Source organism: Sinohyriopsis cumingii, chromosome 17, assembly GCF_028554795.1.
Source record: "Sinohyriopsis cumingii isolate HCF-2022 chromosome 17, ASM2855479v2, whole genome shotgun sequence".
NCBI classification, from domain to species: Eukaryota; Metazoa; Mollusca; class Bivalvia; order Unionida; family Unionidae; genus Sinohyriopsis; species Sinohyriopsis cumingii.
This window is the reverse complement of record NC_142977.1, coordinates 92,890,548-92,998,757: the sequence shown is the minus strand read 5'-3', so window position 1 is coordinate 92,998,757 and position 108,210 is coordinate 92,890,548. Positions and strand designations below refer to the sequence as shown.

The 108,210-nt window shown below is 35.4% G+C and overlaps 1 protein-coding gene across 1 annotated transcript; it reads left to right on the top strand.

The window, feature by feature from the left end:
- Positions 1-21,049: 21,049 nt before the first annotated feature.
- LOC149779431 (2-hydroxyacyl-CoA lyase 1-like) lies at positions 21,050-98,715 on the top strand. Its single transcript, XM_089940092.1, has 18 exons — positions 21,050-21,175; positions 24,262-24,366; positions 29,463-29,503; positions 30,670-30,750; positions 35,388-35,460; positions 40,790-40,867; positions 41,755-41,849; positions 44,327-44,439; positions 44,900-45,035; positions 48,983-49,088; positions 50,310-50,393; positions 52,272-52,379; positions 55,099-55,152; positions 75,903-76,003; positions 81,416-81,574; positions 88,419-88,523; positions 93,767-93,953; positions 96,862-98,715. The coding sequence occupies exons 1-18, from the start codon at positions 21,125-21,127 to the stop codon at positions 96,901-96,903; spliced, it is 1,719 nt and encodes a 572-aa protein (XP_089796218.1). The 5' UTR covers positions 21,050-21,124; the 3' UTR covers positions 96,904-98,715.
- Positions 98,716-108,210: the final 9,495 nt, after the last annotated feature.

Genomic DNA, 108,210 nt, shown 5'->3' with positions numbered 1-108,210 from the left:
TGTCTGTGACATGATGCCCCAGTGCTAGACATCACTATAAACTACCAAACTGCAGACATCATAGCGATATGACTGAAAAATTGTTAAAGCTACGTTAAAAATCCAAATCACACACACACACACACACACAATCTCTCTCTCTCTCTCTCTCTCTCTCTCTCTCTCTCTCTCTCTCGTTTTATTAATTACCATATAGTCATAGCACGCCAAAAATTACGAATTTGTTCATCACCAAGGTCTAAATGTAAATGGTGCCACTCAAACATCCAATATGGCTTACATGATATGAATTTTTTAAATCTTGTCACTTCTTTTCCTGAATTAATTTTTGTATCGACATGTGTTTTGATTAAAAGACTTATTTTAATGTGTAGTTCTTATTAAATGAAAATGGTATAAATCTGATGGGCTGCCATGATAGCCGCGTTGAAAAAATCTTATAATTAATGATTCTTAGCAACAGGTGGTCATATACACATGGCGTGTTCACTTGAAAACGTCTTATCACGTCTATTTGGGCCTAAAGAAATACTGTGCCGATCTGACCTCAAATATAACTGCATGGTAGCCATCTTACAAATCTTTATATCGATACTACTCCTATATGTATAATCATTTTGACATGGCTTATCATAAAGAGAACAATTATGATATGCAGCTGATCCACAAATAAATCTGATGCCGATCTGACATCAAATGTGACAAATTCGGCTGCTACCACCATTACATTTTCATCAAAAAACTTTTTATAATATTTAAGATGCTCCTAAATGAAAATGATGCTCATCTCGTATCCAATATGGCAACCAGACGCTTTCAGATTCTTCAGTTAAAAATTAAGAAGCGGTCTTGTATTGGAATCTTAAAAATTATTTTGGACAGTAGAGTATCAGTCCCTACAAAGGAATCTTGTCAATACTACAGAATCAAGCAAATTTACGATACAAATTAGAACAAAAGTGATTTAGTCTTATTGTTGAAGTATATTGAGTTGATATAAATATCGAATTCAGGAATTTCGTTTGGGGATGGGATGGGGTACAAACAAGCGTGCGAAAGGTTTGTGGGATCAAAGCCCGATGGGGCCTAGAGTCATAAGTATTTTCATGGCATACAGTTAACCATCTAAGTATAAAAGAAAATTTATTCTAGGAATCATTCTGTTGTTTTTTTGCGCTCATTTTCTATTTTTTGCGGGGGAGAGGAAAGAGGGGGAGTAGTATGAAACTCTGTTTTGCCTTTATTGTCCCATTTTGAGCCATTCCAATCGTCCTCGCCTCAACCACCATAACTATTTAGCCGCCCTCGCAAGTGTTGCCTATTGTTCACTTTTAATTTTGTCCGCGGGGGTGTAAACTACACGTGACCTAGTAATGTGGGGTTCAGTCTCATAAAAATGTCAATGCCCAATATGGTTTTCGAAAACGGCAAAACCTAATCGTTCAAATTACTCCGCTGTGATTGTAAAAATGCATAGTATACTCAGACATGCAGGCCTATGGCATCGAGCAATACATACACTGTATGAATGAATATACTCCATACAGATATGCTTTATTACTGATTGCAACAATACTCATCACTAAAACTCTTTTCTTTTTTTTCTTCTAAAATCTCTTTTGTCATCTGTTCACCTTTTTTACTCCATGTCGTTGTTTTAGTTTATGTGCGGCTGCTTCTGAAATATCTTCAAGTTTCAAGAGATGAACAAACGCTTCCACTGTAGTTTTAGTTCCATTTTTCAGTATTTTATATGTATCACTGGATGCTGATTTTATGTCTTTGAATGTTGATTTTATTTGTTCCATATTAAAGCTTAGCATCGGTAGAGTTTCTTGTTTGAGGGTCCTAAGGCTAATACTTATAAGCTCTACATCGTTTTGATTAATATCAGATTATTTTTACCCCAGGGCAATATTTGAGAGCATTCCATATCTGATATAATCTGGCTGAGGTTATTTAATATGTTCTTGAACTTATCTTGCAAGAACAGAATCATGCTGGCTCTGTATTTCCTTAATAGTTTCTGGCGGAAGTTCTTTTTATATTTTTGGTATTTATATGTCTTTGTATTTTGAATAGCAGATTACACGACTTAATTTTTTTTTGTGAATCGACGCTGTTTCTTATTTGTGCTCGTAACTCTCTGTGATTTTCCATTTCCGCCAGCACAGTTGCAGACTCAGCCGTACTGATTATTTTATCCTCGATTGCTACCGAGTATAATTTACTGGTCGAATTGTGACCTCTGTGTGGCTGCAAGTAATTCGGAATAGACACGTATTTGGGACTGTTGTCGCGTGGAAGCTAATTTGCTCGCACCACAAGAGAAATCGGTTACTATCGATATAGCTCCGACAATAATGCACATTGGCGCACATACAGTGGCTGATGTCTTGATTCCAGTCACACCAAATACGGACAGTTGCTGCTGAAGTAAGCTCGCAAATAGCATGTACGACCAAACATATGCGTTTATGTTTCACGATCAGAATAATTTTTAATTTCTTTTTGTAGCTATTGTTCCGGTTCGATTATTTTTTCACGACGGTTAAGACTGAGGGTCTGTCATGGTTCATCAATTAATATTGCAATATTGTATTTCAATTGCATGACAGACAAACCTTGTGCAATACTCACACGCACTTCTAACCAATTATCATTTTTTTTTTACTGGTACACTGGTCATGCAGTTATAAAGAAATCTCTGCCTCGGGAATACTTAAATCTCCGGCAATTTGTGTGTTCTGGTGGTCCGATATTACGATTGTTTAAGAATACACCGATTACGCCAGAATCTTTGAAATCGAACGATCGTCTTTACCTAATAATTCTCACTAAGTGGGTTCTTGTTGAATAACAATCGAGATTGCTTTTATCTTAATTTCTGTATTACACGCGTGTTCAGAGTGTACATTTAACCATCTCAGAGTAAAAGCATATTCTGTGAAACACTCCGGTGTTTCGCGTTTATTTTCTGTAATTAAGTGGGAGGTGGCGTGCACCAGTTTCCACCCCCACCTTATGGATATTTAATATGAGAAAAACATTAAAATATCTGTAAAAAGAAACGCGGTTTCATTTTAGAAGGATAATCAGCATTGACGACGCCTACTCGTAAGCAAATTTTGGGATTATTTGTTGAAGAGTTCGTGAAAATACTGACGGCGAATATTGCTTGGATGAGGACGTTTACACCAGGGAATGTTTTTGCAACGTTTTATCGTCCTATCAGTTGCAATTATTTATTGTATTAACAACGTGCGCAATATCCGGTTATCATTTATAAATGAAATTTGAAACCATGAGCCAGCTAGTATTGTTTATTTGCTTGATTGACACTATTTTATCCAACTATATCACTAACAACCGAGACATGTCTTGGTTCGTCCCAAAAGATCGGCATAATCCGCTTGAGTTCCATCTGAAGATCGTGAACATGGTTGTACATTTCTTTTGAAGAGTACTCGTTTTTCAACATCAGAATAGCGGCTGTTCCAGCAGCCTCTCCCGTAACAAACTCTGTCGGATGCGTGCGTGTTGCGGCGTTCGCCATGAATGTCTGAGCCATAGTTTTCCCAGCTACCAAAAGGTTCCCGAATTCATGGTTAGTCAACGAACGGAAAGGAATGTGGAAGGGAACGGTGTGGTAATTGTTTATATAACTTGGCCATGTACAATCAGCAAGTCCGTGTACATCTGCAACGTAGTCCCCAATAGCAATGCTATCAGCAAAACGGGTAGAATATTGTGTACTTTTAAGAGGTTTTGATATGGTAGGGTCATAACTGGATGTGCCGGACGATTTAAACACAGGGGTATCCATATCATACTTCCGTAACATAAACATATCTAAACCAATGCTGCGTCTCGTGTCTCTGATATATGGAACCTTTGCAAGACATGTCTCTGTTCCCACAATGCTGGAACAGCCTAATTTGAGAAATGAACGCAAAATTTCTGGGGCCTGATTTTTATAGAAGTGGTACCAACCGTAGGACCTGGACTCGGCTTGTTGTAAAGCGTTAACATTTACCCCACCTCTCCAGTTGTCTACCTCCGCCGTAGCACTGGCGACGGGGACCAGGATATATTTATCCCAAAAGTCATTGCCTTTTGACCAATTTACATTAGATATCTCTCCCACATAAGCCTCATTGATATTCCCAGCTGGAACTCCTTTTGACCTCCTGTAGGACCAAATCACACCCCAACTCCTGCCATCAAGACTATAGGTCCCTTGTCCTACAGAAGAGACATTTTCAGTTCTTGAAGTGTTCTGATCAACTTTAATATAGAATGGGATAGTAAATCTCTGGCCACATTTTTCATCCGTTGTATTAGAGTCCTCCATCGGGGTCTCTACTCCTTGACGAAATCCTGCCCCTGATACTGCAAGGACATCTCCGAATTCGGTGGCGTCAATAATGATTGGGGGTTTGCCGTCAGCTCTGGAAAATTCTAATAATCGTTTTGTGAATAGAGTTGATTCATTATAATTGTACCAGTCAGATATGGTGCTTGAAAGCAAACTGGACCACTGTTGAACACCTTCCTTTGGAGTGCGTTGTATTGCATATACAGCATACAGCAAGGTACCATTACTCCTACTTGACTTTATCACTGTGTTATAAAAGACACGCAAATTCATAAAACTGGATATCGTTTTATTTATCCACCCGTTGATTAGGTCCATAGGCAGATAACACTTGGTGCTTACCCAGCATCGACCAGGATTGCCAGGTCCGAGGCTATCCATCATGCTTTGGAAGGTCGTAGATTGAAACCACCAATATCTGTTAAATTTTCCGAAGTCAATGGCACTCACCGCTGATGACGTCAACTGCCCTCCCAGCCAATCAGTGGGTTCTGTTAAACAGACTTTATTCCCGTTGACACGTCCCGCGCGCGCAGCTGCCACAGCTGCTCCTAGGCTAGCAGTGCTGCCTCCGGCAATAATAACATCACACTCGTGAACCTCAATGTCACTTTGCCGACCATTCGTCTCGAGATGAGATCTTGAATTTCGTGCCTTGACATCATGAACAATAACCCACATCAAAATGAGACAGTAAGTATACAGTCTCTTCATTGTGACATCACATCTGTTTGACATGAAACAAGATTAATATTTTCACATATCTCGCCGTATATTTTGGAATGTAGTTTGCATATAAATTGGAGTTCGCATGTAGTTGACTGCTGCAGTATCCCAAGGGAATCTTATATAGTCCTTCAACAAAAATAAGTAAATAAAAAAACATCAATGCGCACCAATAGTATTTGGAACAAAAGGAGGCTATGTTTCCATTGGTTGGTAAAATCGTCATAATTACATCTATATGGTAGATAAGATTAAAAGTTCATAACCTATATAGATAGGTCATACAAGATCTTGGCATGGAGATTAACTAAAATTCTTAAAGTCGACCTGACCTCCGAAACAGTTTGATTTGTATTACAGCGACATTTTTTAATGCATTTCATCCCGTTATGTAGATTGGTTTGTTTATTCTTTTTACAAAGAAAACAGGAATCATTCCCATGAAAGTAAAATTATTTGGAGACCAAACAGCCACATACGTCACAGATGCCAACATCTCTGATAGTAATACAAATATACTTGATCACGACCTTTTGGGAAATGGATAGCCAATCATCGTAGCTTATGTCAAATCTTTTACATATATCTAGACAAGAAACGCAATTAGATATACACATGTAGTGTTACTTATTCATATAAAGCGCTGACTAGGTCATAAAATCTGTCATGTGTAGAAGTATTGTACACAGAGGCAGAATTTGACATTCACGAAATAAACCATTTAGTTGTCCTCTATTATCATGTGCCTTTTCTAGACACGTGTACACTCAGCCATCATGTTTCAAGAATGACTATTATTACAAATAAGGCTTTGTGGTTTCTTTGTAGAAATATCTAAATAGAACATGAAAGTACTAGAGAGGAAAGCTCATATTCTCGTTTGACCACAGCTTCAATATACGTTTACTGTTTAGTATCAGTGTACAACTTTGAGAAAAAAAGCAACGCAAACAAGTAGATGAGCTGGCTGCTTAAAAAATAAACATGTAGTCAGCAAGTTTAGCACAAACGAAGAGCAATTTAGGTTGCCGACTCTTCAGACTAGCGCTATGGCGCACCTTTGTGCTTCATCAAATCGTATTGTTATGTACATTTATTCTGTATTGTTTGTTGGCTGTGCTTTAATGATTACGTGTTGTGTACATCTGAATTTTGTACTTGACCTTGTCCAAAATCAAGTTCATCGTGTACCTGACCAAGAACATTTACTTTGTAAACAAGATAATACATAGCCCAAATTTTCTCTATGATTGTGCATTAAATATTATTAAGATTCTATTGTCTTGAAACAAGTAGCAGAAAAAGACTGATTAGCTTCAAGCTTTGAAAAATTCAACAAATAATCTATTTCCCATGAATACAAAGTACAAATATAAAAAGGAAATTACGGTATTGCGAATTAAATAACAAATAGTCATTGAATTACAGATACAGGTCCTAATGATTAAAGTTCTGAATAAACCCTTATGGAAATCCAAATTAGATCCAATGGTGGAAGTGTTGCTGTGTTTGTGTGTGTGTGTGTGTGTGTGTGTGTGTGTGTGATTTGGATTTTTAACGTAGCTTTGACAAATTTTCAGTCATATCGCTACGATGTACGCAGTGTGACAGTTTATAGTGATTTCTAGCACTGGGGCATCATGCCGCAGACATGTAGCATGATGTCCCACCCAGTCACATTATCCTGATACCAGGCCGACCAGTCCTAACACTTACCTCCTAATGCTGAGTGCCTAGCGAAACAGCTGTAAGTACCATTTTTGTAAGGATTTCGTACGACTTGGCCGGTGATAGAACCGACGACGTCCCGCATCCGAGGCGGACGCTCTAACCACTAGGCCACCGGAGCGGTATGTTGCTGTGTCTGTGGAGGTCAGTGTAATGGTGATGTGTCAAGTCTATTGTTGGATCACAATAATACCATCACAGAATATATCCCTATTTACAATTTCACTATAAACTCAAGGCTCATTTTCTAGAAAAGTTATTTTTGTAGGACACTTTGTATTTCCAGAGAAAAATTGGTTGATTTAAATAATTTGAAAAAAATTAATTCCAGTAGAAATGAATTACTAGACACAACAATAATACAATTGACCCTGATAAGATCTTACAGCACGAATAATTAACTTCTAGGAAAACAAGATTATATATTCCTCTACCTGACCTCGGGCCATAATTAGCATTTTCTATAAAACAAACATATTACCTAATAGAAAGTTTCCTTCTGGAAGGCTCCAGCTGTTGAAAAAATTAAAATTTTAGTTAAAATCATTAAAGTTCACCACAGGGCATATTTATTTAGACATGAATTAAAACTGTTAATGAACTTTGCCACAGGGTTTCCCCAATGCAGCACAATATTTATGGACATTTAATATTTTCCACCTATCTAACGGTGGTCAGCAACTCTGTTCAGTTCAATTCACAGCGCGACTCAATACAGCTGAAGAACACCATGGTTATTTTAAGTAATTAACGGACATCGTTCATCAGCAACAAATCCGTAGGAATATCTTATATATCACAATTAACTGTTGATGACAGATAACTAAATTACTATACAACGTGGCTGTTTTATAAATTAACGAACACTGTTAATTAATTTTGATGCAGTGTCACCATCATCTTCTGCAGCAAACCCGTAAGAAAATCTAATATTTCCTACATAGTTGATGGTGTCAGATAAATCTATGAATTAATTAATTTTGTATCAGTGTCCTATCGTATCTGCAAGATCTGTAGGCAGAATTGACATAGCATTTGAATAAGTAAACTTATTGTTGTTGTTATGGTGTTATAGGGTTTAACGCCATTGTTCAGCACAAGATAGGCTATACATGGCGGCCAGTATTAATGGTGGAGGAAGAACCCGTGAAAACCCCGGAAAGAACCACCGACCCACGAGAAGCTACCGGCAAGCTTTCTCACATATCCACATTGGCCTAGCCCGAGACTCGTAAACTTATTATTAGAAAGAATAAATGAAAAATGTCCATAACTTTCTAGAGACATGCTAATACGAAGCCAGTATAAAATGGAAGTCGACGAGGAATAAAAAATGGTGCAGAACAAGGAAATGAAGTAGTCAGCATAAGCATTGCCGACAAGATGAGACTAATGAATGAATAAAAATGAAACGATCGCATAGTTTTTGCACAGGAAAGGTGAATTACTGATGATACAAGTGTGAATATTTCATCTTCACAGAAGAATATTAATTCAGCAAAACTCCCTACAAAACAATCGAAGGAGGATAATATGTAACATAATTAGTATTGAAAATCTGAACAAATTATGTAAGAAAATAAGATTTGTATTGAACACTTGTTCATAAATAGGTTTAGAATATACAGCGCCTTACTGACCGAGTTTATACGAATTTGGAAATTTGGAGAAAAATAGACTAATTTAATTAAAGGTGTCAGTACAGGTTCGATTGACAAGAGGTAAGTTTAAGAATTACATATGATTGTTTTAATTAAAAAAAACTTGGACAGTCATCTGATTTGTTATGTTTAAAGTTACGAATATATTACAAATATAAATCGCCAATAAATAAAGGACATGATTTAATATTGATTTATACACTGCGCTCTTATATTATTCATCTGGGTACTGACAATAAACATACTTTTACACTCAAATAGGAATTCTGATAAATTACTTTTAGCCCTTACTCAGGCTTTAAAAGATACTGTTCATATGTGTCAATCTGTTTAAGAACTTGCATTGTATTCCATTATGTGTGCGTGCGTGCGTGCGTGTGTGTGTGTGTGTGTGTGTGTTAGAGAGAGAGAGAGGAGTAGTCCATAATTAATCATGAGGTATAGCTTCAGGTGCTTTGGAGAAATACATAAATAATACAATCTTACAATATCTACAGAAGCTGCTAAAACAGAAGTTTACAGTTGTACGAAGAAAAATAAAAGTACCATTTATTATCTATAAGGACTTCGAATGTCTTAAGATTCTTGTTAGAACCGATGGTTCTATCGACCAGGACCTAACCAATACAACACAAGTTGCTAAACAAGTCTCATGCAGGTTTTGTTACAGTTTTCAGATGGTATGGGCGAGTCGCCAATTTTGCATCTGGTAAGGATTCAGTTGAGATGCTTATTAAATCACTCGAATTGACGGTAAAAGCAATCAGACAACATCTTCATTCACCAGTCGACATGATTATAACCAGCGATGATACTGAGTTTTATATGGCCACTCATTGATGGATCTGTGATGGTCATTTTGCTGGAACAGAAGTCCCTCGAGTACTTGACCACTATTACCTCACTAGTGTGTATAGAGAAGTTGCACACTGAGCATGTAATATACAGTTTCGAATCAAACCGAGGCAATCAAAATTTCCAGTAGTATTACATAATCTACCCGGTTATGATGGCCATTTAACAATGCAAGAAGTCTGATCATCCTCAGGTGTACCAGTAAGTGTTATTCAAAACAACATGGAACAATACAGAATCACAAACCGATCTCACAAATAGGTAAGACGACTTCTGTCAGTAATACATGCTTAAATAATGAAATCCCACGTGTAACTGGATTAAAATGCTAATGCAATTTTACATAAGACTGTCACTGTTACTTATAAAATGATTTCACAACCACTTACGCTCGAAACACACCAGTTGTTATACGCAACAGCATCGAGTCGGTGTCTGTCTAAGGCAGAGGTGGGCAAACTTTCCAGTGCAAGTGCCGCATACACAAATTTACACCTTGTCGCGGGCCGCATAGTTCATTAAGTAAAATAATTAATATTTGAAATAGGAAATCCAAGGTTTATCTAAATAACTTCTAATTAATTTTCAGTTGTTAATATGTTGTTAATATTTGAAAACTTAAACTTAAACTTCAAAAGAAGCACATTTATTTGATAAACAGAGTAACATAAACAGAGTCAGTGCGAATGATGACTTGTTCCTAGGCCGCATGAAAACCCTTGGCGGGCCGCATGAAAGCCCTTGGCGGGTCGCATGCGGTTCGCGGTCCGTAGTTTGCCCACCCCTAGTCTAAAGCATCTTGACACAATCCTGGTAAAACGGTTTTATCTTATCGCAATGAAGCACGAGCAGCTTGGACAAGTCAAGTACTGAGAGACCAACATAGATAGGTTTTCTGAACTAGAGTTTTGATTGTTTACCATGAACGGCAATTTGTCCATCATTAAATGTCTTTCAGGATTTAAATGCTGCATCAGCAATAATCCCTCAACACGTATTTGTTCAATATCACAGGCAAAGGTGAAAATCGAATTCTTTTTCGTAAATTCTCCATTGTTTGGCCAAATACGGAATTATTCATGAGTTTAAAGAAATACTTTTCAAAGTCGTTGGTGACATTTATCCTCAGAGCCGTATTCATTTGAATGTATGGACCTTACTTACACGTATTCCCAATCGCAAGTACAACTGCAGATTTCGTAGGTGTAATACATAATTGGTTTTGGTACTTAGATTTGAAACGTATACAATGTTAAGGTGACATTCTCTCACCAGGCACTGACATGTCTTCAAGATAATCGTTATGAGCGTGATATGTTTTTTCAGGGTATTCTATTTGAACTTAAAATAAGTTCCCGTGGTCATTGTTGCTGTTGTAATATTAAACGTCTTTTTGTATGTCAATCTATGAGGAACCTATCCACGAAAATCACCATACAGGTAACGGTTGCATCATTGCCGAATTATAAAGGTTTTTGGAGTCCATGTTTGGGACAAATGAATCACACCCATTTATATCGGGGTTGTTTGCGCGCTCATATCGGTGACTTGCCATTGATACTGCACGATAATGTAAGCGCTGAATAAAAGATGCATATCGATATTAGTCAGCAATTCCAACTCGAGTTTGTTTTTTGAAAGCACTGCGTCCATGTGATTTCGGCCACGTAAAATCGTGCGCTTCTACACTCTTATAGCAGTATCACTAAATTCCCCAAATGCATCAGAGGATGCGCAAATACAGATAATGACAGTCACCCATGTTTTGTCTCTCATTTAAATGAACACCAGACAATGGCGAATTAAACGCTTCGATAGGTGGCAACAGAGTTTCAGTACACTTGTCCCAATCGGCCATAAACTCGTAGGGATACACGCCTTTTCATGTTAACAAGTGTGTGTTAGTGGTACACGATGTGTCTTAATATGTCCAACTGGAACTCGAATTTGATGTTTTGTCAACAGTGAATCGACAAACAGATTCAATAAATTATTTACCTGGATCAACTTGTAATAATCGTTTCCATGTTAATGGTCCGCGTGGATAGAGACATTTAAGTGCATTATCAATACTTGCTGAATCTTTTGATTCTAATGGTTCATCTTATTTGAACCTGCTTGATGCATCGAAAATGGATAACGTATGTGTAATCGACCCTGTGGAAGATTAAAGAGATCAGCCTGATGAACCTTTGGTGCTCACGCGTTAAAAACTATTGGGTTTTTTCTTATTCATGGCTCAGATAAATTTGCCACAATGCTTGTTTGGTAAACCATGCTAGAGCAGCCCATGGATAATCTTCACAGTGCTTGCTAAGTCTTTACGTCTCCAATAACCGCGAGGATTGTGATATATTTTGGATAAAAACTGCTCTGATAATATCATATTAATATAGTTTACTTTAAATGAGTTAACCTTTTCCTTGAGAAAATTATTATGGTTTACCTTAAATGAGTGGACTTTGTTTACCTTAAATGAGTGGACTTTGTCATTGAGAAGCTTAGCGTCCCAGAACAATCTTGGCCTTCACGCTGCCGATGATGATCCATTTTGCGATTCATTCTCTGAGTGTATGATTAATCGCATTCAGGTCATGAACGTCATCTATATCGGCACGATGTCGGTAACATGTAGCATCAGCACGATTAATAGGTGCTTCAGAAGGCTTTGGCCGGTTGTTAGTGGTATATCATGTTGATCATTCGGATGCAAGTGATAATAATCTTGTCGTGATGTTATGCTTGAATATCAAATCATCATCGCAAGAATCGTTTCACGAGGTCTACACAAAAACACGGATGTGATTTTTTTATTCAGTCATATGCACATGTGCCTAAAGTAATCCGCGTCAATCGTAACATGTTGATTATATTTCGTGGTATTGACGTGCATGGTCTTGCAAACATTCATGGGACTTACTGTGCAGCTTACCGTTCGTGGGATGAGTTTCGTGATATATTTACTGAGATTACTAATGACTTCAATAGTTTACTCATTATTGATTAGAGAGGTAGTCCCAAGCAAAAATCTCGTGCCGGTTTAGGCGCAAGCGCATTTCACACAACAATTTATCAGTCATAGTAGTCGTATAAAATGCCTCCTTCCGGCAGCGATGTCAAAGATGAATATAAAAACGACGCTGTTAAGCTGCTGGTGAACAAGAAGAACTTATTCTTAACGTTTTAGCAGGCTGCAGAAGTGTCACGGATATCAAGACAAACTGTACGAGAAGATCTCACAGCGGGCTTTGAACAAATGTGCACCGCTGATTAAACGAACAAATGAAATTGTGAAACATCCAGAAGATATTAAAAATTTAACAAGAGCAACATTGGAACAGGTGGAAGCATTAATGGGTTCAGTAAAATCAGATCCAGTTTGTAAAATAGCTAAACGCATCAAAGATGTTAAGAAAGCAACAAAAGCAACTGCAAATACTATTGATACATGCCACTAGGCGATAAAGAAAGTCGAAGAAGACGTTGGGAAGGTTGGAAACATTACAGAAAGCCAAACAAAGAAAACGAGTTATTTCAAACGCCCCCCCCCCCCACTAGTAAATAATGAAACCACCAAAGCGACATTTTAATGAAAATAGTGGATCTTTGAAAATCCCATCCTTACACATCTTTAATAAACACTCGGGCTGAACAAATTACTGATCAAAGATCAAACACAGAGTATAAAACAATGGATGGATCAAGTGGGTATACACGGAACTTACTGGGAGACTAGACAAGCCTCTGATAAGTTGTTTGACTTTTTACAATAAATACTTGCCATGGCATAATCTAAAAATAAAGAAGAGTACGCATATCAAGCATATGAAGAACAGCGACAACAACGACGTTTATATGATCGAGAACAATAGTGCATATGAGTTAGAACAAATGCTTATAAAGCAACAAACATCGGAACCACGCCTGAATATGTACCTACATCTCCACGGGCATATAATACATTCACCTACACAAAAAGAAGAAAATGTGCAACTAAACATCAACTAAAACAAGTGAAAGCATCAGAAGAAGAACAACGTGCATATGAAGAACAACAGCAACAACAACTATTGGAACAGCTGAAAGAAAATTCAAAACTTATTGCTAACCCTTAGTAAAATCGAAAAACCCAAAGAATAACCAAACAAAGGAGCAGGTCTTGGTGGACTGTGTTACCCAAGCGACCTTTGCGGATCGATTGGGAACAATTGACCATGAAAAAATTTACCGACCAAGAGCCTAATATTTATATACGTGCCAATGGACCAACATTCTGTTCTGTCATTTTAATTGATTGATCACCATATGTGGTTGACATGAAACGGTCGATTAGTTTTAGGTTGATCTGAAGACGTTCCAGATTACAAATGGTTTTAACGCATATGATATCATATCTCGCCTGACATTGTCAGAATCAATTCAAGGATTCAGATCAATTTAATTTCTGATACCATTAGTGGTAGTTATAAAACAGGTCTGAAACAGCAGGTATAGCTATTCAGAATTAAATACTATTTTGTTAGTCACCAACCGTGGAACCGGGTGATTTAATAACAATTTCTCCAGCGTCGCCTATTTATCTTTCATGTTATACTAATCGGTTGACACATATTCGGTTTACCCTTGTTGATAAAGACAGACGCATTATAGATTTACGTGGTGAACCATTGACAATAACTCTATTCATGAGAAATCAACCTGATTTTTAATATAATATCAAACGTATCTGGACGTGTACTACCAGTTCGCGTTGTTAACACCAGAAAACCCATGCGAAATGAAGGAACTGACCACGGTGATTTACGTAGATTGTTTGCAGGGGCACCTAAAGTGCTCACAGCCATGTCATCGTTCGCTGCGGGAATTGCTGAACAGGTTGCAATGAGAGTTGTTGATATCTAAAATGTTGTTGGGGATCGATTAAAGAATTTTGGGATTACGAGCTGTTCAGATGATTCGATATCGACCTCACTGATGAAAGACTTGAGTAATATCGAAATAAATTATATTACCATCAACAGAAACAATCTCAGCTACTGCTGGTAAATTATTAATCAGGCCGCTAAACAACGACTGCTAGATTCGGTGATTGCAAATCTGTCAGTGGAAGCAGATTTGGACACCAAGTCGTTACAATTGGTGTTCATTTTGGCGTTTATTTGGGTACTCACGGGCTGGTCTTCAAGTGTTTGGGTCTTTGGTAAAGACTATGTCATTCATTGAAGACCACTTTTTGGCGTCCAAAAGAGTCAATGCTATACCAATGTTTCAAAATAATTTGGCCTAAACCTATGATATCTAAGTTATGTGTTGTCTTTTTCTTAGAGGCTCAAAATAAGGCTAACTCGCCAGCAATCTGTTAAATAAAAAATCTGTAAATCGTCTTTTACAACACTTGTTCGAGTAGTACTGTAACAAATATATGCTCCAATTTCACATATCTTCAGAACAAATTTCCTAAAATCTTGAAAAGAGGAATTGTGATTCTGTACCATCAACATTTTGGACCCAGTATAAGCTATGGTTCATCAGAATGGTATATAGTTGTTGTTTGTTGTTTATCGTCCTGAGTTTAGCGCCATTTAGGCTATACCCAGCGGCCAGAAGAACCCTGAAAAAAATCCGGTAAGAACCACTAATCCACGGGATGATACTGACAAGCTTTCTCACATATCCGAATTGGCCGAGCGCGAGACTCGAAACTGTGCGGGCAGAGATGAGATGGAGTGATCGGTAAAGGCAAGCGATTTATACCACTCGGCCACTCGGGACCACTATAGTTGTCGAAATTATATCCGTATATTAGACAAGAGTAAAGCGTAAATTAGGTAGCACAGAACGTAGTCCTTAACATTAACAACAAATGTTTTCAGCGATATTGCTAGTTGTCTAATTTGTTATGCACATATATTGCTAGTTGTCTAATTTGTTATGCACATATATTGCTAGTTGTGTAATTTGTCTTTGCACATATATTGCTAGTTACGTAATTTGTATATGCACATATACTGCTAGTTGTGTAATTTGTCTATGTACATATGTTGCTAGTTACGTAATTTGTCTATGCACATATATTGCTAGTTGTGTAATTTGTCTATGCACATATATTGTTAGTTGTGTAATTTGTCTATGCACATATATTGCTAGTTGTGTAATTTGTATATGCACATATACTGCTAGTTGTGTAATTTGTCTATGCACATATATTGCTAGTTGTTTAATTTGTATATGCACATATACTGCTAGTTGTGTAATTTGCATATGCACATATGTTGCTAGTTACGTAATTTGTATATGTACATATATTGCTAGTTGTGTAATTTGTCTATGCACATATATTGCTAGTTTCGTATATGTCTCGATACAGTGATCTTATTTGAATTACTTTTGGAGCCGATCTTCGGCGTGCAATTTTTTGACAGCACCCAAAAATCGGATTTAAAAAATAAGGCTGAAGTTTGAACAAGAAGCAGTTATTCTCCCAATTATTTAATCCTATTGAAATTGATAAGATACATTTAGAGCTGAAGAATGTTAGAGAAGAATTGTAGAGTCAGATAAAATAGAGCGAAGACAAAGGATTACTTAAATGAAAGATCGGGACGACACGATTTGTTTACGCAGACTTGAAGCAATCTGGATGATGACTTTACTGGCGCATCCAGTAGTAATAAAAAAGGAGGTTTCTGGCTCGCTAACCAAATTGACTTAGGTTAATGAAACATAATACCTCTATTTACCCTTACTTGTCAAAATTTTGAAACATAATACTACTGACGGATTAATTTATAACGTTACACAACTTCTTTACCTATCGTTAGTGTTTCAGCTGTAGATACTGGAAATATTTCATCAATGTGATTGTAAAGATAAAACTTTATTTTTCAGCTTACTTTTCGACGACATTCAAATAAATCTTTCATTGTCATTTTATATAGCAGATATTTACCACTGACAGAATATACTTTAGATCGATCGAGACCAATAGTAAGTTTAGTGTATTTTTTGTTGACTGATCGGATCATGAAATTTATTAAACTTTGCTGATTATTCTTCACTCAGTTGCTTAAGAAACCTGAAGTATTCGCTGTCATCAAATTTAACTTGTGAAAGTTTTAGTTTGTCAAACTTATGAAACATATTTCGGAAGTTTCATTGTTAATTTCAACTGTCAACTGCTTACCGTCAATCATGAGGTTTTTAGTTTTGCTATTTGTCACCATTAATGTTTCGAACATTATTTTACATTTTTAGACAAAATTTCATACAAATTTCAGGTAAATGTTATAAAAGAATTCAAAATGCATTTTATATATGATTTCAAACAATTTTACTTAATCAGAAAAGATAAAATCAAGTATATCAAAATTACTTGTTGCAATATGTCCGAGTGCAAATGTATCTATCTCATTTTCACAATATCGCTTGTCATCAAAGTTATTCACTCCTTGCTTAATAATAACATCTGTTTCAAATTTATGATGATTTATTCTGATCGCCATTGTTGTGACGTAACTAGCATCTCCATCAAGCGCGTACTTGAAATAGTTAAACCCCATACAAATTTTAACATGATTACGAGGTATTGCTTTTGCTTTTTTTGTTGTTAATTTGTTATTGACTAATCGAACCGCATACATTTTACTGCGCAATCCAATAAACTCTGCTATTATAACAAAATCAAATCCGTCCTTAAACTTACCGATAACCTTTTTATTTGAATTCTCATAAAATTTACTATCGGTAATCTGAAAAATTAAAAAGATGTAAATTATCATATATATCCTGATTTACATAATCACACTCAATTTCATAAACAAGCGAGTCTGTATCTGTAAACAAGAATTTTTTTCATTCGGCCACTGTTTTTTTGTTTTTTTTAAAACAAAATTATAATGAATATCGTACATTTGCTACTTTGATAAATCCAGTACAGCAGCACCAACGTAATTCGGCTTATTCAACTTTAAGTTTGTTTTCCTTCGTTGTACCGCGACAAGGTTTTTTTTTTTCACTAAAAAAATCGTACTCACACAATCATCGACTGACACAAGTTTGTTTTGGCGGTTGATATCATTGACGAGTTCAATGTTTACTCGCTTTCTAATATTTTACAATGTCTTACCAAAGACAGAGTTGTTCATACGCTTAAAGAAGTTTTTCTCGAAATCAGTTGTCGCTGCAGCTCGTCTGGTAGTATTTGAGCTAATATAACCTCTCATCCACGGCGACTGATTGAATCTTAGCACACGATGAACTTTTCTTAAGAAAACACTAGCATATACTGCTTGTTTTAGATTTTTGTAGTGTAAAACATAATTTTGCTTGTCAAGTAGATTTGGAACTAACCATATAATTTTTTCTATCACCAGCCATTGCTCGTTGATTATCAGATAACAAACTATAGTCGATTACCATAGACTGTGTACAAAACGGATACTCATTGTGCAAGTCATGTAGCGCAGTAGGATAATCAAGATCAACTTCAACAAAATATTAAACATCTTCTGCTATATCTACTTCAGTTTCACGTGGAATTTGTTCTGGAGATATCCAACGAATTTCACCGTACGGCATTGGTTCTGAGATTGCATATCCATACAAATTATTTATTTCTTTATAAATAACGAATTTTAATGGCAGCTCAGAATTATGCATTGTGCATTTGTTGTTTGCTCGAGCATACTTTTTATAATAACGCTAATGCCACAGCGAATACCTTTTTCGATAAATTTGAATATATCAACGTCAATGCTGTGAAAATGACGTTTTTCCTGTTTATTCAATAGTCTGCACTTGAAAAATGCCTGTATTCTTTATATATCATTGTGTGATTTCATATCCATGTGTTCCTCGAATGAGAATATTGTTTTTGTTTTGCATGTATCCAAACTAGAATGTTGTAGAAGGCAATATAGACAATGTCTGGGTGATACATTATGTTGAATACACTGATATCACATTTTATTAATTTAAGAAAAGCTTTAATATTCAGATATTTTGTCTGAAGTGTTGTTAAAAAGGGTATTATGGTATTCTTATGTTACGTGTTTAGGCTCGAATAAACAGTAACACAAGAAAGAAGCTTTGAAAAATATAATAATTTATTTTATGCTAAGCAGTGAATTACTTGATTTTCTAAATAAAATAATATTGATATTTCACTGCAGTGAAAAAAATAGTACTATTTTTTTCACTACAGGAACTACCTTTTTGGGGTCAGAACATACTTACCTCCCTTTGATTTTCTGTCCGTGAACTACTTTTAACTTATGTACATGTCATTGTCATTATTAATAATCACTGTCTGTTATCCTTGAAACTCGTAGTTTGTTATTCTGGAAATATCAATTAATTTGTATCACTCTGATGTGGAATTAATTTTGTGCGCAGGTACACATAGCACAGCAGAGCATGTACGGTAAACAGCTGACATTACCGTAAGAAATCTGCTAATTTGCTGTGTCACAAACTTTAGGTAGCCAATTTATGTGAGCATAAAATAAAAAGAATATTTGCTTGAAACGAGTGAATAACGAATACATTTCATCTCGTGGGTGAAATATATCGATGAAATATATCCGTTATTCACTCGTTTCAAGCAAATATCCTCTATTTAATTCCCTGGAAAATTTTTGTAAAATTGAGAAAAAAGTATGAACGTACGGTTTTAAAAATCAAGTCAAGAAATAATCCAAGAATAATCCACGTATAAAGTTTTAGAAGTCCTAATAATAAAATGTTCTAATGATTTCAAATTCAAATCCCAACGATGATTCCAATATGGAAGACGATGACGTTTGCTGTAACCTATAGTGTGTTGAAGTCTACAGTTCCTTGTAGAAACAAGAAATATCACTCCAGTTTTGGAAATCAGAATAAGTTTTTACAAGAGATGTCTTGTTCAAGAATTTCGCATGAGCAAATGTTTATCTCCTGGAAAAAAGAATTAATCCTTTCGAATCCAAATAATTTAAAATAACTCCAAACGACACAACACTCACTATCCAGTGTAAGAGCCCAGCTGAGATTATTTCTCCAAAACAAAGGTTATATAGCATTCTAAAACGCAGTTTCCGAAATCCCCAAGTTGCGAAAACGAAAGGGAGGTCACGTGATCATGTTTATGTCACGTACGCCTAACATGACCCTGACGGAAACGAGTCATTTTATTGTAAGAAAGAAAAAAAGAATGTTTACATCTTAAACCACGTAGTCTCATCATGACCTCGAAAACAACCAATCATTTTAAAATAAAAAGAGCTTATTCACGTGGTTGCTACTAATTTTGAATCAAGGTCAAGATCTAGATCAACATTTGGTGTTTATTAAAATGAATATTCAAGGTCAAACTATTTTCTGAAAAAAGTACAAGTTCTTAGTAAACAGAACTACATTATTTTGACATATAATAAAATATAAAAAAATAGAATGATTTTATAACTTACAAACAATTAAATCAGATATAAATTAAATCAAATATATATACATATAGACATATATATATACATATATACAGCTATACATATATAAACACATACACATATATACATCTATACATATATACACATAAATACACTTATACCTATATATACACATGTGTACATACATATATACACATATACACACACATACACACATATATACCCACACATACACACATAACACATAAATACACATGTATACATACATATACACATATATACACAGATATATACACACAGACACACATATACACACACATATACACATACACAAATATATACACACATACACAATATTCACAAATATACACAAAGGTATTCACACATACACATATATACACACATATACAAACGTATACACATAAACACACACACACATATATATACATACATATACACACATATATATACACACACATATATATGTGTGAACATTTACATATATACATATATATACACGTACATACATACATACATACATACATACATGCATGCATACATACATAAACATATACATGCATGCATGCATACATACATACATACACACACACACGCACGCACGCACGCACTCACGCACACACACACACACACACACATATATATATATATATATATATATATATATATATATATATATATATATATATATATATATATATATATATATATATATATATATATATATATATATATATATATATATATATATATATATATATATATAATTCATAATTTCTTCATACGGGCTACAACAGGCTTGATGCCTGGCCAGGTCCAGGTGGTGAAAACAATTGGTTTACTCAGGTCTTATCCATGATGGGGAATACATATCAGCATGTTATTGGTAATACATATTTTGTTACATTTATTCTCACCCCCACCCCCGTTTTTCCTCTGCATAATAGAAACGCTAATCTCTTCACATATCCCGTTTACGATTGACATCTCTCTCTCTCTCTCTCTCTCTCTCTCGTTTTGTTATGTTGATAAATCTGTCTGGCAAGTTATAGAAGTTGTTACCCGACCTAGACTGATCTATTTTGGTAATGAAATATGCTTAAAGTAGGGCCTAAGTATAACTAAGGTTTATAACGTTTCTTTCAGCAGGCCTATTTAAATGATAGAGAATTAAGTAAATTATAGAGAATTAAGTAGACATACCCGAACGATTGTTACAACTTTTGGCCGCAAGTATAGTTTGCAGACGCTATATATATGTTGGATCACCTTTGTTTTTATTGTTGTCAGTTTGGAACGTGAGACCCATTGAGAGAAAGTGAACCTGATCTGAAATGGGAGACATCGAAGGGGCTACTGTCTTAGCCAAAGCCCTTAAGGGACAGGTAAGGCAATGGATTTACAATATTATGGACCCACTTTAATGCCCTTCTAACATTTTTGATTGACACTTACTGGTCTGTTTGAGAGACCCATTTGTATACGGTGGTTTATACCATATAGTAGATAGCATATAGATAATGTAGGGGTCAGCAAAATAATGGACGAGATATAGACCTAGTTATAAAGGGTGGCCTTTTTCTAGACAGCTTCCAAGTTAGTGATCCAAATTTTGCTGTTTTTATTGGTTTTTCAAAAAAAATTATTAGACTTTTCACCGTACACTAAGGAAAGTAAAGAAGTTTGAAATTATACCAAAACGATGTCAAGTTTTACTCAGAGAAATGATGTCACAATGGTAAGACGTCGACCCTGGTTTTTATGATAGTGATTGGTTCTATTGGAGTGTGAATACGTACCAATAAAAGCGTAACTAATACTTGATGGGATGGGTCAGATGAAACTGGTACATATTTGCTTGCCTTAATAGGTTAACCATGGATAGTGATGTGATTTCATGTGATTTTTATTTTTAACGTAGCTTTAACAGTTTTTCAGTCAGATCGCTACGGTGTCTGCATTGTGGCAGTTTATAGTGATGTCTAGCACTGGGGCATCATGCCGCATACATGTAGCATGATGTCCCACCCAGTCACATTATCCTGACACCAGGCCAACCAGTCCTAACACTCATAACCTCTTAATGCTGAACGCCAAGCGAGGCAGCTGTATGTACCATTTTTTAAGTATGACTCGGCCGGGTATTGAACCCACGACCTCCTCCATCCGAGGCGGACTCTCTAACCACTATGCCACTGGAGCGGTTGTTAACCATGGATAGAGAAATGGACCTAATATGTTCTGTTTTAATATTAAATGTTGCATAACTCTTCAGAAAACGTAGAATTTCACAAATAATTGACAGGAATGACATTACATCACCGCGGGCAAAAGATAGTAAGAACATTGCTGAAAAATGAAAGCCAGAAGTCCCAAAATTGAGCAAAGTGACCTCTATATTCTCACAGGGCTGCCATGTACCAACTTTTGTAAAAACTATTTGCATATCTAGCATGCGCCCATGATAGAAAATATGAATCCAGTGGTGATTGATGAATGTATTAGGGATGTGTCCGAAACAGTTGGATGCAAATGCAGCTAAAGATATAATTGAGGTAAGTGTCTGGTCAGAGGTGGACAACTGCTAGAAAACTGAGGGGAAATATGACACATACTGAGTAGTCCAATGTTTAATTGGTCCAAAATGAAAATGGTGCTGATATGACATCCAATATGGCCACAATTGGAGCCATCTTGAAAATCTTGTTATTCCTCCTCAAAGATAGATGGCCATTTTCACAAGTGGTTTCAATAAAAGACTTCTAATGATATCTAGTTGGTCCTAAATTAAAATGGTTTCAGTCTTACATACAGTAATGCTGCAACAGTGGTTAATTTGCAAATGTTGTTATTATTTAAAAAAATTATACATGTTTTTATTACTCAGCAGTTAAAAAGAAGAAATGTTCTTGTCTTGAATACCCAGAAATATCTTTGGCCCATAGTGTCAGTCATTTTGAGTGACTTTTATTTATACTAACTCAGGATGATTCCAGAAATAAGATTTTGATGCCTAATTCCTTTTTTATCCTGAAATATGTACTTTCAGAAATTTGATTACACTTTTAGTGTTTCTAACCTCCTATCTTTCACTGTTTCTGTAATTTTGTGTATGTCATTTTATAACATTAAAAAATTAAACCTTATTTTGATCATGTATTGTAAGGAAAAAGGTCAAAATATGGTTGTGGTCCAGTAATTTAGGTTGCATATGGAATGAGGGAAAAATTCCAGCAAGCACAATTTTCTAATTTCCAATTACGATATTTCAAAATAAAATGTGTCTGCCAGTGGAAATTGGGCTGCTAGGCTGTCTTAAATAGTATAGTGAACCATCATTGCTGTAGTTAAGTACATTTCTGTCATCTTTTTTTATATACTCAAATTGCTCATATCAGCAGAATTTTGGCAAACATAATAATTATGAACATTTATTTAATTTTGATGTTACTTTGGGGTTTGGGGGGATGAAAATGAACCAACAAAAGGAAGAATAACAAAAATAGCTAAAGGTGAAAGTTCCATGATGATATTTGAGTACAAGTACCTAGAGTGTCTCCAGCTGCATGTATTTAGGTACCATACATGTTCCAACCAATTATTCTATCAAGCCCATGTAATATCTCACCTTATTTCCTTAGGGTCAGCTTGTAAGGCATTTGACACTGTTTACTAATTAACATATTTATTCCAAATTAGTTGAGTTTTGCACATATGCACGCATGGTATAATGTTTTCATTCCTTTTGTTTAATTTAATGATGGTAATTCATGTTCAGACATACTGTACAGTGTAATTAGGCTTGCATTACATCCTCTTTTTCCTTGACAAGTCCTCCTTTTTGGTCCTGATACAGATACACCCACTCTTGGGAGTATCTTCTTGTTTTAAAGTTCAAATATGGTAACCATAGAGTAATGCCAGTTGTTTATTTATCTAAGAATCTTTGGTAGGAATGGAGATGTTATCTTACTTGTGGAGAAAACTACACAGTATTCCCGGTGATCATTCTTGGGATTAAAACTAATTGTTGATTATTTTATTGTTGTGGTTTATTTTTTTGTTTTTAGTATTGTTGGGGTAATTTTTTAAAATTTATTTGCTTGTATAATGATTAAACTTAATATTCTATTTACCAAAAAATATTTCCTTGGTAGTGTGATATTATAAATGGCTAAAAATTTAATTCTGGTATTATTAAAATAAGTACTGGTAGTATGTGCTTTTCATTTGCTTTCTATCCTTTGAAAGTTACAGACTCCCAGATTTACATCAGGGACTCTTGAGATATTCATGTAGGCTGGGGACTCTTGAGTTCCATGAGTGAAGAGTCCAGAACTCATCACACACACACACACACACACACACACACACACACACACACACATATATATATATATATATATATATATATATATATATAAAATTTTACTTAATATCACATCTATAATGCAATCTTACTTTTTTATAGGGAATTGAATATGTTTTTGGCATTGTGGGAATTCCAGTTGTTGAGGTTGCCATGGCAATGCAGGCTGTGGGACTGAAATATATAGGCATGCGAAATGAACAGGCAGTAAGTTTGTTTTAATTTTTTAAGCTGTTGTTTAAAATTGCGTATTTGCCATTGTTTAAAAGTTTCCAGTTGCCATTGTTTAAAATTGCCCATTTGCCAAAGCAGAGATAGCACAGTCATTGGTATTTACAATAGTATCAAAAGCATAAAATACTCATTGGGTACTCATTAGAATATTATTAACAACAGTATATAAAGCATTGAATACTCATTAGGTACTCATTAGAATATTATTAACAACAGTATCTAAAGCATTGAATATTCATTAGGTTCTCATTAGAATATTATTAACAACAGTATCTAAAGCATTGAATACTCATTAGGTACTCATTAGAATATTATTGACAACAGCATCTAAAGCATTGAATACTCATTCAGTACTTATTAGAATATTATTGCAACAATATCTAAAGCACAGAATTGAAAATGTCCAGATTTTAGGAAAAGCCATCCAGGTACCTGTCAATCCTAATGATAAGTTACCGGGGTACCCAATCATAGGAAATTATATTGAATATGAACCTCAACATCTTTGTTGTAAGTTCATACGTGCCAACCTCCTGAAAGGTATAATCATAATTATTACTAATGTGTGTATGAGTGGCAAAATATGCAATCTGAGCATAACGAGAGTAATCTATATATTACATGCCATAATTACAGAAAACCGTATGAAAACTTTTTTTTGTGCTACTTACCAGGATCTGCAGTGAGTTATAATTCTTGTCACAAATTGGCTAAATCCATGGTAATTATGAACGGCTTGGGTACCTGAGTATCCAGTACCCATTGACACCTTTACATAGAATACCAACGAAGTATTCATTAGAATATTTTTTACAACAATATCTAAAGCATAAAATGCTCAGTAGGTACTCTTTAGAATATTATAACAATATCTAAAGCATAGAATATTCATTAGGTACTCAGTATATTATTTACAACAATATCTAAAGCATATATCTCATTAGTTACTCATTAGTATATTATTTAAAACAATATCAAAATCATATAATACTCATTAGGTTCTCATTAGAAAATTATTTACAGAAGTATAGAATACTCGTTAGGTACTCAGTATATTATTTACAACAGTATCTAAAATATAGAGTACTCATTATGTACTCATTATAATACTATTTACAACAATTTACAACAGTATCAAAAGCATAGAATACTCATTAGGTATTCATTAGTAAATTATTTACAACAATATCAGAAGTATAGAATACTCATTAGGTACTCATTAGTATATAATTGTAAACAATATCAAAAGCATAGAGTACTCATTAGGTACTCATTAGAATATTATTTACAACAATATCAAAAGCATAGAATACTCATTAGATATTCATTAGTAGAGCTGGGTACCACAAAAAATGTTGTACCATGGTATACCATGCTATTTCTGAACATACCTTGATATGTACCGCAGTATACCACAGTTATAATAAAGATCAACAGTATAATGTTCTGCATCTTATCCCTGACATTTAAAAAAAAATTCCATTCATCAGTAGCTGGAGAAATATATTGCAAAAAAAACCCACCAGACTACATCTATATGTATTATGTTATTTGAAAGCAATAATTAACTTGAGATAAAATAAAATAGCTCAAATGAAAATTGCAGGTTCCCCAATCACAAAAAGGCATTAAATGAAATTTCTTTGCGTATGTTAAAACTTGTACAAGTTGTAATCTAAACACATAAATTAAGTGGGGTGATAAAGCTTACTCAGTTGCTTGCACCCTGTAAAAGACGTTGTGTCAACATTAGAGAGCTTGTTGCCAAAAATAAGAGTGTTGACACTGAAGCCTACACTTTACTAGTTACAATATTGATATAATAGACACAAAACTTTGAGTGGGATGCCAACACATGGGCAAGATATTTATCTGAGAGGGCCAGTGAACATAAAACACACAACAGGCGAGGAAATATTAAGTGGACTTGAGAAATTATGAAATAATTCAGTATTTTCAATCAAGCTTTAAAGCTTTATTTTGAAGAACATTACCTGAATTAATATTAAGTGTAGACCAAAAAGTGAATGAAAACTGGATGGGAATGTCCAATTTGAATTTGTGTTTTAAAAAAGTGTCAGACCTCCAAGTCCTCAAGTACTAGGTTTGATTGCAGTTACATATTAGTTTATTCCTCAATTCCCAGTGATTGTATTGGCCATAGGTTTATTCATATCTATGATATTTTGTTGACTAGCAGAGTTGCTTGTGTTACAACTTTATGATCTTAAAAATGTAATCGAAAAGTTTTGTTAGTTTAGCAAATAATTTATTTCCCTAGAATACAAAAGTCATAAATTTAAAACAAATTTAAAGTATTGCAAAATAAATCCAAATAATTCTAGAATTTCTAATACAAGTTTCTAATAAAGTTCTAAATAAACTTGAATTTGAATCCAAAATAAATCCATTGCTGCTAGTGTTGAGTGGTGATGTGCCAACAACCTTTTGTTGAATCACAATAATACAATCCAAGAATATATCCTTATTTGAAATTTCAATATAAATCCAAGGCCCTGTTTTCAAGAATTCTGTTTTTGATGAGCACTTTGTATTTCCAATGAATAAATAATTTGAATAAATAAATTTCAGCTCAAATGAAATACTGGACACAACAATGATTCAGCCTCAAGATCTTATAACAGGAATGAATAATTTCTAGAAGAAAAAAGGTTATGTACTCCTCTATTTGACCTCAAGCCACAATTAACATTTTCTCCCAGAAAATATTACCCAATGAAAATTTTCATTCTAGAAGGTTCCTAATGTTTACAAAATAAAATCCAGTTATAATTAGAATGACTGTTACTAAAATTATAATATAGAATGTCATAGGCCAAGAATATTTACAGGGGAATTCCAATAACATAGATCCAGACCCGAATAAATATGTTTACTACTCAGAGAGAAAATGTTAGTTATGGTTTAGTTGTTTACAGAATTAAAACAAAATCAATTATTCAGATCAGGTAGAAAATGAATTTGTTCTGGAGAAGGTCAAGTCCAAAATACAATTATCCATATCATATAATAAAAAAAACTCAACTAAACAAAAACCCTAACAAATTAACAATGCAAATGAAATATATATATATAACATTTGTTTGTCTATTGGATTTTATTAAGAAAATATTTATTTATGAAATACTGTTTTAGATAATACACCTATATGTACTACTGGCATTTGTAATACTGCTGCATGTAATACTTGTAGATGTAATACTGTTATATATACTACTAGTATGTGTAATACTGCTATAATAATACTATATATGAAATACTGCTGTATGTAATACTTTTATATTAAGTTTGCTCTATTTTAAACATGTATATGTGATATTGCTATATGTAATATTTAGATATGCTTTGTTTTGTGAGTTCAGCACCAATTTTCAGCACATGAGGGAAGAATAACCCAGGTAGAACTACTGAAACATGGAAAGCTACTGGCAAGTTTTCTCACAAATCCAAATTTGGCTCACCCAGAGATTAAACACACATGGACAGAGGTGAAATATCACTGTTCTGTAAAGGCAAGCACTTTAAACCACTCTGCCACCTGGGACCCCTTAATACTTTGATATGTAATACTGTTATATGTAACATTTTTTTTATGTAATGCTGCTATATGTAACATTTTTTTATATAATACTGCTATATGTAATCCAAAGGTCATGCAGTTGCTGCTAGACAATGTTGAAAAGTACATCTGCATGTGAATATGTTAATAAAATTTGTAAAATGCAATAGTAAATAATATGATCTATACACAGGTTTCCTTGTACCAGTCATATTTGAATTTATTATATGCGCATTTTTTTCTCCGTTAACTTTACATTGTCAGAATCGTTCTGTACTTTATGATATTGCACACCTTCATATTCCATTCACATGCATAAAGGAACTACTTTCTATTGTAAACAAACAATGGATGCAGATGCCAGCACTTTTGATTTGTAAACAAATCATCTACACTTATGTAGTAGGCATTTTACGTTGTGGTTGTTTAAATTTGTTTCTGAATGAAGTGGACTGCCACATACCAGTTGCTTTGGCACATTCCTGTGTTAACTTTTTGATACAATGTTTCAGATTTAGGCTAGCTATACAATAGCTGCAAGAAAGGGTCCTTACAAATAATATACAAGTGTCAAGACATAAAATGTCTTCTTTAGCTGGTGATAAAAATGGCAAAAAATACACTTACAGTTTTACATCCTGAATTTCCTCAAAATGTGCTTTCTTATTTCTGCAAATCCTAATTACATTAGCCATGTCATAGGTTCTCAGTCTTATTACACATTTTGAAATTGTTCTGTAATTTTGAATATAAGTGCAATTACATCCTCCTTACTGCACTCAGAATGAAATAAGCATTAAATTCCATAGTGTCTTTTTGATAATTGCAATTGAAAGATTTCATATGTTTCCCACATTATGATTTCAAACATTCAATGACAGAAACAGAAGCACATTTGCAGATGTCAACACGCTTCTCCCTTGCTTCTTCAATCCGATGTATTTCATGTGAAATTGTCATCCATAAATCCAGTCCATAATCATAAAATTTTGTAAAAATTACCAAAATCTATTCATTCTAGATCAAATGGAAACGTTGTTACAATGCGCATTCATTCAAGTATGACTCCAAATTTCAATTTTAACTAGACAAGCCATTTTCTTTCGAAAGTTATGTCGAGCACACGACTAAGTTCAAATTTATCAGGGCAGAGTTATATGCACAGTAATAATGTTGTTTTTGTGTAATGACGAATCTGCGCTTGTGTATTTAGTTTGGAATATGGCATACATTGAGTTATTTTGTTTCTTGTTGTGTATTTTGTTAATATAACTAAGTATTAGGTAGAATTAAAAAAAATTAGCATATAATAAAAAGGTTACTGCATTTGTATGGGATAATCCTGAATATGCTTTGTTTTGTTGGATGAATATACTGCACTCCCAAGGTCGTGCAGTATTTACATCCAAAAAAAGTGGTTCATATTTTCCCATACAAATGCAGCAACCTATAAATATTAAAGTACATCTTTTCTTTCTTTCTTACCTAGGCCTCTTATGCTGCCTCAGCAGTTGGTTACCTAACTGGGAGGTAAGCATCATAGAATGTTACTACTATGTTGTTTTACATATTCTTGAAAAATATGTTTCACATATGTAAATTCCAATACAGTTCTTCTCATTACTCCAGATTATTATGTAAATTCCAAATATAGTTCTACTCATGATTCCAGACTTTCATTGACAGGCAAACAAATTTGTATTGGTAACAAAATGTTCACTGTTTACCAAGGAGGAATTATCAATCATGCATAGCTTGTATTTAAAAAATGTATTACCAGTAGTTCTTTAAGCTTTTGAGATTAAAATTACATCAACTTTCCATTTTACCATTAAAATTGTTAATTGCTTTATTAGGGCCTAATTTATGTTGCAGACATATTTTTGGTGATTCTTTATTGGTCATCAATACTTTATTGGGGTAAAGTCAGCTTGAGCACACTATAATATTCTTTGTTATAAAATGGACTCGGATATGATAGTGTCAGTATTTTAAAGCAGCTACAGAGCAAACTGGTCATGTTGCTACAGTTATAACAGAGTACACGAATTACTATTTGATATGACTAACAATATGTCAATCCAATACCATACTGGTTATAACTGACATGGTTTGCCATATTGTAAGATCATGAAGTATTTGCTCCATTATACTGTTGTTGTAATTATGTTATTGTTGTTATTATATTATTGTTGTTATTATATTCTTGTTATTATATTATTTTTGTTATTATATTATTGTTGTTATTATATTTTCTTGCAAAATCACATGAACCATAAGACTTTAGCTGCACAGATAATTTCAGTCATTGCACCTTTACCATTTTTATTGATCATTAGACTGAATTTACTGAATGTAATTAATGATTAGAAATTTTGTTGATCGTAATGATTGAACAATAAACAGTTAGAAAAATTCAGCTGCATGGTAAGATTTAAAGAACTAAGTATTAATTTCAGGAAGAAATAAACTTAATTTCTTAGACCAACCTGTTAACAAGATCACTTTTCTCGAATCTCTTAAATGGTTTTATTAATGCAGATAACTTTTAGCTTTTTAGCTAAAAAGTTTATATTGGGGACAGCTGAATTTTTGAGGAAGTTGTAGTTCTCCTAAGGTGTTATGATCAGGTAAGTATTATTGAAGAAACATATTTTAGTAGAAAAAAAAATTGTGTAGTACACTTTTCTTTGTAGGCCAGCTGTTTGCCTGACCGTTTCTGGACCAGGGATGATACATGCAATTGCTGGAATGGCTAATGCCATGGAAAACTGCTGGTGAGTGTAACCAGTGACTAAAAATCTACTGTTATTATGCAGTTATCATCATCACCACTATCATTATTATCATCATTGTCTCATTACCATGACCAGTTTTGCTCTTGATTACCGGCATATTAAGCAGTAGTGGTAGTGGCAGTGGTGATAGTGGTAGTAGTAATAACAGTGGTTTTGTTGGGTGTCATGATATATGTTTTTGTCATCAGAGTTTTCTGTGTGAAGACTTGAATAAGTATGACAATATCATTAATTTATTATCTTGCATAACAAAGTACCCATATAATTTACTTTACAAACCAGTCTGGATCAGTTTGATATTTCTTCCTCCACTTGTATTAATCATTGATTTAGCTGACACTAGTATATAGTCTTCAATAAATGTACTCACCCTCCTGAACTTTAACTCACATGTACTATAAACTGTAGTGGATTGTGGCATTTTAGGTCAAATATAGATTATGTGATAAATATGGACATTAGGAGTGACTTAGTTATTCATGGTTTTATTCCACCTTGCCAGCATTGTGCTTCTTATCTTCCATGTGAATGCCCTACAAATGTCCCAGGCATTTTAAAACAATCTGTTGTAGAGCAGAGTGGTGTGGATTTTGCCCCACATGCTACAAGAAGTAGGATACAGATTGCATTCCTTGTGTAGATAAATGGGACACTAAAGATATTTAATCTACCTTCTGTTTACGTACTTACATGCCCATTTTAGACAATCATAAATTGAGGAGTTCTTGCTGGTTCATTTGTATGCTATCATACCCCATTTAGCTGATCTTTGATCAGCAATACCCCATTTAATTGATCTTTGATCAGCAATACCCCATTTAATTGATCTTTGATCAGCAATACCCCATTTAATTGATCTTTAATCAGCCGTATCTAAATGGTACTGAACATCAGTATTGGAGGAGTAGCATTTGGAAAGGAAAGGATGCAATATATAAAAGAAAGATAAGCAGAAGATGAGTGATAATTATAAACTGTATTCATTGAAAAATTGACAATGTTATTGATATGTACAAAGATGGAAGGAAGAAGGTTTGCCAACTGCTGTAACTTCTATCTGTACCATGGTGGTTTGCCAACTGCTGTATCTTCTATCTGTACCATGGTGGTGTTCCCTAGAAATTCCATAACCTCCACAGTATTAACCTTCCAAGGAACTACTTAGGCAGGGTCAGTGCATAATTCAGTAATGTAAATGTTTGCTTCTAAAAGAAATAATTTACACAACATTCAAGTTGTTACTGCTGTTAGCCAGTTTCTAATCTTAGAACTGTAGGTAGAGTAAATTTGCAGTTTAATTAATCTTGATTACAGCATTAGTATATTTGCATCAGATTTGCAAACCACTTACAAGATTCAGTATTAAGGGCCATTTGATCTTATATCTAGTGGTCAAGGTCATATCACTGGTGCAATGCAAACAGGTGTCATATTTTATCAGGTACTCTCTTGCACACTCAGGTATACCCAAGGCCAAAAATTAGGTCCATCCTCACTATCATATCAAGTCAGGCTTTGCCTTGCTTCTGTTGGCAGATGATATATGTCAGTCATATATCTAGGTACCATGAAGAATTTTGTATAGCAGAATACCATGGTATTTTGAAACGTTCCCCAATATGTACCATAGTATACCACAATTATATTAGGGACCAACACTTCAATGTTCTGATGCAGCTGCTGACATTTTTTGTTTAATTTCTGTCTGTCAATAAGTTAGAAAAAATATCTTGCAATTATTTATAGTAAAATAACACCATATTATATCGATAGTATTATTTGGAAAAATTACTTTCAGATAAAACAAAAGAAAACATTTAATCTCAAAAGAAAATCATAGCCTCCTACCCCCCCTCCCAAAAAGATTTAAATGGCCAGTGCCTTATAGTAGATGAATTTACTATGTGCGTGTTAATTGTTGTACAAGATGCAATCTTAAAACTGTTATATAAGTGAGATAATTAAGTTTACACTATGACCAATACTGTGAAAGACATCATGCTGACATCTGGGAGCCATTGGTAAAAATAGGAAGGGTTGATACCAAAGCCTAACATTTTGTAGCTACACTATTGATATACTAGGCAAGGAAACTTTTGAGTGGGATGTCAACACCCACCCAGGCAAGATATTTATGGGGTGGGGAGTAAACAGACCTGCCACTTACGTCGATTAGGATTTCATTTAACATGGTGGTAATGAAAGTAAATATTGTGGATTAGGGGTCAATTCACATGGTGGTAATGAAAGTAAATATCATGGATTATGGGCCAATTCACATGGTGGTAATGAATATAAATATCTTGGATTAGAGGCCAGTTCACATGGTGGCAATAAATGTAAATATCATGAATTATGGGCCAGTTCATATGCTAATACATGTAAACCATTGATTAGGGGACACTTCACATGCTAATGCATGTAAACCATTAATTAGGGGACAGTTTGCATGCTCATACATTTAAACAAATTATAAGATGACAGTTTGCATGCTTATACATGTAAACCATTAATTAAGGGACAGTTTACATGCTCATACATGTAAACCATTAATTAGGGGACAATTTGCATGCTCATATATGTAAACCATGGATTATGGGACAGTTCCCATGCTGATACATGTAAACCATTAATTAAGGGCCAGTATATATGCCAATACACGTAAACCATTAATTAGGGGCCAGTTCATATGCTAATACATGTAAACATTGTAGATTAGGGGCCATTTCACATGATAAACTATATAGTATACTGCTTGAAATATGGGATTTTTAAAAAAAAAATCTTAATTTTCACATTCAGTGTGGCAAGAAAAAAGTCATGGTTGACAGGACTCAGTTGTAGCATACATTGCACAGCATTATACATAAATTTTATTTACAGATCATATTGATAGAAGTTTATTTAAACATCGTTATTTACTTTTGAAATGCATGTTTGTTAACAACCTCTGTTTTGTAAAATTTTCTTTTAAAGAAACACTCATTCTGATTTGTGTACTGCTGTACAGTTTCTTAGTCATCGTAGATCATACGGAAGCATTCCATGCACATATCCACTCGGTACATCTGGTTGCATTATCTAATTGTTTCATCATGCACATGTATGTATCAGTAGCAAGCAATATCAAGGGATGTTTTACCTAAATTGTCAGATACATTCTACAAAGACATGTCTTACATACTTTATCTAGCATAATAATCAGTAAAAAAGACTTGCAGCAACTGAAACAGTCACTTCTTGATCTGTGTATAACATGCATTGTCGCAGAATTGTAGCCGAGTGGGTTTTTGGATGAAATGAACAAGCCAAACACAATGTAAGAAAGATGGAAATTTATGAATGAGTTAATAATGATAAATATATGATGTAAAAATACAATTGAAAATAAACAAAACAAATATTGAATAAAATGAAGTGCAGATCCAAGAACCCTCATGGGCTGTACTTACCCCTTTAACAGTATGTCGTTCAACAAGAACAAAATTATAAAGATTCAAAAATAATCTTACACACGATTCAAAATACTCTTAACACACCTCAAGATTCAAAATAATCTTGATACAACAAAAGATTCAAAATAATCTTTGACACAAATAAAGATTCAAAATAATCTTTGACACAACTAAAGATTCAAAATAATCTTATCATGACTAAGATTCGCAATAATCTTATCCCGACTAAGATTCACAATAATCTTATCATGACAGACAGCGTTGTTCTGGAAGCTCCAGATGACTCCAAGAAACTTTAGACTGCTTCGTACAGCTTCGGACCGCTCTAGTTATATTCACAATAACATTTCATATACATTCATGGCTACAGACACGGTAAGCTACCATAATAGACAGTTACTATAACAGTCAGCTACAAACAGTCAGAATCATCTTCAAACACAGTCAGAAACAGCTTCCAACACAGTCACAGCTTCCAACACAGACACAGCTGCCAACACAGACGCACAGACGCAGACGCAGCTACAGATTCACATACGCAGCTATAATAAAACCAAATGGGACATAATAGTTTATGCATAATTTCTATATATATGATATTACTTTTAAAAATCTGCGTTGTAATAAACATTATTACGCGATAACACAGTACAAACCGAACAAGCTTCGCCTATCAAATAAATAGAATGTAAATTTAACACTTACCCCTATGGCTGGAGAATAAAGGAGAGTGTATACTCCTTGACGTGATCCAAAAAATGACCAGTGTGGTTTTTCATGATTCGTCTTACTTAAATCCATAGGAGAGTGAGTACAAGTCGGGGTAGAATACCCGTGCACCTCATGTTAGTCATGATACCTGACACAAGTAATCTGTGGCTAGGTACATGTTAATACAGTCGCTTACCTGGAAAAACACATTCACCCTATATAACGTTGTACGCATGTACAACGAGAAATAGTCTAATTGTTTTAAGACAAAACCAAGTTATTTCTTTGCCTTATTCTGTGACATGCATATTATAATAACAGTGAGTTATTAGTGAACATAATGGGTAGATGGGGGGAAAGGTTTAGTTTCTAATAAATTAAATTTATATTCAATGGCATTGCTTTTGTTATTATAAACCAAGTACCTGTTTAGAACCCTTTACATTGCAGGCCTTTGATTGTAATTGGGGGCTCATCAGAAGAAAGCCAAGGAAGTACTGGGGCCTTCCAAGAATTTCCACAGGTAGTTGGAATCAATAGATGCCTTTAGCATGAATCTCCATCTGACTTGATTGATTAGTCATGCATTACATCTAGTATCATTTCATACACTGACCATAGTACTTGTTTCTTCTGTACCATGCCAACATGTTCTCTTAACAATCCACTGTTGTACACTTCAGCCAGTTTCCATAACTGGCAAAAACTAAATAGATTTCATTGCAGGGAAGGCCTATGTTCCATTTGGATTTTAGTCAAAATCTGGATATTAAGCAGAATTCCCATTGGGATTTGAAATATATCAATGGCTAATATACATAATTTTGTCAAAATCTGGTTATCCAACAGAATTCCCATTTGGGATTTGAATAGTATCAATGGCTAATATAGATGGTTTTGTCAAAATCTGGATCTTAAGCAGAATTCCCATTTGGGATTTGAATAGTATCAATGGCTAATATAGATGGTTTTGTCAAAATCTGGATCTTAAGCAGAATTCCATTTGGGATTTCAAATAATATCAGTGGCTAATATAGATGGTTTTGTCAAAATCTGGTTATCAAGCAGAATTCCCATTTTGGATTTGAAATGTATCAATGGCTAATATTCATGGTTTTGTCAAATATCTGGTTATCAAGCAGAATTTCCATTTGAGATTTGAAATTCAGTGGTTCCCCCCTCTTTTACGGCCACCCATTTCTGCACTGGGAAAGTGGTCTTTTCAGAGAGGGGACTAAATTTTTTGTGAGAAGTATATGTAATGTACGTAGTAAGAAAGCTACATACTTCAAAGCATTTAATATCTTCATTTAATATCTTCACTTAAAAGTAACATTAATTATTAAAAGGTTCTTGTTATAATAATAGACTTATTTCAACTGAATATACATTAATCATTTTGATTCTTGGCATAAGCGTGATATGCGAGAGGGTATTGTTGTCATGCACATTGAAAACCATTCAAAAACATCATTTAAATCTTGGTACATACATAATTCAATTTCCATTTGCTCCATTTTCCCACTGCTGCTGAATAACCTCCTTATCGGTTATGATGTTATTTATTCAAGTATTTTCAACATAAAATTGTTTTATTCGAGTCTTTTCTACATAAAATTGTTTGGCAAGTCCCCCCTCCCCACCTCACCTGATGTCGTTGAGTAGAATAACTGACTTTCTTCTAAAATAATGTCTCCATTTATGTGGTGACATGTTAATGTTTGGTAATAATGTATTCGGATGTTGCTAATCATATGCGATTTAATTATGCAGACAAAACTTTTGTAGAGTGGATGAAATGCCTTCTTCTTAAAGGAAGTGATAAATGTGTTGTCACATGATTTTTCTGTCTTTGTTTGATACCCTGTTTTGTTCAGTTTCTCTGTGTGTGTGTTAATGCAAAAATCTATTTTTAGCCTATGCTGACCCTGTTATGATCTTGACAATTATGTCCGGTTGTAATCATCAAAGAGAAGAATTGGACGGATGTGTGAATCCCAAAACTGTTTTATAACATTGTTGAGCCCATTTTCTGTAAATGTCTGCTTTTATAGACAATAATATAATATTAATCTAATTGTTACATGTACTTTAGTCAAACTTCTTTCAGTAATGGAAATTTGACATTGGGAGACATGTATCGATGATGGAGATAATCTGATTACTTACCTTGCATCATGATATGAAGTAATTATTGGTTCTGGATACATTTGAAATAATAAGTGGCTGCTAGTGAGGGGAACATTTTACATGCTGGCCACTGGATGTGTTAGAGGGGTACTTTTGAACACAGACTCGTTGGTGCCAAGGGATTCTGACCGTAAGAAGCGGTGGCTGCCGGTCGGTGGGGGGGGCGCGTTCAAGAGGGGGACTACTCTCAATGGCTAATATACATGGTTTAAGACTCTTCATTTAATTTGTCTATGCTTGATTTGTTATGATGTGCAACTGTCTGTTGCCAGGTTTTTTTCTGCACAATAACTCGGTTGTTCACCATCTACAGTTAACCAAATTTGTGGATGACCTTTACTTGGGGTAAGAAAGAAGGCTGGTGATTTTGGAGCCGAAAGATTAAAGGACAAGATCTTTGACTGGAAGAACAAAAATGGCTGCCACACGATGACATTATTTCAGCATTGCAGAGCTTGATCAAACATCATGAATGGCTTTCACTTGGTGTAAGAACCCAATTGATTTTTGTCAAAGGTCGGAGCCACTGTGTCTGAAGGAAGAAACATGGTTTCTAGGGAAAATGTCAGCTATCGACCATGTACTTTCAACAAAGCTTTTGGATGACTTACATGTCTGGTAAGAAATAGTACTCTTGATTTTGTGGTTGAAAGGTCAAACCTCAAGGTCACTTTTACCAAAAGAATAAAATTCTTTTTGCACGATAACTGGAGTACCCTGAACAAAGTTTGTGATGTGCTTGCACTTAAGATATGAAAGAGACATATTGAATTTATGCTCGTGGCTAAGACTGTTAAACACATGGCAGGAATATAACGTACTGTTAATGTTATTCATGTTATGTATTTTGTCACTTGTGATCATTCATGGGCTTTGACAATCCTCACTACTTGGAAATGTACTTAGTGTTTCCCTTCCAGGTCATTTTTCAATGATAATGTGGAATGTTGTTCTTTCCCACTTGCATTTATTTCTTGCACCAGGCTGTTCATTACATAGTGACAGACCTATTTCCCAACAGTTTGCCCTTTTCTCAGTTGCCGAATGTCCATTTTCATTTCTTACTAATGCAAACAGTCACTTGTTTGTTTGGTTTAATTTCAGTATTTTTATGATCAGAAGCAGTTATATTCCTGTGCCTAAAGCTTGGAATAATTACTATGTATCACGTCAAGGCTAATTAACACCACACAGTGATACACACAGGTCTTGTTTATTAGAACTGAGCTGCTCATGGTAGTGTGTGTACTCACTGGACAATATTTTGACATACAGTTGAGTAAATATAATCAATGGAATTACCTTTTCCAACATAGCTGGTATGGCCATTCCAACATGAACTATCATTACAACCAATGGCTGGGTATGGCCATTCCAACATGAACTGTCATTACAGTCAATGGCTGGGTATGGCCATTCTGACATGAACTGTCATTACAGTCAATGGCTGGGTATGGCCATTCTGACATGAACTGTCATTACAGCCAATGGCTGGGTATGACCATTTCGACATGATCTGTCTTTACAGCCAATGGCATTGTATGGCCATTCCAACATGAACTGACTTTGCACCCAATGGCTGGGTATGGCCATTCCGACATGAAATGTCATTACAGCCAATGGCTGGGTATGGCCATTCTGACAAGAACTGTCATTACAGCCAATGGCTAGGTATGGCCATTCTGACATGAACTGTCATTACAGCCAATGGCTAGGTATGGCCATTCTGTCATAACCTGTCTTAACAGTCAATGGCTGGGTGTGGCCTTTCCGACATGAACTGTCTTTATAGCCAATGGTTGGGTATGACCATTCTGACATGACCTGTTTTTACAGCCATTGTCTGGGTAAGGCCCTTTTGACATGATCTGTCTTTACAGCCAATGGCATGGTATGGCCATTCCAACATGAACCGTCTTTGCAGTCATTGGCTGGGTATGGCTATTTTGACATGAAATGTCATTACAGCCAATGGCTGGGTATGGCCATTCTGACATGAGCTGTCATTACAGCCAATGGCTAAGTATGGCCATTCTGACATGGCCTGTATTTACAGTCAATGGCTGGGTATGGCCTTTCTGACATGAACTGTCTTTATAGCCAATGGTTGGGTATGGCCATTCCAACATGAACTGTCTTTACAGCCAGTGTCTGAGTAAGGCCATTCTGACATGCACTGTCTTTTACAACTAATGGCTGGGTATGGTCATTCTGACATGAACTGTCTTTACAGCCATTGGCTGGTATGGCCTTTCCGACATGAACTGTCTTTATAGCCAATGGTTGGGTATTGCCATTCTGACATGAACTGTCTTTACAGCCAATGGCTGGGTATGACCATTCTGACATGACCTGTATTTACAGTCAATGGCTGGGCATGGACATTCTGACATGAACTATCTTTACAGCCAATAGCTGGGTATGGTCATTCCAACATGAACTGTCTTTTACAGCTAATGGTTGGGTATTGTCATTCCAACATGAACTGACTTTTACAGCTAATGGGAGTGAGCCAGTGATAAAGACTGTGTTCACAAGATAGTTTCTTACAGGTTTCTTTAGTTTTTCAGTTAACAACATTCATGTAGTTTATGGCTCCAGATTAAAGCTAAAAATTGAATAAGAAAATACTGCTTCAGTTTGAAAAGTACAAAATATATGGGAACACCAAATGATATTAACTGGTTATAGCATCTTTTTTAAAGGTATGTCTAATGAACTACTAAGTACACCGATCCCCTCTTCAGTAAATTAATTCATAGTTCATCCAAGGCATTAACAGATGAATGAAAGAAGAAGATATATAAAGCCATATGAGCAAGTTAAGAAATTCCATCTTCAAATATGTTTCCCGATCAACATTAGGATATAAGTCTACTACCTCCCAAATCCAGCCTTACTAAAATGATGAAAATTATCTTTTTCCATCTATTTCATATAGACAGAGAGCAATGTTCTCTTGCCCATTACCTTACCTTTCCACCACCAGGTGTCACTAATTTTTAAGATGAGTAATATGTCAACACATATTCTCACATAGCAGGGTGGTTGGGAGAGTTTTTAAGTAATGTGATAGGTAAGTATTCTTGGAGAAACATAATTTAATTAAAACTTTGCTTTCTCCTTCAAAAAATGTTCCCCAATCACATTAACATTAGGAGGATAGGTAACAGCAGGAGGGAACATCTGACCCCTACCTTGGGTATCCTTTTAGGGAAATCTGACTGGATTCCCCAAATTCAAACGTAACCCTTTCTCCCGATTAATAAACAGCACTGCCTGAAGTCACATGATTGTGACCTCTACAAGTTTATGAAGAGTATTGAATTCTTCTTACATTAAAAATGTCACTGGTGAATCCGGTGAAGCTAATAGGGTGTGTCTCCATATTCTATGCTGGAAGATACCTGATAAATGAAAGTTGTGACTGAAAGTGTGTGTGTGTGTGTGTGTGTGTGTGAATGTGATGTAAGTACACTCTAGCCTGATGAATGTGTCTTCTTTTTATCTGTACTAATTCCTTAATACAGGATGAATTCAAAAATTTATTGAAAAGTATTTGAAATTAAGCCTGTTTAAGTAACAGTACTGTTTTACCCAATAATCTAATGCAATAGACTGCATAGGACCAATGGTTGTACTTCATTGTTTTGTGTTTGCAGGTTGAAGCTGCACGGATGTACACAAAGTATGCTGCCAGACCTAGCTCAGTTGAAAGGATACCATTTTATGTGGAAAAGGTTCACTTTTGATACTTTGGTATTTTTTTGTCTGTTCTTTGATCAGAGAAATTAAACATTATGTCAAACCAAGTATTTCAAAAGGATTTTTTGGAGAAAAAAACATACATAGCATCATGAAGCCAATATATTACATGTAATATATACCTCTTTTATACAAAACATTGTGATGCTTTTCAGTCACATTGTATAGTCATGAGAAACTGTTATTTCCTATAATCATTGATATTTATATTTTTGATACTTTATGAGCTAAAGTTTACAAAATTATTAAAATACATGATAGTATGTTTGTGATTGCACAAAGATTCCTACCATCATCAGATCTTTTTCCCCTATTCACTTGACATTGACCTAGATGGATAAATGTGATTATGTGCTGTATATACTTGCTTATAAGTTGAAACCAATTTGTTTAGAGTAATCAGTTCAACAAACATCATAGCACCTGAACAGCAGGCACATCATGCAACATTAGATCACGGTCTGTTGTTTGTAATTGGAAATTGGACTTATATAAATGGTAACCTTGATGATTTTATTACATCTCGGGGCTTAAATATCTACAATTAGGGTGTATATGATAGCTTTTCATGTTTAATGCACTCCTAATTTCATGTGATGTTTACATGACCTCCATTCAAATTAATGTGTGGCGAATTTGACCTAAATAGTTGTTGACTTGACCTTAGTGATTGGCCTTGGTTTATGAATGAAATTCCTACAAAATAGTGTGCATGTACTTTAATGCTAGCAAGCCTCTGATTTATAGAATTTAAAATATAAATGTCATAAACCCAGATGACTTAAATAAAATGATATTATAAATTAAATAGATCATACAGATACGCATAACTATATATAATATGGATATTTTCCTCTTTCAGGCAGTAAGGACGAGTATTTATGGAAGACCAGGAGTATGTTACATTGATATCCCAGGAAACTTTGTCATGAGCAAGGTTGAAGAGAAGAATGTTAGGTATACATCCAATCAGATTTGTATTATGTTGATTGTTAGGTGTATATTTATTACATTGATTGTAAAATGAGTTATGACATGACCACTTACACATAACCATATACAGCTTACAAGTGATAACTCAAGTTGTTTGAATGAACTGGTTTTTGAGGTGAAGGAAATTGGAGAACTCAGAAGGAATCATAATCATTAGGGATATCTGCTATTGAAATATCACCATTTACTGAACCCTTTGTAATGGTACAACCATTATGTTACGTCATTGATATGACCTTGAAATGATGTAACCATTATATTGTGACATCTTTGTTATGACCTTGAAATATTATTGGAAATACTGATACATGATGATATAGATATCCAAAATGGCAAATTCTTGTAGTTATTTCAGTCTGATGAACATTATTGAAAAATAGCTAGTATTGTTTTTTTCAACACTGGTATTGGAAACTCTTAAAATATTTAGTTTGACATATACAAGATTTTCAGAAAACATCTGCTTTATTTCTGATGTTTTCTGTAAGTCTTAGGACAGTCAATCTGAGAGTCACAGGTTCAATACCCACCCAAACCAGCCTTGGTTGGTTACTTTAGTGCATGTCCATGGGAAAAGCACTTAGCTTCCATTTCCTTTGCATCATACAGCCAATAATGTGTTCAGTATGCCATTCAAACAGACTTTAAGTGTTACTCTTCTCGTTTGATAGGTCACTCATATTAAAAAAAAAATTTCAGTAATGAAAGAAACTTTTGCATAAAAAAAGGGAAATCCAAAAAATTACATGAATTACTATTCCAACATAACACAAGAGATCAGTTTATATGGGTAAGTGTTTACTACTTTTCCTGCCGGAACAGGATCAAATTAAAAATAGCAGATGTGCATTATAACTAACAACTGAATGGCTGTGTGGTTACTTGCCTGCATGTTTATTTAAATATCACTTTCAATACATTACTGCTATATCATGCTGAAGAAATGGTAGCTAATCAGCTTTCTGCAGGACACACTGAGGAAGCTGATCTAGGCTGCCCTGGGCAGGTGCTTTATTCATAATGCATGGATTATTAGTCTGACACTACCTTGGCTCTAGTATGGCTAATGAAAGTAAGTCGATGTACATTTTACAGCAGAATCTATTAAAAAATGATTACTCTTGATCAGGCCATGGAGTACATTAATTTCAGATGGTATTTAGGCTGTTTTGATTTAAATGTTTCCAAAAATTGTACAAGAAAGTGCATCTGATTGGTAGAAGTGGGAAACTGACTTGTGGTATAACACTAAATTACTGTATCACATTGGTATAGGCAGGACATTTTCTTTCAGCAGTCTCTGTTGTTACATTTTTGTGGGCACCAATATAGTTTCTATGCTGGTATACTTATCTGGATATTTAGAAATGACTAAAGTCGTTATATAGAATATTTCTTAGTGTAATTAAATTCTCATGTCAGATCAGCATGTAGGCAACTCAGCAATAATTTTAATACCAGGGCATTAAGCATGCAAAATTCACTAAATATAGGACAAAAATTTATGTTAAAAAAATGCCTAAGGGAGATGATTTGCAATACTAGTAACCCATATAGCCTGGACTTGAACATGGGTCTGACCATGAAAAGTAGGTCACTGTCTCCTCAATATGACATAAGTCTGCAGTCTTACTACAGCAAAATCTGAAACAAGGTTAACAATAACAAGAAGATTCCTGCAGTAACTAGATTTTCTAATCTATTTCTGCAGCCCCGTCACTTATTTAAAAAAAAGTAAAACATGAAATTTTAGAAAATTTCTTTTGTTCCTAACCAAAAAATTTGAATATGTCAGAGTCTTAAGGGTTTTTGGAAATGGAATTCTTGTTTCTTTGTTAATTTGTTAGATTTGTGCACATTTATGGGGAGAAAGGAAGTATTGAAGAATCATGTGCAGTGATTAAAATAAAAACACATTAGACTAGTCTTCATTTCAAGGCAATTTTGGACACATCCACATTTTATATTGTTGATACATGTTGTAGTAGCATGATCAAGAGATATACCTTTTACAGCAATACACAGTTGGCTCTCATAGTCTTGGGCAACATGCATAGCACTAACGTCACATTGATAAATATCTCACACAAAATAGGTAATTGGTACCAGGATCTCTTGGACTTCTATATTTAATGCACTGTATAATTGTTTTGGGGTTTGATTTTTTTTATATAGGTATAGTTTTTATCAAGGAACTAGACAATGTAGCCTTTTTATTGTAACATTTATGATGGTCCTGTTCTATTGGTTTGTAAGTATATCGTTGTGTATGCTCTTTGTTGATGCAAAAGGACTCCATTCCATGCATGCAGAATGCATGCAAACCTTTTTGTCTATTTGTCATATGGATTTGGCACTCTTAAATCTTACAATGAAACATCAGAGCCAACAAGAAAAGAATGCACATACATTTTGATTAGTGCTTTCATTTCTTTATCCAGGTACATTCCGCCATGTCCACCACCACCCAGAATATGTGCCCCAGATGACATGATAAAAAAGGCTGTAGACCTGATTATGTATGCAGAGAGGCCACTGGTCATAATTGGTAAAGGTGAGCACAGATAGCCATTATCAATGTTTGCACAACCGATGTAAATATGCCATTAAAAAAAAATCCATTATTTCCATAGAGAAAACGGACCCATTTTAAAAACTGAATGACCAATTCTTACCTTATTATAAAAGGCAGCTTTCTTGAATCCAGGTCTTTCAGTTTGGGGAAATATGTTACTGATTTGCCATCACTTATGGCTAATATTACTAAAACAGAAATATATATTGAAGAGATTCTTGACAACAAGTGTCAATCTATTGGACCAAATTTTTAATGGAGAGCATCCTTACATCATTTCTTTAAAACTGTATACAAATGATGCTAATCTGTCTTCAGATATGGTAATTGTTGTATTGTGCATCACACTCAGGCACGTCTGTTATACTTTAAATGTTAACATCAGTTAACCACAAATCATCAACAAATGATAAACATGGTATGTTTTTGTTTTGTTCAGGTGCTTGTTATGCCCAGTGTGAAGCAGAAGTAGAAAGGCTAGTTGTGGGGTCCAAGTTACCTTTCCTCCCAACACCAATGGGCAAAGGTCTTCTCCCTGATGAACATCCTCTATGTGTGGCACCTGCTAGATCTAAGTAAGAAGTTGCAAATTATTTATATATATGCACATGATTAAAGTATAATCTCAATCATCCCTGTTTATCTCTCTCTCTTTCTTCCTTTCCCTCTGCCTGTCTGGCTTTCTCACCACTCCATCCTCTCCCTCTGCCTGTCTTGCTTTCTCGCCACTCCATCCTCTCCCTCTGCCTGTCTTGCTTTCTCATCACTCCGTCCTTTCCCTCAGCCTGTCTTGCTTTCTCACCACTACACCCTCTCCCTCTGCCTGTCTTGCTTTCTCACCACTCCATCATCTCCCTCTGCCTGTCTTGCTTTCTCATCACTCCATCCTTTCCCTCAGCCTGTCTTGCTTTCTCACCACTACATCCTCTCCCTCTGCCTGTCTTGCTTTCTCACCACTCCATCATCTCCCTCTGCCTATCTTGCTTTCACACCACTCCATCCTTTCCCTCAGCCTGTCTTGCTTCCTCACCACTCTATCCTCTCCCTCTGCCTGTCTTGCTTTCTCACCACTCCATCCTCTCCCTCAGCCTGTCTTGCTTTCTCACCACTCCATCCTCTCCCTCAGCCTGTCTTGGTTTCTCACCACTACATCCTCTCCCTCAGCCTCTCTTGCTTTCTCACCACTCCATCCTCTCCCTCTGCCTGTCTTGCTTTCTCATCACTCCATCCTTTCCCTCAGCCTGTCTTGCTTTCTCACCACTCCATCATCTCCCTCTGTCTGTCTTGCTTTCTCACCACTCCATCATCTCCCTCTGCCTGTCTTGCTTTCTCACCACTCCATCCTTTCCCTCAGCCTGTCTCACAGACTTTGATTATACTAAGGATAGAAGTTAAATCCATTTGCTTGAAACACATCATGTATTTAATATTCATCCTTGTCACAGTATAAAACTAGCTGCACATGAAAGACATTTGTTGGTACTGTACAACAGTCTACTGATTCCATAAAAATTTGAATATGTTTGAACCATTTATTGTAAATTTGTAAGGATAATTCTTCAACAATACATTTTTAAGTTACAGTCAAAATAAATAGGCTTGGCTCCACAGTTATATCAAAAATGGTAATTCATGATCAGTTCATATTGAGGTTACCATCAAAATAGATACACTTGGCATTCAGTTATATCCAAAATAGTAATTCATGATCAGTTCATATTGAGGTTACTGTCGAAATAGGTACACTTGGCTCCACAGTTATATCCACAATGGTAATTCATGATCAGTTCATATTGAGGTTACCTCAAAATAGATCCACATGGGTCCACAGTTATATCCAAAATAGTAATTCATGATCAGTTCATACTGAGGTTACTGTAAAAATACCTACACTTGGCTACAGTTATATCAAAAATGGTAATCCATGATTAGTTCATATAGATGTTACTGTCAAAATACCTGCACTTGGCTGGCTCCACATTAGTATCCAAACTGGCATGTGATATTGAAACAATCCTGACTACCTGTGAACTTATATTCTTATAAAGTGCATTTGCACATATCATTAATGTCTGAGATAATATATATTCTCCTTTTATTGTTTACATTCCCTGCATGTTGGAAAGTTGTAACTCTATTTCCAATGCAAATACTAGTAACTAGTAACAGTTTTTGATATATTACCCTTGTACAAAAGACAAGTAATTGGATATGATCAGAGCACACCTCCCCGGTGCTCTGTACCCTACACTGGCTATCCATTCGATACAGAATCAAACACAACATTTATTCTCTGTGCTACATTTCACTGACAGACTCTAGTCCAACATACCTATCTGACCTCACCCATGTGTACACACCAGCAAGATACTTACGCTCCTCTTCTGACAATCGTATACTCATGATTCCCACTATGAAAACAAAGTCATATGGACATCGTTCTTTTGCATACCAGGGCCCAGCAACGTGAAATGAATTACCCACTGAACTTAGACACAAAGACACAGTGATCACATTCAAGAGTGCTTTCAAAACTCACTTATTTCGACTGCAAGAACAAACTTAAAGACCTAATAATGTTTCCTACCTTAAATATTCTGAGGATGCTTTTTCTATGTTTTCTAATTTCATGGTGTTTGTGTTTGTAATCATATCATTATGTGTTTTTTTATCTTATAGGTGTTGTCTGATATTGTAAAGCACTTAGAGCTTCTAAAGATTAGGCAGTATACAAAGTCCTCATTATTATTATTATTATTAAATCATATAAAAATGATTTCTTTAAATATTCATCATCTGGGGAAAGATTTTTGAACCCCAATGTGCACATGATAGGATTGTAAACTGTTTTCACTTAACTTTTATTCTCAGAGAGAAAAAGGCAATTGTATCCATTTTTCTCCAGGATTAAGGTAATACTCATGTAAGTTCATAATTTTTTGTCACCGCTGTTGTGAAACTGCTCATCATCAGTGTTGAATCTTTGTATAATTTATTATGAAATAATTGCTATTTTTGTCATTTGAAATCAGGTGCCATTTTTACTACTGTGTGTATTGGGTGCTCAGCTTTCAACAAGGAGGCACTCAGGTTAATCTTTCTGAATTCTTCCATATTTAGTCATATTCGTGAAAACTTTGTCATGAATTTCCAGAGAGTGTTCCCAAAACCTATAAATAAGGGTAAGATCTGCCGTTTTGGCAGTTGTGGTTCTACTGGACTCCAGTAAAGGTCTCAAGACCAAGCAAACAGAACAAAGTCTCTAGTAATCTCAGCTGATAATTTCAAGCCTTAATAGCAAAGTAGACTAGTTACTGCTGACACTTTAAATTTAGTACTCATAATGACTACTATACTGTTTCTCTAAAATTGTTTCACATTTATTTCCTCGTTATATCAGATAAAAGTTCCCTTAGAGGGATTTAACTGATGACGCTGTCACTGTGTCGTCATCAACACAGCCATCTGCTATCCATTGGAAATTTAGTATTCTGATTGGCATTATCGAATTTCCTACTCAGTTTCATGTATCATTCTGAATCACAAATTTCCATCCATTTTGTAGTGGTTGTGTGATTTAGATGTCAAAATAATATACCCAACACAAAGACACACTCTGTTGCTAGAAAATGACACCCATTATTGCATTCAACTAAAGCGACACACTCTTAACATCCGGTTCCATACTCTGTTACTCAAAATGACACTGCCTCAGCCAAAAAACGTGACACACTATTAACATCTGGTTCCAGACTGTGCCTCTATCATATTTACCATTGGACTCTAAAACACAAACCTGGGTCTGGTTCTGAGCCTTGATTGGATCCACAAAATCATTAACACTTTGGTACGTCATATGTACAAATTTTGAGAACTATTAACTTATTTTCTGTGCAAGAATAGTTTGGGAATTGGGATTATCCAAGTTAGAGATTATGTGAATTAGGACAAATGGGACATTAATGCTGATTTTCACATGCAATTTACCACTGAAACTATTGTTGTTATTTCAACATGCTTTATCAAACATCTGTTTTGCATATTTACAGATATTATATTTCACCATTTTGAGCACTAAATTTTGTGAGACAACACATACAAACCTGGAAGTCATATATTAAACTCTGTTGACTATTTATATTTGTTTTGTTTGGCGCTTTTATCATCTAAATAAGAACCTTTGTGGTAAACACACCATTTATTGACACTACAATACACTGGAAAGATCTAATAGCTGAAAAAGGTGTGAGCTGTCCATCTATTCTATTTGACCTTGACCCTTGATACGGAACAATATTGACTGGGATTTGTATATGTGATAGTTTTACTTTTATCCTCTTGATAATCTATTGACTCCAGTAACCTTTGCATAACGAAGAGAAAAAAGTATCACTATCATTTTGTTCTAATCTGCGTCATTAGCTAGGAAGGGATTCACAGTAATAACATTAATTAATTGTCTGTCTGTCTGCACACATTGAAATTTGTCAAAACTCTTAAGATGTACATTTATTTCTTGCAGAGCTTTACAGGATGCAGATGTTATTCTCCTTCTTGGAGGGCGCTTAAACTGGATCCTTCACTTTGGTGCACCTCCTCGCTTTAGAGCTGATGTCAAGATCATTCAGGTATAGTTTCCTCGTGTTTCTCATCTCTAACCTTGTTTAGAAAAGGACTGTGGTGGCTCACTGCTTAGTGTACTGAATTTGCAACTGGAATGGTATGGGTTAAAACCCTATCCAACCTGGATGAGTCAGCTGCCGTGGTATGTTACTCAGCAATTCAATTGTTCCCAATTGCCTCAGTATAATACAACCTTGTGCACAACAGATCATCAGAAAGTTGGGAATAAAACAAAGCATCTACAGATTCATTCAGATTCAGTTGTTTGTCTCTCCAGAATTAGCAGATTGCACAGCATTGGTATTACTTTAACCATGGTCATAGATGATGTCGTCACATTTGTCATGCTTTGAATGAAAGTTTGTTAAAGTTATTTAATATGCATCATAGCATGGTTCACAAACAAAATATAGTATTCTTAAAAATCTTCACTTGTATTTTTGACCGCTCCGATAGCCTAGTGGTTAGAGCGTCTGCCTCGGATGTGGGAGGTCACTGGTTCAAACCCCAGCCAAGTCATACCAAAGACTCATAAAAATGGCACTAACAGCTGCCTCACTAAGCGTTCAGCATTAAAATGTTAGTGTTAGAACTGGTTGGCCTGGTGTCAGGATAATGTGACTGGGTTGGACATCATGCCACATGTCTGCGGCATGATGCCCCAGTGCTAGACATCACTATAAACTGCCTCATTGCAGACATCATAGGGATATGACTGAAAAATTAGTAATTTGAAGGATAAACAGCTATAATAATAATAATTGTAATAATAATAACTGCCAATAGTAAATCAGATTTAATTAACAATTATTTATTGATAATATTAAGAGATTAAAAGCCAAATAATATGTATAATCCTCTTGTTTAATACAATTGCACTTTTTAAAATCTTCCATTCAAGTTAAGTGAAGTGTGTGCAGTCAAACAGAAGCCCTGACAAATTTACTTACTTTAAATGCACTCCTAAAGCTTTAATTGGCATTTTAGTTAGATTGGGACAATATGAGCACAGTTATGTTTTTATACCATGGAAAAAGGCAAGCACATATAGAAAGACTCTTTTGCTGTGCAAGTTGATTGTATTGCTGGGCAAGTATAATTTGTTTCTTCTGGTCAGGAAGGCAGGTAGAAAAAAATGAAATATTTCTTGCTGGAGTAAACTTCTGTCTCAATCCTGTTGTGTTATCATTATGACCTATTGGAGAGTTTATATCTTTAATTTTCAGGTGGACATTTCCTTGGAAGAAATAGGGAACAATGTCCATCCAGCTGTAGGACTGGCAGGAGATCTCAAATCTGTTGTTACTCAGGTAAATATTATGAATGGATGAGTGAAATTAATGTTATTATTCAGACAAAGGTCTATAGAACAATATATAAGAGGTTGCAGAAACAGAATCCAGCCATCTATGCAGAGTTATTTGTGTAGGATTATCCAATCCAACTGTCCAACCCTACATGGATGTTTGTATGGATTATGCAATCCTGCCATCCCTACATTGGTTGTATATGTAATTTCATGTTACCCCCTCTTGCTTAGTTTAAGAAAGAGACTTAAGACTCTGGGATATAATTGGAGTTGTCTGTATGTGTGCACGTTGTGTTCAGAATTTGTTTGGGGGGAGGGGATTTGTCACACAATCGACTTTGAAATATGATATGGGTGGAAAGCATTGGGGTGGGAGGAAAGCATTGGGGTGTGTGGAAAGCGTCGAGGTGGGTGGAAAGCATGGGGATTATTGTTCTTTGCTGCAGACTTCTAGTTTCCACATAACTACATTTCATAAATGAGAAGTGGTTCTTTTCAGTGTCTGTATGTTGCACAATACACATATATTGTGTTCAGTTATGACCCTGAACATGTATTGAATACTAATTAAAATATAGAGAGTTCTTTATAGTTTTCAGATAAGTCAATTTATTATTGTGGAGACTCGTGATTAATCAGTTTTTGTGTTCAGGTTAGGCTACATACAGGGGCTACTTACAAATGAAACTAAGACTATCAGTAAAAGACTGTTGTGATGGGGGTCCAATAGTCAAAGAAAACTAAGACATTGACCCTGAAAGATGTAATGGGAGAGGGGTGGGATCTATCTCCCTCCCACCCCCATATCGTAACTATCAGGATCAGCAGATTACATTGTAGGACTTTTGTCCAATTCTTACAGTGTTTGTTTTTTAACCCTCTCCCAATCCCTGTATCCATTTACCTATAGTTTTAATTCATTTGTAACAAGCCACAGTGGTTGATTTTGAGTCAACATAAGAAATCTTACTCTTGGTTGATTTTGAGTCTGCAAAAGAGATCTTACTCATGGTTGATTTTGAGTCAACATAAGAGATCTTACTCTTGGTTGATTTTGAGTCTACATAAGAGATCTTATTCTTGGTTGATTTTGAGTCAACATAAGAGATCTTACTTTTGGTTGATTTTGAGTCAACATAAGAGATTTTACTCTTGGTTGATTTTGATTCAGCATTAGAGATCTTACTCTTGATTGATTTTGAGTCAACATAAGAGATCTTACTCTTGGTTGATTTTGAGTCAACATAAGAGATCATACTCTTTTAGAGATAGAGATCATTTTGGTTTCTGGTCATCCTTCCTCTTTGCGAGTTTTAATTCATTTTAATTTGAGATCGTCCTTCAGTTCAAGTGGCAAGTGAATAAAGTTTAGCAGATTAATTCAGAATACTTAATAATTCAGCTTGCAGTGTGTATGCCTTCTGTTTCATTGTTTATATTAGTTACTTTACACATGACTCTTTAGAAGTTGGTATGAATAGTTCTCTACAGTTTATACTTATATAAGTGCAGTTCAGTCTGGTCACATGATTATGTTCCGACTAATGGAAATCTTCCTTACAACCAACACAGTTACAGTCATACATGGATAAAATACACTGTAATGGATTTTAATGAGAATGAATACAAAATAATTGGTAGAAAACTGTAATCTACAGTGTTTTCTCACTATAAAGCACATCAGTATAACATGGCTTTTTGAAATAACAGTGTTATAATATTATACCAGTATTATAGTTTTAGATTCTGCTACACAGGTTGAATTCTATTTTCCATGTGATGTAACCAATATAAGGCAGCCTTGCTCATGTCAAGATACACTTTTATGGCACCTCTGAACAGCATTATATTGTAATCGTAATATACCAACTTCTCACAGCTTAATGATGAAATTGCAAGGAGACCTGGGAAGTTTGTCTTCAATTCCAACTCTCCCTGGTGGAAAACACTGGATGAGAAGATAAAGAAAAACCGAGAAGCAACACAGGTATTTTTTATTGTAACAGTTTTCAGCATACAGAGTGGTGAGTGAGTAGCATTTTAAGCTGTGTGAAAAAAAACCCAACCACAAACAATAAAGAAAGAACTTTTCTTGAATAATGACATGATAATTAAAAGTTTATGAGATGCATTTAAATTTATGTAATGCTCAGGATAGACCATGATCTGCTGAGTCAACACATTATGTAATGCTCAGGATTGACCATGATCTGCTGAGTCAACACATTATGTAATGCTCGGGATAGACCATGATCTGCCGAGTCAACACATTATGTAATGCTCAGGATAGACCATGATCTGCTGAGTCAACATATTATGTAATGCTCAGGATAGACCATGATCTGCTGAGTCAACATATTATGTAATGCTCAGGATAGACCATGATCTGCTGAGTCAACACATTATGTAATGCTCAGGATAGACCATAGACCATGATCTGCTGAGTCAACACATTATGTAATGCTCAGGATAGACCATGATCTGCTGAGTCAACACATTATGTAATGCTCAAGATAGACCTGGATCTGCCAAGTCAACACATGTAATACTCAGGATAGACCATGATGTGCTGAGTCAACACATTTTTCTGTGAGAGATTTAGGTCACAGTTGCAGCACTTCCATACTAGAAAACCATTTCGTTGTACAGTAGTAGAATAAACACTATTGTGTGCTCCAATACAAGGAAGTTTCACATTAAGGTGGCATTCATCATGCATTCATCATCCATCATGTATTCATCATCCATCATGGATCCATCATCCATCATGGATCCATCATCCATCATGTATTCATCATCCATCATGTAGTCATCATGCATCCATCATCCATCATGTATTCATCATCCATCATGCATTCATTATCCATAATGTATTCATCATCCATCATGCATCCATCATCCATCATGGATCCATCATCCATCATGTATTCATCTTCCATCATGCATTCATCATCCATCATGCATCCATCATCCATCATGTCTTCATCATCCATCATGGATCCATCATCCATAATGTATTCATCTTCCATCATGCATTCATCATCCATCATGCATCCATCATCCATCATATATTCATCATCCATCATGCATTCATCATTCATCATGTATTCATCATCCATCATGCATCCATCATCCATCATGTATTCATCATCCATCATGGATCCATCATCCATCATCGATCCATCATCCATCATGTATTCATCATCCATCATGTAGTCATCATGCAGCCATCATCCATCATGTAATCATCATCCATCATGCATTCTCCATCATGCATTCATCATCCATCATGCATTCATCATCCATAATGTATTCATCATCCATCATGCATCCATCATCCATCATGTATTCATCATCCATCATGCATTCATCATCCATCATGGATCCATCATCCATCATGTATTCATCATCCATCATGCATTCATCATTCATCATGCATCCATCATCCACCATGTATTCATCATCCATCATGGATCCATCATCCATCATGTATTCATCATCCATAATGCATCCATCATCCATCATGTATTCATCATCCATCATGCATTCATCATTCATCATGCATCCATCATCCATCATGTATTCATCATCCATCATGGATCCATCATCCATCATGCATTTAACATCCACCATGCATTCATTATCAGTCATGAAGCATTTAACATCCATCATGCATTCATCATCCATTATGCAGCATTTGTCCATTATGCATTAATCATTTCATCATGCATCAGTTGTACTGCATCCATCATGCATTCATCATGTATTCATCATCCATCATGCATTTATCATCCATCATGGATTAGTCCTGCTGCATCCATCATGCATTCATCATCCATAATGCGTTAGTCATGCTGTATCCATCATGCATTCATCATCCATCATGCATTTATCATCCATCTTGGATTAGTCATGCTGTATCCATCATGCATTCATTATCCGTCATGCATTAGTCATGCTGCATCCATTGTGCATTCATCAGCCATCATGTATTCATCATCCTTCATGCATTCATCATCCATCATGCATTTGTCATCCATCCTGCATCAGTCATGCTACATACCTCATCCAGCATGCATTCATTATCCATCATGCATCAGTCATGCTGCATCAATCATGCATTCATCATCCATCATACATTCATAATCCATCATGCATCAGTTGTGCTGCATCCATCATGCATTCATCATGCAGCATCCATTAACCTTCGTGCAGCATTCTTCATTCATCATGCAGCAATCATGCATTCATCATCCATTATTCATTCATTATCTTGCAGCATTCATCATCCATCATGTTTACATCATCAGTGATGCAAAATTCATCATCCATCATATAGTATTCATCATCCATCATTGTCATTACAGATTGATTAATATCTATTAGATGTTTAAAGTCATTATTTTTAGCAATCATGAAGTCTTTAAAAATTGGTACCCCATGAATAGAAGTGGATGTAGCTATCTTTTTTACCAGTGATAATCTGAGAAACAGCTTATGCAGAATTTTTCTACATTTTGTGGAAAACTCCTTTATTTATGTGTTGGTGTTTTATATAGAAATTTAATTTTTCCACATTTGTGAAAAATCCTTTCTTCAGGTATCGGCTTCATAATTATTTTTTTTATTAGTCTCACTTGCAAGTTAGCTAACATTGAGTAAACTTGTATTCCTTTGTTTAATGTTTGTATGACCTTGGATTGCAGAAATCGATAGATGACAAGAGATTGCCACTCAACTACTATGCAGCACTAGATGAGGTATGTATGCAGTTATTCATCACAAGGTTGATAGTACAGTCAGACAATGAAGATATTTACCAGCTAGCAGCAGAGGGGCTGTACAGACCGAAACTTTTTGCACAATAAACCCCTCCAGGAAACTATTCCTCGATAGAGGGCTTATTTCGACGAAATAAACCCTTCTATTCAGAATACAGGACAAAAAAAAATGTCCCCCGAAAACTCGAAGAGTTTCCAGGGACAAACTCGTTGAGTTTGCACTGACAACTTGGGTTACTTCAATAAATCTGAAACAGTTTCCGTGGCGGGGTCGTTATTGAAAAATCCATGGGTCGGGTCCATCCCCTCTGCTGCTCTGGGAAATGAGTTTCCAAGGAAAAACATTTTTATGTTAGCGGAATTAAATCATTGACAAATAAATAATGGCAAATATTGGAGAAGCACATACGACTAGATTAGCTCGAGAACGTCTCGAAGCAATTCAGAAATTTCTTCCTGTCCGTGATAGTGTCAGACAAAAATTACAACTAAGACAGCAAGCACGGGAAGGCTTTGCAGAGACTACGGAGGAATTATTTAAACCCGTGACCAAAGCTACTGAAAAATCCGCAGCTGTTACCAAAGAGGCTTTAATAGAGCAAAGGAAAATTTTACAGGATATTTCAGCTGGACTTAAACCCCCGCCTCCACCCGATGAAGTTGTTGTGTCAGTACCTGCTGGTAAGCGAGTAACAGGGAGAATTACTGACCCCGCCAAAAGATTTACGCCGGATTATATTGAACTTCTTAAAAATGTACCAGAAGAGAAATTACCTGAGACAATACTGTTAGGATTGATTAGAAGAGATGTGTCTTTAAACCCAGAACACGGTTCTATGACAGATGATAATTTTATCAAATATTCGTATCGTATACGTGAAAATAAAAAACAAATCAGCAGGGACGATACAAAATACGATAGACTTGTAGATGCTATACGTAAACTTGAAATTCCACCATCGCAACCTCAAGAAGAAAAATCACCGTTGCAACACACAGAACGACAACAATATCCTTCACGGCGAAGAGCAATAGATCCTGACCTAACTCCGTTAAGTGAATACGAGGCTGCATCTGAAGGAAGTCCGCGGGGCCAAAAATTCAAACAAACTAGGTCGCCGATAATTAGCTTAACAACATCTTCTGAAAGTTTGCCTCAAGACATTTTATCCCCAAGAATTGTACCATCAACAGGGGAGGGTTTAGGATCCGGTTTTATTGCCTGCCCTAATAATATCATCGATGATGTATCACGGTTGGAAGTTCTCATCGGAGGAAGACGTGCCGGAAACAATTCTCCGGAAATTATAAATGAAGCCGCAGATATCTGTCAGAGACTATTTCAGCGTGGCATCATGGATATCAGCATCTACCGGGGGCTCATTGATGAACTCGCAGACGGTTACCACAGCGACTAATAATTAAATTTGCTAGCAAATTCAGTTAGATAAACAATAATTAAATAAAATGATACTACACGATTCTTTTCGCAGACCAAGAAGTGTCAGAGTAGTAAACTCACGATTACCAGTATACGAGGTTGTTTACGGAGATGGAGTCGGTGATGTTGTTAGGGATTTAGTCACAAGAATCGCTCCGAAAGCTGGACCGTTAGCAAAACAATTCGCGATGAAAGCCGCTGATGTTGTCAAGGATAAAGCCATTGGCACTGTTGGTAGTCTTGCCGGGAAAGCATTTCAATCAATCAAGGATCGACTAGCACAGCTGATACGAAAAAAAAACCCAGTCGAGAGGTTGGTGCCAGTAAAACTACCATCCACTGAAGCTATGCCGGCAAATGTTAGTAGCGTAGTAAATAAGGCCGTAAATCAGAAATTAGCTGAGATCGCAACAGCAGGAATTACCTCCAAAGCGTTGCAAGATAGTGTAACTGCTAATTTGATAGCTGGTAGTGGTTTCCGGTGACGATAACATTTTAATTAGATCATCACAAATAATAATAATGTTTGCACGAAAATCCAATGACGCGTTTGATATGTCCAAACCAGTACTTAAAGATGATTCTGTACGTGATTTTCAATATTATTCTTATGAAGCACGTGATCCTAACCAACGCGGAAGAATTGAACTACAGGTCCAGGATACAAGTAGATACTTCTTGCCCGCTGAGGCCTTCATCGAAGTTGAAGGTAGGCTTTTAAAGAATGATAACACTAACTACGGAATCGGCGACCGAGTTGGATTTGTTAACAACGGCATCATGGCGTTATTTAAATCCGCTATTTACATGATAGATGGAAAAGAAATTGAAACAATTCATGATAACGTCGACGTTGCCACAACAATTCTCGGGTTGGCGAGATACTCGGATGATTACACCAGATCAGCCGGACCATCAATGATGTTTGCAAAGGATATAACCGACAGCCCCGAGAACAGGAATGTAACAATGAATAATGCCGGTGACGCAGTTGCATCGATGAACGAAAATTTTAATTTGGGTTTTGCAACACGTAGATCGATGTTAAGTGGAGATGAAGAGTTCTCAGGTGTGATTCCATTGTCTCACATCTTTGGATTCTGCAGAGATGTCCACAAGGTCATATTCGGTGCCAAACACACAGTTGTACTTGTGCGAAAACCTGATGATAATGACGCTATCTGGCGAGATGCTGCTGTTGCCCCTGGTCAGGTAATACTAACTAAACTGTGGTTGTGGATGCCAGTGTTGTCTCCGTCAATCACCGAAGAACAACGACTGTTGTCTTTCATGGACACGGGCGGTAAATCACTGCTATCCTGGAAAACAACAACCACAGACGTTATTCAGGGTGATAATGGTGGGTTGTTTACATGGCATATATCATCGCAACAAGGAGTATCAGCACCACGACATATTTTCATTGCATTTCAATACCGTGCTAGAACAGATAGCCAGGAAAGAAATCCAATGGTATTTGATACACTTGGAGTTTCTGAAGTTTCGTTGAGAATAAATGGGCATCAGGAGCCATCTGAGGATATATTAATAGATTTCGAACATCATCGTGTCGCACGCGCGTATCATCGTCTGATGTCATTTATGGGGCTCGACCTTAATGTAGACACTGGCCTGCAAATATCACAGCGAGACTTTATGAGTTTATATCCGATTTATTACTTTTCGCTGGAACATCTTGATCTGGTTAAACAATCTGTTGTCGACCTACATTTCCGAGCTCGTGTAGGTGTTCCTGCTGGTGGTTACAGAGCGATTGCTGTCATACTCTCCGATAAAGCAATGCTGCTTGAAGGTGTTGGCGGACGAATGAGGGTCATCGACGCTCCAATCGAGAATATGTAACGCAATTAAAATCAAACTTAGGATATAATGTCATACAGTCATGTTAATGTCACCTTGACTTCCGGTCAAACGAAGAAATTGCAATCAAAGAACGCAAGCACGTGCGGGACATCAATAACACTAAAACGAGATCAGATTACTGGTGGTCCAAACAAATTGTCGTTGACTAATACTCAGCTTAAACATTTTAATAAGGCACTAACAGCAAAAACCGGTGTCCGACTTGATTTCTCTGCTGCAGCTATCAAGGACATGACTAAAACCGGTGGAATATTTCCTCTTCTCGCAGCAATACCGGCGTTGATTGCCGCGGCAGCACCAGCCGTAGCAAAAGCCGCAGCACTCGGTGCAGTTGGAACTGCAGCTGGAATGGCACTAAAAAAGGCAACGGGAAAAGGATACAAGAAAAAAAAGGGACGCGGTCTAAGACTACCAGGAACTCCACCATCATGGTATCCAAAAAAATTCTAACGCCGTTGAGCAATTTTGATTTACTCGATGCTGTTAAAAAATTGCGTGTAAAACATTTCAGAGGCGTATTTATGCGAGATCAATTACCGCAACGACCGAATAATCCAGAAACTGGCATTATCAATCTCGACAACAAAGATGGTCCGGGAACTCACTGGGTTGCTTACGCGATCGATCCACGTGGAATTATCTATTTTGATTCGTACGGTTTAGCACCGCCAGTTGAGTTTCTCAAGTATGTCAGCAGATTTTCTAATGTTCCAGTGTGGCAGTCGACGTTACCAACACAAACATTAATTGATCCGCCCATTTGTGGGAGGGAGGTTTTAAATGTTCTTGATGCAATCTCAAGAAATCCAGCAACTCCTCCTCATAAAGTAGTGTATGAATATACCGCATCGAGAAATGCTAGCATTTGAAAAACAGCAATAAGAATAATGGTGGATATTTACGGAAGACCTTTCACACGAGGAGGTAAACCAAGCACAGATGCTGATCTCTCAAAATATGCGACCAAAGATGAAGTCGATAATCTTTTGAATATAGCTGGAGTTGACCCAGATGAAGTTGCTATTTTCCAAGACAGGCAAGGAAAACTAAGAACGAGCAACATTAAGTGGAATGATATAATTCGCAGAGTTCTTGGAGCTACCAAGGATAACTTCGTTGCATTTAGTGATGGCGGCCGGATCAAGGACTCGAATATATCAATCGCAAGCATCAAAGACAGTATTGATAAAGGTGTTGATAAATGTGTGAAAAAAGCCGGTGACACGATGACAGGCGAACTCAGCATGAGCGGCAACAAAATAACCGCGTTAGCGAATCCCGAATCCGACCAGGATGCGTCAAACAAACAATACGTGGACATCGTCAACGGTAAACTAAATACGCTGCGTGCAGAGCATGATGTTCACGTGGGCGCGTTTACAAGATTTCGAAGAAACTTCGTAAAAACTGATGAGGTCGTGGATAAGTTCTTTGGGACTCCTCCAGTCGTCGATGTAAAACTCGCTGATGTAAAGACCGACATTAACACGATCAAACAAACACAGCAGGATATCGTATCGGGTATTCCTGATATCGTTAACAAAACCAGTTTGATTAAAGTTCCCACTGGAGTTACTCCGGGGCATATCACCAACATCGTATTCACGGTATCATCGGGATTCGCAACATGGTCACGACAAAATAACACTATCAAATATACAGCAACAGCCACCGGTGTTTACAGGTTGTCTGTGTTTTCAGCCGCTAAATTTGAAATCTTCACAACATATCCTTGGAGACATTCCACCGATAAGTATTCCGGGGTTTGCACTGTAATACTAAACAGCGGAACCGAGGAAACATTTATGCTTGAAGCCGAGGACGATAGTTTAACAGCAACATCTTACTGGTTTTGTTTGGAATTCGTCGCTGCAACGCCTCAATTGGTTACCGCGTAATTGAATAATGTCAACGACGCCAGATGCTCAACAATATCGATACAATCAAATCCGTGAGTGGCAATCTGAGTTAAAAACTGTCATCGAAGTAACTAGTCAAAAAGTAAAAAAATACAAGCGCCGCATAACAGTGCTGGATATTATGGTTTATTCAGTATCTGCCGTTGTTGCATCTGCCGGAGCAATACTATCAGCGGTCACTCCGGTAACTGCAGCAGTCGCCGCCACGATCTGTGTTTCCGCGGCCACAACAACAGCTGGAGTTTTCGGCATCATAGCAAAAAAAATATCATCATGTGCTAACACAAAATTACACGATTACACGACAAAATTAAATACAGCCACAACCGCATATCAGAAATTATCATCGCTGATATCATCATCGTTAGACGTGCAAAGTAGCGACGCTACGATATCAGATTCTGAATTCAAACTAATGTCAGATGCGTACAATGACTATTTGAAAACTAAACAAATAAATAATGTCAATAGAACTGCTTCAACAAATAGTCACAAACACAACACCGGTAAGGACCACAATGATCTCAGTGTCCTCGACGACACCAGAATTCGGTATTAATTTTCGAACTCCAATTCCAGTGAGTGAAATCGCGTTAGCAAAGCTCAGTGTGTATCACAGCTGGCCCAATGTTAGGTCGGCATCATTTGGTGGTCTGCAGCCAAATAATTCATTCGTGTTCGGGAAAAGCAAAGCCGACTCCGGCGAACAGGGTGAACTTGACTGGAATACAATTACACTTCCCACTGGGAGTTATCAGATCGAAGAAATCAATAATGAGATACAACGCCAAATAAAACGAATCACCGGCAAGGAAGCCAAAATATCTATAACAGCTCATGAACCAACGCTGTCTGCGGTCATTGAAATCTCAATGCCAGGATACGCCGTGGATATTTATAACAGCTCAATCCGAACATTATTAGGATGGCCAAAGGCCCCCGAGGTTAAACCTCGTCCACCAAAACCTGAAAAATCGGATTTTATGACCTATAAAGAAGCACTACACGACCTCGAGTACAATTATTATTTACTCCTTGCAGATCAATTACTAGCAAGAAAAAGTACTTTAATGCCCGATACTTGGAGTATAGAAGCTCCACGTGTTAAGGGGGGGCAGGAGCTCCGTGTTTACCGTCTAGATGATATAGAATCTGAATTATTTATTCCGATCAATCTAGTACATAAACAACAGCTACAACTCCTGCGAGTATATTTCCAAGATTATATTTCTGATTTAACAAGTCCGCGTGATAATATTATCACAACCATAGAAAAACTAAACAAACTCGCATCGGCCATGGAAACTATAAATCTAAGAATAATTCAGGCTTTACTGGATCTTAAAGACTATATCGATGATAATTATAGACAGATAGCCAGAGCAGATTTTGCAATTAAATATGGTATTCAAGTGAATGATATTTCAGATTTTAAATTTCCTGGATATAACGTGCCCGAGCTGAGAAAATCAGTCTCTGATCTCATCGATCAATCTTTCGAAGATATTCTTGCCGCGTACGAACGAATAAAACCACAACCTGTTATTCTCAAGCACGACAACAGTACAGCATCCGATGGCAGACACATCTCACCCGGGATCGTAAATATCACAGATGTTATTGCGGTCAATCTTGTATGTGACGTCATCGATGGCAGTTACAGCGCATCAGATACTACGACGGCACAACAGGGGTTTATCCTGTATACGTTCACACCAAGAGACCCCCCTGGTTTTCTGATTGTGCAAGAACCAATCAATCCGGTCTATCTACGGTGTCATAACCCGTGGTTGTCAACGATAAATTTCAAACTCACCGACCAGAGGGGGAATTTGTTGGACCTGCGTGACGAGACTGTTAGTATAAACTTACTGGTGAAGTCCTAAGTCAAGGGATCCATAATATTTATAATAGTTTTTTTTTCTGCACTGATCCATTTTCGTCATTTTATCGTGCAAATACCCTATCAAAACCAGCATAAGTTATCGTTGAAAGTGCTAGCACGCATTTAAAAAAAAACGGTTGTGTATAATGTATCAACCCGAGTACATTCATGCACGAGTTCATATTCATGATAAGCAAATTCTTTACGAGGCAATAAAAACCGCATTTCAAATACAGACATTCCCAGAACAGTATTTCCCCGTTAAAATAGTTATTGACGTGTATGGTGACGAAGACTTCTTGTTAACTCCGTCACAATTAACAGAGCTACAGCAAAATCATATGATCATAGTTTGGTGTCAACGAGAACAGATTATGAACTATTCTCATTCCTGTATTGATGTTGAAACGCTTAAGCAAATCCTGAAAATCTGAAAGCGCCCTTCACTTGAGAAACTCTTTGAGTTTCCAAGGGCAAAAAAAATAATACACTTTTTTTTTTACCCGTGGAAATGTGCTTTACACTCCAAGCGGGGGGGGGGGGGCGCTAGCGTTCTCAGGTTCTACTTTCACTTTGTGCTGTGAGTCACACGCTATGCGGTTTATACTTCCTTGTCGGCCTCGTAGTCAGAAACACTAGTATTTTTGTCAGAAATGCAAGGCATTTCCGTGTCTAGATTCTTTATATAACCTTTTAACCGTCTCACCCTGGTGCTAATTAATTTTCGAGTCTCATACTCTTGTGACAATCCAAGACGAATCTTCTCAACTGCACGGCACAGTGGAATAAATTCAGATACCTGATTTTCAGTTATCCCGGCAAGTGATCTGTAAACACGATCTTGCAAACCCTTAATGAACCTATAACGAGCAGGGAGATTGTTCTTCCCCAAGCGTGATAGCTCATTCAAGGATTCAAAATCTGACATAATTGTTTCAGTGTCTAGTAAAATATTAAAACCTCGCTGTTGTAATTCTTTAATTTCAACAAGTATGGTATTTATATTTTCGTGATTCATATTATTATATATTTTTATATTTTTAATAGAAACACTTTGCATGAGAAACGCTAGCTTTCCAAAACAAAACGAGACAGTCGGAAACATTTATCCCCTGCAAGGGCCTAGATCGTCAAATAACGTTCTAGAACCCCACGAGGACTGCTTCCGACATGACAATACAACATGTAACACGAAACACTTTATCCCCTGCAAGAGCCTCTAGATCGTCAAATAACGTTCTATAGGCTCAAGAGGACGTGTTTAGTGAATTGACAAGGACAAACATATAACACGTAACTTATCCTAAGGACGGACCCCTCTGACTGCCAAGTGACTCAGAGGCACATTTATTTACAAGACGAGACAGCCCTGGCTTCTAGGATCGAGTTCTCTAGCAGGCCCGGCAAACATTTATTTGACAACACAAACAACCTTTACCTCTGATTCGAGTATCACAGCAAGCAAAGGTACAATGAACATGTAATCTTATCCTAAGAGACGGTACAGAACAGACAACCTTTACCTCTGATTCGAGTATCACAGCAAGCAAAGGTACAATGAACATGTAATCTTATCCTAAGAGACGGTACAGAACAGACAACCTTTAACCTCTGATTCGAGTATGACAGCAAGTAAAGGCACAATGAACATGTAATCTTATCCTAACTTATCCTAAGACCTTATCCTATGACGACACAAACATACACAGGTGGGTCATTTTCTACGGTCAGCAGCAGAGCAAAACCATCCATTGAATCGACCATTGGATGGTGCACAAAAGACACCCGCCATTGGCGGATTAAATTTATGGTTTTGCTTGCGCGTGCTGACTTTCGATCGACCCAAAGGTCTTAGGGAGCGATTTCGTATATAACCCAACTGTTACTTGCGAGTTGGAAATTCGCTCTAGCAGTGGGCGGGACTTGTTTAAAATATTTTAATTGTATGTTTTCTTAAGCGCGGTCATATAACAAGCACAGAAGAGCAAAACAGTCGGATATATTCAGTAAAACGAGGATATTGTTTGTAAAAAAATATATATTCTACGGTAAATAAATGATTACATGTTATGAACTCGATAAAATATTTTATCAAGGTGGCTTTCTTAGGGGGAGCAAATCCTCTGACCAGCAACGACAACTCTGCAAAGCGTTACACACTCTCGGAGGAGTTATCGTCGTTTGTGTCAACGATAAGAGTTATATAACAGAATGAAATCTTCTGTTTGAGCTTCTTTGAAAATGCTGTTTTGTAGATCCCATCTGCGACATGCTGTACAGAAGGTGGACAAATACCGAAATACCTACCGGCTGCGCTCATTGATTGAAATATTATTTCTTCACGAGTCTCAACATTCACAGATTTCACTGCTCTTCTTATAGCTGTTTTACATTTAACTCTTCCTCGTATGGTATTCTTGCTCTGAGTGATCGCTTGAAGGTTTTCAATACTGTTATCAAGTCTGTTCCCGTTAATATGATCAATGACAAGGCCTTTAGGGATCTCTCCGTTAAAAACCTCATAGACGAAACGATGACATAAATACCTCCCTTTCCTAACAGTAAATCTTAAATAACCAGCATTATCAACTGTACCAACTTGTTTCCTCAGCCTGTAGTTTCTCACTATGCCATCTCGGTTTGCCTCATAATTTGGAATAGTTGGATGTCGGACGAATTCTTGATTCATTATACTATAAGCAAATCATTGTCTAATTCATAATTTGTCTGAAAACTTATTTATGTAATCACGCTCGCATTTGAGAGCGTTATCACAGTCTGGATTTTTTTTATCATAATACCGTTTTAGTTCTCGATAGCGTTTTCCACCACACGCTGAACATAATTGCGTTTTTCCTCGTACTCCAATGCCGCATCTGATACACGGTATCGGTCCTAGACTCCCACCGCGGACCTGTTGAGCATGTTGTCCACAGTATTCGCCTCTGCAGGGTTTGCTACACGGCGCTGATGAATTTAGTTTGATCCACTTGCATTGGTTCATCATATAATATATTTGTCTATTTAAATATTTGTCTTAATTATAATAATGGGTTTTGAAAGACTATCCAGAATAAAACCCATATCAGGTTCTAGATTCGATCTTGACCGGTTAACCGCTGATCCACGACGAAGAGAGTTAGCAGAGGTAATTGGTGTTATCAAGAATGCCAAAGAAGAGTTTCGTCGTGATGGTGCCGCACACACGTGGTCTTCGTATAAAATTATCCTCGGAAACGCGAGCGTTTCTCGGGAAATGCAAAGCATTTCTCGTGACCGTATCATTGATGCTACCATGAACGATACAATCGCGCGTAACATAATTGGGTATCTCGACGATAGAAGATATTTCGTACAGATAAAATTTATTGTTGGAGTCGGCGAGGGAACGTGGATTATCAGAGACAAACTAGACCCTGTTCTTGATGCCAGAGGCGTTCGTGGAAAAACCGTTCTGTTAAGTAAAGACTCAAAACCGGGAGTACTTGTTGGGATTGATATACCATATTATGCCAGAGCGTATCCTGTGACCGCAGTTGTTTATGGAATTTATCCGATGAAGAAACCACGCGTTGATAAACTCAAACCGATGAAGGTGTCGGTGTTGAATTGTGTAGCTGAGCGAGTAATGGAACATTTTAAAAATGCAATGCGAGGAAACGGCCTAACACCGCTAAGACAAACTAAAATAACAGCGTGGGCGACACGAGTAGCGGATAAAGGAGCGTCAATAAATGATGTTGCTGAGCTAGAGCGATTACTAAAATTTCCTATAACGGTTTCATCGTTAACCGGTGAGGTATTGTATGAGTGTAAATACAATTCCCGTGGAACACCAATAACTATTATCGATCATAACAGTCACGCCTGGACTGACTCGGTTAGGATATTTCCGCAAGACCGTGTTGTGAAGTATTATCCGGAATTGCAAAGCAATTCTGGGAGCATGTTTGATTTTATTTATCAGATAAGTAAAACCGATCCAGTGTCTGTGTGGTTATTCAGAAGTAGCGAAGATGGAGAATATGATCAGTTTGTGAGACCCAACGGGGAAATATACAGAACAATGGCGTTACAGCAGGAAATGAAAAAACTCGCAGAAAAATATCATGCTGGCAACACTGATACGTTACTGACACACTGTTTTACTGTCCCGGGTGTTGTCGCGCATGTAGCCCGGGAACGAAATTCATGGAGACCAACTCCGAAAAGTTTTCTTGCTGATATCCAGCAGAGCTGTGTCGAATACGGACACGGCGGTTTGTGGAATACTCAGTATGATCACCGCGGTATGATATCCGCGGACATGACGGCGTGTTATCCAGGAAGTTTCCTTGGGCGTGGAGAATGCAGCGAATATTTTAAACGGTTTGGCCACGCTGGCAATACCATGACAAGAGTAGCTGTCAACGGTGTTTTACCCGATTTTGACTTGACCGGATTTGCTTGTGTGTCGTCGTTTAAATTCGCTAAGGATTTACATCCTGTGTGTTATGTTTGGTTTGGCAGACATTTCGTTGAGAAGCGATGGGCACCGATAGTGTTATTGCGATACATGCTTGACAGTCGAATACTGTTGTCGCTGACGGTCAGCGAAGCGATTATATGTTATTGTCGTCAAACCGAAGTTTGGTTGCCAACTCCAACGCCGGTTACGTTAGAAGAAGTCATCGAAGATTGGTCACGAGAATATCCAGAAACTTCTATCGACGCTATCATCAAGAAAGCTCCTGAAGTACTTAAAAGCAAACTCAGAAATGAAGAAAGCACAGCAAAAGATCTAGGACGAAGAATAATAGGGAAATTCACTCAAGGTGGAGCGTATGATCATAAACAACATCACAGTCGATTAATCATGGACAAGACTGAATTGGATCTTATTGTCGCTGATGCAGCCACGAACAACATGTTCTGTAACCGCAAAGATGTGTTTCTGTCAAACGGGGAAAAACTAGGGACTGTTTTTAGTTATATTGACGGAGAATCATCTCAGTACATACATTTGAGATCTTCGATGCTGGCTTATGTATCCATAAATTTGTTGTCGATGATCAATAGATTCCCTGTTGCCGCAGTGAGAGTTGCAACGGATTCATTTTATATTGATAAAAAACACTCAGCGCTGTTGGATAATGTTATATCGGATGATCCATCGTGGGGCTCGTGGAGAATAAAGAATGAAATGTTACACGGATATTGTAAATCGGCTGATGTTGAAATCGAGGATGAGTATCGCAGCGCAGAAATATCTTCGATGGTTTCGTCGGGGGCAACTTCGTTGTTGCCGCCGGTGCACGATCCTGTTACAAGACACAAAACAGTTTATCTGAACGGTCCTGGTGGTTCTGGTAAAACAACTCGAGCGATTGAATTATTTAGAAACTCTGACATGATTGTGCTAACACCCACACACAGACTTGCCAGGGAGATGAGACAACGGGATGTTAATGCGTGCACGTATCACAGTTTTTTCAAATACAGCGGCGGCACGTGGACACCTGAACGAATGGGAACGAAATATATTCCCGAGAAAATCATCTGGGATGAGATAGACACTGTGCCGTTGGATACATTAAAACAGTTTCTGGATTGGCTGCTAAAGAAAAATACCGCAGTGGTGATGTGCGGCGATCATGGTCAACCACCCCCATTTACAGGTGAATCTCCACACGAGTGGCTGAAAACTTTTGTAGATTATTATGAGGAAATAACTAACGATGTTAGAGCACTCGATGAAACGCTGAAAGAGTTTAAGGCACTGATCAGGCTACAAACCAATAAAGTCCAGTGTGAGATAATGCGTGAAATAATTCCAGAGACTTCGCTGAGCGACTTTTGGGAAACGTGGAAACCAGGTGATTTAATTGTGGCAAGTAGAAAGATAGTCAGGGACACACTTCAGCAGCGGTTATTTCAGTTACATCAGAAGAAATTTCCCATGTTGCCAGTGCCGTTGTGTTATAGACCAGCTGATACGCGATTGCAGAATATTGATGTTGATATTCCAGGGCGCCTGACTGCGTCGGGTCCGGAGAAACAGAATTTAGTATTAAATGATATTGTCACAGTTGATGTTGATGCTGTTGAACAGGCACTGAAAATGAGCAAATCCCCGTGGACGCTAGGATACGCTATGACCATCCACAGTTCGCAGGGACTAACTATTTCAGATACAACAGTTTGGATTGTTGATGATCGCATCGAGTGGTCAAATTTAGTTTATTTAGCCGTGTCAAGAGTAAGAAGGATAGGTCAGTTACGAAGAATTGTATTAGATGATGTTGTCAACGACAGCTCAATCGCTGATGACACAATAAGAAAGAAATTAGCCGGTTACAAACAGAGCGACAAAAAAAATGGTAGAGAGTTTGATCCCAAACAAAGTTTGGATGTTGAATTTGTAATACAATTACAACAACAGCAGAATAATCACTGTGCGAGTTGTAATTGTTTATTGCTGTGGCAGTATTCGAAAAACGACCCAAGGCAATTCACCGTAGATAGAATAGATAGCAGTCGCGGTCATACACGTGAAAATGTGATGTTGACCTGTCTTGAGTGTAACCGACGCAGAGGTGTTGCTGCAGTTATTTAAATGATTGAATCACTTCAGTGCGGATCACTTTAGTGATCGGGGTGGTAATTGTGTATCCTCGGGAATCACCTGAAGTTGCTCGCGTTTAAATCCGCGTTGAGGAGCAGTCGAATCTAATCTGTAGATTGCGTTTCTCCCAGTTGATCTGGTTATGCTGGATATCTTATGTGTAGTAACACTCCATGTGGGATCGGTTGCTCTTTTTTTTCCTCCTTCTAGTTCGCCTGGTTCGTATAAATACCTAACGGTGACATTACCCAGCAGTGGGGACGCTAGCGTCCCTGGCTGCGTTGAAACATTTTGTTGCTGTTGTCCGCGTTCACTGACGCGGGGTATATATTTTTTTGTGATTGCATTTACAGGTCTCATGTTTGTTGTTCTGGTAATTTCATTATTCAGTGCGGCTATCACGTTTGGCAGTCTTGCAACCCATTCACGAGATCTCGTATCGTAAATGAATTCCCTCGTGTACTGGTATCCGAATAATCTCTCAGCGAGTGTTCTATTAAATCGCTCAACAATTGCCTGATCCCGATGAATTTCAGTATGTCCTCGTCGTATGGTAACGTTATGCTGCTTTGTCAGTGATGACACCGCGCCCTGAAATTCCTTGCCAGGATCAACTTGTAATAATCGTGGCCAGTTTAGAGGTCCTCGTTGATAAATTCGTTTAAACGCAGAGGCGACTTCGGACGCTGTTTTAGTCGCTAACGGTTCTGCTTCTTTGTATCTACTGGCAACATCAACTACTGTTAGCGCGTATTTGTATATTTTTCTACGGACAGTATCATGAGGCAGGAATAGTATGTCAGCCTGATGAACTTCATTGGGCACACTAACATCAAAATGTGCAAAGTTGATTTGTCGAGGTGGTGGTAAGTAGATTTGCCATATTGCTTGTTTTGATAGCCAATTTTTGGCAACCTCGCGTGTTACTGATGCCGCGTTGGCGAGTTTATTAATTGCTGAGTTACCTCTCCAGTATCCGATTGGGGAATAATAAATCGCTTGCATTTTTATTTAATTATCCAGCGCCTAATACTAATTTAGATTTCATCGCTGATCTTACTAACCAATTAGCGAGTGACTCCTTAAATGATTTATTTTTTATGGCGCTTAGTGCATGAATTAATTTCACATCCGCGATATGCCTGTCTTGTAGATCTTTACTTCGATAAGCAACATCATGTATGTGACACGCTGCGTCGATAGCGTTTATCGGATACTCTCCCGGTTTTGGTTTAGATTGTTCATCAAGTCTGATATCTAGTCGGGTCCCTGGACCGCAGTAATTGTATCCTGGGAGATGTTTTTCTCCGGGATACTTTGCCCAGGGAGTTCCGGGGAGCTTTCCAAGTTTGGCTGCAATGTCACCTCCGCTAAATTCTCGCTTTTTTTTTTAAATCTAAATTTTTTTGTGCCACATCGCGTACACTTACCAGAAAGTGCTTGTCTGTTATTTTTTGTTGTAATGGTTGTTAGATCATTCGTAGGGGTTCGTGCCTTACACTTCACACAATATAGATCCATAATTATTATTCTTTATATACAAATGGAAATTACAGATTTTTCTGCGACAAAAAAGAAAGAGCCAGTTAAGCATAATTCAGTGCTACCAAACTCTATCCGCGCGATTATAATTGGGCCATCCGGTTCAGGTAAAACACAGCTGTTGCTGAACTTGATAATGAAGTGGATGAAATGGGATAAACTGTATTTGATAGCTCCATCTGTAGATGATCAACGATGCTATAACGTTATAAAAGATTTTAATGAGAGTGCAAGCGCGCTGAGTAAAGACGGTGAGGATGTTGTTGAATTTATCACTGATATCGAAGAAGCCCCCAGCGTCGAGGATCTTGATGAATCAATTAACAACCTAGTAGTGTATGATGATGTTATGTTGGACAAGCAAAAAAATCCCGCAAGAATATTTTCCCGGGGACGTCACAAAAACACTGATGTGATTTATGTTACTCAGCGTTATACACAAATTCCTAAAGTAATCAGGGATAATTGTAATCTTCTTGCGATATTCAATGGAGTTGATACACATACACTGAGAAATATTCATCAAACCTGGTGTGGTGGCGATATGGATTTAAATAAATTTAAAAATTTCTTCAGTCATGCTCAAAGAAAACCTCACGGATTTGTGACAATAAATTTACACGATCCCAGAACAAGATACCGTATTGGACTTGATACACTATTTGCAACATAAAAATGTTTTTCCTTGGAAACTCATTTCCCAGAGCAGCAGAGGGGATGGACCCGACCCATGGATTTTTCAATAACGACCCCGCCACGGAAACTGTTTCAGATTTATTGAAGTAACCCAAGTTGTCAGTGCAAACTCAACGAGTTTGTCCCTGGAAACTCTTCGAGTTTTCGGGGGACATTTTTTTTTGTCCTGTATTCTGAATAGAAGGGTTTATTTCGTCGAAATAAGCCCTCTATCGAGGAATAGTTTCCTGGAGGGGTTTATTGTGCAAAAAGTTTCGGTCTGTACAGCCCCTCTGCTGCTCAGCTATTTCCTAGGGGAGGTAGCTCAATGTTACCCTTACAGTCAAAGCTGTTTTCAAATATCAATATTCATGTTACACCAATGTACAAGTTTGAGTGAGAAAAAAAGAAAAATATTTGGAAAAATGCCAAAAACACAAAAGGGTAGTTGCAGTGAGCAATATGGTAGAATAAAAGTTATTGCCCAAGTTTTGTAAGGTTAACATTCAGAATTGTAAACTCTTCAGGGCTGACAAATCTGTTCACCTTGTAAAGGCAATAATTTTATCTTGTAAAGGCAATAATTGTATCTTGTAAATTACTGAGTGATATATTTGTGCACAAGGCATCATTATCTCAGAATCTACTTGCTCTGAAAACATAGTATCAGCTCCATTTACCTTCCTTTCTTAAAAAAATGGACTGTTTGCAGAATAATTTATTGAATTTACGACAAAAGAAATATTGCAGATTCTGGATAAAAGCTGTACACTTGAAAGTAAAGGTGTATTAAGCACACATGCACTTTCCAGTATTTGCATTGCAAAATTAAGTGCATAAATGCATGCGAAAAACCAACAGCTTTAAAACAGATTTTAATCTTTGTACCCAAGATTTATTCCTAATTTGCTAATTTGTATCACCACTATTTGTATTCATGTATGTTGGATTCATTTTGCCTTGAACATGCTTTTAGTCCCTTCTTTAGTTAACCATATTCATTATGTTTTTGAAATAATTATATTAAAATAAGTCCCTCTAATGATAAATACATATAAGAAATAGTACACACAGCATTAACTAATTTCATAAATAAGTGCATATGCTTTTATCCCAAATTTATAATAAATTGCTTAATACAAACCATTTTATTGAGGAGCTACTCCAGTGGCCTAGTGGTTAGAGCATCTGCCTCGGATGTAGGGGGCTCGATACCTGGCTGAGTCATACCAAAGACTTATAAAAATGGTACTGACATCTGCCTTACTTAGCACTCGGCATTAAGAGGTTAGTGTTAGGACTGGTCGGCCTGGTGTCAGGATAATGTGACTGGGTAGGGACATCATGCTACATGTCTGTGGCAAGATGCCCCAGTGCTAGACATCACCATAAACTGCCACACTGCAGACATATAGATATGACTAAAAAATTGTTAAAGCTACGTTAAAAATCCAAATCTCACACACACACTCAACATTTTATTGACACCCCCACTGAATTGGATGATATTTATAAAAGCATACCTCTGCAGCGATTCACATATTTTGATACTGTTGAATTTGCTTGTGGCATTTTGGGTTGTTATGCCATCACTGTGGTAGGTGTGGGGTGAGGTGCTTCCAATATTTTATTTAAATTATTATAGTCCCACCCAGGCTCAGATCAGTTGGAAGTTAAATTAGTGAAAGATAGATGTGGAGCTCCGAGCCCCCAGTCAGCATTGCCGACGGTTAAATGATTGAATATACAAAACATAGTGAAATTCAATGAATAATAATTTAATGGCAGTTCAGTAGTCAGCTGATTAAATTTCCCAAGTACTCTCTTTCTGCTCGACCCTGTGATAGCCTATTGCATCATTCGATTAGTAGTGGCGAGATAGCTTTCCACCTGTACTTGTATTCTACTCATCTGTGTATTCTTCTCTCCTATTCCTCCAATTCCTTCTCCTCTTCCTCCTGACTTTCTCCAACTTTCGACTTCTCTATATTCCTTCTCCTTCTCCACTTTCTCCTTTTCCTCCTCCTCCTCGATTCCCTCTACCTGCTTGACTTGTCGACTCCGACTGCTCTGCTAGTTTCACTTCCATCTCCCCTCTTAGAGACTCCATCCTTAACTAAATCGGAAGTTCTGTCCCCAAAAAACTTCCTGTGAAAACACAAGGACAGTACAGTTTTTTCCTAAGCCCTCTCATCTCGCATTACACCCAGCCCATCATCAGATAACGGCTATTAAATTTCATCAGCCACACATTCATTCACATCGAAATACTCATACATTCTTGTATGGTAAAACAACATGGTAATAAAAGCAACGGTATCAGTTACTTCTCATACATACATCAATAAATAGTATCACATCAGTACATATTCCTAATCTCATTATACTAAACAATATCACAACAATCAGACAAATTCCTTTACATTACAACTCATGCAAAGTACAAAAATATTCAAATATCCATACTCTGATATATCCATACATCCATATTAACTAATCTTACAATCTTCAAACATTTTCCAAATTCACAATTCAAGCATGTCTAAAATCTAACATATCACATGAATAAATGCACAGGTTTGCTACGAAGTAACCTAATAGTGAATTACAAAATTAATTCTTATCACAAGCTAACAATCTACATAATTCTGTACATAATACTCAAACTCATTTCTCAAATATGCATGTAAATTAAGCACTGCAAAGGTAAGTCTACACACTAAATGATCCTAGTAATTAAGTATACATACTACACATAATAACAATTACAGTGCCATAATATTCTGCAAAAATTGAGCAAATAACTTACTGACCTTTATGAAGCTTTGTCTTTCCATAGAATCTCCTAAGTTTTACTGCCAAATTACGAGTGGCTCTCTCGGAGTAACCCAATATTGCTCACCAATCTTCCTAGGCGAGACTAAATTTTCACGTGCTAGTTAGAAGTTATAATTCAGATTGAAACTGTTATCACACCCTCTGTGTCAATTCCGATTGGATGTCTCTTTGATTCGATCCAATCAAACTTAGCGGACAATGTCCTTCTTGTTGTCTGTCCATGTGGGGACAGATTTAGAACATGCCCCGGTCCCTCACAGTTCCTCTGATCTTTGTAACACATAGGAAGTTGCTCAAATTCTAATGCCTCTGCCAATTCAAGATGCCAGGTCATCTCTCAGTTACAGTAACCTTGTGTAAGAGATTAACTCTAGCCTGTGGCTATGTTCAGACATCAAACATGGCTTGTACTAATAATACCTTAGTTTATACACAACTTACGAACTGAGGAAACCTTTATAAAGTATCCAAGACTACTTCTCAGAGGTTTGTTTCTTTATTTCTATTTCCTAGCTTTTGCCCATCATCTAATTTTGAAGTTGGCCTATTTCAGACAGACACAATAGTTGAGATCTTTTCAGACACATGAAGCTACTATTTCTTATACAACCTTTCTGCCAAATGTACATCTGCCATTTCCCTTTCTCACAGGTTTTGTGACTTATTTAAGTCACAGTAACTTTACATCCCTGTTTTGAGAATCATTTGGTATATAAGATTTACTTTGTTTGTTTGTCCAGCTCTATATCTTTTCCAGGTTGTAATTCTTCTTTTAGTACACATAATCAGACCAAAATCAAGGTACATGTTATTCTCAGGATATATTTTTTTCACACACAAAGTAGGTTGTTGGCTTCTTTTCAGGGCTTATTTAATATGCCTACAAATCATGCCAGGGCATTAAATCCCAAATAGTTTCACCTATAGCCAACAAAAAGCCATATTATGCATGTGTTATGTACATATGTTATTCACCAAAACTATGTCACTGTGACCCACTTCACAGTTTATGCAACATCTCTCACAACTACCAATTCATGTCTTATAAGCTGAAGTATTTGTGAGCTTTGGGTTATGGTTTCAGAAAATGTTTCCTCTGATTGAATTTTAACTTTTGTCATGTGTGTGTATGTGCTTTGGATTTTTAAAATAGCTTTAAAACATTTTCAGTCATGTCACTATGATGCCTGCATTGTGCCTGTTTATAGTGATGTCTAGCACTGGAGCATCATGCTGCAGACTTTTATCATGCTTATGCTACTTATTATGACTCTAGGTCTTAAAATAATGTAAAGGAAAAGAAAGTGAGTCCAACTATTTAAGTAAACATCAACAAGCAATTTACTTTCCTAGAATACAAAGTGAAAGTTTAAAGGACACAGTATTGTGAATAATATTCCAGATAATCCTGAATGTCCGATTACAAATCCAATAGTATTGAATGTCCTGAATGAATTCCTTTAGTACTAAATGTCCTGATATAATACAGTTTATTTGTAAACAAGACTGGCCATGAACTCAAATGCTTCTTAACATTTTGTTTACAACCTACAATCATGGACAAAAGTTAAGCATGAAATATAAATTTAATATACATAACATACTTCAGACAATATTATTTTTGTCAGAGGCAGAGATAATGTCGAGGATACAAAATTACATTTTTAGTTTTAAAAAGTGACCATGTTGAATTCCATTAGTATTCTTAGAAAAGCAGCTGAGGAATTGCTAAGTTTTCAGCAAATCTTCAAAATTTTATGAAAGATAAAACAAGACTCTTGTCAGAAGAATTTAAAATGTTTAATTTCTCATGTCTACTATAAATTCGTTGTTACTAACAATATGAAAGATAATCAAGAATCTGAATTTGAGGGAAAAAAAATTCAGATATTTATTGACACAGGGACCTGCTGAATAACGATGATGATTTCATTATTACAGGTGAACAAGCTGCTTCCAAAGAACTGTTATCTCATTAGTGAGGGGGCAAACACCATGGATATCAGTAGAACTGTCATACCTAACTCCATCCCCAGACAAAGGTAAAACTTACTTTTGGCACTTCATCCCTTCCTTTTATGTACTACCTTAGTCCTCTTCTTGTCATATGGCATCAGTCTAGAGCAATGGTTCCCAAACCATGGCCTGTGGGCAACTTGTGGCCCATCAGCTCTCAGAAAGTGGCCTGCGAGGCCTCTGTATTTACTATAATGTATTTTAATAATTTCAAAAAGTTATTGACATTCAAATAATAAATAATAACTAGACAAAAGTTGCAATAATGTGCGATCTACAGTATTCTAGAGTCTAGAATGTTATTTCTAAGTCTAATAAGTCTGTCATTTTGCTCAAGCACTCGGAGCTCCGTCGGTGTTCGATAATTCACACTGCGCGTGGTTGTTGTGCTCTGATATAATTATCGAATGCGCCTGTTGAGTTAGCGAAACTTTGGGCATGACAGCTTTGTGCCCAGACATTGATAAACTGGCATCTAAACTTCAGTAACTGGTTGTGAAGAACAGTTACAATTGTAAATTAATTATATTAATATCAGTTTTCGAAACTGATTTAAAATTGTTAAATGAACATTTGATTTAAAACCAGAAATGACTGTAGTGTAGGACTGACACTGACTGTTTTAAAGTTTTAGAATTTGGTTGCTGAAAGTTAATAAATTTAAGAATGATATTACACGTGTATCTCAGCTAACCTTACCCTGTTCCATGCCATATGGCATCAGTCTACAGTGTATCTCAACTAACCTTACCCTGTTCCATGCCATATGGCACATGTATCAGTCTTCAGTATATTTCAACTAACCTTACCCTGTTCCATGCCATATAGCATCAGTCTGCAGTGTATCTCCACTAACCTTACCCTGTTCCATGCCATATGGTATATGAATCAGTCTACAGTATATCTCCACTAACCTTACCCAGTTCCATGCCATATGGCACATGTATTAGTTTGGAAGTGCTCACCAGTTATTATGTACTTTTGTGAGTGTGACATATGTAAGGTGGAGTTGTTTGTGTTTGAAACAAGCACAGTGGAGAGAACATTGTCATACCTCTATGCTACATTGATGTAATTTGGCTGACATTTCTTTGGATATTGTACTTATGGAAATTGTACATGATCTAAGCACACTGCTAACTAAAATGACTGCTCCCTTGTGCTAAAAAAATTAGCCTGAATTAGTCTAAAGTACACTATCTTTAGCATTTGTTAAAATAGGGAATTTTGCTCTACTAGACAATACCAGTGTCAGAAAGTGCATTGGATGAAATACCAAATATATAATAAGTTAAAAAAAGCTATTGGCTCTTTTTTATTTTTACAATTTACATCTAAGTCGAGGAAGTGAAAATGACCCAGTGGAGCTAGCAAATTTTTGAAAGGTGCATATCTGGAGTAAGGCCAAACTGTATACTCCATAATACACCCATCAGCCATATACCAAAATAAAGGGAATTAAAGGTTCTTTGAACAATACTTGAGATATACAAGGTCTTTTTTAAATAGCCAGTATAACCTTTGAGGACACCTAAGGAAATTCTTTTTTTAAAATATTCTAACCCTATGCAAAATATGAATCTCTTGAGTGCCACCTTAATACAAATATGAAAATTTATGCAATTATTTTTCTTTTTTTCAGATCATTGTGTATGATACTCTGAATAAAATGTTACATTAAAATTGATTTTATCCATGAAAATAAACTAATAATGCTTATTTTGCTCTTGTTTACATTATATGCCTTGAGGCAGTATTGTGTGTGTAATGACCTTAATTATGGGGAAATTAGAAGTCTTAAAATAGAGCAATGAAGTCAACTTAAATTTAAAACTGTTACATTAAGTAAAAGAATTATATCGTGAAAATGTTTTGTTTCATTTAGTTGGAATGATATTGAAAAATAGATGATGACCCAGCAACTTTACTTTCTTCCATATTAAACAATAAGCATATATTTTAACCTTTGACCTTTGACCTTCATGAACCACATCTGTTCCATCCGTTTTCAAACTGTAAAATTTATTGGTGACATCTCAGAAATAATTCTGGCAATTATTATATTCCTGTCTTTGTGTTTAACATTTGTTGCTATGTTGACAAAGCACAATATGCATTTTTAATATAGCTCACTTTTCATCATAAGAGGGGGAGGGGCTGGGCTTGTGTGAGGCTCTGACACTAATAATACAGGATAATTATTCAAAAGAACTGTTTTGATGCTTGCGACTTAAATGTTTCAGCCATAAAATCAAAATTAAATTATACAAAAATAATACCAGTGTACTTAAGGGGGCGCTTACCAGTTATTATGTACTTTTGAGAGTGTGACGTATGTAAGGTGAAGTTGTTTGCATTTGAAACATGCACAGTGGAGAGAATGTTGGCATACCTCTATGCTACATTGATGTAATATGGCTGACATTTCTTTGGATGTTGTACTTATGGAAATCGTACATGATCTAAGCACACTGCTAAATAAAATTACTGCTCCCTGGTGCTAAAATATCAGCCTGAATTAGTCTAAAGTACACATCATTAGTACCTATTAAAATAGGGAAAATGAACTTGCCCTGCTAGACAATACCAGCTTTTTAAAATGAGTTTGGAAGACCTTTTCTTATCCAACAAAAATTACATCTCAGTACATGCTAAAGTGAGGACCATAGACCATTGGTCAACTAGTCTTATTGTTTCACTATAGTCATACAAACATAAAATATAAAAACCTAGTCATTTTCTATTGTAAATATGAAAGTCATGGACTCCATTAAATCGATTTGTATATATACATATACTATCTTTTAAGTACTTGTTCTGTTTTGATTTGGATATAATTAACATTTTATAGCAAATATATTTTATGATATACCCTACTATTATCTTTATTGGCGAGTTTAAATAAAAAGTAATGTGTATGATTGCTTGTCCTTATAACATCTGCTGTATGGACAACGGCTTCAATAATAGATCAACAGATTTACATTTCCCTAATGAGAGCCTCATTTCCCTACTGGCAGCCTTGATGATTTGACCTCTTCTGTCGATTCTTGCACTTGGTTTCAATTGGAATAACCCAAAGCATTAAGCATGTTTAATTACTGTGTAAATAACACTGCATAGCCATGTGGTTGTTGTGACATAATTAAAACAAGAATGAATTGTTGATTAAGTGGTGTTTATTGATAATGGAATATAGTATGGTCATAATACATGAGGATTATCACAATCGTCAGGTAACATACTTTTTTCTCTTTGCAAATGCTAGAAATAAAAACCATGCAAAATAAATATAGTCTTGTACACGGACAAACTTTTGTTTCATCTCTCTCTTTCTCTCACACACACACACACATATGCATGCGCACTTGCATGCATTAACTAATATGTGATTTCAGGTTCTTTTTTTTTGTTGCAATTTGATAATGAGATTATTGTTAATGTAAAAATACAAGTTGCACTTCATTTCCTGACAATGTGGTCTCATATCCTTGCGTACAATTTACCAATAATAAATACCCATAACTGATACGTGTTCAAGTCGTCTTAATCATTTTGGCAACATTACACAACATAACAGCTACAAATGCTCTAAATGCAGACAAGCTTGCACAGAGACATAATCCTCCTGCTCTCTTTCTCTCTTGTTCACTAATAACAACAAAAATCTTTGAGTACTTTTATTTTTATTGTAATTAGATTCTTGAGTTGAGAGCAGAATGAGACAAATATACATTTACTTTGTACATTTGTACCGTTAGGGTGTCGAGTAGCGTGTGTACAGTTTTTATTAATTGCTTTGAAACTCACTGAATATTTTGTCTGTGACCTCCAGATGTTTATATCGACAATAACTTTGATTATGCAAGTTTTGTTAGAGTCATTGCACTTTTTGTCTTGTAGCAGAGTATGACACAATCTTGTTGGTGCAACTAGTCTCTCACCTTGTGATGCATTGCCATGAAACTCAGTAATTATTATAGTTATGGCCTGAAAATGTACATATTGGAAAAGATACACTTATTTGACACAATTTTTCTTAGAGTAATACTGCCTTTCCATTTCTTGCAGCAATGTATGACACAATCTAATTAGCATAGCTGTTCATGCAGTTTGTGATGTGTTGCCACGAAACTTGGTAGATATTATATTCACCAGAAGATGTGCATTTCAACAAATCACTTTGCTCATGCACTTTCTTTTAGAGTTATTGACCTTTGTCTCTTGAAGTTAAAGCAGTATATGACATGATCTCAGCACAACTAATCTCACAGAATCCAGTGAATTGCCATGAAACTTGGTAGCTCTTGATGTAAAAATACAAGTTGCACTTAATTTCTTGACAATGTGGTCTCATATCTTTGCGTACAATTTACCAATAAATAATACCCATAACTGATAATGATGTTATGCATGTTTTCAAGTCACTGCAGTTTTAGTTACATTTAGTGCCTTTTTGGCCTTGTAGCTTTGTTCCACAGTCTTCGATGATTACCATGAAACTCAGGAAATAGTGTGGTCATTACCTAGAGGTACATATATCAACAAAGTATTTTACAGTTGTTTGTTTTTTATATTAGAGATTACTATTTTTATCTTGTTTCCTAATGCAATATATGACACAATCTTGCTAGTGCAACTTGTTCTTCAGTTTTTGATGGATTGTTATGAGACTTGGTAAATATCATAACATGACCTGAAGATAGACATATTCACAAATCATTTTGCTTCCCTTATTTGTATTATTTTTATTGCCCATTTTGTTTTATTGCTTAATACAGTATATGACACACTCTCGAAAGTGCAACTTGTCCCATGGTTGGTCTTGCAATTTTAACTATGTTGGTCATAGATTGGAAGAGCTTATGTAAAGCTTGTTGTCTGTCATTCAGTCATTAGCATGAGTTTGTTATTGTTACACCTACTAAACGACAAGGAGGATTGCCATGAAACTTTACACAGACATGGGGTTTTCACAACAACGTTTGTTATGGTATATAGATTGGCCTAAGTGAAAATGGACATCCAGTATGGCCACTAATATGGCCATCTTGAAAACCTTGCTATTGCTACTCCTGAATGGATGATCATATCAGCATGGGTTCTTATTAAAAGACTTTTATGATATCAGGCTGGTTGTAAATGAATCTGGTGCCAGTCTGATGTCCAATATGGCCACCATGGTATCTATCTTAAATATCTTGTCATCGCTTCTCCTCCTGAATGGAAAGTCATATTGCCATATGGTTTTCACCAGAAACCTTCCTATGATGTCTAATTGGTCATAATTAAAATGCTAATGCCTGTACATCTGATATGTTTACTACAGTGGCCATCTGGTAAATCTTGTTATTGCTACACTACCTGAAATTTCTTATGATAATGTCCTGATTGAAAATGGTGCTGATCATAAACTAATTTTCTGTTTTGCCTATCAGGTTGGATGCAGGAACATTTGGGACAATGGGAGTTGGCACTGGTTTTGCCCTGGCAGCTGCTGTTTGGTGTCGTGACCATGAACCTGGGAGGAGGGTTGTGTGCATACAGGGGGACAGTGCATTTGGATTCTCTGGCATGGAGGTGGAGACCATATGCAGGTATAATCATACTTGTGATATTTCTAGGCACCAGTTTTCAAGGTCAGTCAAAATATATGAGATTAAAATATTTTATTTAAGAATTTTTTTCTAAGATTTTTCATGTGCATTGATGTATTTTAATTTAACAGATAATTTACTTTTAGTGGATTTGAACAAATTACAGATTGCATAGTGTATGCACACAAAAATGACCATCATTTATCCAGAAACTACTTAAGCATAACTCATTTCCCAACTTATGACAACATGGTACTAAGAATGTTGATTGCATTATCTGATTGACCTCTTAATGTTATGACTGTCACCAACAGTATTCTGCCCTACAAGCAGGCAAATGGCAGTCATACAGTGTGTGTCACTAGCCAATGAAACCTTCTCATCTGTTTAAAACAAAACTACAGAGGATGTTAATTGTACATGATATCCCAGAATGCCCACATATTTGCCTTTTTTGTTTATGTCTAAAAGTAAAATACAAGACATACAGGTCATCTGGGCAATTATAGGTGTCATTATTATAGAATTTGTTAGATCATATACATTGAAATGGCAATTATTCAGTTTATTTCACTCCTTATTGATCAGTATTCCTTGAATGAACATAATATATAAATGCAATAAGAAATACCTATAACAAAATAAATGTTACAGTACGTTGACATTTTTAGACAAGGCCAACCAAGAGGTGTGGTCCAGATTAAACTAACTGCTCCAGTGGCCTAGTGGTTAGAGCATTCGCCTCGGATGCAGGAGGTCATGGGTTTGATTCCCAGCTGAGTCATACGAAAGACTTACAGAAATAATGCTAACAGCTGCCTCATTTGGCGCTCAGCATTAAAAGGTTAGTGTTAGGACTGGTTGGCCAGGTGTCAGGATAATGACATGTGACTGGGTGGGACATCATGCTACATATCTGCAGCATGATGCCCCAGTGTTAGACATCACTATAAACTGTCACACTGCAGACATCATAGCGATATGACTGAAAAATTGTTAAAGCTACATTAAAAGTCCAAATCACACACACCAGAGTAAACTGGATTGAATCTCATGCTATGATACCACATAAAAGAGATGCATAATAGAAACATTTGAATTATCCCTGCAATTATTGGATGTGACACCATTGTAAAAAGTTCATAGCAATTGATAATTTGTGTCAGAAAGTTTTCTGATTAAAGCTAGCATGAAGATTATTCAGGAATGATCAGACTTTTATAAAGCTACTTTATTATTAGACTTTAGAACAACAATTCATATTTTATTTAAGATAGTAAAGCACCTACATGTCTAGTTGACATAGTCTTCACAAGTATCAAGAACCTCATTCAGTTTATGTGTGTATGTGAGAGAGATAAAGTGAAAGAGAGAGACATAATTATTTTTGCTGTTTAGAAAAATGTCTAAGTTTAAATTTGTTACAGACATTGTATATGTCTAAAGCTACATCTAATTTGGTTCTTTTTTAGAAAGAGAGGGAAAATAAAAAATTGAGAGAGAGAACCTAATTCTCTCTTTCTCATAGTTCTCTCTCTCTCTCAGTTTTGCACTATCTCTCTCTATCTCTCACATAAACTGTTAGAATTTTGACACTATGGTCGCCAAGTGGTCTAAAGCATTTGTCTTTACTTATTACTACCATCTCAACTTTGTCTGCCTGGGTTCAAGTGTGGCTATACTGAAGGCTTGCCAGGGGTCAGGGTTTTTTGCAGAGGTTATCTTGGGTTCTTCCTCCAACAGTTATACTGGCTGCCCTGTGCTGAAAAACAGCATGTATTCATATGGGTGTTGTCAGTGACATCATAAAATGGTTTCAGAGATTGAGTTTCAGCTTAAGATTTCATGTCTGACCAATTTTAAACAGTCATACTGACACTGAAATGGGTAGTTTTATCAAATCTATAAGCATTTTACTTTTGCATCATTTGCATTTCATTTATATTCTTTTTCAGCTATCATCTTATTTTTATTCTTTACAGCCTCAAAAATGTATTCTGAATTTGTGTTGATTACTTCCACTCATTGTTTCCTTTTGTTTTTCTTCATCTATAATGCATGTATCGGTCAGGATTACCATTTAGTAGTATTAAATTGAGAGAACTATTTCTGTCATATCTTGTCTTCTTAGATTTGTGCTTTAATAAGTAGAAAGTGTACAAAATTTTAAAAAAACACAGCATTGAAACATGCAATAAATAAAAATAAAACTACAAATGCAATAGATGTAACACTTTTGTTATAGAGTACTTGTCAGCAAATTTTATTTCTTATTTCATTTAAATAATATATGTGATAATACAAGTACAGATGATAATGTCATCACATCAGTGGTGTTTGTTGGAAAAATGCCAAGGCATGCTAGTAGTGAAAAATTTGGAGTCATTGTAAAGAATCGGATCCAAGATTATCATGCACAAGGGCATTCCCCTTGGAGATTTAGCTGCTGCCTGAAACAGAGATAAATATATTTTCAGATTCATTCATTAAATGAATTGCATTTTTTCTTTCATTTATTATGTTATTGGTGTATAGTGTGCTGTGTTTTGCTTTTGCATTCTCTGTTTTCTTCTAATTGCATTCATTGGTTCTTTTGCAATTATTCAGCATTTCGTTTTGATTTCACTGGTAAATGTACCCATTTCAGGCTCTGTATGTATGTAAGATGATGACATTTTGGATGTGGAAGCAAACTCTCCCATCTGCTGTGGTGTCCAAGTCACTCCTTGTTCCTGGCTGGTTTTGTTACTGTTATAACTCATCAGAGGGAAAAATACGGGTTGATTTGTTTGTTCAGCTAATCACTTTGTTATGTCAGTGTGAGGTTTATATACCCCTTTTTCACTGGTGACACCAGTGCAGCTGGTATAGGTACTTGTGAGGTCATGTGACTAGTATTGTCACAACTTTTGATTGTAGCATCTGGCTTCTGAAGTAACCATTGTCTTGTAGCCATAGAGAAATATGATTTAATGAGGGGTATAAATAAAGAAATGACTTGCAAACTCATATGAATTTTATTTTGATTTACAGTTGTTGTTGTTGTGGAGTTTAACACCATTTTTCAGCACACGATAGGCTATACATGGTGGCCAGTATTAATGGTGGAGGAAGAACCTGGGAAAACCCCGGAAAGAACCACCGACCCATGAGAATTGATTTACAGAAACTTAGGTCTCTTTATCATACCACAAAATTAATTCATGTAATGCACAACAAAAAACTGCCATGCTGCTGTATAGATCATTGGTTGAAGTGAAGTCTGCAAGGGTGTCAAATTGACTACAAGTCCTTGTGGAATCATAAGGTTTTCATATGGTTAGTGTATAATTTCATCATACTTTAACATAGTTCCACCTGGCTTACTTTCGTGTTCTATATTAATATGTTGTTGTGTACTCCAGATGATTGTTATAGTCAGGATGTCCTCATTAACCACCCAGCTTGAAGAGTTATTTTCTAGATTAATTTGATTCATTAATCCTGTATGTAATATTTGGGTATAGTCCAATCCATTGATCGGATCTAAGGGTCCTCGGTAAGAAACTGTTCTTGCAAAATCACTTTAAACAGTCCAGGGGTATTAACTCCTGTTAGTATCTGTGAGCAATGTTCATCTATTATTTTGAATTTTGTGGAGTTCTTAGATGAAACGCACTTCAGTTTTTTATGAGATTGATCTTCTTGTGAAGATTTTTCTGCAGTCACTGCAAGGTACTCTGATACCAATGTGTGGGATCTTAACATGTCATGCTAAAACTGGCAATGTTTAAATTTGGCATCACAGTAGACACATTGGTAATTCATTTTGCTGTGTAGCAGTTGCATAAGAGTGATTGCATCATAATTTGTGACACAATCTGAAGCTGGGGCAGCATTTTGAGGGTAGTGATTTACTCAGAAGAGTGGAATAATTCAGCATAATGACTATGGGGCTGAGATGTCCTGGGAGGGAAAATAATAAATTAAGCTAAAAATGCCTGTACTCCCATTTAGACCAGGATGTTAATCCCTACCAGCTGTAGAGTATGTCATTGGTATATCCAATTAAGTACCCTGTCTAAAAATGCCTGTACTCCCATTTAGACCAGGATGTTAATCCCTACCGGCTGTAGAGTATGTCATTGGTGTATCCAATTAAGTACTCTGCCTGAAAATGCCTGTACTCCCATTTAGACCAGGATGTTAATCCCTACCAGCTGTAGAGTATGTCTTGGTATATCCAGTTAAGTACTCTGTCTGAAAATGCCTGTACTCCCATTTAGACCAGGACGTTAATCCCTACCGGCTGTAGAGTATGTCACTGGTGTATCCAATTAAGTACTCTTGTCTAAAAATGCCTGTACTCCCATTTAGACCAGGATGTTAATCCCTACTGGCTGTAGAGTATGTCATTGGTATGTCCTATAAAGTACTCTGTCTAAAAATGCCTGTACTCCCATTTAGACCAGGATGTTAATCCCTACCAGCTGTAGAGTATGTTATTGGTATATCCTATTAAGTACTCTGTCTAAAAATGCCTGTACTCCCATTTAGATCAGGATGTTAATCCCTACTGGCTGTAGAGTATGTCATTGGCATATCCAGTTAAGTACTCTGTCTTTCCTAAAATAGTGCTACTGGAAAAATCTGCATCAGATTTAATAATTTCTGTTATCTGATATTAAACACAATCTATGTTGTGGTCAGATCAATTAAATGCTTGGACACCAGGGAATCTTTATGATTACAGATATCCCTCAAGTGCTCTTTTATTTTCACTTGGAATTCCCATTTAGTCTCACCTACATATTGTTTACCACATTTTGTGCAGGTGAGTAAATAGATGACTTTGTATGTTGTACAGTGTCCTTTTAGTTTTGGTTAATATTAAAGGTTAGTAATTGAAATTCTAAACATTTTAGATTTATCCATTTTACTGCAGTAGCTGCAATTAATGCTTTCACAATCTAATACTTTGTTTTTGCGAAAGTTTTTTTTTAGTAAGGCCAGGATGTTTGCTAGAAATCTTAGCTCTTATTATTTGGTTATTGAATTTGTTACCTCTTATTAATTGGTTATTGAATTTATTACCAATCCAGTGCAAGTATTGGTTGATCCTGAAAATCTCTGGTAGACTCAATTTTACAATAGACCAGAAATTTTTAATGCACTGTATTTTCTTCATCATCACAAGTATCAAAACTGTGGCAGTCAAGATTACAAATCCATTTATTGTGTGTCTTGGATAGAGGAGGAAATGATTAAAATTTGATTTCTGTATTTGCTGGCCTATAAGTTGATACTTTTTTTTTTACCAGAAAATCTGGGCTTCTTCTTATACTCTGAAATTACTTGTATGTGGATTATGTCATTCAAATCACATTATTGTATCTCTTGTAATTTTTCATATGTAAAAAAAAACATTTCTCGAAAAGTTCAAATAATAATGTGTAAAATAAGTATCATTTTCGGGAAGAGATCATGTATGAAAAAATATAGGACCTGACACTGAGAAGGTTTTTAAAATATTTACATGATCATTAGTATTAAATTCACATACATTGGAGTAATTATACTAAAGCAGCATGCACTAGCAGTTAACATTTAATTTGATTACATATATGTGCATTACAACAGACAACTTAGAAAATGAGTAACAATGACAAAGATATGTGTTCCATTGTATTTTTCTTCTTGTACCTTGTGATCAAATAAAATATACCCCAATTTGAGAGAGAGAGAGAATTAAGGATGATTTTAATCCATATTGTTTATTACCTGACAGTTGTGATCTTATTCATGTACAAGGGCAATGCTATATCTCATTATCAGTTAATATCACTCAGTAAACAGTTTCTTCTAGTTTTTATTACAATATCCATTGTCCCATGAACCACATGGTTTAGCTGTGTTATTTTACCTGCCAATTAAATATGCTACATCTTTGGTTAAGTCATTCCAGCTAAAACTTGTTTACAGGCAAGATTCAGCAGACCAGATCAAATTAGCAAGGCTGCCAGTAGGGAAATGAGGCTACCAATACAGTACTGCCTTTTGTACTTGTAGCTAGAAGTACCTAATTCATTGACAATACTTTGTGTGAAACGAATTAGGTACTTTGAGCTACATTTAATGATGCTGACCTGAAAATTGAATGAGATACAGACAGGATGAAATTTATGATACTCTGTGGAATGAACTATAAGATATTAATTTGACCTCATCTTATAGTCAGCTTCGATATGGATGAATGAAGGATAGAAAATTTAAAATATTTGTAAATTTGACTTGTACTCTGCATCGACTTATAGGCCGGCAAATATGGTAAATTTTTACTGTTATTGATTCATCATTCAAGCTTGATATGCAAGTAGTTTGAAAACCATTTCTGAAATAGTTGTTGTCATAAATAGCATATGTCCTGTATGATTTCTATGTTAGAACTAATTGAAATAGTAATTTTATTCAGGGTTCCCACTGGTACTGGAATCCTGGAAAATTTTTTGAATTTAAAAAATATAATTTAAAAGGGCCTCAAACAGTCATGGAATGTCTCAAAACCTTGCAAAAGTTTTGGAAAAGTCATGGAATTTCTTACAGTGGAGTTCCAAAACTGAAAACTGCTGATTTCTTTGAGTGCTGAGTACCATTGAAAAGAACTTGTTTAAAAAATCCACACAATTAAAATCGAAGAACAGTTTTGTGAAATGTTCCTAGAAAAGCTTTGGAAATGTCATGGAATTGGTTTTAATTAATTCTGCAGGAACCCTGTTAATTACATTTGGAAATGTTTCAGCATCACTGAAAATTCTGAATTAATATATGAGTGGAAAGATAATTTCATTTTCCATTAAAATTTCAGGTACAAGCTTCCAATCATATTTGTCATCATCAACAACAATGGTATAACTCGAAGCTTTGATGAGGAGGGATTCCAAAAATTAGAAGGAACTGACCTTCTAGTTACGTAAGCTCTTACTCTTACAGCCTGCTATTTTCTTGCATAATCTGTCAAGACTGTTCCCAATTAAACATAGGGCTATAAAATTTGCCCAACATTTTCATGCCCATAATGAAGTACTGATATAAAATCCATTCTTATAATCAGTTATTGAATTAAAATGTCCATTCCCATAATGAAGTACTAATATAAGATCCATGCTTGTAATCAGTTATTGAATTAAAATGTCCATACCCATAATGAGTTATTGATATAAAATCCATGCTTGTAATCAGTTATTGAATTAAAATGTCCATGCCCATAATGAGTTACTAATATAAAATCCTTGCTTGTAATCAGTTATTGAATTAAAATGTCCATGCCCATAATGAAGTACTAATATAAGATCCATGCTTGTAATCAGTTATTGAATTAAAATGTCCATACCCATAATGAGTTACTGATATAAAATCCATGCTTATAATCAGTTACTGAATTAAAATGTCCATGCCCATAATGAAATACTGATATAAAATCCATGCTTGTAATCAGTTATTGAATTAAAATGTCCATGCCCATAATGAGTTACTAATATAAAATCCTTGCTTGTAATCAGTTATTGAATTAAAATGTCCATGCCCATAATGAAGTACTAATATAAGATCCATGCTTGTAATCAGTTATTGAATTAAAATGTCCATGCCCATAATGAGTTACTAATATAAAATCCTTGCTTGTAATCAGTTATTGAATTAAAATGTCCATGCCCATAATGAAGTACTAATATAAGATCCATGCTTGTAATCAGTTATTGAATTAAAATGTCCATACCCATAATGAGTTACTGATATAAAATCCATGCTTGTAATCAGTTATTGAATTAAAATGTCCATACCCATAATGAGTTACTGATATAAAATCCATGCTTATAATCAGTTATTGAATTAAAATGTCCATTCCCATAATGAAATACTGATATAAAATCCATGCTTGTAATCAGTTATTGAATTAAAATGTCCATACCCATAATGAGTTATTGATATAAAATCCATGCTTATAATCAGTTATTGAATTAAAATGTCCATGCCCATAATGAAGTACTAATATAAGATCCATGCTTGTAATCAGTTATTGAATTAAAATGTCCATACCCATAATGAGTTACTGATATAAAATCCATGCTTATAATCAGTTATTGCATTAAAATGTCCATGCCCATAATGAAGTACTGATATAAAATCCATGCTTATAATCAGTTATTGAACAAAATGTCCATACCCATAATGAAGTACTAATATAAAATCCATGCTTGTAATTGCATTAAAATTTCCATGCCCATAATGAGTTACTGATATAAAATCCTTGCTTGTAATCAGTTATTGAAGTAAAATGTCCATGCCCATAATGAAATACTGATATAAAATTCATGCTTATAATCAGTTATTGAATTAAAATGTCCATGCCCATAATGAAGTACTAGTATAAAATCCATGCTTGTAATTGCATTAAAATGTCCATGCCCATAATCAGTTACTGATAGAAAATCCAGGGTTCCCAAGCTACAGGGAAATTGGGAAAAAGTCAGGAGAAATAATCATTTTTTCTGGACCATGAAAAGTCCTTGAATTTTGCAAATATGTATTGATGAAAGTCAGGAAAAACCCAGGAATTTTCTGCTACCACTTGATGCCTGAACCAATCAAGTAATTGAGTCATAACTAAACTGATCACGAGTTAAATTTATTGAGTTCTAACTGAAATATACAGAGGGTGCAGTATGGATCATTTGGGTGCTTGCAATAAACATATACGCTGAGTTGATCCAAATGCTCAGTGGATTCGATTCATCTAGTAGACTTTTATTTTCAAAGTCAGCTTGATATCCTTATCTTTCCTTACCTGGAAGGTATGAAAACTAGTCTAGCATCACAAGAGGCCAACATGGTTTTGGCAAAGCGTAGCTGCTTACTGGATGACCTAGCAAACTTTAAGCGTTGTTAGATCGAGTGATACATGCATCAAATCAATATGAAAATTACACATTTTCTCAGAAATTGAGTATTAAAATCGTTATATTTTTAATTCTGTTGAAAGACATAATAAAACTACGGCATTGATGAAATGTAACATGTTACTCGCGATTTGCATTGCTAGTTGCTTGAGTACACAAATCTAACCGACATTTTCAAATGTTGTAGAGAAAAAAATATTAAATGAAAGTTGTATACTGATTGTAATAAAAATACAAAAATGAAAGAACACAACATGTTCCATATTTATTTATTCCGAGAACAACTTCTGGAATTTTGTTGTGTTGTTACTACCACGTTGACATGTGCTCTCTGCTTGATAAATTATACTATCCAGATTGCTGGTTTTTACAAAAGGTATCTGACTTTAATTTAATATAATATAATTTTGGTACAACAGCATTAAAAAGGAGTTTGTTGTTGTTGATATTGCTTGACTATTGGACTTTCAGTGTTGTTTCAGATTTGTGTAGTTATGTGACTAGTAATGCAAATGGCGAGTACCGAGCCAGGTTTCATCTATGCCGTATTTTTGTCTAGTCTGTCAGTGGATTAAAGACATAATGATTATAATACTTGCCATTTCTGAGAAGATAATTTTCCTATCTATTTCATGCAGGTTTAAGTTGATATAACATAAGTTTACATTTTCTAGGCCCAATGGGAATATTCGGAGGAAACCTGGATTAGAAAACAAACTGCTATTCGTTTTAAGCCATATTTGTAGTCCAGATTGTTGAATCTCAGAACTGAAATGAGAAATTGTCTTTCCTTTTATTATATATTAAAAAACGATACGAGCCCCTATATCAGTACAGGTTTTGGAACTGGATTCACGAATTACAAGAAGACAAGTTGATTTTACAGAAAATTCAGTCCTTGTTTATACAACAGTTACAGTATGAAATTTTGAAGGTCTTTTGTCAAAATTTAAATAGCCCCTTTGCAAATGCTGGATTTTTAACCAAATCGTCTTTAGGAGATTAGATTGTTTGTAAAATCTTGTTTGGGATTATACTGGCACAGATAAATTCAGGGTTAACTTGTTTCGGTACAAGACAAGAATCTAATTATTTGCGTTTATTGTTTTTGTATTACCGTAATAGGAAATGTTTACTTTCTATAAGATTCATATATATTGCTATAGAATTTTTAGAATTAAAGGTTTGAAAAGAAACAAAATTAAATTATGTTCGTTATGTTGTTCCCACTTAGCAACATAATGCAGGTCAGCACAGTAAAGTTAGAATTTTTATTTTGTACATTGAAATGTCTTTACATGCCAATTTATATGAATATAATCAAATTTGTTTCGTTTGATACATTTTATGGTTATGTACATGATCACCTTTTCTGACTTAGATGTTTTGGAGAGTCTTGAAAGAGAAACATCTTTAGATTTAGAAAATGGATGTTTTATAGTCTGAAATGGTCTTTAATTCCATTAAGTGATGGTCATATGTGAACCTTGAAAAAATTAATTTCATCCTGGAAAACCCCAGGAGTTGTATTTTTAGAAAAGCATGGGAACCATGACAATCTGTGCTTGTAATCAGTTATTGAATTAAAATGTCCATGCCCATAAAGAGTTACTGATATAAAATCCATGCTTATAATCAGTTATTGCATTAAATTGTCCATGCCCATAATTAGTTCCTGATATAAAATCCATGCTTGTAGTCAATTAATGCATTAAAATGTCCATGCCCATAATCAGTTACTGATATAAAATCCATGCTTGTAGTCAGTTATTACATTAAAATGTCCATGCCCATAATCAGTTACTGATATAAAATCCATGCTTATAATCAGTTATTGAATTAAAATGTCCATGCCCATAATCAGTTACCAGTATGAAATCTGTGCTTGTAATCAGTTATTGAATTAAAATGTCCATGCCCATAATCAGTTACTGATATAAAACCCATCTTTATAATCAGTTATTGCATTAAAATGTCCATGCCCATAATCAGTTACTGATATAAAATCCATGCTTGTAGTCAGTTATTGAATTAAAGTGTCAATACCCAAAATCAGTTATGTCTGCAGTATGATGCCCCAGTGCTAGACATCACTTTAAACTGCCACATTGAAGACATCATAGCGATATGACTGAAAAATCATTCCATGTTTTTTTCCATGTCTGCATTTTTCTGGATCTGTACCATCAGCTGGGACTGGATTGCACAGGTCATATATTAGACTGGTCACTGTTAGATTGTGAACCAGACTTGTCACATCTCAAGATGATAGCATAATGTAAGAGCTGGCAGTTTCACGATTGAAAGAGATTAAACTATGAATTAAATTGCATGTGCATACTGTTTTAAGCATGAAGCATGGTATATACTTGTAATTTGAAGTAGTAATGTTATTTTCTTGTTGCCTCATCATGATTTTTGTTGTTGCCATATACCAATAAGTTGCAAATGCCATCCATTTTACTTGCAACTTGGAGCACTGAATAGGCAGGATATTGACAAATGTGATCCCTTGTAATTTTACTGTTTGTTCAAAATGTGGGTACTTTAGTATTCTCACACCATCTCATTTGTTTGTACAATTCCACCACCCCCATCGATTTTAAAAACAAAAGGCATCAAGGATATGAAAAATGCACAAAGCTTAGTCATTTCATACATTAATTTATAATCTGTAACCTTGTTGCCAGTGGGTCACAAACACTGTCAACTTGTTGGAATTTTGAATCAAATGGAAGTTGTTTAGCATTTTAGTCACCATATTTGATTGGGCCAGTCTGTTTTCAGGCAACAGATGTGATTTGTTTCACCATCTTTGAAAATTTAAAAAATTCCTTAAATTTCAGATTCATATCTCTTTTAACACATAAGAGCTCCACCTACTTATTTTTCAATTTGTGTTAGAATATAACACGATATTGCAAATATTGGATGTAGACAACTCAGTTTTTACTCAAATAGACTATTCTAGAAATGGACAGGAAGCAGTCTGACTGCTTGTTTACATTGGAAGCATCTGTTTGCATTTAAAGGCCAATAATTTGACAGTGTTAGGGACCCCATGGTGATGATCAGATTAGTAATTATAAATCAGTGAATGAAATGACTTAAGTCTTGTGCATTTTATATATACTTGATGCTTTTCATTTTTAAATTCATTGTGGGGGGTGCATATAAACAGGAGGGTCTGTGAATACTATAGGTGAGCAGTCTCATGACCAATTGGGCCTTTTGTTAATAACATTTATATTATGTATAGGTCCCCTCCCACAGTGTTGCTGCCTAATGCTCACTATGAGAAGATCATTGAAGCATTTGGGGGCAATGGCTACTTTTGTAAAACACCAGAGGAAATACAGAAGAGTTTGTCAGCAGCGCTGAGGAGCAAAACACAAGCATCTTTAGTCAACATAATGATAAACACCATGGCTGATAGACGAGAACAGGTAAGCCACCATAGAAATAATTTTTATATCCATGTAAAAAGGATGTAAATGCATAAGTTTGATAAGTTAATGAGTATATATTATAAGTTTGACATCAACTTTAGTTTTCATGCATAATAGACTAACCTTTTTAGGACAGATCAAGAACCAAGGGCTTGGTGCAAGTTAGTGGGTTAGAGGTAAAAGAAACGAATCTTCTTTGTATGGTTAATGGAAGGGAAAAGACTCAAGAAAGTTTGATGTATAGTATACAGGCAACTTCAGTATGAATATCAGGGTAAAATGTTGAACAAGTTTGATTCATGTACAAGTAACTTCAGCTTGAGTACCAGGGAAGTTTTTCTCTGAAGTTTTAACTTTTACATGAGAAATTGTTTAATACCTTTTCTTGGAGATTTCTGATGCCAGTAGTCAGAAATCCAAGAATAAGAGCAGCTTTGATTCAGATGTTGCAGGCTTAATGTAGAACATGCACTAGAATGTTGATATGAACATACAACTAAAATAGTGATGAAAAGTTTTTCTTTCTGTCTCGACTTTAGTTGGTGAGAATTAACATTTACAAAGGATCAGAACTTTGATTTGCTTTTAAATTTTTTTATAACCGTTAAATCTCAGTGCATAATAGAATAATGATGTGATGCATTAGGTTACCCATGTTAGCCAATTTTCCAGTCTAAATAATTTTGATAATTCACAGGAGTGAATTATGAAAAGTATTTCTTCACTCAGCTCAATGGACATTAATAACATTATGACCAAGAAATTTGATAGGCATTTTTGTCACTTGCATGTTCTAGTGGTAATTATTGCTGTCTGTCACAAAGGAGTGCCAGGTTCAAACCCCACAAAATTATTGTTTTCCATTTAGTTTGTTTAGGCACTTTTTGCCTTGAGTAAAGACTGATAATTATGTAACTACTAACATTTCCTGTGTGAGTATGAATGCAAAATGAAACAAAACATAGCAGAACATAAAAGGTAAATAGCTAACATTATTGCATGAGATACCATGTGAAATCTGCAACTTCAGCCATTTGTACATATTGCTAGCCAAAAACATTTGAGAATAAAATTAAAAGAAAATTTGCTTGTTCCAAGTGAATAACAAATTTTATTTTGTTTGTGAATTCCCAGGTATATTCTCCCACTTGAGGAAATAAATCCATCATTTACTTGAAACAAGCTAATATCATCTGTATACCCAATCCATGAGTAAACTGTCCAGATATCTCTCCCATGAAATACTAAAGGTAGAGAGTAGGTAAAGAAATCTTCTAACATGGAAATTTGAAAAGTTCAAGGCAGTTCAGAAAGATAGCTTGGATGAGGATGTATAATGCATTTTTTAATTTCATCAAAATTTAAGTGTATTACATACCTGTTGAAGAAAATAAAGCAAAATTTACGACTACCCACAAAGATTTAACACATCTATTGTCACCCTAGCCTAACTCTATACTGATTAATGCAACACATATCCACCCTCACCCTTGCCTGACTCTATACTGATTTACTGATTAATGCAACACATATCTACCCTCACCCTAACCTAACTCTATACTGAATAATGCAACCCATATCTACCATCACCCTTAATGCAACACATATCTACCCTCACCCTTGCTTAACTCTGTACTGATTAATGCAACACATATCTACCCTCACCCTTCCTTAACTCTGTATTGATTAATGCAATACATATCAACCCTCACCCTTGCTTAACTCTCTACTGATTAATGCAACACATATCTACTCTCACCCTTAATGCAACACATATCTACCCTCACCCTTGCCTAACTCTGTACTGATTAATGCAACACATATCTACCCTCACCCTTGCCAAACACTGTACTGATATTTCTTGAATAGCCTTGTATTATTCACCTTTTTATGTGGCAGACATTAAGGCTAGTACATTTTTCTGATGTGTGTTTGTGCTTATGTTGAGTTCTTTTGGGTGAAAGCAACAAATTTCATTTCAGAATAATCATTTTATGTTAGTAAAACATGGTGAATTTTTATAATCATTTTGAATTTTGTATTGTTAGCTCTGCTGGTCATAGACCATGTTGTTCTTGATCCAATACACATCCTTTCATCAACACAGGTTTGTTGGCACTACCCCTTGTAAAGACTTTGAGGATTGCTTTGAAACTTTAGACACAAACACACACACACACACACACACACACACACAAACATTTATTCAATGCCTAGTTGGTCCTGAATGAAAATTGTGCCAATCCAATATAACAGTTGTGACAGTCAGCTTGAAAAGTTTGTTATTGCTACTCATTCTGAATGAGATGTCACATAAACACAAGACTAATTAGGATATCTTCTTTGCCCTGAATGAAAAGTGTTCCAATATGTCTTCCAGTATGGTTGCCACACACTGAACTTAATGAAAATCTTGTCACTTCTGAATGGATGGTCATATCAAGCATTGGGTTTTTACAAAATGTATTTTAATGGTGTCTAGTTTATTAGAAATGAAAATGATGTTGATCTTATATCCAGTATGGCTGCCACATTGGCTAATTGGAAAAGATCACTCAAGACTATCAGATGCTTTCAGTTAAATAGAAGAAATGGTCTGCTTTTGAGTACCTGGAAATAATATTCAGAGAGTTGAGTGTTATTGTGTTGTAGTAATTATCTTCTGTGATACATTCAGTAGGAAAGTTGAAAATTGAATATGTGTATCTATATAGTGAGGCAGTTAATATCTTTAGATATATTTATATCATTTCAAGGACAAGCATTTGAAAGATTGAGAAATCTATGAAAGAGGGAAAATTTACACAGAGCAAAAGTGACTTATAATGGAGAAATTTTTGCTAGCAGCCTTAGAGATGGTAACAGGTAGCTTTAAGTATATAGGAATATGTTTTTTCTTTTGTAGGACTTCTCCTGGTTGAGTGGAATACAGCCAAGCAAAATGTGAAGAGTTCATAAACACTGTACAACATGAATCAAAGAAAATATAAAAATCATTCTCTCTCTAGTCAAATTTTAATTGATTTTGAATACATTTCATATGTATTTAAAAAGAATGAAAGCCTTTAAAAAAATAAATGATGTATATTAATGGAGGATTTTACATGGTTTTGAATTACATTGATGCCTTCAACCCATATTTTCATTTTCATTTTTGAATAAAATACGTGATGGCTTTTTTATTTGATAAGGAAAAATAAAGTATATATGAAATCAGCTAGTTTAAATATATACCTTTATTTAAAATGATAAAGTATTAGGGTGTTCAGAGCAGATTTATTATATGAAGCAGAATCATTTGTTTCTTTCAAAAATTCTGATGAAAATACAAAATTTTGCATACACTGCAGTTTAATTTTTTCCATGATTGCATTATATATTTCACCTGTGCATGTTTTTCTTACTTATTCCATTTTTCAATGGCTCAAAAATTGTCATATGATTTGCAATAGTTTATGATATTGCACCAACATCCAAATTTATTTATATAGTGTTGTGCAGTAGAAATGGCATTTTCACTACACTGAAACAAGTTGACTTGAAGTTATCCATTAAATCATGTGATAAAATAATTATAGACCTATTCACTACACTGAAACAAGTTGATTTGAAGTTATCCATTAAATCATGTGATAAAATAATTATAGACCTATTCACTACACTGAAACAAGTTGACTTGAAGTTATCCATTAAATCATGTGATAAAATAATTATAGACCTGTTCACTACACTGAAACAAGTTGACTTGAAGTTATCCATTAAATCATGTGATAAAATAATGATAGACCTATTCACTACACTGAAACAAGTTGACTTGAAGTTATCCATTAAATCATGTGATAAAATAATGATAGACCTATTCACTACACTGAAACAAGTTGACTTTTAGTTGTCCATTAAATCATGTGATAAAATAATTATAGGCCTATGTTTAGGTGAGTATGAACTTTTATGAATTATTACATTACTTTGCAATAGTGAGTATGAGGTTTACTGGTCCATAAAACTTTGTGTTCACCCAAATTAAAGTCGGTATCTGTAGAATAACATATCCAGTTGGGAACATTGTAGATTTCGATCTACTATTTTATAATGCACTAGCAGATCAAATTGATTAACATATGCTTTAATACATTTAGTTTAGGTAAACTATCTTATTTCTAGTTGATACAATCATTTAACAAATGCTCAGATTGATTGCAACTGATTTTCGTGACTTTGGATACCCCACCAGGGTATTCTAATCTTTGGATACCCCACCAGGGTATTCTAATCTTTGGATATCCCACCAGGATATTCTAATCTTTGGATATCCCACCAGGGTATTTTAATCTTTGGATACCCCACCAGAGTATTCTAATCTTTGGGTACCCCACCATGGTATTCTAATTTACCAGCTCTCTTTTCGGTTGTCATAGGGTCAACGAGGTCCCATTATAATATGTCAGGTTATTACTTATGTACTTAAACAGAGTAGATGTGCAGATTAGATCAATTTGCTGAAATGTTTGGTATGTATACTATAATGAAGACATAATTTACTTGCATGTCTATAGGGAGTACACTACAAAAACTATTGTTTTGACAGGGAAATTTAATATTTTGATACAATTTGTTACAATTACGTAAGAAGGTTGATTTTATTAGAGATTAAGAGCTAATTGTTATGTATTGTCATATTTTAAGTAATCATGAAATGAATTGCAATATAATTGTTAAAAATTGTTTTATTTGTTTGTAATAAAACAAGGATAAATTACATAGACTTGTTTGTTCCAAACCTGAGGATAAAGAACACTTCATCTCGGATGACAAGAATTACATGCAAGTACATCTGTATTTTGAGACTTGACATCAACTGGCTGTAGTGTCGATTTAGCTAAGGGGATTTTTGTTTTGTCCAAAACATGGCATTTTATATCTGGGGTTCAAATATTAAAACATAGTGAAATTAAAAATAAAATCTTTCCGTAAATAAATTCATAGAGACATTTTTAGAAATTCTAAATAATTTCTACTGATTTGTTCGCTACTTTAGTTCAAGACATGTCATGCTTTTTGAAAGTTTTCTGATTTCTTAAATGGAAATTATAAAATATCATCTCCAGTGATCTTGCAAGTAAATGAATATTACTTGGTGTGCATGACTTTAAGTAAGCAGCTCCACAGCAATTTTAAAAAGTAAATGAATATTACATGATCTACATACATTAGTTAGGAACTCCACATGGTGTGAATGTAAAGCATAGTAATGCACTTTGAATCTTGCCAGAGGTGACAATTTTTTGTGATGTGAAGTACATAATTGCTTGAAAGAGTTCTGTACTGTATGAGTTAAGATCATAAATAATTTTTACATTTTGCTACCTCACATTATATAGAAACAGTGAACTAAAACAAAGATTTAACGTAGTAAAATAACTATATATATCTTGATTCCGTATTCAAGAAATATTTATTAATAAGGCACAATGAATCCTTCCATCATAGATGTTTCAGTACCAACATGAATGAGAGCAAAATCACAACTCCATTTAATGTGTTCCACCTTGAAAAGAATAAAGGGGGATCAGTAAACATAATTTAAGTAGAATCACAATGTAAAGCCTTTGCAATTAATTAAATGAAAGTTAAATGAGTAGATTTATTTGAATTTGTCAATCACATTGAGCCATATTTGAATTTGTCAATCACATTGAGCCATATTTGAAGAAGACTATCGGTAGATAAAATTCAGAAATTTGATTCTATAAAGGTACAGCTAAACTTAACCATCGGACTTGTGAAGAGACCCAACCATGATGGAGAACAAATTTTTACTACACACCAAGGCCTCTAAACAGTTTAAATGAGAGAGAAATGGATAAATCATGGAACATATATTTGACAGTTGATGTTAGGTAAAATGAGTTTGTTAAAGTATAAAATGGCTGTTTGGATTAAATATTTTGTACATCAGTATAATCCTTTCAGGAAAAGGTTGTATATGAATTCCCTTATTGGGTTAAGAACATACATTAATTTAAAAAATAAGGATGTATCTACTTTTCTGCCATGTAATCTGTGTTAAGCATACTAATTGATCATGTTGCTACATTGAAATCTCTGAAAATAATTCATTTTATTATTCCATTTTGACATTGAAAATCATGAAAAACCTTGTTACAAGAAGTTAATAATTGAATGAACTTCTATGTGGATGGTTTGTTTCATAATTGTTTAGGGTCCCAGGTGGCAAATTACTCACATATTTCCACCTCTTTATATGGTGTTACAGTTTTAGAGTTATCTCAATGGCTAATGTATGAATGTTATTACAAATTGAAAGCAAATATGGTAATGGAATGAGGGTTTTCAAGGCTGACATATTATTTGTATTCTTATGTTTGGACAGATAGCTTTGCATAGATTTGAAAGATAACATTACATTCTATGACACTAGTGACTACCCAAAGGATTTTTGATTCCCACAAACGAAAACATTCCTTAACATTTTATGGAAAAGTTAAATGGAGTTTTTGTTGAAGAGTTTTGTTGTTTGGGTCCAACTTTATTAATTTGTAACAGATGGAGATTAAAGGAAGGTTGTTAAGGAATCAAAAACTGTGTAATCAAAATAAATTTAAAATTAGAAAGTAACAATATTCTTCATTCAATCACTAAGGAAATTAGAAATTGATGAATGTGCATACACCATACATTCGTGAGAAGTAGGACATTGATATCTAGCTCTGTACATGTATGACAACAAAATGGTTTTTGTTTGACACTGTAAATCCATTGTGTATAATTTTATATAAACCTGACTTTAAAATCGGAAAGGCATGTTAATATGAAGCAGCTTCATATCTAACTTGCATTTTGCAAACATGATGGAACAAAGTTAAATCCATAACTCAGTAATATATTCAGAAGTGTTGGTTCAAAATTTAAAAAATATATATTACAACCCAATCTTATATTTGTATGAAATTGAATATTTCACCATCTCCACAAAGCAGAGCTTTCATTTTAGACCAAATGAACATTAAACCTAAAACATTTAAGCACCTGATTGTGCTATTTGAACTTGAATCATTTCATTTCACATTGTGTGTCATATAATGCAGGTGCAGTGTGAATTGTTTTTAAGGTTGTCTCATTCTTCTTTCAAACTTCAGCTTTGTCTTTTACAGTTAATTTGAACATTTTCAAAGTTGCTTCTCATTTTCAGCTCTTTTCATTTGTGAAGTAACCATTTTTTATCCTCTGATAACTTTTGATTGATTGTTCACCTTGCTTGTATCTATAATGTAGTGACTATACTTATGATGCTTTGCTTGTGTCTATAATGTAGTCATTATACTCTGATTCATTGTTCACCTTGTGTTTCTTTGCAAGTGATGATGGAAGATTAGACAAATCTAATTTTAATTCGTATAAGTTTTCTTGGAAGCTAATTTACTAGTTTACTTTCAGCAGTTTAAAATAATTCAAAATTTAATTGGGTAAATGAGAAAAAGATGGATAGAAGACTATCTCCTGGAGGCAAAATAACAAAAGCTAATTAATAACTGATAAAATGCCTTGGAGATGGAGAATCATAATAGACAGGTTGAATCCTTCAGGATGTCTGAGTGAGATTTTGAATAGTGATGATAGGCATCACTATTGTGAGACTTGATTGCTTGGTACACAGCTACTATTGTAATGTCAACTATTGTGTAATTCGGTTAAAGGGGAAAAATGCATCAACAATAAAGCAACCAGTACTCATTTATGAGTTTATTAAGAATTTTCCTGTCTTTGATTTCCAAAATCTTACTCGTTTTCTTCTTCGTATTTTGCTGACTTTTTTAAATTAATATGTCTAAATGTTGTCAAACAGCCATTCAATGCAGATTGAAGTAATCCCACATTTTAGTTCTTAGTTGTCGTATGGAATAAATTCTGTAAGAAATAATGGTGTAGATTACAACATCAGGCGTTGAAATCGTTGCAGTTCTAGCCTTGATAACGTTTTAATATGAATTCTTCAAAATTGACAGCTCAGTGAAATGCCCTAAAAATTTACTACACACTATATCAAAGACCTTTTGTGGCTATTTGTCAGTTATTACAAATTGTGTAAAAATATCCAAAGAATCTTCTACACCTGACTGATTGTCTTTAAGTGCTATGAACAAGTGAAGACAGCATCCACCTCCAACAGGAACTTTTGCTCAAGGGAGTTGCAGTGTTTGTTTCAATCCTTTAAAGTGTAAGAATGATTTTAAAAAATTGTCAGATTTAGTCGTTCCTGTAGTAGCTCTGTTAAAGTTCATGCACTGAATTGCTGCATGCTGTATTAAATTAAACTTTGTTTTTCATGCAGTCAGTCTCTCTCTCTCTCTCTCTCTCTCTCTCTCTCTCTCTTTGCTTTTATTTAATTATTGTAGACCTTGCATAATGTACGAAGTCTGCGGGAGGTCGTGGGTTCGAACCCCGGCCGAGTCATACCAAAGACTTATAAAAATGGTACTAACAGCTGCCTTGCTAGGCGCTCAGCAATAAGAGGTTCTTATGAATTTCGTCAGTCTTGTTCTTAAGCTGAAGGCTGAAGTAGTAAATATTGTCGTCATGGTTGCCAACATAGATATGCAAGTTAAATCGTTTACGTTCATGTTTTAGGCCAGTTTGGATTTCGGAATCATAGTCGTCATAAAGTTCTTTTATATTATGCTATAATATTTTACCCCCACCCCCTGGACAGATTCACAGTCAGAGTTGCGCCTTTACGTGAAAAATACCAAAATGGTTTGTCTTTGTAAGCAGAGCATTAATTGACATATCGCCAGAGTAGAGATAGATAACTACGCCTGCACGTTAGCAATATCACATCATATAAAATTAGAACATTGTACTGTATGTTATTTTTTTTTACACTATGTGAATTAGTGCTGATTTTTAGTGCATACTGAAGAGTTAATGAATATTATTAAAAAAGTTTGAAAATATGACGATTTGGATTGGTTTCTATATATCGTGTCAAGCTTCCAGCGCGCCTTTAAATCAGTTGATATCTCCTTTGCCAATTGTAGTATTTTTCGGGGGTCCATAGGTATCGATACCTGTTAATGTTCGAGTTACGTAGGGCGATACGTTAATTCCGTTGGTTATTTCGAAATGACAAATTTATCAAAACGCCATAAAGTATGACTTTGAAATGTGCGAAGCATCTGACATAACGCTGAAAATAATAAAATGCAGACAGCCAATTACAGTAGTTTGGATAAGTGTATTTACATACTGGGCTCAACTATTTGTGTCACTCTTTTCCAGTATTTTAGTGAGGTAGTGACACTTCATGGATGTTTTAATTGTGTTTAAACTTACCAGAAAGTCTGTATATCTTACTGGTTTATTAATCCTAAATTTTAGTTTGCTGAGACATTTTCATTGTAAACGTACACAAACTGATAATTAAAACACGTTCATGTTAATTTAAATTATAATGAATAAAAAGCGGTTTTCTATACATCTTAAAAACAAACATTATCAAAAGTATCAGCAGAGGGAGTGAGGAAAAGATTCTGGTTTGGGGTCAAATGATATAGGGTCAAACCCGAAGGATAATTTATGTAAGTCTTCATTCACAATGTTACATATAATTTCTCAATCGCCAGTAAAAATGTTCTATAAATATAAAAGATGACACACAGGAGGAAAAAAAGGGTTATATAAATACTTTACTTTCCAGACTGATCTGTAAATTGTCTAGGCCATAATACTACTACTAATAATAATAATAGAATTATGCACAATCAAATGCAATTATCACGGTTCCCTTAAAAACTCTGACGTAAGAAAAAGAAAGATGTGCCCGTTCTACTATCAACACTTGTAAACAGAGCTCGTCAATGTCATGTACATATGTTTAATTTATAGAGCAGTGACCTACCGTACGTTAGCCAACGGGCCTCCTAAAGCGAGAGGAAATGGCCCTTGAATTGTGGTCCTAGGTTCAAAGTTGAAGCCACCACGAATTTATAGCAGGTAAGGATCGTCTGCTTGATATAAAATGATACAGATCTATCTGGTAAGAGCCATCATAGGGTCAACACTGAAGGAACCACTCATGCAAATCACGTAAGAATCGTCTGTTTCATATAAACCGATACAAAGCAATTTAAATTGGACAAGCCCCAATACTGATTTGTGGTCTTAAGGGTCAAAGCTGAAGCTGCCATCAAATGTTATTGCACGCAATTGTTATCTGCTTCTTATAAATTGATACAGAGCGACTGGACAAGCCCCAAGAAAGTAACATATATTGCACAATTATATTGTTTTTAGTGACAATCAGAGTTAAATATGGCCAATGTTATAAATGTCTCCAGTAAAAATTGCAGAAATGAAGCTGATTTTTATATATGCAGCAAAGCGTCATAAATATAATCACTACATTATAGATACAAGCAAAGCATCAAAAGTATAATCACTACATTATAGATACAAGCAAAGCATCCTAAGTATAATCACTACATTATAGATACAAAGTATAATCACTACATTATAGATACAAGCAAAGCATACTAAGTATAATCACTACATTATAGATACAAAGTATAATCAATACATTATAGATACAAGCGAAGTATAATCACTACATTATAGATAAAAACAAAGCATCCTAAGTATAATCACTACATTATAGATACAAAGTATAATCAATACATTATAGATACAAGCGAAGTATAATCACTACATTATAGATAAAAACAAAGCATCCTAAGTATAATCACTACATTATAGATACAAAGTATAATCACTACGTTATAGATACAAGCAAAGCATCCTAAGTATAATCACTACATTATAGATACAAGCAAAGCATCATAGGTATAATCTGTTCACTACATGATAGATACACATCCAGTCTTAAGCAGCTTGTCTTAAACATTCTCATTTCAATTATAGGCTAACATCACAATCGTAATGTTTGGATAACATCTAAGCAATAATCAGTCACTACGGTTTGGTCTGGCTCTTTATGGCACAGCAATACATGTAGGCTATTTAATGCAGAGGCAATTGGAGAAAAGTGCCTTTCCCAAGAACACACCATAGCGGCTGACCGAGGCTTCCCCGATGATAGCATTCGAACCCGGTTCTTTTTGGTCGTGAGTCGGGCACGCTAAACACATAGCCACACCGTCTCCCCAGTTACTATGAAATCAGTGTTTGGTAGCTTTACAGTACACTCGAGCTAAATTTTGTAAATGGTATGTTTGGTTAATTTAAGTTCTGTCTCACTCGAAATGTTAGCTAGATGTTTGTACAAAAGTCGTTTATTGTACCCAAACTGATGAATTTCAACAACAACATCATCAACAACAACAACCCCCCACAGTAATACAACTAAGAAATACATGCAGCTCGGCAGCCATTAGGCTGTTCGAAAGTTGGAAAAAATTCCCAATATTACCATTTCACTATTCAGATGTACTTAGAGCAAAATGCTGTTTTCTTGACTGGTTCTGTTTTAATTTGCTTTATTGTATTGTGTCATATAGATCCCCATACCCGTTTATTTTTAACCTTTCGTTTGTTTCCTCAGAATGTCTGTGTCATCCTGTCGTGTTTTCGTTGATGACACCAAAATTGGATTTCTATCACAATCGGACTACTCTCTCCTCTTTAACTATTCATCCCCTGCTTCTGTCATAACGATTCCACCACCGGCACACAAACCTCATATTCACGCACATTAATACATAGCACTCCTATCATATTTGGCGTTAAAATATATATCTTAAAGGAAAACAAACCGTTAATTTTGTATGTGCCTTGAATGATTATATTAAGAGAATGGAAGTACATATCCAGATTTTCTTAAAATCCACAGAGAATGATTTAAGATATGGTCGAATAATTTCAAATATTCGGGTCGAATATCTGGGCTACGAATATATTTGTGACGTCTCTATACCGTATACAGCCTATCATCGATAAATTAGTCTATTGATTTCTTGTTGCCATAAATTTAGCTTTTGGAACTTTTAAAAAATCACACAAAACGGTGATATAAAATTATATGCTATATTCTTGAACCATGCAACATCAAATATGTTCGAGTAACTGAACAAGACAAAGCCACTTTGACATGCTGATCACAATTAAATAGGGCTGTTCCGTGACTACAAATGTTGACCGTATAACTATCTTGGAATTATATAACAAAATTAAGATCAGTATCAAGACAGATAAATAGGCAACTGTTTGATATTTGTTACTTCAATCCACTACAAAATTATCAAAACGCATAAGACTTACAACATAGATAACTCGATAGGTATATTGCATGACGAAGGCTCCGTTGGAAAATTAAAAAACACTACAAAAACCAATTAAAATATTCCGCAATTTTTATTTGGATTTTTAAAATGTCATCATTCCAGAGGCACGAATTTATAAACAACATTGAAAACAGTCAAATACATTCCCACAGGTTTCTGTTCATTAACTTAATCTATAAAATATACACAAAAATATTTTACGCAGGAAATGATAATATTCAAGTACTTTACGAAACGTTGAGAAAATTTGCAGAACTAGTTTATAAAGAATAAGTTGCAGAACTAGTTTATAAAGAATAAGTTTCCATAAATGCAAAATATGTTTACAGACCAAAAACATTTAAATTCACAACATATATATTATCTGTGATAGAGATAATTATGCCGAAGGAAGCGTTCACCGAGATTGAATAAATGAATATGCATTGCTACACCTTGTTTAAACGGAATGAAGAAAAAAGAATGTAATTTGAACTGATAAGACCAAAACACAGATCGATGCACATTCATGAAGAGAAGGAATTAATACAAAGCTACGTGGAGTAAGAGAAAGAATTTACATAAAGCTACGTGGAAGAAGAGAAGGAATTAACTCAGAGCTACGTGGAGGACGAGAAAGAATTAAGATAAAGCTACGTGGAGGAAGAGAAGGATTATCGTCAGAGGTATGAGAAGGAAGAGAAAGAATTTACAAAAAGCTACGCGGAAGAAGAGAAGGAATATCGACAAAGCTACGAGGAGGAAGAGAAAGAATTTACAAAAAGCTATGTGGAAGAAGAGAAGGAATTAACTCAAAGATACGTGATGTTGGAGCAAAACAACGAGGAAACATTTACTGTGGAACCCGAAGGAAAAAAAAAAAAACCTCGGCTTGATTTATTATCGGTGTCTTCAATTGGTTGCTAAACTACCACCTACTTAAAATATAATGAGCTCCCCAATCAATGCTCAGCGTGATGTTGCAGCGCAACATTACAGATACAATCAAGCACATGAATGGCAAACAAAACTCAAACATAGTGTTTATGAATATACAGCAAAAGTATAAAATAAAAATATCGCAGGCGTGTAGTTGTTGTTGACATAATTGTTTATTCAGTGTCTGCTTTTATCGCTGGAACTGGTGTATTATTATCAACAATAACATCATCGCTAGTGATGGCACCAGCAGTTGTTTCAGCTGCAACAACAATTGAGCGTCTCCTTGATATCATCGCAAAAAATATGTACGCGTACAAACACAGAAGTACATGATTATATAATAAAATTACATACATCGACACTATCATATTCCAAATTAACCTTATTATTATCATCAAGCGTTAGTGATTGAAAATCATCAGATTTTGAGTTAACGGAGATGATTAAAATCTACAAAGAAGCAATGACTGTGATATAATCCATGCCTGATTTAAATAATAATAAAATAATAATAATAATAATAATAATAATAATAATGTCAACGTCAAACGAATTACTACAACAGATTGTCATTAATACAATTCCGTAAAAAACAACGATAATATCGGTAAGATCAACTAATCCTGAATTTAATGTTAATTTTCCAACTGCAATTCCAGCGAAAGAAATTGCGCTAGCACAATTACGAGTATATTACAGCTGGCCAAATATCAGATCAAAATCATTCGGCGGCTTGCCAGCAAATAATTAAATTGTATTTGTAAATAAAAATAAAGATAATGGACCTTCCGATTGACAAGTTGTCAGAATTCCAACAGGTAGTTATACTAGAACAAATCAATGATTAATTCCAGCGCAGAATTAAATCGATAAGAAGAAAAAAATAAAAAATAGCTATCACCGTTTACGAACCAACTTTATCAGCTGCGATAGAAATATATTCACCAGATTATGTTGTAGATATTTATCAATCATCGATCCTATCTGGTTTAGGTTGGCCTGAGGTTACGTCAGAA

What these genes read in the sequence shown, in the direction of transcription:
- LOC149779431 (XM_089940092.1), top strand. Translation starts at nt 21,125, where the DNA reads ATGGGAGACATCGAAGGGGCTACTGTCTTAGCCAAAGCCCTTAAGGGA. An exon ending in CCTTCCAAGAATTTCCACAG is followed by an intron (nt 35,461 to 40,789) that starts GTAGTTGGAATC and finishes TTGTGTTTGCAG; the next exon opens with GTTGAAGCTGCACGGATGTA. An exon ending in AACTCCATCCCCAGACAAAG is followed by an intron (nt 76,004 to 81,415) that starts GTAAAACTTACT and finishes TTTGCCTATCAG; the next exon opens with GTTGGATGCAGGAACATTTG.